At 55.2% G+C, this 137,892-nt stretch overlaps 5 protein-coding genes across 8 annotated transcripts in view; 4 read left to right on the top strand and 1 right to left on the bottom strand.

The window, feature by feature from the left end:
• The window catches only part of WDTC1 (WD and tetratricopeptide repeats 1), a 42,621-nt gene extending 11,938 nt beyond the window's left edge, over positions 1-30,683 (top strand). For 2 of the 3 annotated variants that reach the window (XM_054011556.1, XM_054011555.1), the window contains 15 exons: positions 2,011-2,158; positions 5,545-5,628; positions 6,587-6,633; positions 7,542-7,653; positions 8,803-8,990; positions 11,863-12,045; positions 12,376-12,470; positions 13,781-13,896; positions 15,229-15,304; positions 15,882-15,978; positions 17,140-17,313; positions 23,714-23,949; positions 24,784-24,952; positions 25,683-25,875; positions 27,475-30,683. In XM_054011556.1, the coding sequence (XP_053867531.1) occupies positions 2,051-2,158; positions 5,545-5,628; positions 6,587-6,633; positions 7,542-7,653; positions 8,803-8,990; positions 11,863-12,045; positions 12,376-12,470; positions 13,781-13,896; positions 15,229-15,304; positions 15,882-15,978; positions 17,140-17,313; positions 23,714-23,949; positions 24,784-24,952; positions 25,683-25,875; positions 27,475-27,672 (2,076 nt within the window). In that variant the 5' untranslated portion in view covers positions 2,011-2,050 and the 3' untranslated portion in view covers positions 27,673-30,683. The remainder of the gene's footprint in view (positions 1-2,010; positions 2,159-5,544; positions 5,629-6,586; positions 6,634-7,541; positions 7,654-8,802; positions 8,991-11,862; positions 12,046-12,375; positions 12,471-13,780; positions 13,897-15,228; positions 15,305-15,881; positions 15,979-17,139; positions 17,314-23,713; positions 23,950-24,783; positions 24,953-25,682; positions 25,876-27,474) is intronic. The other variant, XM_054011557.1, reaches the window with a different exon arrangement.
• A 10,957-nt stretch (positions 30,684-41,640) lies between these two features.
• Positions 41,641-53,762, top strand: TMEM222 (transmembrane protein 222). Its single transcript, XM_054011712.1, has 6 exons — positions 41,641-41,771; positions 46,056-46,140; positions 47,081-47,112; positions 47,869-47,965; positions 48,547-48,677; positions 50,235-53,762. The coding sequence occupies exons 1-6, from the start codon at positions 41,656-41,658 to the stop codon at positions 50,320-50,322; spliced, it is 549 nt and encodes a 182-aa protein (XP_053867687.1). The 5' UTR covers positions 41,641-41,655; the 3' UTR covers positions 50,323-53,762.
• A 13,002-nt stretch (positions 53,763-66,764) lies between these two features.
• On the top strand, positions 66,765-80,053 carry LOC128827783 (trophoblast glycoprotein-like). Of its 2 annotated transcripts, XM_054011896.1 has the most exons (3): positions 66,765-66,840; positions 67,635-67,929; positions 77,836-80,053. In XM_054011896.1, exons 2-3 carry the CDS (start codon positions 67,646-67,648, stop codon positions 78,671-78,673), a joined length of 1,122 nt encoding a protein of 373 aa, XP_053867871.1. In that variant the 5' UTR covers positions 66,765-66,840; positions 67,635-67,645; the 3' UTR covers positions 78,674-80,053. The 2 variants fall into 2 exon arrangements, with proteins under 2 accessions (XP_053867871.1, XP_053867870.1); XM_054011895.1 differs by lacking the exon at positions 66,765-66,840 and having other exon boundaries at positions 67,601-67,929.
• Positions 80,054-84,298: 4,245 nt separating this feature from the next.
• Positions 84,299-104,395, top strand: SYTL1 (synaptotagmin like 1). Its single transcript, XM_054011791.1, has 15 exons — positions 84,299-84,437; positions 90,478-90,919; positions 93,592-93,740; positions 94,019-94,124; positions 94,798-94,846; positions 96,344-96,389; positions 97,012-97,097; positions 99,083-99,202; positions 99,671-99,837; positions 100,969-101,071; positions 101,547-101,708; positions 102,041-102,119; positions 102,766-102,865; positions 103,266-103,471; positions 104,038-104,395. The coding sequence occupies exons 2-15, from the start codon at positions 90,792-90,794 to the stop codon at positions 104,175-104,177; spliced, it is 1,641 nt and encodes a 546-aa protein (XP_053867766.1). The 5' UTR covers positions 84,299-84,437; positions 90,478-90,791; the 3' UTR covers positions 104,178-104,395.
• Positions 104,396-104,732: 337 nt separating this feature from the next.
• Positions 104,733-135,227, bottom strand: MAP3K6 (mitogen-activated protein kinase kinase kinase 6). The gene is made up of 29 exons (XM_054011979.1): positions 134,802-135,227; positions 131,352-131,491; positions 129,148-129,171; positions 127,749-127,936; positions 123,567-123,735; positions 122,858-122,964; positions 122,242-122,412; positions 121,506-121,618; positions 120,787-120,946; positions 120,279-120,429; positions 119,532-119,639; positions 119,364-119,413; positions 118,496-118,591; positions 117,839-117,923; positions 117,558-117,691; positions 112,443-112,570; positions 111,936-112,072; positions 111,351-111,456; positions 110,930-111,087; positions 110,331-110,535; positions 109,991-110,138; positions 108,619-108,787; positions 108,096-108,281; positions 107,677-107,782; positions 106,885-107,128; positions 106,467-106,576; positions 106,053-106,153; positions 105,659-105,735; positions 104,733-105,271 (listed from the first exon to the last, which is right to left on the bottom strand). Exons 1-29 carry the CDS (start codon positions 135,091-135,093, stop codon positions 105,187-105,189), a joined length of 3,948 nt encoding a protein of 1,315 aa, XP_053867954.1. The 5' UTR covers positions 135,094-135,227; the 3' UTR covers positions 104,733-105,186.
• Between the last annotated feature and the right edge of the window lie 2,665 nt (positions 135,228-137,892).

Here is a 137,892-nt window from a genome sequence, read left to right as displayed (position 1 = left end):
AGTGTTGGGCATAGAAGGGGAGGTAGGAGCCAACTCCCCATCCCCATTCCGTACAAAGTATCTGGAATGGAGTGTGACAATCTTTTTTGTTGCCACTGGGTTTGCTGCTGGGCTAACCATAGAAGATGATGTTATATTCCCTTATGGAATTTATCAATATTGTTGATAAACTGGCCTGGATAACCAGAGGTTAGTTAATAAATCTGATATTTCTAACCTTGAGGTAAGATGATTAAACTATTGATGACTTGTATGCATTCACAATGCTGCCTTTTAACACTGAGTCTGGGAGGTGGGATTAATATGGGTAATGTTAAGATCACTTAAAAATGTAAGGTCTCTAAATGGGCATACACACCAGCTTTCTGGTATCACTTCATGTGTCAACAAAATCTGGATTGAGTGTGCATGTGTAGTGGCAAATTGACTGCCTAGGCTCAGCAAAGGCCCAGTAGCACTGGCCATACCGAGATACAGTACAGACATGTTGTCCAAACGCCCCTCTTCTCATCCTGATCTGCAGCACCTTCTGCTTTCAAGCCCTGAACTTTTGATGTGCAGAATTTACTAAATTTTGTTTTAAGATGTGTGCAAAGAGGTAAGAATAAGACAATAACATTCATTGTCTCTCCTGATCTATTCTAGGAATTGGTCCCAGGCTTCTGGGGTGACAGGCTATCCCACCTTGTTTCTTCTTCTCTCCACAACCCCACTCACCAAGACCTATTTATTTGATCAACGACTCCTACACTCTGCTAAAAAAGTTCACGTTTAGGAGTTCTAACATTCCCTGTTATGCCTGAATTTCAATTTCTGCTTAGCATTTCCTGATTCTTCCAGGTTTAAATAAGATCCTTAATGTTGCCATTATTTGGAGTTGTATACGGTGAGCAAGCTAGATTAGTACTCATGAACTCTAGTTAAAGAGAATGTCACCTTTAGTTCTGGTACCCTGTAACATAGAATGTATATTAAAACCTGAACTTTCAAAGCTGGGTTTAGAAATATTGAAACAGTGACAAGTACAGCATCCTTAGTAATTGAATGAGGTTACCCTCACTGGGAGCTGATGTTTTATTTATACTCCATCAGCTGAACCTCCTGTTGGGAACAGGATTGAGACACAAGAATGTATTTCACATTCCTATGCTGAGACTCAAATTTCAAAGCCTTTAGGCAAGTTGTTAATTTACTCCCTGAAAATTAACCACCTTTATTATCTTGTTTAGTTTGTTCAAAACAGATCCCTTTTTGCATTCAAAAAGTCACCATTGGACTGTCAAGGTGGCAGTGATGTCTGATCACTAATTAGCCTTTATCATATCGAAGGAACACTTAGGCTCTTCTAGTAATTTATTGTTGTTCATAATCAAATGTAGTGATAATCGGTTGCATTCTGTTGCAATTTGTTTTCCTTTTAAAATGGAGCCTCCTGGCTAGAAGCAAAAGCCTAGAAAGCATTCATATGAAAGAGCTTGTACACACTATCACTTATGTCTGTATAATGTCGCTCAGGGGTGTGGATAAGCCACCTCCCGAGTGATGTAAGTTACACAGCTTTTCCTGCCGACATAGCTACTGCCTCTCACAGAGGTGGTTTTATTATGCCGATGGAAGAGCTCCCTCCTGTCAGCATGGAGCATCTTCACCAGATGCACTGCATCGGGACAGCTGTGCCGCTGTAGTGCTTCTAGTGTAGACTAGCCCCAAAAGTCTAAGTACTCTTATTACGCTGATTGGGTTGAGGGCCGGGGGACCCAAGATTTGCATCGTTGACAGCCTCAGTACTTTCAAGGTCTCTGCTGCTGACAGGGCTTCTCTAGAAACAATTGTTCTGTCCTCTTATTGTCAGCCATCTCTCTTCTGAGTCGCTGCTTCTCATTCCTGAGCTATGTGGAGGCTCACCAGTTCTTTTTGTGAAGGGAGCTCAGCGCTGCCATTAGTTGGAGACAACACTTAGTTAGCCATGTGTCTAAATGACCTGTTAAGTCTTTCTTTCTCTGTTTGTAGGTAATTAAATGTCTCTACTGTGGATCTCCGCTTTGTTGGAATGCTTGGATGCACTGCAGCGCCTCCTATAGCTTTCTTTTGTCGGCCTCACTGTGAGAAGATGGCAAAAGTAAACATTACTCGAGACCTCATCCACAGGCAGATCAAGGTATGTGTCATCCAAGACTCTTATTTGTGGTTGGTTGGATGGGTAAGGAGAGCGTCATGTTCATGCTGGAGCAGTTTCTGTGGGAATAGTCTTCACAGAACTAATATCTGCCATACCCCCCCATCTTGCTGTGATTTTTTTGTTAGCTCTCGGAATTCACACTTGGCTGGGAAACTTTGCTGCAGGAAGTTGTGCTGTGGATTAGGTAGGAGGGCACTTTCCTTCAGAGCAGATACTGAACTAGTCCCTAAGCATAGTGTTGGGGATACTGTACTGATGGAGTTACCATCTTGGATGAAACGCAAGAGGTTCTGGTGACTTGTGATCAATTAAAATCCCTTTAGTAGATTAGAGGTGTTAACCTCTGAGTTCTGGCCAAGTTTCAGCTGTGACAATTCTATTCTTTAACTTCCTGAGCAGTTTCCTTTGAACACGTAAACTTTTTTCTTTCCTTTTAAACTGTTGTGTAGTGCTGGTATTTGTATTTCTAAGGCACTCGTGACCGGTGCCTTGGAGTTGTAGGATGGTATTTATATAGTTTGTGTCTTAAATTTATAAATGTTTGCGAGTGAATGGGATGAAACATGCAAGATTATTATAATGCCAGCACTGCCTCCTTGCTAGGTACTGAGCAGGAGGGCAGAACAGCCAATGCTCTGACTTAATGGCCCTGTGCCCACAGTGAGGAATGCAGTGGAACCTGATTGTTGGTGCCATATTGTAGGCCACTAAAGCAGTGGTTTTCAAACTTTTTTTTTTTTTTTTCTGGTGACCCAGTTGAAGAAAATTGTTGATGCTCATGACCCAGTGGAGCTGGGGATGAGGGCTTTGGGGGTGTGGGAGGGGCTCAGGGTTGGGATGTGGGGATGAGGGCTGTGGGGTGGAGCCAGGGATGAGGGGTTTGGGGTGCAGGAGGGGGCTCTGGGTTTGGACGGGCAAGGGATTGGGGCATGGGGTTGGGGTGCAGGCTTACCTCAGGCATAGGTGCCAACTCTGTGGGTGCTCTGGGGCTGGAGTACCCACAGGGAAAAATTGCACCCACCGGCAGCTCCCTGACCTGCCCAAGCTCACCGCCGCCTCCACTCCACCTCCTCCCCTGAGCATCCTGCTTCTCCCCCCTCCCTCCCAGCGCTTGCAAAACAGCTGTTTAGTGGGGCACAAGCCTGGGAGGGACGGGGGAGGAGGAGGAATGCGGAGTGCTTGGGGAAGAGGCTGGGCCAGGGTGGAGATTTGTGGAGGGATCCGGCGGAGTCAGGGTGGGGCCAGGGGCAGAGGGCGTGAGCAGTCAATGGCACAGCAGGGGTGCTAAGGCAGGAAGCCTGCCTTGTCCTGGCACTGCAGGCCACGCCGCACCCTGGAAGCGGCTAGTAGCAGGTCCAGCTCCTAAGCGGAGACATGCAAGTGCCTCCGTGTGGTTCTTGCCTGTAGGTATCGCTGCACCCCCCCCCCAAAGTCCCATTGGCCGGTTCCCAGCCAACGGGAGTGCAGAGCTAATGCTTGGGGGTGGGGGCAGCGCACAGAGCCCCAGGCCCCCCCCACCTAGGAGCCGGACCTGCTGCTGGCCGCTTCCAGGGCGCAGTGCGGTGTCTGAACAGGTAGGGACTAGCCTGCCTTAGTCAGGCAGCACCGCTGACGGGCCAGGACTTTTAACGTTCCGGTTGGCAGTGCTGACCAGTATCCCTGCGACCCAGTGCCTTGCCTTCCACGACCCAGTACTGGGTCAGGACCTGTAATTTGAAAACCACTGCACTAAAGTATACATTTGCTGCTCTGCCACACTCTCTAGACTAGAGTGTTAGGTGCCCAGTGGTTTGGCCTCAGGATACCTACAAGATTGTCTAAAGCTCCAGGCAAGGACTTCAAGTAGGATTGCCAACATCCCTGTATTATAAGGGATGTCCCTTATTTAAATAAAATACTGTCTTGTGCTGATTTAGTAGGGGACAAACACCTTTTATCCCAAATTTCAACCAGGGTAGTGTTACTGGTTGGCAACTTGCTCTGGTGCACAGGGTCACAATGCCACTCAACTTTGGCCCAGCCACCCCTCAATCATCCTTAGCAGCCCCTGGACCTCTGGGTTTCTGCTGTATTTTTGAATTGGTGTTGGCAACCCCTCTGCCCAGTTCTCCTCTTCAAGCACAATTGAACTATGCTCAACAAGGGTAGATCCCATTCGGACATGGGGGTGGAGCTTTCTCCAGGGCCGATCCAGAAGTGTGGAATGAACTTCCACAGGAATTAACCATCAGACCCTGCAACTTTCTGCTCCAAGTGCAAGGTGCTTACTTTTGCAAATATAAACAGTAATATATGTATTCTATTAAATTATCTAAAAACACATTTATTCTTGTGGGGGAGAGAGAACTATACATGACTGATGTGGATCTTGTTGCTGAACATACTTCTGGAAGGGGCTCAGATACTGTCGTGACAAGGTCTATATAAGAAGCTTAATAGTATAGAGCCTCTCTTTATTCATGACATGCAGCGTTAAGGTCATATATGATGTAACTAGGAATATACTGCCTCTGCAGTTAGCCTCCCTTCATCCAAGCCACCTACTAACCTATCTATGATCTCATTAAGGAACACAGAGAAACAATCATCCTGCATTTTCCTCCTCTTCATTTGTATTGGCACAGCACTGTGGTAACTGTTCTCTTCTCTGTGGAACAGCCTGTGCTAGTGGTACTGCAGTTGTATGCCTCCGTTCTGTTCCTCTGTCTGTGTCAGAAGGCTGTCCAGTTCAATATCCCAACTATCTCCTGTCTAGCGGTTAAAGGTCTCGGGAAGACTGAGAATAGCCTTGGAACAGTGAAAATGCAAGTGTGGATTTTGTAGTAAAATGACACTTGGTTCTTCAAAACAGGGTTGTATGAGTCATGGTAGCTTTTCTGAATAGCTCTAATCTAGTGCTTGCATTTATCCTTCAGCTGTGACGTGAAGCTTCTGGTTTTCATCCTGTTCTTGCCAAAAGATCAGGCCTCCTCCTTCAAACTATTGGGTGTATCTTTTTGGCAAAAAATATAAAAGAAGCAACCCTGTGGTTTTTGGGTTGGTTTTTTTTTTTTTTTTTTTTTTCTTTTCCCCTTGGGTCACCCTGATTCTTATCTCAGGTGTCGGACCTGTGCCTGGTATTTGGGGTTTTATCACGAATAGTGGTGAAATGATGGCTTCGCTCTCTTTCTGAACTGGAGAGTGCAAAGTACCCTGTGCATGAGTGTTCTTCACGCTGATAAGAAAACTGTGTCCTTGCCAGAGGAAAGGCATCTGGCTGGTGCCATGGCCCATTTTGGGAGGGAGGTTGTGTGTGTTTTCAATGTTCGGGCTATGGGAGTGTTCTGTGCTTGCGGTAGTAAGTGTGGTGGTTTTCCTTCACATAGGAGAAGGGCGCCCTCAGCTTTGAGCGGCACTATCATGTCACTGACCCATTCATCCGACGCCTGGGCCTAGAAGCAGAGTTGCAGGTAAGTGAGCAGTGCAAGAAGAACTAAACTACCTACCTGTTCCACATTAAACTGCATAACACACCTGTCTGAGCTCCATAGACTTCTACACTCTCTTAAGAGCACTGGTTTGTCTCCTCAACGTGAGGCGTTTCTAGCACTAGGCTAGAGCCAGGAACCATGTAGTAAGTTCGTGTATATGACTCTACTAATGCACCTTACAACATCGCTGTCTTGTACCCGGGACAGGCACTAAGCCTGGTCATAGTTGTTTTTGACATAGGCAAACCTCTCCTAGTTAAGTCTGATGGCCTGACTTCTTCCTATGACATTTGTGACTGCAGTAAGTGCCTTAGAAACCAATAAATGAATTGTCACACTGCAGTCTGATGCTCCTGAAACAGATTACAAATCTTTGAGAGTTTGTCTTCCCATTGGTACAAATTCAGTTTTTTCCTCCTACACCCCTCTTCAACTCCATCTTCCTCTCCTCCCTAAATTTCCCCTCCCTGCAACCTCCCGAAACGCTGATTAGGCACTTCAGCCATGCCTTTTGTAGTCCTTTGTTAGAGAGGCTGGAAGTATATTGCACATTCACCCAAATGCAAGATGCGCTTTCATTACCTCCCTTTGAGAAACATCTTCCCTGCATCCCCCAAGGATCTGTGCACACGATTCTCCGCCTAGCCAAGAGCTTTTGAAACAAAGTCACCTTTCCTTGTGTGCAGCAGTATCTCTGCATTCGCCTTTAAGGCTGAGCTGCTATTGTATCCTGTTGTAAATTATTCTTTTTCCCAACAAGCTAGAGCATGCCTTTCTTTCCTGGAGGTGCCTATCTGAGGTGTGGGTAGGGGTGTCTGAAATGGAAAGCTGTTTATATTAGAACCAGTTGTGTGGGGGTGCTTGCTGTGTCCTTGTCTCATAAGAGTCCTTGATAAGTCTGCAGTTTGTGTAACATTCTCTTCCCTTCTTTGCTCAGGGTCACTCTGGATGCGTCAACTGTCTAGAATGGAATGAGAAAGGAGAGTAAGTATGGGTCTCGATTCAGGGATGAACAAACTGATAGCCCAAGCTCCCCCGTGAGTGGGCTGAGGCTCATCTTATAAGGGGCCACTTCCTCTTCCCAGTGAAGTAAATAAGGGTTCAGGCTAAAGGTTTTGGACTATAAATCCCAGATTTTGGAAACAAGGCTTATTTCGTTGGCTATATCTGGAAATGCTCCTCTTGTGAGTCTGTAAAGGAAACTGGGATGGGATGGCAAGTGAAGGATCCTCTTCCATAGAGGGCTAGAGTACCATCCACTTAACTAGGGCTGTGGCACAGTGGATCTTTGGGATTTGTACCCTTCTACGGGACTGGGGTGGTGGATTTCCCCCCCCCCTTCCCTATGCTGTAGTTTGAGTGCTTCTCTGGTGGGGAAGCAGAGTGTAGGGGTACAGGGTGGAAGAGTCCTTCTCTCCATCTAATAAACCTCCTTCTCTGCACTATCCTACACTAAAGCATTGGTGTTTAATAACTAGCACAAGTGAAGTAAACCATATCCACCTGGGAAATAAGTGTAAGGGAGCGTCTCTACTGTGTTTGAGCCAATTACCACGGCCTACATTCTGTCCTCTGGTCCTCACCCAAATCCATGGAGGAATTTGGCTCCAAGGAGTAGTTTTCAGGCTGAAGGTCATGGCATCTGTTGGCATCCCTGTCTGGTCACCTGTTCCATGCCTCTTCCACTGAAGTAGACCAGTTCTGCCACTTGTGCCTGCTTCCACGCGCGCGCACACACACACTTATGAATCGCTGCACGGATTCTGGTGTGGAGCACATTTGAGGACCAGTTGTGAATGACAGGATGTGGGGCTCACAGGATGAGTGGCTGAGCAGCTACTCACAGCTGGGAATGGAGCAATGCTTATAGCTCTCCTCTCGTTTTTTTTCAGCTTGCTGGCTTCTGGCTCCGATGACCAGCATACCATTGTCTGGGATCCCCTGCATCACAAGAAGCTTCTTTCTATGCACACAGGGCATACTGCGAATATCTTCTCTGTCAAGGTGAGTGGGGCCCCAGGTGTGTGTTTGAAAACGAGAGGTGGAAAGAGGACACAGCCAGATGGGGCTCGGTGTTTGATTTGCATGAAAATAACTTGTTTTTTTAAATGTTACTGGGGAATATTTTTCCATAAGCAAGTTCTCCAGAGAGTACTAAATTTAAAGACTTCCAGTATTAGGAAAAGTTATATTAGATGTAGTATTCTGCATCTCCGTCTGTGCAGTCCTCTGAGCTTGATCACATATCCATATAAACACTGGCAGTGGTGGCTATATCAATCCAGGTGGGAAAAAAATGCAGTAGAGAGAACTGCATTGTATGTCACATTGTTGGAGACTTATAGAGACTTGTACAGCAAGCATATGCAAGGAACTTATGTAATTACAGAAGGTTACTCCACATGCATAGAGAAAGGATGATCCAGTGGTTAGGGTGCTAGCCTGGGACTCAGGAGACCTGTTCAGTTCCCTGCTCCAGCACAGACATTCTGTGGGGCCTTGGGCAAACCATTTAGTGTCTCGGGTGTGCCTCAGTTTCTCCATTTTACAGATGGGGATAATAGAATTTCCTTACCTCCGTGTGGGTGCTGTGAGGATTAAAAAGATTGAGAGGTGCTCCATTATTACATTAATGAGCACCGTATAAGAACCTTACATAGCTATCTGGCCACGTGGCTTTGATCGCTACTCTGCTGCAGTTGGGAGTGGCTTACATTTCACAGGGAGATGTAACAGATGTCTTTAAATGGAGGAAGAATTTGCTGTCAAACCATCCCTCCTTACAGAAGGAAAACTGGAGACTGGTCACTCGTGTCTGAGCACAAGCAGTGGTAGCCAGAGTTGGAACTGCATGCAGAGCCCTACAATCTAGACTCAGTCCTGCCTTCTCTGTAAATGCTGCAAGAAGGCAAGAGTTGCTTTGCCTGTTTCAAATAAGAATGACCTGCTATCAGACAAGCTTTGATTTCCCAGCCGGGAGCTGCTGTTCTATTGCATTGTTCCCTGTTGTGATCCAAGCTCTTTCAGGATGTAACTGTAGCTACAGCAGCTTGTCGCAAAGGGAGATGCAGCAGTGGCCAGGCTATAACTGACTAAGGTTGGATGACTGTAAAGTGGCAGTTGAAATGTCTGAAGCTCTTCTTCCTTCCACAGTTCTTGCCACATTCAGGGGATCGGATCCTCATCACAGGAGCTGCAGACTCCAAGGTGCATGTTCATGACTTGACTGTCAAGGAAACCATCCACATGTTTGGTGACCACACCAACCGGGTCAAGCGTATTGCCACGGCCCCTATGTGGCCCAACACCTTCTGGAGCGCAGCGGAGGATGGGCTAATCCGGTAAAAAGCTTTGGTGCTCGTTCTGGGGAGTAGCTTTTGGTGCTGTGAGAGAAGTTTATCAGAGTAGTCATGCTTGAGTGGTCACTGACACCCTTAGTTCACTCAATTCCCTGCCCCTTCCTGTTGGGTTGGCACAGTTCAGTTAATAAATGAAGAGGAACTTTGGTTCACTGGTTTGACTATTACTGACATTCTTCTTGTGACTGCATGTATTTGTTTTGCCATAACGCCTAGGAGCCCTCATCACTGACCAGGACCCCATTGTGGTAGGTGCCGTACTCAGAACAAAAAGTTGGTCCTTCCCCATGGAGATTACAATCCAAGTACAAGACAGACAACAGATGGATACGGACAGGTTGGGGTGGGGGTGGGGGGTACAAGGAAGCAATGAGGCAATATTGGTGATAGGGCAGTGGTCTCAGCACACCAGCCACCTAACTGTTGTCAGTTTTTGGTAGGCCTCATGGCCAAGGAGAGTTTTGAGGAGGGATTTGAAGGGTGGCTAATGAGGTAGCTTCTTGGATGTTTCTGGGGAGCTCCTCCCAAACGTGAGGGGCAGCATGGGATGGGAGACTGCAAAAGTTGCTTGTTTGAAAAGTTAACAACTGGGCAATGGAGGCTGGTATTGTGGGCCAATTAGTGGTGAGTGTTGGCAGCTCAATGGTGAATGAGAGAGAAGTAGCGTGGGGTTTGATTGCAAAGAACCTTGAAAGTGAAGATACTTAGGCTTGTTTACACTGGCACTTTACAGCGCTGCAACTTTCTCGCACAGGGGGGGTGAACCCCCCCCCCCCGAGCGATGCACGTTTCAGCGCTGTAAAGCACCAGTATAGACCGTGCACCAGTGCTGGGAGCTACGCCCCTTGTGGAGGTGGTGTGGTTTTCTCCCAGCGCTATGCCGTGACTACACAAGCCACTGCTGCAGCAGTGCTTTAACACTGCCAGTGAAGATCTGCCCTTCGCTTATGTTTTGGGCAGTGGCGTAGCCAGGGTCTAAGTGTAGGGGGAGCAAACAGGAAAAAAGGTGCTCCCACTTGGCTCCTCCTCTGGCCATGCCCTCCCTTGGCTCCTCCCATTCTCCCCTCCCCTTCTCCCCCCCCGTTCCCCCCAGATTAACCCCGGGGCCTGGCTCAGGACTCCTGCGGGCTTCCTGGGGGTGCAGATACCCCCTTCCCCCCATGGTCCTGGGAGAATCTCTCTTGCCCAGCCTGCTCTGCAGATGTCCCACGCCAGGCTGTGCCACCCGGCCCCACCTGCAGGGTCCTGTGTCCCCCCCACACCCAGGGCTCCAGGCTCCTGCGCCGTGTCAGGGCCCCCCGTCCAGACAGGCCCCTGCCCTGCAGGCCTGGCCCTGGGGAGCCCCTCGCCCGGAGGGGACCCCCCAGTGCAAGGCACCAGACCCCCACCACTCACGTTTTGTCCTGCGCTGCCACCTGTCCCTGGCAGATCCCGGCTCCGGCCCTGGCTCCAGGCGGAGAGCGCTTGGTCTCCTGAGCCCTGAGCCGCTGCAGGAAGTGGCTGCGCCTGCAGCGATGTTGGGGCCGCGTGGGCGCGGTGGCCGAGGAGCTGGCCCCCTCGCTTCTTGGGCCGTGCCTGCCGCCCATCTTCTCTCCCCCCCCCTCCCCCCATGGCTCCTCCAGCCGTGCTGCCCCCAGCACCGGCCCGACCGTCGTGCGCCACCGCCTGTCACCAGCCGATTCCGGCCCCGCGCCATGGGCAGGTCCCGGCTCCAGCTCTGGGTGGGGAGCTCTTGGCTGCCGAGCCCTGAGCTGCTGCAGGAGGTGGCTGTGCCTGTGGTGGTGATGGGGCCGCGTGGGGCGTGATGGCCAAGGAGCTGCCCCCCGGCAGGCGCCGCTTTTGGGAAAAGGGGTGAGGGGAAGCGGCTGCTTCCCCTGCACCCCACTAGCTACGCTACTGGTTTTGGGTTAGAGAAACGGGAGGCAGTGGAGGGATGCAGAGAGGGGTGAGATGACTGGTTAGGAAAATTATCTTTGCAGCAGCATTCTGAATGGATATGAGTGGGGCAAGGCTGCATTTGTCAAAGGCAGCAAGAAGGATGAGTACTCAGAGTAGAGTTTTAGCTGTGTGGATGGATGAGAGGCCATATTTTAGATTTTTAATATTTGCTGTAGTGCCTAGAGGCCAACAGGTTAGGGCCTCATGGGTTAGGAGATGTACACATATGTAGTGAGAATTTCCTGCCCCAAAGAGCTTGGTCTAGTCTCTCTCTCTCCTCCCCCCGCCAGCCCCCCCAAAATCTGAATGGTTCAGCTTGAAATAAAGGGTATCCTTTCATACATAGAGGAAAAGGGGAGGACACTTCCTGTTACAGAAAATGAGGTGAGAAAAGAACAGTCCTATCTCCATCAGAAGGAGCAGAGGAAGGCAGATGCAATGTGCCTCCAGAACCCTCATTAAGACTCTAGAACAGCTAAAGATACTACCCTCCAAGATTTTATTTATTCCAGGTTTAATACTGGACTCTGGGTGTGTGTGTGGTAGGTCATGACTGTGTGAGTTCTCGTTGGTGCTAAATAAATTCCCATGTAATACAGACTTGTCAGCAGAAAATGTTGGTTATCCTGGTGTCAAGGCTTAGCTCATCAAATCAAGGAGCTCCCAGTAACCTGGGACACTAAAAGCATTCGTGTGATCGTTCTGCAGTAACAGACCTGGAGGGGAAGGGTGTCCTCTTTCCTCCTCAGACACCATCCAGTCCTCCTGTAAAATCTAGGTCACTGTTTAGCAGTAATAACATGGCGATATCTGAATTCTTCCTCTGCTTTCCATGGTGATCAAGCTAAACTCCCTTCTATTGCTATGTTGGTTCTTCCTGGGCACTGGTTAACTAACTCTCCCTTCTGCCTTGTAGACAGTATGATCTGCGAGAGAACAGCAAACGCTCAGAAGTCCTGATAGACCTGACCGAATACTGTGGGCAGCTGGTGGAGGCCAAGTGCCTCACTGTCAACCCCCAGGATAACAATTACCTAGCGGTGGGAGCCAGTGGGCCCTTCGTACGCCTCTATGACATACGCATGATCCACAACCACAGGTAATGGCCACCATCACTCGTAGGACCTTCTCGACAGGGAAGTGAGTAACACGAGACCTGAAAGAGGCCTTGCATGGTGGGAATGGGGCATCCAGAGAAGCTGGCGATCATCCTTCTCAGCTGTGCAATGGTACTAAGTTTTGCTCCCCCAGCATCCTTTTCACACAGGTAAGTGGAACTGCCTAGCACTCTTGTGGTGGCTTGGGGCAGGTTTGCAATTGCTCAACTGTCACACACTTTCTTACATTCTTTCTTTGCAAGTATCTGAGGGCTGGTTGAACACAGGCAGTTGAGTGTTGTAATCATAAAACCACTTTCCTTTCTGGCTAGAAAAAGCATGAAGCAGAGTCCCTCAGCGGGAGTCCACACGTTCTGTGACCGGCAGAAACCCCTTCCAGATGGTGCGGCTCAGTACTACGTGGCAGGTACAACTACTGTCCTGATATGACCATTATTTTTATCTGGCAGTGCCTAGGAGCTAGGGTCAGTGATCAGATGAAGCACCAAAAAACTGCCCAAGAGAGCTTACAATCTGGTACACGTGCCTCCAAGCCTCTCCGGCTATTATGTTATGAAAACTAGGACTGTCCTGCTCTGCTATCCTGCAAGGCTATAAAATACTGATGCATTAATTAACCTGTGGAGGGACTGGATAGCTATAGATCCCCTTCTCATTTCTGGGTTCGGTTCACACCTGGTGTAGATTGCTAATGAACTTGGTCTACTGATGTATGTTGGCTGGCCTACATGAACAAGATGCTGTCACCACTCTGCTACATTACAACTGTCCCCTTTTAATCAGCTTCATTGCAGAGTCAAGAACTAAATAAACCACAGAGACGATAAACTCCCCTCTAGAGGGGGAAGCATTTGTGGTCCAATGTGAGGGGAAACTTGGCCTCATTCAGTACCTGTCTTGTGGAGAAATGAGCACCTGTTTTTCTGTGCCCTTCACCAGCACTAATCACTGTGTATTTTTTTCCAAAGCCCCTAATATAGATTAGTCTGAACCACTGCACTGAAACAGAGTGAATACTACAAGTCCGACTGGGAAACGGATACATTAAAAAGGATCAGAGTTGTGCCCCTGGAAAGCCTTATTTGTAATAAGGTCCCACCATAGGGTCCCTTAATGTTCTTAATCCTTCTGTGTTGGCCATTCAATGCTTCTCTGCTCTATCTGAAGCATGAGAACCCATGTGTGGGCTGAGCAATTAATGCACAATGTGATCAAGCAGCCCATATTCTGCTGTGCCAATGAGCCAAGACACAAACGTTATTAGAGAGCTGAAAAATAATGAAGTTCAAATGGAGTCTTCCATGAATCAGACAGTGGCTGACTCCAGTGAATCGCTGGAGCTTCAGGATATTCTCATTGAAGCAGTGTTTAGCTGCCTTTGGAGCCTAGCTGGATTGCAAACACCCGTCTTCAGGGGCTGATTCCTTTACACCTGGGCATAGCCATGCAGAAGGGCTTCTTTAAGAGGCCCTGAAAGGATGGCTGTGTAAGTTTGAGGGCAAGTCTTCCTGCCTTGGGTTAGAGCCCCTCAGAGACTGATGTAAAGACTTCTTATATACAGCAGTGGAAAACTGGGGAATAGCTTGGAACGTGACTGTATTTCATTCATGTGCTCTCTTTCAGCAGTCTCCCACAGCACATGGTGACCAGTGTGGAGCAGAAGATGTTGAGGGCTACCAGTTAAGCAAGTAAACTATGCTAGTTTCTTCTCTGCAGGGCACCTTCCAGTGAAGCTACCAGACTACAACAACCGGCTGAGAGTTCTAGTAGCCACGTACGTCACCTTCAGTCCTGATGGCACGGAGCTGTTGGTCAATATGGGAGGGGAACAGGTAGGATGCTAACTGAAGTTCAGGAATAAGAGGTTTACATAAGACTGTATTAGCTGGGTCATGATGTCTTGACTCACCCTGATATTATTCTACAGCGTTTATCATGCCTTGAGCAATTTTGTGTGTGTCTCTGTAATACAGTTTGATTCAAGTGGCTGTCAGGGATTTAATGGTTACCCTCTTACATCAGAGGTCAGTGTAATGTTAAATTTGAGTAGAAAATTTTCACTCAGGCAAATGTCAACTGCAAAACCAATCTGGAAGAGCTGCAGAAATTGTTTCATGACTGACCTGGGAATGAGTTGCTTTAGGAAAACTGCACTAATTCTTATACTGCCACCTCTGGCTAGTTCTCTAGTAGAATCTAGTGGAGGAAGAGTTGTCTCTTCCTATAGAGACAATGGTTTGCACCTGGGATGTTTGACAGTTTCATTCTAAGCATTAGATGACATTCTTGGGTCTTTGTAAAAGCCTATTGTGAATCTCTTCCTAGTAGAAATCAACAACTGCAAATCAAGGGCTGGTTTAGATTGCAGTGAGACCAGTAAATCCTGCTGGCAGAGCTAACTTCTAAGGGTTAGGGAGGGAACTTCCCTTGTGGCCAGGTTATTCCAGAGCCATTCTCTGCACCTTCCTCTGAAGTGTCTGATAATGCCACTTTGTGAGAGAGTATTGGGCTAGACAGACCTTGAGTCTGATTTGGGCTGGCAGTTCTTATGCCAATGCACTCTTGCTCCAGGGCTTTGCGGCACAGAATGCTGGGCTCCTCTAGAAGACTGGAGTCTTCCTTTGCCTATAGATGGTTTTCCTTTCATCTAGTGCGAGCCACTTGTTTCCCATTCTCTGCTGCTAATTGTTTACAATCAGGTCATGAACCCAAGGACAAAAATGGTTCAGTAACCTGTTTATATAGGCTGAAGTTAAATTTGTAGATTGTGTGTGATTTTTGTGTGCTCCTTTTTTTAACCCTATTAACATTGTAGCTGGAACTTTTTTGCCTTTACTAACCATTCAGTCACCGATCAATTCTTGCTTATGTAGTATGTTTGGTATCAAGGGGGCTTTATTGCCATTCGTTTAGTAAGACAGGTGTCTCATTTCTCAGCACAGTTCTTTCTGAACTTCTTACCATGTCCCAGTGCTGGTACTACTGCCCTTTGTCTCCTTGCTGTGTGTGTGTCTATAACATTCTACCAAACTCTAATAGACAGAAAGCAAAACGGTTGGCTGAGTGGTGTTCTGTCCTGCTCATCACCCTGGTGTCACTGACTGTGCGTTCAGTCCTTGGTATCTATCTCTCTCTCTCTCTCTCTCTCTCCCATTGCTTTGTAGGTCTACTTGTTTGACCTGACTTACAAACAGAGGCCGTACACTTTTCTCCTGCCAAAGAAGTGCCACTCTTCAGGGGGTAAGTGTGGTGCTGTATGGGAAGTGAGAGCGAAGCCCAGCGCAATTCTGCTTTCCAGTGTGAAATCTGAGCTGAGCGGGAACTAAAGTGAATGAGGGCAGCAAGGCTATTCTATAAACTTAAACCCTCTCGTAATCTGAGGAAAATACGGGGGGGTCATCGCTCGTGCCTGGGCCCAGCCTGTTGAAGGCGGTACTGAATGCCCTTCATCTTGGCTTCCATTTTCTGTGGGAATGGGGAGGCGGGAGAAGATTGGAGAAGCTCTAGGTGTATTCAGCTCTCTTGCTTGGGAGATCTGTTGTGATGGATCCTGCAGAGTATTTGTAGCTGATGTCCGAGGGGATCAGCCAATCCTGCCAAATGCTTATACTTCCATAGACTTTGAGGTAGGAACCAGACTCTCTGAAGTCAGTGGAGTTGTAGCTACTTACCTCTGGTCTGAATTGGGCTCTTGCTAGCCTGACTTCGTGTTGGTGGACTAGAAATCCCAAGCCCACAGAGGAGAGTCTGTGTAATCTGTAGCTGGATTTTACTCTTCTAATTATTTATATTTTTTTACAACCCCCCTCCCTCCCAGAAGTGCAGAATGGAAAGACCTCAACCAATGGAGTGTCAAACGGCATCCATCTCCACAGCAACGGATTCAGATTGTCTGAGGGAAGAACACATATCAGGTGAGGTGACACATTCGTTTGGATGAGGTGCCCCCGGTTCTGCTCTGTGCCCTGTGATCCCAGCGAGACCCGAAGCTACTGACTGAGGTGTGAAGTGGAATTCTTCTTCACTTACTAATGCAAAGATTACCCAGGGAGCTCTGTTCTGGTATTCACTCAGCTGCTGGTGGTAAACAGGCTGCAAACCAGAGCCAGGTTAGGCCAAGAGCATGATGGGGAAATCCTGGCCATCAGGATCTTTTTCCTTTTATGGTTGTGTTGAATTATTGCTGAATAAATCCACAACTGGCCTGTCACACATGGAAACTGACCTCCTTTACTTCTCCACAGCACAGTCTCTCCTTCCTCTGAAATGATTTGGCAGCCTCAGTTCACAAATCCCAGAACTGCCCTCGGATGGTCATGGCTCAGTCCTGATCATCTTGGCCTGGATTTGAACTGGTGACCGGGTTGAATGGTTCTTTGCCAGTACCAATATCTACTCCTCTCTTTTTTTTTTTTCTTTTTTTTTTTAAAGGACTAAGTGTAGTTGGGGAAGCAGAGGCAGACTTGAAGTTTAACATGTCTGGTTTTTTGGGGGTTCCTCTAGCTTAAGATGCTAATTGATCAGAAATCTCTGAAATGTCAAGAGACTTAGTGCCGCCACGTGAGCTGGCTTATTTGACTCTTTAAAAAATAATAGTGTAACTGAATGCCGACTTAAAACTGATTAAAAGAAATATTGTTTACACAACACAACCTGTCGAACTTGCCGCTGCAAAGTATCACTGAAGCAAAGAGATTCTAGTAGAGTTCAGTGAAGAGTTAAACACTTCACACGGATAACAAAAGCACCTATTGTTACATTACTTAGTGTTAAAATAAAAAAGATGGGAGTTTTCATGCTCCAGGGCATAAGCCAACTCCTAGCTGACAGGGCTTCTAAGGAAACTTCCCTAAGCTCAGGTGTTTTCTTGTACCTATGCACCTTTGTGAAGCGTCTGGTATTGGCCACTGTCAGATACTGGACAAGATGAACCCTTGATGTGACTGTGGTGGGCTCTGTTCCTTTGTTTCTCAGTGTAATGGAATTCTTCTATTAGACTTTTAACTAGACCAAATTGTTGAATCGCTTCAGTGTTACCATAGTGATTGTAACCCCACACCTGTCTCTCCCTACAGTCCCCAGATTGAGCTGCCTCCATATCTGGAAAAAATTAAACAGCAAGCCAATGAGGCATTTGCATGCCAGCAGTGGACTCAAGCCATCCAGCTGTACAGCAGAGCAGTTCAGAAAGCCCCCAACAACGCCATGCTGTACGGAAACAGAGCTGCTGCCTACATGAAGCGCAAGTGGTAAGTAAGCTGGACTCCTTTTGTGGAAGGCTAACGAAATGAGTGTGTGCTGTCAAACGTAGTGTACCACAGGATTTGGGCATCAGTACTGCTAGGTATACGAAATTATGGGCTCCAGACTTGGGTGTAACCCCATTGAGTTCCTTTCTCATGGGCCCCATTGCTCACAGCAGGGCTCCTAGCCACATTTGTGCAGAGTGGGGCTCATCTAATCGGATTAAACCTACTGCAGGATACTGTGAAACCTAGAATGGGTTAATCACAGAATTGTGTATGTTAGAGACAGGTTGCAGATGGTGTCTGGGCATGAGATGCATTTCATTGCTCACTGGTACAATCTAGGTAGCTTTCTGTTTCTTTAGAACATTATAAAAAAACCCATGTGTCTCAAGCAGCATCAATAGCTCTGTGATCTGGTATAGGGAACATTCCAGTGGAAGGATTTGTAGACATTTATCCCCTGACCAGGTAGGGGTTATGCTGCTCATCTGGTTCAATCCTTGTTACGTTCCTGAAAGTTAAGACCCCCTGCAGGTTGGTTGTAACTGCTCCCACTGCTAGCTTAGTCCAAATCACCACACTGGCAGATGTACCCAGAGCACATCTAACGTGAGGTGTATTAATTCATATACTACCTGGACTGGGCACGTCTGCCATACTGGAAACTACCTGGGATCCTTTCAGTAACACTGCAGAGTTATGGTTAATTTTTGGGCACTACCGAAGGTTGTGTCTGGCACATTGCTGAATGCGTACTTCTAGCATCTGCAACAGTTAACGTCCCTTCTGACAACAGCCAGAGCTGCTCACACAAAATATGGCAAAGCTGTTTTAGGTGCGTGTGCGCTCACTCCCTCTTTCTCCTTGAGTAGAGTAGGACCATTGGATAATGACTTACTATCAGCATATGTAAAATAGCAGTGATCTCTTACATCTACTGCTGTTTTGTGAGAAACTCCCTCCTGGTAGGAGTTCTCCTACCTTCTTGCCAAGATGAAGAACTGCCATCAATTTGATCTGAACATTGGTAGCTGGCCAGTGGTTGGTATTGCAAAGACAGGAACAAAGGTTTGGGAGCAGCCTCAGAAGGATGTAAAAGTCAAGGAGGGAGAAGACTCTAGGGTGATGCAATGGGAGGGAATTGTGAAAGGGAAAACATAGGTTGAGCATCAGGGCAAACTTCATTAGTGAGGTGTTAGGAAAAATGATTCCCTTTACTAAAGAAGTGGTGTTGGCTGGCACATCTGAAACTATACTGTGCTAAGCGCTAGAAGGTGAACAGCAGGATATTTCTTCTGGTGAGAAGATGAATAGTTAACGCTCCAGCAGGTTTCTTTAATATGTAATTGTTACAAGGTCCCCAACCTGGAGCCTGAACCCACCAAACCCACCAGCCTGGACTGTGTCTCGCACTATGGTGCTAATGTCAAGCTACAAGCCGCTGATGGGCACTGCAATTGTACAGCAATCTACAGGCAGGGACACACCCAGCTGAGTTACATGAATGATCACGCAGCCACTCAGGACCCATCAATAGAGGGGCCTCAGCCAATTCCCCCCCACTCCCTAGCCTTGCACCCCAGAAATATATCGTCTTGCACTGCTCAAGGTTCCCTTTGACAGCGCAAACTCTTCAATAAGTTTGCCATTTCTTCATAGGAAAGTGGACATGCACCAGAGATTCCCCAAGCACTTCAACTAAAAACACTTAGTTTTATATTTTATCTAAAACAGATTTATTAACTCCAGAAAGATAGATTTTAAGTGATTATAAGTAGTAGTCATGGAGATCAAATTTGGTTACTTAAGAAATTAGAGTTTAGACTGCAAATTTATTTTTAACTGAAACTGACTAAGCAAGATTTGACTCAAACAGTCTCTTACCCTAACAGATGGTACAAACCACTTACAGTTCCTCAATACACAGATTGGTCCCAGGCTGGAAGGGGGTCCAATCTCCCTAGTTCAAAGTCTTTATCTTCCAGATGATTTCCCAGGTGTTCAGATTGGGCAGGGGAGTCGTAAGAGGCCAAGTGATGATGTCACTGCCTCTCTTTTTATAGGTTTCAGAGTAGCAGCCGTGTTAATCTGTATCCGCAAAAAGAACAGGAGTACTTGTGGCACCTTAGAGACTAACATTTATTTGAGCATAAGCTTTTGTGGGCTACAGCTTCACTCTTTTTATACCTTCTTCTAGCTGCTAGAAAGATCCTTGCTGTGATTTGGGAGCCAGACAGTTTTCGTTGCCTACATGCATTTTCTGAGAAGCTTCTGGGAGAGTGGATTCTCTCTGATGGGCCATCAATGCCTGTCTGGCCCTCCTTTCTTGCAACGGAAAGGCTGGCTGTGGGCATCTCCCAATCTCTCACATTTCACATATACCAATACTTGATAACTTCACCTACAATGATAGTACATACAGTCCAACAGGCTATTAGGGTTTAGCAGATCAAGACTTTTTAAATGATACCTCACAAGGCATGCATTGTACAAAACCTATCCTAATCATATGACCGTGAATATGGGGGTTCCCAGGTGCTACTTTGAGGCACAGAGTGTCACAGTAATCTTTTGAATTTCACTTAAGGATATATTAGTAACTTGCCAGGAGCACAAAGGATGTGGTGATTGGCTCCTTTTCTCCTGCCAAGGGCAGCTACCACCATCCCACAAATGGAGGCTGGGGTCTCACATGAGACAATGCATTGTAGCCTGGCTCCTCAGCCCATGCTGGGACATGTTAACTCCCTGGGCTATGAGGTATGGAGGACAAGGTGAGGGCAGCTGCAAGCCAAGCTATAGAACTCTGTGGGCCTCACTTTGGCCTCCCTCTTAATGAACAATGGGCAGGTACAGAAAGAAGCGCGCGTGCGCGCTCTCTCTCTCTCTCTCTCTCTCTCTCTCAGGGCTGGCTTTAGCAGGTGCGGGGCCCCACGCCGGGACGCAAATTGTCTCGCCCCCTCCCTCCGCCCCGACTCTGCCCCCTCCCTGCCCCATTGGATCCCTCCTCTAATCCCCGCCCTGGCCCCGCCTCTTCCCCAAGCACGCTGCATTCCTCCTCCTCACCCCTCCCTCCCAGGCTTGCGCTGATCAGCTGTATGGCGGTGCTGGAGGGAGGGGGGAGAAGCAGGATGTGGCTTTTTTTTTTTTTTTCCCCCCCCCCGCTCCGCCGGCAGCCCCGGACATTGCGGGGCCCTCTTAGGCGCAGGGCCCCATTCTGGGGAATCGGCCCAATTGGTTTAAAGCCGGCCCTGCCCCCACTCCTCCCTAAAGCTACTGTTCGTGCTCAATAGCTGGTTTTCAAACACACATGTTCTCTGCCACTTAAAATCTGAAAATGTCCCAGTTTGCACTTACAGGCAAAGTTTCCTAAGCAGTCTTCACTGGCCGTAATTAAACCACTTTATATCTAAAGCTTTTAAGATCACATGATGTCAAATCTTGTAACTCTGGGAGAAGGAAGCTGCTGCTTTAGAATAGCAAATTCTTGATACCCAATCTGTCTGGCTGTTGCCAGTTTGACAGTGAAGACCGAAGTCTTTTTGGGTGTGTCAAAGTAGCTAACAGCAGAACTAACTCTTCAAAATACCAAGAAAGCCACATTCTGTCTCCATTTCACTTAAAGCTTTGCCTGTGGTCAAGTCTCTTCTTGGACGTCAGCTGCCTAATAGAAAATTTGTTTTTTAAAGACCTGATTTGAGCAGGGGAGTCTGCATCCACACGGCTGGATTGATGGTCTGGTGCTTCTGAAGGTGTATAAAAGTGTTTAAGTACTGGGTTTGTGTTAATGCTGGTTCTGCCACTAATTTCACAGACAAACCACTTAACCTCTCGCTATCCCACCCTTCCAGCTGTAACGTAGGACCGGTATTCACCTACCTCACATGAGTTGACACTTACTGGCTAAATTCAGGCAGGTGCAACTTCATTGTTTACACACAGTCTGAAATGAACCCAATGTTTGCAAAGTGCTTTGATTTTTTCTTTGCAGTAGAAGGTGCAGGTGATGATACAGCTGGCTGAACTGTTGGTCTGCAAATATATTTCCATAAATAAAAAGCCTCTGGGCTGACGACATGCTTTCAAATTCCATTCTGTAGAGAGAAGACTGCTTTACCCCACGCAATCTTCTTGTGACTCGCTCGATTTGGATTTCCGGGCTGAATAGGACTCTTGTGGGCAGTGCTATGTTGTTATAGCAGGAATGGCAAAAGACATTTCTAGGGTTGGGCTCGTCCCTTAAAGCCTGGTGGCCTCATCACACACGTATCTTCCTTCAGGGGTCAAGTTGATGGGGGAGGGGGAAATAACCATGCTCTTCCGAGTTCCACCCACATGAGTCCTCAAAAACAAGACATTGCTTGCAGACTGTGCAGATGTTCAAAAAAAGTGCATGTGCTCACTGGGCTCGTTGGGCATGGCTCCATTCATTGGGGCCCAAACAGCCTGCTTGACTCATCGATAGCAGAGGGAAAAACAAATGGGGAGGGGGAGGGATAGCTCAGTGGTTTGAGCATTGGCCTGCTAAACCCAGGGTTGTGAGTTCAATCCTTGAGGGGGCCACTTGGGGATCTGGGGCAAAATCAGTACTTGGTCCTGCTAGTGAAGGCAGGGGGCTGGACTCGATGACCTTTCAAGGTCCCTTCCAGTTCTAGGAGATGGGATATCTCCATTAATTATTATATTATTATCCCCCGTGGTGCCAAAATGAGGAATTGCTCAGGGCAGTTCTACACTTAAAACACTGCATTGGTGCCTCTGTAGCGCTTAAGTGAAGGCGCTCTATGCCGACAGGAGAGCTGCTCCCCTCAGCATAGTTTATCCACCTCCTGGAGAGGTGGTAGCTGTATCATAGCACTGTCTACATGGAGGGGTAGATTGGTATAACTACATCACTCGGATATGGATTTTTCACAGCCCTGAGTGATGTAGTTATACTGATTATAGGTAGAGCTGGCCTCAGAGTTCCCCCTCTTTTCTTCTGTACTTTCTTGAGCAGTGAAAGAGCTAACAATGTTAATGTTCTAAAGTATCAAATGGGGCGCCTGAGTTACCCCGTCACTGAGATATATGGGGCAGTTCATGCTTCTCTGAGAGATTGTTCCAGGCTCTGGCAGATCAGTTCGCTCTGTTCAGCTGAGATTTTGTTGCAACCCAAACAGTATGTATGTGTGGAGGGGGGAGGGGGTCACACTCCTGAGCGATGAAAGTGAACCTTATGCCAGGTCTACACTACAGACCTATATCTGTAACTACGTTGCTCAGGGGTGTGAAAAATCCATATTCCTGAGCTACATAGTTATATAAACCGCTGCGTAGATAAGCTGTCTGTCTGCAGGAGAGCTTCTCCCACTGACCTATCTACTGCCTCTCGGAGAGGTGGCTTAACAACCAACAGGAGAAGCTCTCCCATTGGCTTAGGAGCATCTCCACTAAAGCGCTGCAGCTGGGCCGCTGTAGCGCTGTACGTGAAGAAAATCCCTTAGACTTTATTTTTTAAAATTCTGAGACTGGCACAGGAGGGCAGCTTGGGAGTGTAGTTAATCCTGCTGCCCACCATCCCAATCAAAACCCTGGCTTCATCCCCTCCTTCAGCCCACATCTAATATAACTAAATACCAAAGTGAAAGGTTTGTCATGTTTCTTCTGCTTCTGGGATGCATGCTGAGACAGGCTGGCATTGTCCTCCACTTTCTCCTATAACCTTGGGTATAGGGCAATTAAGCATGCTTAGCCTAAATATTTTTAAACGTAACCAGTTGGATGTTATGATTTGGCTCAATAGGTACCAGTCGGTTACAGAAGACATTTAAAAACCACAGGATGAACATGAATTGCAGGAGGAGAATGCCACTTTGGAGATAAATGTCCATCAGGAATATAAAATCCTGATGGTTTTATATCCCCCTGCTGGGCATCTAACTCAGCCATTGGAAAGGGAAATGTGCTGCTACACCGTTTTCCCCACAAGAGGGAACACTTGAGCTACTGTGCTCGTGGAAAGGTATCTGTGCCCTAGGGCTCCTTTCTGAAGGCTTGGCCTGGGGACTGCTCCTTTGGGGATGGGGGATCCCCACCACGGCCTAGCTTGCAGCAATGAGACTTGATCTGTAGGACTTAAAATAGTAGCACAGGAAACTATTGTGCAGCCACTCTGCCTCCCCTAGAGACCTGGTCTTCAAACAGGAGGTGATCCCTCTTCTGCGCGGAGACCTAGTTCTGTGAGCTGAGCCGCTGGGAGATGAAATGAGAGCTCTTGTGAGAAAGGAAGTGCTGTTGGAGATACTTGGGAAGCCCACGGGTACAGGGAGAGCTGAGAAGTAGATGACAAGCTCTCGTGTTGCCTGGAAGAGGGTGGTGAATATTTAGGTCCCTTCAGGATCTGTTCTTCTCTCTGCAGGGATGGGGATCACTATGATGCTTTAAGAGACTGCTTGAAGGCCATCTCCCTGAACCCAGGCCACCTGAAAGCCCACTTCCGCCTGGCCCGCTGTCTCTTTGAACTGAAGTATGTGGCAGAAGCGCTCGAGTGTCTGGATGACTTCAAAGGGAAGTTCCCGGAACAGGCGCATAGCAGCGCTTGTGATGCACTGGATCGAGACATCAATGCAGCCCTCTTCTCTAAAAGTGATAACGGTGCGTGCCAATGCTCAGCCCTTTGGGTTGGATTCCGGTATAACTCAGGAAGAAAGTCTTGACCTAAATTACAACCCTGCTATGAAGTGATGCTCGTTGAGCTGCAATTTGTCCATACATTGATTTGATCTCCTGGCTGAAAGCTGTCTCCATAACTGCACCAGCTGTTTTGTGACTTCCAGCTGTTGCTTGGTTGTTTACAGAGAGCTCTAAGTTCCATAGTATTTTATGGTCTGTCCCTTTTTTGCTGAAAAATTATCCCTTTCCTTTTAAAAGGGAGGTTCCTGAAGGTTGTGCTCCTGAGACTACAGGTTGCAGGGGGAGGGTCCCAAAGAATGAATTGGTGCTTATATAAAGTGTTGGATTCACAGCTCTGGAGGAACGTCCTTGTGCCACAGAACAGGTACAGTATGGGCAGCTTCAGTGCAAGCTTCCTGCCAGTATCCTTCACCTCTTGGCCAGAAGGCACCTCAAGGGAAAATCTCCCCCAATGGTTTATTTGATCCTTGGTTTTTGGAGGCTATCCCAACCAAGGGGGGTAGTTATGAGATGAACATCTGCCCTCAAAAATTGGATTGAGCTTGATCTGAAGAGTTATAATCACTTTTGGTCTTAAGCTGCACATGAGCTCTAGGGTTGGTATTGCAAGAGGGTTGAGGTACAGAGAAGGAAGCGTGCACTCTAAATACCTGTCCTCTGGATAAACTGGCCTTCGCTCTCAACTAGAGCTGTCAGCGGAGTTCCTCTCACAAGTACTAAACTTGTTGGAGAATTCTCTGCTCCAGCATGTGATGTGTGAGGAGGAAAATATCTCTGTACTCTTTATCCTTCCAGCTGAAGACAAGAAAGGGGGCGGGCCAATTCGACTGCGAGCAACTGGGCGCAAAGACTCCATCTCGGATGATGAGATGGTGCTGAGGGAACGCAGCTACGACTACAAATTCCGGTACTGTGGCCACTGTAACACCACCACAGACATCAAGGAGGCCAACTTCTTTGGCAGGTATGTTGACCTTGCATGGTAAAGGTGGAGGATTTCAGTTGCACGGAACAGCAGAGTGCTGCTGTCCAGTGGCTATGTCACGATGTGCAGCCCTAGCATGGGTGGCAATGAGAATATATTGTTGCTTCTGGTCTGTGGGGATTTTTGACCACTGCAGGAACAGCTGAAGTGGCATTCCTCCATGGATCGCTGGTTAAATGGTAGGTCAGCATACAGATGACTGTTCATCACAACCTTTCAGTACTCCAGAACTTCGTCCCCAACCATATGAGTTCTGAGGACAGAGGGAAATGACACACAAGACTACCTTTGTTGCGATCTAGAAATGTCCCTTTCCTTTGGGCGCTGGGACAATGCTTTCTGAATCTGGAGGTCTGTCTGGTTTTGTGCGATTTCTCTGCTTGGTATAATGCTGAGAAAGATGCTGATGAACGTTTAAGTGCGTGGTGAAACCCAAATGCTGGATCTTGTCACTAGCTGATTCCCTGAGCTAGTCTTGTGTGTAGGTGGGAATAAGGCTAACCAGGCAGTGGCTTCCCTACCTCTCAGCCTAATGGACTTACCTGCTCTCACCTTCATCCTTCAAACCCATTAGAATAGCCACCTCTTCAATGAGTGTGCAGTCTAATAGAGTACAGAGCCCTCCTCCACCCTCTCCTTCAAGGTATGACAGCTGGCTTCTCTAACTACCCTGTGATCTCAGCAGAGCGCTTTGTTCTTCCTTTCCTAGCAACGCACAGTACATAGTCAGCGGCTCAGACGACGGGTCTTTCTTCATCTGGGAGAAAGAAACTACCAACCTGGTGCGGGTGCTGCAGGGGGATGAGTCTATTGTGAACTGTCTCCAGCCCCACCCGAGTTACTGCTTCCTGGCCACCAGCGGCATTGATCCAGTTGTACGGCTCTGGAATCCAAGGCCAGAGGTAAGAGCAGTAACAGAGCATCTCTAAAGAGGTAGGTCCTGGATGATGGGCTTCAGGACTCCAGGCCAGAAGCCATTGTCCTCATGCAAGCAGACGATGAAGACTGATTACAGGGTGCTGGAATAGTTGGGTGGATTCAGAGTGAGATTTCTGGGTTTTGTTCCTGGCTTTGCCATTGGCTCACTCTGTGCCTGCCTCACTGTTCCAGTTTGCAGAAGGATGGATGACACTGGCAGCTGTCAGTATTACTCTGAGAGTAAATGTCTGTAGCTGAGTAGTGAAAAGATGCCCAGGTAGAACAAACTTTCAACTTCTTGCCAAAGCACCTATTTTCAAATGTCATCCTGTGAGCTCCAGGTTAGGCTGTGGATGACCTCTTCTGAGCCAGGCCAGGTATGGCTAATCACGCAAGGGCTGGGGAGTTGGGGAAGGCCTGGTATTGGAGGGAGGCTTGGAACGGAGGGAAGATGCCTTTGCTCATAAGTGAGGCTGAGGTCTAACTAGAACCAGGCATAGCATAATACAGGCTCTGCTCTCCAAGGGTTCCTGCCTCCTTTTTGCCAGACTTTGCCAGTGCACCTCTCCTGACGTGGGACAAGTCTTGCTTTTTCAGCACTCGTGGGATGGCTTTTTTTATTTTATTTTTTTTAAACCAAGCCTCCTTTCTCAATGCTTCCAAAGGAAGGGTGATGTCAGGGGATTTCCCAGGAGGGGAGGGGGCACTTGCAGCATTCCCTCTAATTTTTCCCAGCCGTGTGTAGAATGAACGTTATGTGCACCAATGTGTCACACATCACCTCCATATTGGTGCACATAACAAAATTCATGTGGCAGGGGTGGGGATGAGGGGATTGGAGTATGGGAGGAGCACCGCTCCCCTGGCCACGGCAGGGCTGGAGCTGGGTTGCGGCCGGAGGAGGAGCACCGCTCCCCTGGCCACGGCAGGGCTGGAGCTGGGTTGGGGCGCCTCTCCCCCAACCGCAGCTTGAGCGGCACTTAATAGGTGGCTGCGTGGCCGCGCAGCTTAGAGGGAACTTTGTCACAATGGGCACCTCAGCCTTTGCTTTTCTCCTCTTTCTCACCCCTTCTCAAATAAAAAAAAACCCACTGCAGCTCTGTGCTGCACAGCTGCGTGGTGCATCTTGCCTGAACTGTGAGTCTCAGATGCCCCAGCTTGCATAGCCAATTGGAGGGCCAGCAGGCAGTGCGGTAGAACTACGTTCAGGCAGCTGGGCAAAGAATTCTTTTCAAGATGGCCAGCGGCTTGGTCATTAAGCCACTGTATCCAACCCCTGCTGAAATCCTAGTTCAATACAATCTTCCCCCAGCACAGGCCTACAGACTAGAGGATGCCTACTAGCATCGTGCTGTTGGGCTTGTAATGTGAACATACACCCGTTAGGGAGTGGGCCAGCCCGTGAGTCTGTGGTGCCGTAGGACATGACTTTCACCCAATTTTCAGTCCAGAAAACCTGAGCTTAAGGCTCCAGAAGGGAGCGGTAGAGATGATGCGTCCCTCTCTGGTGAGCAACAAAATCACCGTTCTAGTGCCACCTCGTGCGACTGCCCTCCCAAAGCGGTCTCCTTTCTTGTTTGCAGAGTGAAACCCTCAATGGGCGTGTGGTGGAAGACATGGAAGGCGCTTCCCAAGCTAACCAGAGACGAATGAACGCAGACCCCCTGGAGGTGATGTTGCTGAACATGGGCTACCGTATCACAGGACTGACCAGTGGGGGGGCTGGAGGCTCGGATGATGAAGACAGCTCAGAGGGGCAGGTCCAGTGCCGGCCCAGCTAAAGCAAAACGGCTTGTCCTTCCTGTAATTGTTGTGTTGAAGGGGAACCTGGTTTCCTTGGTTCTAAACTTTCTGACTGCACTGTTTCACACTATGCACAGAGTAGGACAAGCTGGCAGGGGCAGGAGCGGCCTTCTCATTAGACCACCGCCACCACCTCTCCTCCTCCTCGTCACACTACTGAGCAGCATGGCAATGCAGTCTGGGTTTTGCCTTTAGTGGAATTTAGTCCCTGCTGGGATTTTGAGTTGTCTGTGAGCAGTATAAACTGGTGACCTCCTCCAGCGTGAGCGGGAAGAAGGGGCATTGGCTACATTCATGCGTTTGCAGAGGATTCTTAACGTCCCAAATAAAATGTAAATCTAGGGCAGGGATTATGGAATGACTTTACTGCAGCGATATTGGTCTCTGAAGCTTGGCTTAGCTGCTCTACTGCTGGCCCTGGTCTGGGACTGTTGGTCATAATGGAATATCTCTTTGGCCCACTGAACATCTCACTAGCGTTCATCTGGTCTCCATCTCTTACCGTAAGCCCCTTGAAAGGGGCTGTTTGTGTTTAAAAATGGGTGGTGGTCAATCCTTGTCTCTGGGCATCTACCTGAGTTGATGAGTAAAAGGAGACATTGAGTACATGCAATTGGAGGGGGGGAACTGTCTTCCCAGCTTTAATATCCATTATTTTCCTCTGTAGCTTGTGAACCTGTAGAGTCAAGATGCAGTAATGAGAGGAGACTTGGCCTGGGGTATGAGGCTTGGATGACTAATGTGGGCAGAGCTACCAAGGAAAGTGGCTAATAATAACACTCTTCCAAAGCTTCCATCTCCTTCACCCAAAATACTTTTTAGATCTATTTACCTTCTCCTTTCCTAGCACCCATGCCTGAGTGTTGGGAATGCTACTGCCATGCACTATTGCATCTGGAGTTTGAGCTTCTAGAAGGTGAAATTTTAGTGCAGTCAGCTACTCAGAATCTCCACTCCTGGCCTCAGCTGAGGCGATATCTCCCTGCATCATCACCGTGGTGACCTCCCTCTTGTGCAACGAGTAGAGGAGGGTACTGTGGGTTAGTGATCCTCTCAGGAGCAGTCCTTGCTTTTCCCTTGCTAACTCTCTGCAAAGCCAGGACTGGTGCTTCATATCTTTAGAACATAGCACTGTATGTCCACTCTTTTCCCAGGTAATTTTCAGCCCTGTGTCCCCTCTTGCATTTGCCAAATCGTAAATATCCAATTGATCTTGCACGACTGTGCTACAGCCCAAGTAGAACTGTGTTTTTTATGACTATCAACTAAAACCAAAGAGCCCCTGGAGATCTTACTGCTTTCTTGCACTCTTTTACCTTTTGCTGCTGAGGATCTAAATATGCTACCATTGGTCCCAGGAGTGTGGGGGTTGTGTGTATGGGCATGCTGCATTAGGGCTGTTTTCCCCACATGGTGGAATCCCTGGTCTTCCTGTACCTGTTGTGGAAGGGTGAGTGGCCCATCCTTCCTTCTCTGGCGGCTGTGCGCTGCCACACATTGAAGGGAGGATTGGCTGGGTGTTGGCTGATCAGTGTGACTGGCTTCCCTCCCACCACCACAGCCCACTCTACCTCCTGTACAACAAGGGTGAGCCAAGTATGATCTAAAGAGGTCTGTGGTGTGTCCCAGGGCCTGCTCCCTTTGTAGTCCAGGATCTATACTGTAGTGTTCAGCAGACCCCTAGCAAGCAATGCTCAACCTTCCACCTACTGCAATCCAGGTGGAGCTAGTTGGGACCATATGGTCTCTGCCTGCTGCGCCAATGTCTGCTCCAGCTTACCCAGGTGAGGCTCAGCCCTGATGTCTCTGGGTCACGTGGAGATGCACCTGTGAAGATTGAGTGCTCCTGGGCTCTTCAGAGCCTCAGGGGACTAGGACAGGTGGTCTTCATAGTCCAAGCAAATGTAACCTCAGCTCTTCTTCCATCCAGACAAGACTTTCCTGGGACAGGCCATCTCTTGGGGGGGGAGGGTGCTTATGCCTTTCCCATTCTTGCCAGGTTAACCTTTTAATATACCACCAATTTGGTACATGCGCCTCTTCACAGAGTTGTGCCCATTTAGTTGTGTACAGGCTACTCCCCGCAGCAGTATGCCAGAATTCCCAGGTCCTCAGTGTTTACTATCCATTGGCAGCAGAAAACAGCTCACTTGTTTGGGGTGTCTTTTTTTTTTTTTTTTAAAGTGGCCTGGAGTTTTTTGCCTAAGGTTTTCCAATAGACACCTCTTTCTTTCTCCTCCTTCTCCTTAAACTTTGCAAGCTTTTCCTGGAATATCTTTTTTTAACTCTCAAATCTACTGAGCCTAGAGCCTCTGAAAAGAACAGAACCACAAGCTCTCCTGGGGTTTCTCTTTCCCTTCAGCTTATGCCAGGGCAGCTGTTTTTCTGAGCGCCAGTGTAGCTCTCCTACCTGCCAGCTGCAGTGTGAAAGCTACAAGACTTCCTGCCTCTGCAGTGGATAGCTTTTTTGTTTGTTTGTTTGTTTTTTATGGCTGCTTTTGATTAAAAAGAAGGAAATAGTGGGGTTGAAGAGAGGAGTCCCTCTGGTCCCACCCCCTCATTTTGGACAGATTGTCTGCTTTACCGCTTGTTAATGAGAAATTCCATATTTATTGGTGAAGGAAAAACATACGGGGGAAGAGATGTTGCTTTATTTACCTCTGCTGTTTTCTTCTACCCTTCCCCTTGAAAAGAAGCCCCTCCATTTTTTGGTTAACTCTTTCTAACCGAGGATAGGCAGAGATTACTCCTTTATTTTTGTATTTTAGCAGTGGGGAATCTCCATAGAGCCTCTGAGATTCCTTTGGATGTTGCAAAGACAACTACTCATAGCTTTTTAAATATTAAAGAGGACAGTCTCCCAACCTGTGCCCCTGCAGCTGTAGAGATAACACACAAGCCTTACTGTCCTCATTAACAGAAGCAGAATATTTCTGTTTCTCTGGTCCCTGGAAGAGAAAGGGTTAAGCAATTAAACAGTTTTGTTCTAGTTCTCTTTGGTGTCATTTGTTCAGGGGATTGTGCTGCCCCTGTCTCTTCTCCCTCCTCCCTCCCCCCACTATTGACTGTGCTTGGCTGGGCGGGGGAAAGAAGCAGATGACTGGAGGGATGACTATTAATTATACTTCTTAGGGTGCGCAGGCTTCTGCAAACTCAGTGCAGTGTGTGTGGGGTGTCTATAAAAGAAGCTCTTCTAAGATGACCTCCTGGTAGTGACTATTTTCATAGTCCTCCATAGATGTAGCACTGACTTTGATTTGATCCAGTAGTGGGGGAAGGGCTGTTGCTCTCATGCAGAGTGGGGGATGTGTCTGACCTTGGGAACAGAAACCTCCTGCCTACACTTATCTCCAGAAGTTTTGTCAAAAATATCTTGGCTGGGGTTTAGACTAGATGGGCTGCCCAGGGCATTTAGTGGAGGAGACAAAGTGGCCTGCCAGTGCGATTGCCTTGTGTAAGGATGTGTGATTAGTTGAGTTGTCTCTTTAGAAGAGAGATCTCCAGGGAAAGGGGAGCTCACATGCTCCATGGCCACTGGGGCTTGTGCATAAGTCAAGGATGGGAGGGAGGGCCCTACTGTCAGGCCACAGAAAGAAGACTGTGAAGGAACTGAGCTGTTACTTCCACCTGGGGAGGAAATGGAACTCTTCCTATTAGTAAAATAGCCCCTCATAAGCATAGAACTCTTCTTAAAGGGCCGCCTGTGTCTGAAGGAGAAAACACGGCACACCACAACTGACCCAGGTGTTATGGGTCACCTGCCTGACTCCTTCCACTGCACCTGAGCTGCCTTTCCCTTTCTGGCAAGGGAAACACCCTGTAAAAGCATATTTGCCACCTTGAGAAATATTTGTACCTAGTGCATTAATGCTGGTACAGTGCCAGAAATGTGCCCTCTCCAGAGAACATTGCAAAGTTGTTTCCCTCAGAAGGTGTCCAAGACATTCTCCTACCCCCTCGTCTGCTGTGGAAGCACTGGGCCCTAAATAATGGAGTTGGCCCTGTTACCAAAAGGGAGAAACAACAGCGTGTTCCAGCTGACTCAGTAGAGTCCATTAAAACTCTCTCAGGGGAGCTCACCTAGTTAAACCTGCTGCTCTCAGCACTGCCTTGCAGCCACCAGCTCAGTGCAGTGTGGCTGAGAGTGACAATGCCAGCTGAGCTTTGTGTGACCTGCCCTAGGCAGAGGCCTTGCCACCTTAAGGGCCCACTATTCTCATGCTGAATCCCCCTGCTTATGTTGTGAGCACTCTGAAATGTCGTCCTCGTAATATCCACCTCTGCTGTGCCAAAGCCCTGACAGCTCACTTGCATTCCGAGTGGCAGCAACAATCCTCTTTGTTATGGATGAAAACTTTCCTGCTGCCTTCCACCGCTTACCCAGCAACTGGATTATACAGGAAAGCCACTTTGTCTCCTCCTTACTAGTACGGTAGCAATCCTGTCCTGCTTTCTTTCCTGGGGGAAAGTCCTAGGAATGCAGCATGTAGATAGTCTCCAGGATTGGAGAGTGCCTTCCTTCACCAGCAGACTTCTGAATCACTGACTAATGTGAGGGGTGTCTTCCTATGTACGTCTTGGTTTACAGGCTATAAATGTTCCTGTGTGGTTTAATAATTCAAACCATTTTGATGTTGCTGAGGACAAGAAGAATCTGTCACAAGGCTTTTTCCTACCACTCTCCTACAGGAAAATATCTGACTGCTTATGTCAAACTGTGAGAGCACCTCTACAGCTTTCTGGGATGTGGTATCCATGACTTTCTACTAGAGTTATGGGTGTTCAGTTCTTTGCGGCATCCGGTGCTTGGGTTGTTCAGTGACCTCAGCCTGGTGTGAAATAGCTGTCCAACAACCTGACTTTCATTTTTTTCCTTTCACATCTTTTACCTGTTATTAAAAGATACAGCTCTTTTGTACTACTCTTAATTAGAAGTTCTTAGAGGGTCTAGTTTCCTAGCTGGCTTACCAGTTGAACCTATGAGAAACATGCTGTTACTCAACCACCAGTCTCTACTCAATGTGAGGTTATTAAAATAACTTGAACCTCGAGCTCTGGCAACCTGCTACTAGACAAAAAATCCCTTCCCTTTATCTTCCGACGAGCGCTGCTCGTTCAATGCTGCTTTCTTCCCAGCTGTATCAAAGGGTAGTTTGCAATGAGGAGGGAATCAAGTGTTTACTGACTCACCTGCCCAGGAAATACCCTGTGTGTTTCTGAATCAGTCACAAAGGTAGATGCAGGCCTTGCTTTGTCTCTGCTATTAAGCCTCTTCTGGCAGAGTGTCTTCAGAGGTGAAAGTAACTCGGACAGAGGAGGCTTAATGGGCCTACAGTTGTTCCAGTTGATCACACCAGCAGATGTTCTCTATCAACTATCCCCTTATTAGTATGTTTTAATAATTGCATCAGCTCTTGGGGTGAATTTGTAGGCAAAGAGGTGGTGGTAAAGAGGGAAAGGGATGGTAGAGGTCAGACTAGTTGGATGAAATTAAGAAAATGGAAAGGTTAGGTTGTATAGCTCGAAATGCTGAAGAGGTAAATTCAGGCCCCCTGTAAGCCCATGGAAGGGAAAAGTGATGAATAGCTCTTGGGCTGAATTCAGCCATGAACAAAAGTAACCCCCACACCACCCCCCCCTGAGAAATGGTGATGCCTCATTGCTTGATTTACATTACGATCGAGTGGTTTAGCACCGTGGGGAACAAGCCTGCAGTGACACCCGGTCACTGCGTCTAAGATGTCTCTCTCATCTCTAACAGGAGGTGGGAAGAAGTACTGGAAGCACACTACAAAGAGAGCTGCTTTCTGATGAGGGAAACATCTCTTCTGAAAATAGTGCTCCTACCCTAGTCCCCTCAGGAGTAGGACAGGCCTGGCTTACAGTCCTCACTGTCACATGAAATGAGGCTGCCCCTGGACCACACCGGCGCCAGCCAAGAATGGGGATGAAGAGCCCTTTTGTGGGCTCTTCAGTGTGTTTGTGTCTACTGAAAGCAGTGGTGGCTGTGAATGAGAGAGTTGCATGATCCTATATCTGACTTCCTGGGATTGCTCCTCCATTATGGCTCCAAGGAAACACACCGCTCTTTTCACACACATGGATTGGTGAGCACCAACTTCAGCGAGGGGAAAGTGCAGCTCTGAAATGGCACTGATCCAGAGAAGCCTCATTGTTAAAGGATGGCATGAGGGAGCAGTCTGGGTTTTTGATTTTTGCTGCATGGCTCTGCTTGATATCACCGCAGCCAGAATGAAGAATCTGACATTTCTGTTCATGCTTAGAAGCTGTCAGATTGCAGAAGACACAGGCCCCCTTAAAAAAAAAAAAAAAAAAAAAAAACCACCCACTCTAGCTTTTCAAGGGGAAGGGAAGTATTTTTCAAGTGTCCTCTGTCATATTTTGCCTAATTGACATTCCAAACCATTTCCCCAGCCTCTTGCCCACGGCATCAGCTGCCCCGATGTGGCTGCTGCTCCATTTGTCAACGTCTCTGCCTTTTTTTTGCTGAATGGTTTGTTTCTAGCAGCTCCTATAATGCTTCAGCTGTCACAACAGGCAAGGCTCAAGCGAAGGCTGCTTAATGAACAAGAGCTGGCTGCATGCCTGCTTCTTTCAAGCCTCTGGTATGAACATCTTAGCCAGTGCTTGAAAGGAAGTAAGCAAGAGATGCAATTGAATTCCTTGCAGCCGGGTCCTGTCTATTAAGAAATGCCACCTGCTTGGATGAATCCAATCTGATGCACTCCTGGGGCTCTTCCTTCCTAAAATGGATGGGCCTGATGAGTTCCTTGCTCTGAAAGGTCTTGGAGCCCCTGGTGAGGGATGAGCCTGCAATCAAGTGTGTAAAGATCACTTCCATGAGTAAGTTCTAGCCTAGGAGGCAGCAGAACACTTCCTAAGAACATGAGACCAGGGTCATTGGTGGTAAACCCACCAGCATAAGAACAAAGGTGGGAGGGGGAAAATGTAATAGGATATAGTGCTGCTATCACAATGCTTCTTGTGTATGATTGATGTTCTGTCCATATGGTGATGCATGGAGCATGCTGGCAACTCTCTTGTGTCTCAATCTATTTTCCCCATCCTAATTTTATGCAAGGAAGAATTCCTTGCGGCTTCTTTTTCCAACCGCAACCACTTCAGCCTGCTGACCATTCCTATCCTATGCGGATGTGGGGGAGAGGAATGACAACAATGAAAGCTTGACCTATCTACCAATTGTCACTAGGCAAGACTTGATATTTCTGCAGCTGTCCCCTCCCTCCACTTCAAATGGATGGATTTCTACCCTGGGGAGAGGAGGGGAGCCTTCCTGTAGAGTCTAAAAAGGAAATGTGAGCTGCTGGTGTAGGTTATTTCCTGTGCATCTAGAAAGGGGGGAGGGAAATTAAGGGGACTCTAGAGTAGAAACATGTATCTCTGGGTTATCAGTTCAAATACTGCCCCAGGACAATCAGGTTCCTACTGTTCTCTGACTGCTTGACCCACACCACTGCAAGTGAGGGCTGGTTGTTGGCATGCTCAGCAGGGAGCCAAGGGCCCAGACTATCTGAGGACCAAACTCCCTATTGCTAGAAGTGGTCCTGCCATTGTTCCCCATTCCCACTGAAGGCAGGACAAGAAGTGGGCTTAAGGTGCAGCAAGGGAAATTTAGGAAAAACGTTCTAACTCTAAGGATAGTTAAGTACTGGCATAGGCTTCCAAGGGGCATTGTAGAATCCCCATCACGGGAGGTTTTTAACAACAACTTGGATACCCTCCTGCTAGGGATGATCTTGGTCCTGGCCTCAGACCAGGGGGCTGGACTTGATGGCTTCTCAAAGTCCTTTCAGCCCTACGTTTGTGATTCTATGACACTGCAAGGGAAGCGTAGCCTGTTGATGCCACCGCGGCTGCTCCTGTTCTGTGCCTAAAGAGAGAGCCTGGCCGTCTGTACTGTGCAGCTGGCAGCCTCTATCAACACTAACAACTGAAATAAGAGCAAAGCAAATAACCAACCTGTTGATTAATATGAACTGGGCATTCTAGCTCATGTGGGCACTGGTGCCAGAGCAGAGGACAACTTGCAAATCTTAACAGCGTCCCCTCATGCTCTTGCGAAGTGCTGCAGCCAACGACCATTCATCCTTTAACTGTCTAGAACAAAGCAAAGTCTTTTCACCAGACGCTCAAGAGTTTTGTGTTTTATCATCCACTCTGGATGTGAAAATACAAACTTCCTGAAACAAACTTGGCCTTGCTTGCTAGGCGGGGAGATTGATTAGGGCAGGAACACTCTCCCTTTGCTTTTTCTTCATGAGGTTTGGTAATCGAACATCTCAAGCCTGACATGGAAAAAGGGTGTTACAATCTGAAGGCTTCTCTGTGGTCTGGGAAACAGATTGATGGGTGTTGACCCAGTTCATACTAGATCAGTCTCCACATCAAAAATGCCATTGGGACAGTTGGCTTCCTTATGAGATACATTAGTAGAGCTGTCCAGGAGTGAATGAGCTGGATAGACTGAGTTTAGCTCTCTTACCTACAGGTGGTTGTTCTAAGGCATTGTCTAGTCCAGCATTCAAGGTAGGATGTTAGCTAATGTGCTAACTACCACGTTCTCACAGTTCAGTGTAGGTAAGGCAATGACATGCTAAGCTGGTTGAGTTGCACCCTAGGCTCCAGTGGACTGGTTAGCACAAAATGTACAGTGCTTGGTCTGCACTAGACTCTCAGAATGTGTTAGCTGACATCTTCCCACAACACATCTTTAAATCCTAGTCAAGGCAAACCCTTAATCAAGTCTGATGGAGAATGGGGGAAGCGTGCAGTGCTGGTCTTTATACTGCATGTGCTCTGGGGCTAGAGGATCTCAGTTACCAAGGTTTTCAAACTCGAACCTTTCACCAGCCTGAAATGCATTAAAACATATAAACAACCCTACATTATTTTCTCCGGCTACTTCTCTCCTTAAAAAATCTCTAGATTATGCAGTTAACTTTAAGGCAGGAGGGTCCTACTAATTCAGTTTAACAGTGAGACGTGTAGGCCACCGCAGAAACAGAGGCATGGAGCTGAAATGGGAAAATCAGCTATAAAGGACAAGATGATCTCCTACTTGAGAATGAGCCCCATGGTCTATGAATTTATACCCTGCTAGCTATTGGGAATAACACTCTCAACCTTTCTTAATAACACACTGCATCCCCCAAAACAGCCCTTTTATTAATGCAGTGCTTTGGATTGCACTGCAACCTCTTGGTGCATTAGAGACCTCGTGCAGAATGAAGCCAGAGATATAGGCACAGGAACTAAGCCAAGACTTTTACTAGCAGAGCTCCACCAGCTGGCTTCCAACTCTGCAACACTTTAAACATTACTCATTGCTCCCACATGCTGTGGCAGGGTGCTGGTATTACAGCTATCTTCTAACCTTGAAGGGAAATAGTCACAGATCTTGGTTTGAGGAGGAACCAAGGACTTCTAGTTCTAGAAGCATAACAGGGATACATAGAGGAGTGTGCTGTATGTGACGCTCATCTAAGTAGTTCATCAGCTTTTGGTAGGAGCTAGGATAAAGTGTCCTGCTTTCAGGATACAGTGAACCAACGAGAGTGGTTTGGATGAGGTAATGAACCCATTTTCTGGCTAGTACAGCACGTTATCCCTCAGTATCCTGCTGAGAACGTTGTGGGGGTGGAACTCGGGAATAAACCAATTTCTTCTTCAGCTTCCTCATGTAGTTGAATTCAACTTCCTAATAAAGCAGTTATTTTTCTAATTTGATTCTGGATTTGTAACTACTACTCTAAACACAGCACCAATCCCTGCCGTACCTCACAGGAATGTGTCTGAACCTTGCTTCATTAATATTTATAAAATGCTTTAGGATCCTTGGCTCAGATTCACAACGGAAGGGCCGGGGATGTGTTCTTTCTTCCCACTGTTATTCTTGTATTTTACCTGATTTTCTGTTCTCTTCTTGATTGATGGTTACCTGTTTCCCTCCTCCCTCAGGTGTGCTGCTGTTGTTCCTATACTTTCTCCAATCTGTCCTAATTTCTTTTAACTTTTGTACCCAGTATAAATGTCCTCAAGTTTGCCTTACAGATTCTCAGCCAGGACTTTGGAACAGCAAAGAAAAGACCCAGCTAACCATTCCCAGGGTTTACACAGAGCCAAGTGCATGCAAAAGAGGGTTAGGTCTGCTGGAGTTTAGCCAGTGCTGCTGAGTGATACTGACATGAGCAGTAAAGGTTATGGCCATCCATCACTGTCAAGTCTCATTGCCTTGATTTAAGGGTCTCCCAGCTTCTGAGAACACAACACCCAATTTGGGGGGAACTTTCTAGGAATAAAAAGCACTATTGTGATAGTGGCATTAAAAAAAAAAAACAAAAAAACCCACCAAATCTCCTCCTGCAACAATGGATGAATAAATTCTCAGCACGTCCCTGGAAGGAAGGATTCCGAAACCTTGCAAAGAGAAGGCAAAGCAGAGAAATCTCATTCCTGCAGAGGGGACAGCTTGTACCGGCTCCAAAGTGGGAGTGCTCCAGCCAGCTCCGTGGGCCTGTCACAATGCAGATAAAACATCAGTGATGCAGCCTTTCTATCAGGAGAAAGAAAGAGATGATCCCTCAGGGGCGGCTCTAATGAACAATACATCACTATTCCTGCTGCTTCAGTTTGGCATCATTAGACACAAGCTGTTGTAGGTAGCGCTTTGTTAAGAAATGAAGAAATTCCCCTTTTTGGGCATCCAGCCAGGGACTTTGATGTAAATCCCAATTCGTATGAATTTGTAGCATTTCCTTTCCACAAGGAATCTAGCCTGTATAAATCACCACTTAAATCAGTCAAAGAAATATTGCACCGCCTCATAGGTGTAGGGGAATGATTTGCTTTTAAGAACATAAGGCTGGTTGTTGTTTTTTAGGATGGGCTCAGTGCACAAGCTACTGTGTGTCCCTTTAATGACACACAATCCTTATGGCTGGTTTTTCATTATTTATTCTAGACTCTCTACAGAGCTGGTGTAAGAGAGGTATGGGAAATAGCAAAGTCCCTGTCCTTTGAAAGGCAGGTATGGTTCAGCACAGCTAGAGAAGGGCCTGGTCACAAAACTCACATTTAAATCTGAACTGGTGGAGAGTCTAGGGAACATTTGGAGGTGCAGTTTTGGCTCAGGCTCATTGCATGGCTGGTTCATATAAAGATCTCATCACAGCTGGCAGTGGAAACGTGACAATGGAAAGATGCAAGATTTGATGAGGATGCGGGGGAGATGCCACTAGCAGGCACCAGCTCATGGGCTGACATAATCTAGAAGAGGTGGCCTGCCAGGAGCGAGGGGCTTGAATCTGTACCCTAGACACCTGTGTGGACAAGTCTCGCTCTGGGAGGTTGCAAACCATCAATCTCCTGCTGTAGGAGGGGCTGGAGGAAACGCAAGGGCCTGACCCACATCCTCAAAGGGGATTAGGCAGGAAGTAGGCCCAGATCTTCAAAGGTATGTAGATGACACAGTGCTCCCGCACCCCGAGGTGGGGGAAATCTGCAGCCCCATGTGCACCTTGGGGCCCAGTTCTGTGGCAGGGCCCTATTAGGGGGTTGGGGGTAGGAGATACTTGGGGCTGGGGAGGCAGTGTATGGGGAACTAGGGGCAGGGTGGCTTTATGGAGGGCAGGGCTGGGGGGGTGGGGTTGGGGGGCTAGGGGCAGGGTGGCTTTGGGTGGAGTGGGGCTGGTATGGGAGGCTAGAGGAAGGGTGGCGTTGCGGGGGCAGGGTGGCTTTGGGCGGAGTGGGGCCGGGGTGATGGTGTATGGGAGACTAGGGGCGGGTTGGGGGCGGTGTATGGGAGGCTAGAGGAAGGGGGGAGGAGTGCTGGCGGGGGGGGGTGGTATGGGAGGTTAGGGGCGGGGTGAGGGCGGAGTGGGGTAGTATGGGAGGCTAGAGGAAGGGTGGTGTGGGGGCTTTGGGCGGAGTGGGGCTGGGGGTGGTGGTGGTGGTGTATAGGGGGCTAGGGCCGGGGTGAGGGCGGTGTATGGGAGGCGGGGGTCAGGGTGGTTTGGGCGGAGTGGGGTGGGGGTGGTGTATGGGGGCTAGAGGAAGGGTGGCGTTGGGGGGGGGGTGGCTTTGGGCGGAGTGGGGCCGGGGGTGGCGGTGTATAGGGGGCTAGCGGAAGGGTGGCGGGGGGGGCGGAGGTGGCAGTGTATAGGAGGTGGGGGGGCGGTGTATGGGGGGCTAGCGGGAGGGGGGCGGAGTGGGGCCGGGGGTGGAAGTGTATAGGAGGTGGGGGGGCGGTGTATGGGGGGGGACGGGGGTGGCAGTGTATAGGAGGTGGGGGGGCGGTGTATGGGGGGCTAGCGGGAGGGGGGCAGAGTGGGGCCGGGGGTGGCAGTGTATAGGGGGCGGGGTGGGGGCGGTGTATGGGGGGCTAGCGGAAGGGTGGCGGGGGGGACGGGGGTGGCAGTGTATAGGAGGTGGGGGGGCGGTGTATGGGGGGCTAGCGGGAGGGGGGCGGAGTGGGGCCGGGGGTGGCAGTGTATAGGGGGCGGGGTGGGGACGGTGTATGGGGGGCTAGCGGAAGGGGGGCGGAGTGGGGCCGGGGGTGGCAGTGTATAGGAGGTGGGGGGGCGGTGTATGGGGGGCTAGCGGAAGGGGGGCGGAGTGGGGCGGGGTGGGGGCGGTGTATGGGGGGCGGGGTGGGGGCGGTGTATGGGGGGCTAGCGGAAGGGTGGGGGGGGGGCCGGGGGGGGCAGTGTATGGGGGGTGGGGTGGGGGGGCGGTGTATGGGGGGCTAGCGGAAGGGGGGCGGGGGGGGCGGAGGTGGCAGTGTATAGGAGGTGGGGGGGCGGTGTATGGGGGGCTAGCGGGAGGGGGGCGGAGTGGGGCCGGGGGTGGCAGTGTATAGGGGGCGGGGTGGGGACGGTGTATGGGGGGCTAGCGGAAGGGGGGCAGAGTGGGGCGGGGTGGGGGCGGTGTATGGGGGGCGGGGTGGGGGCGGTGTATGGGGGGCTAGCGGAAGGGTGGCGGGGGGGGCCGGGGGTGGCAGTGTATAGGAGGTGGGGGGACGGTGTATGGGGGGCTAGCGGAAGGGTGGCGTGGGGGGGGGCGGAGGTGGCAGTGTATAGGAGGTGGGGGGGCGGTTTATGGGGGGCTAGCGGAAGGGGGGCGGAGTGGGGCGGGGTGGGGGCGGTGTATGGGGGGCGGGGTGGGGGCGGTGTATGGGGGGCTAGCGGAAGGGGGGCGGGGTGGGGGCGGTGTATGGGGGGCGGGGTGGGGGCGGTGTATGGGGGGCTAGCGGAAGGGGGGCGGAGTGGGGCCGGAGGTGGGGGGGCGGTGTATGGGGGGCTAGCGGAAGGAGGGCGGAGTGGGGCCGGGGGTGGCAGTGTATAGGAGGTGGGGGGGCGGTGTATGGGGGGCTAGCGGAAGGGGGGCGGGGGGTGGAAGTGTATAGGAGGTGGGGGGGCGGTGTATGGGGGGCTAGCGGAAGGGGGGCGGGGGGTGGAAGTGTATAGGAGGTGGGGGGGCAGTGTATGGGGGGCTAGCGGAAGGGGGGCGGGGGGGCCGGGGGTGGAAGTGTATAGGAGGTGGGGGGGCGGTGTATGGGGGGCTAGCGACAGGGTGGCGGGGGGGCGGAGGTGGCAGTGTATAGGGGGCGGGGTGGGGGCGGTGTATGGGGCGCTAGCGGAAGGGGGGCGGGGGGGGCAGTGTATAGGAGGTGGGGGGGCGGTGTATGGGGGGCTAGCGGAAGGGGGGCGGGGGGGGCGGGGGGGGCAGTGTATAGGAGGTGGGGGGGCGGTGTATGGGGGGCTAGCGGAAGGGGGGCGGAAGGGGGGCGGGGGGCTGGTACATGAGCCCAAAGGGAACAGCCAAGACACAGCCAGAGGCGGGCGCGCAGGCCCCGCTCTCCCTAGTTACCGGACGGCCCCGGAAGCGCGCGCGGTCTCCAGGAAGTGACGCGCTGCCCGGCGATGGCGGAAGCGGAGGGGAAGATGAAGCAGTTCAATGGAGGCGGGGGGGCCGGGCTGGAGCCCGAGCGGGGCCGCTTCCCCTACTGCGTGGTGTGGACGCCAATCCCCGTGCTGACGTGAGTGCGCCGCGCGGCGGCTCCGGCTCTGCCCCCTCCCCGCTTAGCCTGGCGGTGCCCTGCGCGCCCCGGAGTCCCTGCTGCGCTCCCCGTGTATCGCCCGGGTTCCTGCGCTCCTTAGCCCCGGGGGCTTCAGCCCATTCCACGGCGCCAGGGGCTGCGCGACCAGCGGCGCTTCCCGCCGGGGGGGGGGCGGCGTCAGGATCTCGCTTTACCGCCCTGCCTTGGGGGGCACCAGCCAACCACAACTGAAACCCCGGGCCTAGCGCAGCGCTTCCCAGGCTGCTGAACTCGTGAAAACGTAGCACCTGCGAGACGGACACATTGATTTGAGCCCAAGCTTTCGTGGGCTAGAACCCACTTCATCAGCCGTGGGGCTCCCAGGGGCCACAAGGACTCCTCGCTCCAGACTAACACGGCCACCACTCTGAAACCGGTAGTAAAAATCTTCGCTGAGGTACCAGCGCCGTCGTCTAAAAGCCACGAGGCACTGCACTGCTTGGGTGGAGACCTGGGTTTGACTGCTCAGCGTCTAGCGCCCTAGTCCTGCCAGAACTGAACAGGTCAGACAGCCCCGGAGTCGGGGTGTGGACGGTCACAGGAGAGCCTGCTTGACAGGGAGTAGCTTGATGAGGTCGACAGAGAGTCCTGGCCGGTTATCCTAAATACATATAGTAGCCGTGAAGCCTGGCTCTGGGGTAGGAATGGTGGATCCTGAGGGTACAATTAGGAACCATGAAGGTTTTTTCCCTGCCCTTGCTTCAAATCTAATAGACGCTTCCCACTAAAATGAGCATGGATGATCACTAAGACAGCCAGGAGCTGACTCACAATCACTGCTTTCTCTGTGGCTTTTCTCCTCACTAAGACCGTATAACATGTACGTTTGTCGGGTGCAAACCCATGACTTCTCCGGTTTTTCTATAAGATGGCTTCTTCTGAGCCAGCTGCATGAATTTTTACAGTTGGCTCTAGATATGCCTAGTGTAGCAGCATGTGGATTTATTAATGGTTTGAAACAATTAACTTACTTATTAAATAGTTTGAAACAATTTGAGAAAAAAACATTATAATTCCTTTATAATGATGGAAACAACCCAAACACAGCCATCCCTAGTGATGACCGAACAAGTACATGCAAAATCGGCACACTAGAAAGAGGCCTTTGGAAGCAATATAACCTTTTGCTGCCATCTGACTAAAACATCCAAAGCCATAATGAAATTATTTTGATTTGTTTGCAAGTTCTTTTAGAAGCTAGGGACTAGTTGTAGCAGAGCTGAGATAAGGGAGAAAAGATATTTTATGCAGTGTACCAGAAATCTGAATGATAACCCTTCAACCTTTGGTGAAGAAGAAAAACCATATTACATCTTTCATGTTAATGAATGCTCTAAGGTTGCAGACCAGCTTTCATTATAACTCCTGTTTTCACCTGCTTAAACATTCCAGGCTTCGTCTCTTCCCAAAGTACTGTTTAAAAAAGAACAGTGAGGGAAAAAATCTTTTCAGCTCTTTAATTAGTTGATTAAGGAGCTCCTTTAACAGGCCACTGGATATCTTTGTTTTCCCCTGGATTTCCCCTCCCATGTCAGTCTTGACAACTTCCTGCAGAATCATCAGAAATGTCATGAAATGGTTGTGATGCTGTGAAATTTCTTGTTTGGCACAATTATCAAATTTTCCTCCTCTCTTCCCAGTCCCCTGGGCCATTCAGTCCCAATATCTGAATTTAGAGTTTTAAAACTAGGTAATCTTTTTAATGTAGACATATCTTCTGCAATGTTTAAAACGGAGGTGGGCAAACTACGGCCCACAGGCCACATCTGGCCCATGGAACCGTCCTGCTCAGCCCCTGAGCTCCTGGCCGGGCAGCTAGCCCCAGGCCCCTCCCCTGCAGCCATGCTGCCGCGCGGGCAGCACTCTGGGCGGCGTGGCTGCACACTCATGCAGGGCAGGGAGGCAGCGTGTTTGGCTCTGGCTGGGAGGCGCAGCTCCAGACATGCTGCTCTGAGCGGCATGGTAATTGGACTGGGGCCGGGGGGTTGGATATGGGGCAGGGAGACCTGGGGGGGGGGGCAGTCGAGACAAGGAGCAGGGGGCAGTTGGATGGGGCAGAGGTTTGGGGGGGATGGGAAACAGGGGAATTGGATAGGGAGTGGAGTCCCAGGGGGCCTGTCAGTGGGCAGGGGTGTGGATAGGGGTCGGGGCAGTCGGGACAGGGAGCGGGGGGGGTTGAATAGGGGATAGAATCCCTGGGGGGCGGTTGGGGCGGGAGTCCTGGGAAGGGGTGGACAGGAGATAAGGCGTGGGGGGGGGTTGGAGGGTGGGGAATTCTGGGGGGGGGGCAGTCAGGGGGCGGAAAGTGGGAGGGGTCGGATGGGGGTGGGAGCCAGGCTGTTTTGGGGGCACAGCCTTCCCTACCCGGCCCGCCATACAGTTTTGCCCCCCGATGTGGCCCTCGGGCCAAAAAGTTTACCCACCCAAGGTTTAGAACTTCAGCCCTATCAGCATCAGGACCGGCTCTAGGTTTTTTGCCACCCCAAGCTCAGGTGGGGCTGGGGCTCGCAGGCGGAGCTGGAAGCAGAGGGAGTGATGTCACCTTCTCCCAGTGCCTGTGGGGGCTTTACCCCCTCCCCGCCGTACAGAGAAGCCCCGGTATAAGGGGTGGCACAAGGCAGCGCAGCAGCCAGTGCGCAGATGTGGCGGCGCAGCCCCGGCTCACCGGCAGTACTCGCCCTCTCCTCCCCACGTAGCAGCTGGGCCCTGGCAGCTCAGCATCCCGGGGCTGGAGCTTCCCCTTCCCGCTGCAGCTGGGGGCGTGGCGCCCTCACCCAGTCTAAGTGGCACAGCTCCGAGAGCCCAACTGCCTCGAAAAAAAGGATGGCCGGAATTCCGCCCCTGGAAATGTGCCGCCCAAGCACGAACCGGTCCTGAACAGCATCATGCTGGTATATGGCAATCAAAAAGTGAAATTGACTATAAAACTCGCCCTGTGTAAAAGTGAAAGTGCCTGATTTGTTTTCATTGCCCAAGTTAGTGAAATGCAAACAATAAACAGTGTAAATGGTGAAAAGTAAATAAAAGTCATTAGGGGGGTGGGGAGATTGGTTTAGCCCAGCCTATAAATATTTAGTGCTAAACAACAATTACAGCCTGGTCCACACTTGAAAATTAGATCAACGTAGCAACAGTTGCTCAGGACTGTGAAAACAGTTGCACCCTGAATGCTGCGGTTAGGTCAACCTAACCTCCAGCGTAGATGCAGCTAGATCTACTGCCTTGTAGAGTGGTGAATTAATTACACCTTCTGTTGATGTAGGAAGTGTCTCCGCTACAGTGGTGTAGCTGCAGCACCTGTAGTGTAGACACAGCCTTAGGGTGGGGGACGTAACTCTGCTAGTTCCTGAAGGCTGTAAATACCAAGGAGGGAGGAGAAGATTTTAGGATAGCACAAGATAATTGGATAAAAATATAAACTGATGTCAAGAAACCTTTGGAACAACAGGACCATTTAGGCTAGGAAATAGTCTTCTTAGTGGTGGAAGCCCATTGTCTGGGGCACATACAACTAGTTTTCAATGAAAAACAGCCCTGATGGGACCGTCTTTTTGTTCTGTGTTTGTATGGTGCCGAGCATTGTGGGGACCTGGGCCGTGACTAGGGCTCCTACGTGGTGGTGGTGCTGAAGTATTTGTATTATTGTAAGTATTGGTATAAAGATGGGTTAGATGATCTAATAATTTTTTTCATTGATAACTTACGAGATTCAGTTTGTTTTCAAGGGAGCTTCCTTCTAGAGCCAGTGCATTTACCCAGAAAAACAAAACGGGGTTGCTTCAGAAAGATTGAAGTGCTCATTCCTTCCTGGTGTCAAATGGCGTGCACAGTGGTGTATTTTGAGAGCAGCATCAGGCCCTGAGACTCCTGTCCTTGTAATAACTACAATTAATCATATTAAAAGCTTAAAATCTTGGTGCCAATGCAAAGAAGCCTAAATTTGTGGAATGGCTTGTCAGGGGAGGTGTGGGTTTGGACACTATCTGCTTTCATATTCTCCTACCTGTGTGTATCTGTTTGACCTAGCTCTGCCAATTTGTGCTCAGCTCTGGTTTACTAGTTGTCATGTCTCTTCCCCCAACCCCACGCACCTACATCTAACTTGCTTGCTCTGTCTATTTTGTACCACACAGTTCATTGTGTAGCCATTCTAGCAGTCTCCTGACAGGGTGTGTGATCAGGGTGAGACATTTGACTCAGACATTTCATTTGTTACCTTGGTAGATGGCTCTTCCCTATCATCGGCCACATGGGTATCTGTACATCGACTGGAGTCATTCGGGACTTTGCGGGTCCTTACTACGTCTCTGTAAGTAGATGATGATTCTGGTTGATAAATGAGGAGCCTGGTTCTCACTTTCCTCAAATGCTTGTGAACGGTTCTCTCGATGTTTTGCATTTCCAAAGTGAAATGAAAGCTTGAAATAATTGCTGCATAAATCCCTGAAGAGCAAAGAACTGCTGCGTGTTTCATTTTTTCCACTGGCTAACTCTGTATTGGATCCAGGGCAGATCCAGCCATTTTAGTCATCTTTGTGTTGAGGGCTGGCCAGTGCAGATAAGTTGGTTTCTGCAATCAAGGAAGGGTTAATTTGTTTTCTTGAGCAATAAGGGAAGGGTGTCTTTTGACCTCTTGTACTTCCAGAGAAGCATTAGATTCCAGTGGCAAGGGTTAGTCTGATGTGTCCCACAACACAGGTGAATGTTGCCATTTTGGGGTCAAAATCAGGAGTCCAATATTAGTGTAACTTAGAGATTGCGGGGGCTAGGAGAAGATGCATTTTACAATAACATGACTTCATTGGACTGACTGAAAGTCATGCCCACTTACCAACATGTAAGTTGTACTCACTCTGTCAGGCTAAGTCTTAATGTGATGGATTTAGTCTGTCTGTGTAATTCACCAGTATATGTGCTTTTATCAATAGCTAAAAAAACTGTTACAATTCTGAAATAAAAGGAAACAATAAGGTATATGTGCCATAAAGATGGAAGATGTAGCAATATACATAGAACCGAACTTGCATTCCAACAGCAGTAGAATCAGTGTTAATGAGACTCTAAACCTGTGTGCATACAAATATGATTTGTGTCAAGGTAAAATGAGACTACTGAGGAAAGAACTTGATAATTACTGGTAACTCATACCACTAAACAAACCTAGAGTCTGGCCTTACAGGAAAGATGCATGTATTGAATTTTGTGTGGTATGTGGTCTGTGTTCTGAGAGATCTTTCCCCTTTCTGTAGGAAGACAACATGGCGTTTGGGAAGCCGGTGAAGTAAGTGCCACTGTTTCTTTTTATTAAACTTTTAACAAAATCACATGGAAATGTCCTTAATTCACTGAAACCAGCATAAATATGTAGTAATATAGGTAACGTTCTCCAAGATCAAAGGCCCTAATTCAAAGGGGCAGCTAGTGTATCTGTGCTTCCCAAGAGAGAACATTACATTACATCTCTGATTAGAAGCATGACTGCAAAGTTATGGTATTAAAATAATGAGTCAATATTTACATGACTATTACAGCACTTAATACTTTATATTAACGTAGAATTTGTGGCAATCAGTTGCTGAAAGTAAATGATATAAAAAATGGAGTGAGAAACAGTTCAAATTCACATCGTGGTTTTGATGTTTTTATTTGCCATGCTGCAAATCAAAATATTTGTACATCAGCTCCTGATTTTTGTGCTTTATTCAAATAAGCTTGTGGATGGAATTAGGGTTTTAAATTCCACATGAAAACTGGAGTTCAGAACCGAATTTGTTCCACATGTATAATAATCCCTTGCTAGTCGAGGTGCAAGTGCTTTAGGTTGCAGGGGGCCGGGAGGGTTAAGCATCGGCTCCTGATGCCCTCTTATCACATGCACTTCTCTAGAGCAATGAGTTCACTGAGCCTCATTAATGAATGACTGCGGGTTTGTCCGCTGACTCCTGCTTTAAATAGCCCCCTAATGGGGAAGGAAAGGAAACTGAAAGAACAGAAGGTCTAGCGTTTAAACTAGGGGTTCTGTTGTCTTCCTTGTCAGGTACTGGAAACTGGATCCAACCAAAGTGTACTCCAGCGGTCCCAATGCTTGGGATACAGCTGTGCATGACGCCTCTGAGGAGTACAAGCATCGCATGGTAAGACTTGAAGCCCAGCCTGCATATAGGCGTGTCTTGATTTAACCAGGTGCAGTGGAACAGGATTTGCCTTGTATTTTTTCTTAACAAAATGCTTCTCTTCTAGAGCTTGGACAAATCTTGTAATGTTTCCTGCTCTTCTCCCATCTGTGAAGTGAAATTTCTTGATGGGCTGATCCCTTTTTATGAAGCAGTTGATAAGAGCTATGTGATCAAAGCCAGTTCTAGGCTGTTTTCTGTGTCATGTTCTATCCTCATGTCTCTGCATCTTCACACTTGCCTAGTGACAGGCTTATGTTCTTGCACTGGTCCTCCATCTCAGAGGAAATATGGAATCAGAATCCTGCTGCTTACTTACTGCTAAATGGGGAGTAAGCCCTGGGGAATATACCCTCTCAGCAGTTGGTTCTGAACTAGCATCCAAAAGCACCAGTGGGGTTGGGGTCCTGGTGAGTTCTATTAGATTGTCTCCCTGCCCCGGAGAACTTATCTGGCTAATTTTAGGGGACAATCCTGCCCCGGACCTAGAGGAACCTAACAGAGTCAGAAAAATTCTAACTTCATGTCCCTTTCTATTATAGCATAATCTTTGCTGTGACAACTGCCACTCCCACGTGGCTCTGGCCTTAAACCTGATGAGATATGATAACAGCAGCTCCTGGAACATGGTCAAACTTTGCTTCCTCTCCCTCCTGTATGGGAAGTATGTAAGGTGAGCTGCAGACCAATCCAGGTCCAGCAGACGAGGGCTAGCTTCTCAAAGTTTCTGATCCCTCAGTGTTTCTCGCTACCCCAGAGAGAAGGGGTTAAGCTTTCACCCATATGTGTTTCAATTGTGTATTGAGGACGGTAGGTCTCAGCTGGCAGCATACCTGCCCGTGGCTGGATGATTGTGGGCTCAGTGCTTATAAGGAATCGTGACACTAGCACAGAGCTAAGTTGGCAAGGTTGCTGTCCTTTTTACCAAGATGTTAAGAGCAGATCCCTGTAACTGGTGAAAGCTCAAGAGGAAAAGAGATCACCAGTGTCCTGAGCAACCCTATATCTCCGTTAAAGGCCAAGGTGTGGGGTGTGAGCTTGTGATCTCCTGAGACACTAGTGTTTAATGTTTTGCTTTGTGAAGTGCTTTTGGGGGCTTGGCCTATGAAAAGTGCAATCTAAAGCAACTCCTAGTCTATAGCTCCCCATGACGTCTTGGGCTGCCTGACCCCTGGGTCTGGCCACCGCTTGTCATATTCAGAACTGTGACCATACTTGGCAGTGGCCTATGTCAGCCAGTCACAGATTTTCTTCTCTCTCTTTTGTGTTGTAATAAAATGAGTCCCATTTTTTTTATTAGGATTTTCACCCTCTGCTCTTTGGATTTTTCTCCCAGTCCCTTACCACCAAAATTTCTTTCAGCACCATAATAGTGTTCACGTGGACTTTTAAAAAACAACAACTTTAGTTCCAGTTTCTCAGTCCTGGAGAATGTGATCCTCTCTAGCCACAGAACAGATAGAGCAGGGCAGTAGAGTACAAGCTTCCCCAATGCTGTCCTGCCAGTGTGTTTTACCCCGGTTCGGAGGGGGCTCTAGGGCCTTATTCAGTCCTTGGCCCTTCTACTCAGGTTGCCACCTGTAATGACATTTCATTGCATTTTTCTAACTTGGGAATGTATGACCTAGGACTGATCTGATGTCACCATCCCCTTTCATATTAGCCACCAAATAGCCAGCCAGAGCTAACTGCTGGGCTGGGTTTGAACTGACAGCAGAGACCAAGCTGGAAGGGCATATCAAGTGGGGTCCCTCAGAGATCAGTTCTGGGTCCGGTTCTGTTTGTTATCTTCAATGATTTAGATCAGAACATAGAGTGCACTCTTATGAAGTTTGTGGGCGATACCAAGCTGGGAGGGGTTGCAAATGCTTTGGAGGATCGGATTAAAATTCAAAATGACCTGGACAAACTGGAGAAATGGTCTGAAATACACAGGATGAAATTCAATAAGGACACATGCAAAGTACCCCACTTAGGAAGGAACAATCAGTTGCACACATACAAACTGGGAAAGGACTGCCTAGGAAAGAATGCTGCACAAAGGGATCTCGGGGGTTATAGTGGATGACAGGCTAAATATGAATCAACAGTTAGAGTGATCGTTCCTCCTTTTCCAGCCTGCAACTCTCCAATTATCTCCAACATTTCTCTCCCTCCCTACCCCCATACACACCCTCATTATCCCCTGTCAACCGGTCTCTTTTTAATCCTCTTTCTCTCTCTCTTGCAGCATAGGGGGATTCATGAAGACCTGGCTTCCCTTTGTCCTTTTCTTGGGGGTGATCCTGACGGTCATTCTGACCCTTCACTTGCGGTGATGGATACCGGGCTTCTCTTCCCCTTGGTGCACAAGGGATGAAACTGTGGTTGCTGGATCCAACAGGTTGGGGACACAGGACCCTGGGAGTCACTCCAAGAGAAGACGGCATCTTCACTCGCTAGTAACGACTCTCATTTTTGCTTCCTGGGACTGGTGTCTGTCTTTCTGTTTTGTTCTATCATTGGGGTCTCCCAGTGTTTGGGGGCCTGGGGCCTCTGACTGCTGCTCACCCCCCCTGCTGGTTGGTTTTGGGAATGTACTCTGTAAGCGATGATCTCAACACAGGGTAATGTTGCAAGGGCTAAACCTGCCTCCTTAGCACAAGCAAATACTCATTGTAAGGTTTTCTGTGATCCCGGGCTGCCTTTACATTACTACTTCTTTCCTCTCAGTAAACTTCATCATGTGCTTCTTAACTGTTACACTGCCCAGATATGGTGCAAGTTCTGAATTTCTGAGGGGGAGAGGAGGGATCCCCTTATTGCACAAACCTCCTCCTATAGTACACATAGATTCAAGTCTATTAGTGGCCATGCTCACCTACTGCGGCATGTAATGCCAGTGTGCTCGTGTACACCCTCCCTTGTAGCTGGTAGTGAAACAACAAAGGTGCTGGTGGCAAAGCATTCCTCTGATAACATTCATGAGCATTCTCCCGTGGCAGGACAGCTCCGCTCTAAACTAGCAGCCTCAGGGTGAGGGGACTGCTCTAAAGCCGTGCCTAGATGTCAGGCTGTGGAATGGCTCGTAGCAGTTTGTGCACTTCCAGTAGCCTATTACTGCAGCGATCAGAATGTGCACATCTGATCCATGACGTGCACAATGTAGCTCCCTTGCTCCTGACTTTGCCACATCTTCCTAAAATTGCCACTCCTTTCCTGCAACAGTTTCCTTTTCTGGAGTCCCTAACCCTTGTGTCCCACAGCTTAGCCACGCCCTTGCAATAGACTTGGTGATGTGACAGCAGCATACTGGTGGGACAGTATGCTGAGCTGTGGGTCTCTAAAACCTCTTTGCTCTGCTCTGGAGTGAAATACTTGAATTCCAAGCCACCTGGTGAGTATAAAATATTTATTAAAAGAAGTGTTTGAAGACACAAAGTTCCTCAAGTGCAGTTAACCGCTTCCCTTAGGCCTGGGGTCTATGAAAGTAGCATCTGTCCCATAGTGCCGGGTGGTGAAAGTTTTCCTACAGCTGGTCTCAGGTTAATGAACATGAAGATCTATTCGCTTCCAAAGCAGATTCATGATTACACTTTGAAAAGATGGGGGTGCTGCGTTACACTGCCATGGGAGCACTAGACTGCCTCCTGGGGCCCCTCACGAAAGCTAAAAAATGATTATTGGTGAAGAGGTCAACTTGACAGCCCTAGAATCTGCTCACTCGGCAGAGTAGAGACGGCACAGATGTGGGCTGGGCAAGCTCCTCATAGACGTTGGCCAATAAATGTGCCTCCGTCCTGAGCTGGAGGCACTTCCGGGGAAAATCCGTTTGTTCATTCCTTAGCCTCTCTGTTAAGGGTGCCACCCAGGGTACCCGTTGTGGTGGCTGGCTTCTATAAGGTGGCCGTGTGTCTGCTGTGACCTGGGGCAAGCACACCACCTCAATCACAGAGCAGGGATTCATCTTTCAACTCGGATGCTTTTAAAAGAACAATTCTGTGCCGCAGCCAATGAATTCCAGCCTCAAGCAACTGTCATCAGTTGCTCTCTAAATCCCTTGCTTAGCTGCATGCCACTTTCACTGTTCCTATGCCTCTTGAAAGACGATTCCAAACCACCCTTGTGGCTTTCAGAGCTCTCCGTGCGCTCTCCTCCAGCTCAGGGGGAGGAAAGGGGCCTCTCGTGTGCAGCTCCATCTCTCCTCGCTGGCGTCTATTTCTCTTTATCACCGAGCGCTTTCCTTCCTAGCCTAGGAAGGAGGCTGTGTAGACACTGCCTTGTCTTTCCCTTACACCTGGAACTGAAATCCTCTTCTCAGTGTCTCTCTAGCATTGTTATTTCAAGCATGAGTGGAGACAGGCTGCTGCTAAATGAACTCTAGGCTGATTAGCTATGAAAGGTCTCACATCAAAGTGAACCTTCCAGTGAGTGTGTGGTGTCTTATCACGTTACCTTGTGCTGCTTCGGTTATTACCTGGCGAAGTTATGACCGAGGTAACAAGCCTAGCCAATTGAACAGGAAGGATTCCCACGCTGCTTTCCTGTGTTACTGTTTGAAGTGACCTGCCAAGAATGGCATCAGGGAAGACCTAGAAATCTCTGTGCCCAGCTGCTAGAAGCCAACCTGCTTTGTGCAGTTGCAATAGTCCTGATACGCATTGGGTCGACTCCTAGGAGACCCTGATGTCTTAAGTATACAAGTGTTGCCAAAGTTGAAGCTTTCACACTGTCAGTGGCTGGAGCAGGAGCAAGTCTATTGGCCCCTGTGTATTGAGAAAGCATGTTTGCTACCCCCACCATGCGCGCGCACACCCAGAATCTCCCTGTCAGGAGCATTAGCAACACATTAATAGCTCCAAACTAGAGCATTGTAGGATCCGAAGTGAGGATTGTCCAATGCACCAGTCAAGTCCTTTGACTGATTCAGGCATCAGGCTGGGAATGAATGAGAGCACTTCGCGTGAGGCGGCGGTGACAGAGCTGGGGTCAGTGCTTTGTACGAGTCCCAGACCAGCTCCCACTCAGGCCTTGACCCTGTTTTCACAGATACTGAAGGAGTGTGCAGGGGTCATGGACAGCTGTTCAAGGCAGCCTAAGGTGGCTAGCAGTCTAGGAGGAATCCCAAAGCTTAGGTACACTGGAGTCAGCGGAACTATCCTGCCCTTGAGTGTGCAAAGCTGTCCCACTCAGACGTGCTGGCCAAAGGAAACTGGGAGCAACAGAGCTGTGCAAAGAGACATAAGCAGAAACCCAGGGTCTGTCTCTCTACTGGTAAGCTTCAGACCTACCAAGCTCCAGAAGCGGCAGTGCCAATGGAAGCTATAGCGGGGATTTTTTTATGATCATCTTGCCTAACCAGGAGCTGCCCCTCGAGGGAGCTGCACATCTGATGTTTTCCCTTGTTGTAGACAAGGCTGAACTGGGCTTGTGGGCAGCGAGGGACAGCTGCGCAGAGCTTTCCTCACGTTGCCTAAAGTGCACGTTGCCCCTTTTAGAGTAGCTGTGTTCAATTGAATACCTAGTGGTAAGGTGGTGCCATTGTTCTGTGTACCCCTATTAAAAACACTCTCCCACTAGGGTGTAGCCCTTCCCACCACCCTCTCCGCTGCAGAGCTTCTTGGATTTGCCTCTGTTCTTTATTGGGGCCCCTGTCCTTGGTGTTTGTTCTCATTATCTCCAAGGGGTGTTGGGCTACTTTGTAAATATTGAACTCTGCTGCTGTGGTTTCATAATTCCAGTGGTGGGGAAAATAAACTCCTTTCTGTGTATGTCTCCACGTGCCCGTTCTTCCATTGTTCCGTCTCCTTTTCTTCCTCTAGCTGTCAGCAAGGAGAGGGGTGCGTATTCCCCGGGCACAGCTCACTCTGCCTTCTCCCTACCCTGCAGGTCTCAGGGCTGCAGTCTGTTTTAGCTGCAAGTCTGTGATTTCGCCCCACCTCAGGCGTCCTGACCCAAGGTCATTCAAATGCCATCTGCCATGGGAGAAAATGGGGTTCTTGGCAGAACTGAATAATGGCCCAAGTATTGTCCTGCCTCAAACAGGGAGGCTCTGACTTCCTCTTCAGAACCGAGCTGTGGGCAGAGGGTCAAGCTTACCATGTGCAGGGCTCCAACTTCTGATGCTACATAAGCAGGGAGATGCTGTCTTCTGCGGCCCTGCAGCTGGCCCATCTGGTGCTCAAGTCAGCACGGGTATGGTCTCTTACATGGCTTGTGCTTCAGGCTGGTGCTCTGGGGCTCTTCAGGCATGCGTCCTCTCCTCCCCCCAGCTCAGCAGCTCGCAGTCTGTCCTCATGACAGTCACACCTGAATTTGGGGAGTTAGTTACAGCCAGGTTAAAATGAGTGTAAATGGACCCTTTTCCCTGTTCTGGACTGGAGCTTCAATGCAGTTGAGGTCCCGTCCATGCGCTGGCCCTACCCCATCCCCTCTGCCTGCTGTTACCACTCAATAGGTTTGAATTGCTAATCCTTGGAGATCCTTGACAAACTGATAGAGCAGGCGCTGAGCCAACCTCCTGGGAGAAGAATGCTCTCGATGGAAGATAAGCCCCCTTTTGCTTGGGCAGGTTTAGCCCACTTAGCTGTGAATAGATTCCCCTTTTTCATTGTTTAATTCTTCGGCATCCCTGTTTTCCTAGAAGACGGGTGTGAGACTCTCTCCAGTTCCTTATCCCGCTGCAGAGCCATCCTCCACTCCCCTCTATTACAGACAAAGGTCCTGGCTCTTTCATTTCACCGACAGGGCAGCACTCAGCTCGAGAAGGGGGGTTCTTGCAGTTTTGCAATGTGAGCTGCGGTCTAACCACACTGTGGAGGGGCTGAATGGAATAGTAGCATGCAAACAGTCCTAATATTGCCCGGTGTATCCCCCACCTAAGCCGATGGGGTTGCAGGGTTTAAAATGGGCCTTGGAATAGAAGGATTGCTACATAACAGGCAACCAGTTGCCCACTAGTCTGCTATCCAGTGGCCAGAGCTGGATGGTAGAAAAAAGGGGGGCAACCTTCAAAATCGGTCATGTCGACTCTTCCTGGGACTTTAAGCCCCATGGAGAGAGGGGAAGCACACATGTAAACTCTCATCTCTTTCCTCCAGAGCTCAAATTATTACCAGCTGCACATTAGCCTTTGATTCCCCTTGCTCAAGGAACTTCACTGGCGAGAAGTTTCTGTGTCCCAGTGATGTCACTTAGCAGGCAGCTTTTGATGCTCCGTTCTGGGTTCTGGTAACCTATGGCTGCCCTTTACAAAGCAGCAAAACTCAGAGCATTTAAAGTGGCAGGTGAAAGACTCACCAGACATTACCATGGGCTGTTTGGCCTCGTAATGAGACAGTTTCCCTCCACTTGTGGTCCTCTTGTTTACAGCCTCGGCAGAGGGCAAGGACTGAATGGGCCATGGACGCTGCCCTCTCCTGCATCCTGAGATCTGTTTTGAGGCACATCGGCGGGGAAACTTGCCCTGTAATGCCCTGCCCTGCTATTGCCCTGACATATCGGTTCTGTGAATGGCAAAAGGCCTTCAGCCCCCAGAGCTGCCAATCTAGCGCCTTTCCCCAGTGCTGCTCTCATTAGCTTGCAGCTTTAGGGCTGTGTCCTTGGCTGAAGAATTTTTGTGGCTAGTTCTTCTCTCAGCAGGAGCAGCTGATCCTGGGTCTGGATAGTTTCTCCTTTGTTGTTTGTCGCAGGGTGTTGTCTGCTTTATGTGGCAGAGCCCTCAACAAGGTGGAGGAACCTCACAGTGGCACCAGGGCTTAGAGGTGCGTGAGTGGGCAAATGAAAAGCAACTCAGTGCTTCAGGGTCATGGGAGTGGCGCCTGCCTTGATCTTCCTTTATTAAATTCTTCTAAGGTTTATTTGTTTTGGCTGGCTCCATCTCTACCACTAGTCGTGATTTTCCCCCAATGACCAAGTGCGCTGCCGACTTGCTGACCCATGGTGAAGCCATCCCAGTTGCTGCTGCTCCCGTCCCCAGCTGCTGTTTGTGCTGCTAGAAAGATGCTTCTTGCATTTCCGGGATCATCTTCTCTCTCTTTCGGATTGAACGGTGTCAATCAGACGTGTCCAGCATTTCAAACCTCAGGGAGTGGTGCAGCGTTTCCCACCGGAGTTAGTGGGCTGGTACTGGGCTTGTGGGCTGGCTAACCAATTTGGCTCACAGTTCGGATCGTAAGAGGAAGGGTTGTGGGTATTTTAAGACTTTGCTTTGAGAAATCTCCACTCTGTCTCCTGTGTGTTTCTGGGCTGCTGTAATAGAAAATGGTATAACAGTATGGGAATGAGCCATACCGCTCGAAGCACCTTTATACCAAAATAACTGGGTCTGCACTAGGGGATTGTACTGCTCATTCGAAATTGATTTCTAAACCAATAAAGCAGTACAACACCTGTGGGCGGATAAGCTCGAATTCTGGAGGAGTGCTAGCTCCAGGCTGGTTAAGGAGGAGACAAGGTGCTATTTCAGTGTGTTCTAACATGCACATGCCAGGGTTATGTGCCTTAGAAACTGCAGGGCCACATCCGGGGCAGGAGGAGAGTTAGTGGAACAAATCTGGAGTCACTTGGGCACAGGACTTCTGAGATACAGACCCTCCCCCTCAAATGTACAGAGCTAAAATCACGGAAGGGCTTGTCCTTGGGCAGCTAGCGTGAGCTGCCATGGCTACCCTATTGGTTTTAGTGCGCTAGCTCAATCAAAGGGAGCGCAGGTACCTCCGCCTGAGCTGAAAATTACCCTTCCGGCGGCTGTGTAGATGTACCCTCAGTGCCTGTCCTCTCTGGGGTGTCTCTGCTGAGAGTCCTATTTGTGTGATGATCACTGGGAACAAATTGTAAAAAAAACAGCCTCCTATTTAGCACTTGTTCTCAGTAGACCTCAAAGTGCTTTACAAAGGAGGTCAGTATCATTTTCTCTGTTTTACAGGTGGGACACTGAGGCACAGGGAGACGTGACTTATCCTGGGTTACCTAGCGGGTTAGTGGCTGAGAATAGAATCCAGTTTTCCTGAGTCCCAGGCCAGTGCTCTGTCCTTTAGGACAAACTGCCTTCCTAGCCTGAACTAGACTGAGAACTAGTTGGAGGAAGTATGACCTCATGAGGTCTGGGGTCTATTCCTTGCTCTGCTACAGGCTTCATGTGGGACCCTGGGCAAGTCACTTAACTTCTCTATGTCTCAGTTTCCCATCTGTACCGGGTGATCGTAATGCTTCCCTACATCCTAGTGGTATGAGGCTGAATACTGCCATGTGTGTGAGAGTCACAGACACGACAAAGCAGAAATCCATTTTAAAATCTGTAAATAAAATCTCGCTTCACAATTACCCTCAAATAACTGATCATTAATTTCAATCATTATACAGCCCTGGGCTGGATTTGAACCGGCAATTGACAATTGGAAGGCTCCATATGCAGTTTCCAAATGAGAGTGAAAGTAATGAACGGGCTGCAGTGACATTCAAGAAAATAAGACCATGGAGACATTGAGATGGCACGAGAAGTCCCCAGAGCAGTGTTTGAGTGACTTATGTCATCACCGGAGACCCCACGAGGGAATTCATTATTTTTACAACTTTAATATCTGGATCTGAGCCTCCGTGCGTTTCCCAACCACTCAGGCATGTACTGCAGTGTGCATCAGCCTCAATGGTAGCTATTAGTGCAGTTACCATCAGGATACAAACAAAGGGATTTAAAGTCAGTGTGAATCAGGCCATTTGGACTACATCTCCCAGGGAATGTATGGAACTGGATGTGCTAAAATAGCCGCACTCCATCACTGCAGTGTCAGGACATGGGAATGTGACTTTCTGATGCTAGGATGGTGGCAAATTACCATAGTGGTGAGCCTGGGGGAGAACAGAGGACACACATGATTGTTCTGATTTCTCTTTCGCCTTAAAGTTATCTACACATTGTGCTCCTGATGTGGAGAGGGACTAAGGTATTTAGGCTCCTAACTCCCATTGATTTCAATGGAAGTTAGGAACCTAAATATCTTTGTGGATCTGGGCCGAAGTGCGCTCACGTCCGCTGGAGCTCAACGTGAGTTGAAAGTGCCGACCAACACCATACGGGATTGGGTGCCGACCTACCAACTGCTCTTTGTCAAATCAGCAGGTGGGTTTTACCACCCTGGCGGGCTCCTCTCGCCTTGTACTTGATGGCAACATGAGAAATTCACCTCGACAACCATCAGTCGCTGAGGGATTTTCCAACACCAGACAGTGGCACTAATCAATTAGAGCTCAGTTTACAAAATGAGCGTGTAGAAAGCAGTGGGTTATTTTAGGAAATCATAAGGGCCAGATTCTCATTTATCCTAAGGCTCCTTTACCCTGCCACAGTGGTGTAAAGGCACCTTAGTGAAAATGAGATGACCTCCTAAGTGGTTTAGAATACCTGTCTGTAAGTGAAGCATTTACTCCCAGATTCTCAAAGGTATTTAGGTGCCTGGCTCCCATTGATTTCAGTGAGAGTTACCGTTGAGGATCTGGACCTTGGAGAGTAACATGTAGGCTCACCTGTTTGAGGTGTACAGGACCCCCCCAAAAAGTAACTTTCAAAGGTAAGTTTATGATGCACATAGAAAACCTGGAAGGTTTATAATTATCTGTGGTTTTTTTTTTGTTTGTTTGTTTTTTTTAATTATTTCTTTTTCTGGAAGACTCTATGGATGACTGGAAAGCTAATAGAATTGTGAAATCACAAGTTGCAAGGAAGCGATTGGAAGCAGAGAGAGATTTGGTACATGCACTTTGGGGGTTTCTTGTTTTGTTTTGTTGAACACAACTGCCTGACAAACGGGCAAGATGAAAGATTTAGCACCCCAGCCCCTTCAGGAAGACATCAAGAGCTTTCACACCAGTTCTCTAGTCCCTCAAGGAGACCTCCAGCCCTGCACTTGTGAAGTCACCAGCATACTAGTTCCCTAGTCATCCATAGAGTCTTCTGGGAAAACATGGTAAAAAACAACCACCAAACCCTGAATTTCTAATATTTAAAAAATAAAACCAAGCCCATTTCCCCCTTCCCCCTGTGACATTTTTTAAACAAAAACTTTAATGCTTTTTTCATCATAGCACAATGAAAAAGGGCCCAAGTCGGATTTCTTTGTCCTTTGCAGGTCACGTTTAATTGGTGTTATGGGCATGAGCCAAAGGCACTTCATACTCTTAGTCGGTCTCCTGGGATGTGGCTGCCCTGATTGCCTGGGCCTGAGCCGTGACTCTTGCCTTCCTCCTCTGGTGAAATGAGGCAGACAGCGGCCTTGTTTTTTGAGTGACTTTGTGAAAGGAGCGTTTAGACTGTGACCCCACATTACAACTCATGCACGTTTCAACACCTTCCCTTGCATCTGTGCAGGAAAGGGAGGTTGATTGCAACCCCTCCTGGCCCTGTTTGTGTCCCCCTGGGCATCATGTTGCCCGGACTAAGAATCTACATTGCAGAACCAGATTTTGCCGGAGATGAGTGGGGAGAGAGGGGCAGTTTGAGATTAGATAGTGATATATCCCTGCTAGAGCTCAGGAAAACGAATTCTAAACGAACCCCTCCGATTTCCAGAAAGGAAACCATCACTTAAACAACACCGACCTCCATCCCTTGCCCCGGCGTAGGTGCCTTTAACTAGAACTCCCTTGGGTTTGATTGAGCTGAGGTTGGTCTCTGAATGCCAGCGAGCCAGCTGCTGCCTGTAATAGTTGACTCCAACCTGAGCTGTGGCCCTGAAATTAGAACCTGTGGCCCAGGAATCTAATGCAAAACATACGCGCACGTACATAAGGAATCCATGCGTGAGTGGCCCAGGTTCTGAGTGCCGTGGAAGACACACGACACTAATGCCAGGTGCCACAGTCCCCGCATGGCAGCGCAGTAGGCACCAGCATTGGGCTTTGAACGGGTAACTTGCCACACGTGGCAGCGAGACCCAATCCGCTCAGTTCTGTAGCTGAAAGTTTCCACGGCCAGTAGGTCTCCTGTGCATCCCTCTAACCGTTCAACGCCCTGCTGCATCCTGGGGAATGTAGGTCTGATTCCTCACTGCCAGGGAGAACCCCTGACATTCCCCCTGTGAATTAACATTCCTGGGCAAAAGAGAATTTCTTTCCGGTAGTTGGGGGGCGGGGGGCAGGACAAAACATACCCAGCGGGAGAGGCTGTGAATGGGAGGGAATGCAGTGTGTGCACCAGTGGCCAGGAGACTAGCGGTGGGGTTAGCTGGAAGGCTGGCTTTGATGTGGGGTCATTTTGTCACAGCTGGACGGAGGGGGATGTCTTTCTCATCCAGTTAGCAGCCCCTGCATCAAAGGGCTCCCTGGTGAATGGTATCAAATTGCACTTAAGCATTAGCACATTAAGAGCTTTTGAAATGACAGCAGCAGTGTCTGGGCTGCCTAGGGCCCTGGTGCCTCACGGGCTGCATCCCCCCCTTGTCATGCAGGGCAACCAAATAATCCGTTTTGTTTTCAGGGGAGGGAGGGGGATGGAAGCCCTGGGGCAGGGAAGGCCGAGGAAGGCTGGGGTTTAGGGCTGCCAGCTGTCTGGATCTCACCAGGAAGGTTTCAGACTTCATCCCTGATCAAAAAACATGGTAGAAAAGCTGAGAGATCCCGCTTGGCCATGTAGCTAAAACCCTTCAGTTCCCAGCACATGGGAGCTCAGGGCTCCAAATCCAGCGCAGAGGGAGAACTCTGTGATCGGCACATGAAAGGCGAGAACAGGGCAGAGAGCCCTGGGAATAGCTCTGGTGGGAGGAGATGAGGGGGAGGTTGGCCCAGATGGCCTTATGGAGGCTTATTCTCAATCTGCCACTTGAACCGAAGTGATGACAGTGCTGAGCACAGCTCTGGTGCCTTCCACTGGGCCGTAGGACTCGCATTAAAGACACATCCCCCCCCCACACCTCTTGTAAGGTGGGTAAGGAGTCACTTCATCCAGCATTGAAGTGCAGCCACTTCTGGGGGTTGGGGGGGGGAGACAGCAACTGTTTAACAGTGCACATCAACGCTGCATAATAATAACACTCCCTACCTCTTAGTGTGTTCCAGCCCTTGATTTCAAAGCACTTTACAAAAGAGGTCAGTATAATTATCCCCATTTTACAGATGAGGAAACTTGCCCACGGCCACCCAGCAGTAGAACTGGAATTAGATCTCCTGCATTCAAGACTAGTGCTTGTTCTACTCGGGCAGGCAGTGAAGGGAAAGCCTGTCCCCAGTTGAAACGGAAAGGGGGCCGAATGTTAAAGTGAGCCCGGCACCAGGCTTAATGGCCCTGTTTGTTTAATGTTTGTTTAATGGCTGCCTGCAGTTAGGACCTTGATTTTCCAACTCATCCCTGGGTACCATGTGGGACTCCGGCTCCATGTTGACCCAGCAGGAAGACTGTCACATCACCTGCAGCGACTACCTACTTCTTGGTGGTCGCCCTTCCAACTCCTTACCCAGACGGATCAGCTGGTGAGATTTAGCAGGGTCACGTCAGCACAAGATGGGAGGGCAGAAAAGCTGTCAACCATTAGAGCATCCGCAAAAGGAGGCTTCATATGAATGAGATCATACTGATTTGTACCAGTCCAGGCAATACTCTGCCAAATGGTCCCACCCTCCCAACTGGCAATTTAGCACATGGGTGCAAATAGTTTTGCAATGAATCTCTCCTGCTGGGTTCTAACCCCTTCATCTGTGACACTGACACTGACCTGTCCCCGTCTTTGCAGAGGGTGGAGATGCCCTCTTTGATCCTGGGGGTCTGGGCACCCTGGGTAAGGGTAGAAGCGGCTCTTAGAAGACTCTCCAGTCCTGGGTGGGTGTTTTTCTGCTGGTCACCGATAACTACTGCAAGGTCCTTGGGTTGAACACCAAGGTTATAACTCAAGACCAGGTTGGCCGTGTGTCACACTCTGCTTCGTTAGCTTGGTATGTAGAGTCAGCAGAGCTGCTGGCTGGTGACCTACAGCCCTGACTCCACGCAGGGGCCAGGCATGAATCTTGATTTTAATGATGGAAAATCGAAGGATATGTTCAATTTTATGCTAGGGGAGAGTAGTGATCACTGGTAGTAAGCAAGACTTTGAGAAAGTCCGAAACCATCGCTCTAACATCAAGAATCCCTGCTCTGCCCACTTGGCACCAGCCCGGTGCATCGGCTGCTTTCTCGGTTCCAGGTGCATTCTGGGAATTGCAGATCAAACGACCTTTATCAAACCTTTTAACTCGAGGGAGACAATAATCCCCCAAGTACAGGGGAAGGAGGTGGGTATGGGTTCACCCTCCATCCCCCTGCATGCCAGAGTGTCCAGCTCCCGGGGGAGCACTGCATCTTGGTGCATAGGTAGGCCTGGGGACAGCAGTGGGGGAGGAGGAGTGAAGGCAGAAGCATCGATTCACTGGCCCTTGCGGTGTGGGGCGTGGCCACCGGTACCACAAAGGTTACTAATTCCATTGCTGCTCTGTGAGCTGCTCAGGAGTGCACCCCCCCTCCAACTTTGTGGGATCCCTGCACCAATCCCCCTATTTGGGCTTGAGGTAGGAAATGGGATTTGCTCCACCTTTTCTAATGTTAAACTCCTGCATCCTTGGATTGCGCGTTCATGACATTCACTCCCCGTTCATGTCAAGACCCCTCACAAACTTACCCTGAGGCTAATGGGACTATTCATGTGAGAAAGGGCTGCAGGATCGGGACCCTGATTTCATTCTGCTTTCTTTTCTTCACTCCTCTAGCACTGGCCTCCTTTCTGTCCCTCCCTGGGTGGTGGAAGAACATTCTCCTCTGCAGCTCTCGCCACCTGGAACAGCTTCCGTGTCGTGTCTCTCTCCACCTGATCCACTCGCCATCTGTTTTCACATCTCGGCTGAGCACACAGCTTGCATCCCTTGCTTCTGCACCTTCATTTCTCTCTCCCTCGGCTATTCTTTCTTAGCTGTGAAAGGTGCTATACAGAATCAGGTTATAGTGTAGTACTGTAAGGTGACCAGATGTCCCCGTTTTATAGGGACAGACCCGATATTTGGAGCTTTGTCTTATATAGGCGCCTATTACCCCCTCCCCCCGGTCCTGACTTTTCACACTTGCTTTCTGGTCCCCCTATATTACTGGCAGGTCTGATCTGTTTCGTTGAGTGGGGGAATTCAGATTAGGCTCTAGGGCTAGGAAGCCAAGTCATTCTATCCCTCAGCATCCCCGATACCAACTTGGCAGCACCTTCTGATCCAAACAGAGGTGACCTTTACCCTGATTTATAAACCTGGCAGGAAACAAAATACTTGTAAAATTGAAAATGTCATTCATCTTTTCCATCTTCGTGGGACAGTGAGTGACCAAGGAACAGTCTGTGACTCCTACCGGCCCCTGGGTATGGGGCCTTTATTCAGAACGAGAAATCAAATGATATTCAGCCCACCCGCTAATTCATTGGGCTGAAACACCCTTTAGTGCTTTGTCATAAATCTATATAACTGAGGGGACTGACCAGCTCGGGGCATTAGTGATCCTCTCTCGGAGACCAGCCTGAGTCCATCCTGGGCTGGGAGTGATTAAAAGTCATTCCCATCAGATGCTGTTCGGTGGCCAAATGAGTTTGGCGAGTCTGACTCCAGTTCAGCACATCTCCATCACAAAAAACACAGTTAGAATCGGCACTAACGGGTCCCTTGCTTGGCACTTGTTGCAGAAAAGCCAAGGGCTAAATGACAAATGGAAACTGAGCTCCCCTCTTGCTCCCTCCGGCATTAGGCACACTGGAGGAAGCTTGCCCCACCTTCTCCTTTGCTGTGCTTGCATGATGCATGGAGGAGAGGCCTTCAGTCTCCAGGGCTGCTAAGTAGTTCCATGCAATTCCCTGTGCAAGGGAGACATTCTGGGTGAAGCTTTGGAACCTTCTGGCGCCCGAGGATCTGTAAAGTGCTTTTCGATCCTTCAAGATGAAAGACGCTATGAAACAAAAATAGTTATTAGATGCGGCTGCAATGACTTACAATGAATTCTTCTACCTCTGGGGACTTTGGGTCACACCAATAAAATGTGAGAGTGGAGACCTGAATTTCTTAATGGAACTGTTTTCTCTAAAAAAAATGTTGTAATCCAGCGTTCTGTCTGTGGTGTAACTTCCTAGAGAGTGTGTATAGATTCATTCATTACCAAATATTTAGCAGATTGTTTGTTTGAACAGAAGACAGATTGAATTCTATCCCCCATCTAATGCCAAAGTTAGCAGTGGTTCCATCTTCATTTCATAATACAATGGAGTCCTGGTCCGTGTCTGTTACAGTAATACAAATAATTTCACCTATTATCAATCAGTCTTTCTTTCTTTCTTTCTTTGTGTGAAATTTCTCATTATGGGTTTTGTTTTTTAACCTAATCTTCAGATGATGTTGGATCTTGGAAGAGCCAAATTTGGTTCCTGGTCTAAATTATAACCATAATCCAGGGACTAAATGTAGCAAAATGCAGGGGGAGGGAGAGGAAGTGAACATGTCTTTAGGTGCATCTGGTGGTTTAAATCATTGGGATTTTTTATATGTTTACGTGTGTTGTTTCTGTGTGTTCAGCCAAGCGAGAGGAGGAGGATGGGGGAATGTAACTTCTAGCTATGGGACTTATCTAGTCTCCTTAACTATAGTATCTCAACATCTCACAATTTTTAATGTATTTATTCTCATAACACCCCTGTGACATAAGAGTTTGTTATGATCACCATTTTATTGATGAGGGACTGAGACACAGAGAAGCTAAACAATTTCCCCAGTTAAACAGGATGTCTTTCTGTGAAAGAGCAGGGAACTGAATGCAGGTTTCCAAAGTGGCAAGCTAGTACCCTAGTCATCAGGTTAGGGCAGGGGTAGTCAATTATTTTTTGTCAAGGTGCAAATTTCTTGATCAAGGTATAGTCAAGGTCCAGACTCCAGAGAAAATAATAATAAAACAACAACAATGAGAATAAATAAAAAATAAATAAAAAGATGTTGGGGTCAAAAGCATCTGGTGGTCCAGATTTGGTGCACCGTCTGCCTAGTGACTACCCCTGGGTTAGGGCTTTCACTAAATGACACTGGGATACAAATGCCTGCTCCGGTGATGCCCCATCATCCCCACAGCAGCTGCATTTTGCCATGTAGTAACCTGTCACTGAATCAGAAACAGGCCCAGGGGATAAAACTCCAAACCCAGGATGAAGCCATGTCCTAGGGCAGGTACATACTTGCACTGTAGCTGCTGCTGACAGATCCGGGCTCTCTGTCCCTTGGGGTTCCCCTGGGTAGCTTGTCCTGCCAAGTCATGATGTGTGTGTGGATGTATGCATGGCTTGGCCTGCCTGGCTCTGCCAAACTCTCCCACGTTTAAGAAGGATGAATTCAAACTGGGACAGGTGCAGAGAAGGGCTACTAGGATGATCCGAGGAATGGATCATGTCCTATGAAAGGAGACTCAAAGAGCTTGGCTTGTTTAGCCTAACCAGAAGAAGGCTGAGGGGAGATACGATTGCTCTCTATAAATATATCAGAGGGATAAATACCAGGGAGGGAGAGGAATTATTTAAGCTCAGTACCATTGTGGACACAAGAACAAATGGATATAACAGGGGTAGGCAACCTATGGCACGGGTGCTGAAGGCAGCACGGGAGCTGATTTTCAGTGGCACTCACACTGCCCGGGTCCTGGCCACCGGTCCGGGGGGCTCTGCGTTTTAATTTAATTTTAAATGAAGCTTCTTAAACATTTTAAAAACCTTATTTACTTTACATACAACAATAGTTTAGTTCTATATTATAGCCTTATAGAAAGAGACCTTCTAAAAACATTAAAATGTATTACTGGCACGTGAAACCTTACATTAGAGTGACTAAATGAAGACTCAACACATCGCTTCTGAAAGGTTGCTGACCCCTGGGATATAAACTGGCCATCAGGAAGTTTAGACTTGAAATTAGACGAAGGTTTCTAACCATCAGAGGAGTGAAGTTCTGGAACAGCCTTCCAAGGGGAGCAGTGGAGGCAAAAAACATATCTGGCTTCAAGACTAAGCTTGATAAATTTATGGAGGGGATGGTATAATGAGACAGTCTAATTTTGGCAATTAATTGATCTGTGATTATTAGCAGGTAAATATGCCCAATGGTCTGTGATGGGATGTTAGATGGGTGGGATCTGAGTTACTACAGAGAATTCTTTCCTGGGTGCTGGCTGGTGAGTCTTGCCCTCATGCTCAGGGTTTAGCTGATCGCCATATTTGGGGTCAGAAAGGGATTTTCCTCCAGGGCAGATTGGCAGAGGCCCTGGGGGGTTTTCACCTTCCTCTGCAGCATGGGGCAGGGGTCACTTGCTGGAGGATTCTCTGCACCTTGACATCTTTAAACCACAAGTTGAGGACTTCAATAGCTCAGACATAGGTCAGGGGTTTGTTCCAGGAGTGGGTGGGTGAGATTCTGTGGCCTGCGTTGTGCAGGAGGTGAGACTAGACGATCATAATGGTCCCTTCTGACCTTAAAGTCTATGGGGTGTGTGTGGATGTACTGGCTTGGCCTGCCTGGCTCTGCCAGACTCTGTGTGTGCAGACCTGGTTTGTGTGTGTCACTTGTGTCAACCTGCCTGCGATCTGCCTGTGACTGATTTGTCACTCGGTGTGGGTGTGGGTGTGGGTGTGTCTGGGTGGGGGGCTGTCTGCCTGGCGGTGTTCGCCTGTGTCTGGCGGTCCGGCCCTGCGTGGGTGGGTGGGCGTGTAGCCTGGCCGCCCACGCGAGGCGTTTGCCTGCCCCTGGCAGCACATGGCAGCCCCGGGCCCCCCAGACGCTGCGGGCCGGATGCAGGGGGGGAGGACGGGTTTCAAAGGGGCCAGTCCCCGGGGCAGCAGGTACCGCGGGCCGGGCAGGGGGGACGAAGGGGGCCGGCTGGAAGGAGGCGGGGGGCGGGCAGCGGGCGAGTCCCCTCCCCGCCGGCCCCGCCCGCTGCCTTTGAATCTCGTTCAGCCCATTGTGCGCTCGCGGCGGAGCCCGGTGGGAAGGGGAGCGGACTCTGCCCGCGGCAGGGAACGGGTGAGTACCCGCGGGCCGGCCCCGGCCCAGGCTGGGGGTCCCCGGTCCCAGCCCCGGGGGAGGCTTCCTCCCACCCGGCCAGAGGGCAACTTCTGCGCCCCCCGGTCACTCGCGGGGCGAGATGCGGGGACCGGCTGGGGGATCCCAGGACAGGGGCAAAATGCCCAGAAACTTTGGGGAGAAGAGGGGGTGAGGGGTGTGCAAAGGGGCCTGCAAAGGGCAGGGGAGCTGGGGGTGCAAAGGAGCCGGGGTGTGTGTGAAAGGGGCCGGCAGAGAGAGGTTGGGGGAGCTGGGGGTGCAAGGGGCGGGGAGGGGGAGCTGGGGGTGCAAAGGAGCCGGCGGGGGGAGGGGGCTGCAGAAGGCAGGTGGGTGGGGGCAAGGGGACCCTAAGGGAGAGGTGGGGAGGGGATAGAGATCCTGGGGGTATATGAAAGAGGGGAAGAAGGATCGTGGGGGATGGGATACTGCTTAAGGGACGGGGGGGACGACAGGGAGTGCAGTGCCCAGCTCTGGCGGCATGTCTCTGTTAACAGCTCTCAGAGGAGGCTTGGGGGGGAGGGGGCTGGTTTGTTTAGCATCATGCTGGACTCTAGTGGCCCCCCTTTGTCTGCAGGCGTGTTGGAAATGTCCCTCCGGGAGCCCCCCCCTGCCAGTCTGGGGTCCTGGGGGCTCCTGCTCCTGACCCTTCTCCTTGCCCCGCTTGCCTGCCCGGCGTGCCCAGCCCCCTGCGAGTGTTCGGAACCAGCCCGGACTGTCAAGTGTGTCCTGAAGGAGCTGAGCGCTGTTCCGGCCGAGATTCCCAGGTACACCCGCAACCTCTTCATCACCAGCAACCAGATCGCTCGCATCAGCAGCCGGGACTTCCAGGGGCTGCCCAACCTGGTCACCCTCTCCCTGGCCAACAACAGGTAACGCCCCAGACTGCTGGGTGGGAGATGGTGCTTAGGGCAGCGTAAGATTGTCTCTCCTCCATCTGAGGAAATACGCTTTATTTTGACACTGTGGAACTCACTGCCACAAGATGCCCCTGCAGCCAGAAGCTTAGCAGGATTCCAAAAAGGATTAGATGCTTATAATCAATAATGAACACCCACCTAACCCCCTTGCATAAGGAAAGGTCAGTTTATTTCAGAAGGGATCTAAACGCTCATGCTTCAGGGCATGAGTCAGCTGCTCACTGGTGGGGGTCAGGAAGAAACTTCCCCTATGGGCAGGGCATTCCATAGTTGCCCGTTACGTGGTTTCTTGCACCTCCTGTGAAGCATCACTAAGGCCTTGGCTACACTTACCAGCTAGTTCGACGGCTGGAAATCGAAGTTCTGGGTTCGACTTATCGCGTCTAGTCTGGACGTGATAAGTCGAACCCGGAAGTGCTTGCCGTCGACTGCGGTACTCCAGCTCGGCGAGAGGAGTACCGCGGAGTCGACGGGGGAGCCTGCCTGCCGCGTGTGGACCAAGGTAAGTTCGAACTAAGGTACTTCGACTTCAGCTACGTTATTCATGTAGCTGAAGTTGCGTACCTTAGTTCGAATTAGGGGGGGTAGTGTAGACCAAGCCTCAGAGACGGCGCAGCAGGCTAGCTAGAGCACTAATCTGGCACGGTTATTCCGGTGTCTGTAACCCATTTGTAAATGGCCATGACTGTAGCTTCTTGGCACCGTACACCCCTGCCGGTGCATGTTTATACAATAGAAATGTGTATGTTGTAAATGTAAACCCCCACCCTACCTCCACGTGCATCCAGTGGGAAATCTGCAAGTGCCTTTGGGCTCTTTCTGGTTTTGCTGCATTCAGAGCCCATTGGCCCCTTGAATTAACACCAGGAGCCTGACCTCTGAGTGTCTGGACGGGCTCAGCAGGCCTGAGAGGTTAAGGTGGCCGTAGCACCATAACGCAGCTGATAAAGATACTATTGCATCTGACTCAGCTAGGCGAGGGGCTTCTGCTGCCCTCCAGCTTTTCCAATGGGTCTGAGTTTTCACACCTAGAAATGTGGGGAGCTGCACCTCTCAGCAGTGAGCTGCACCCGAACCTTGAATTCTCTCCCAGGGGACTCAGCGGCTCTGATCCTCAGTCCCATGAAAATGTCTAATTTCCCCGTAGTTATAAATATTAAAAGTGCTGCTGGATCTCACTGGGGAGCCTTCGTCTCCCGCTCTCCTGAGCCAGAGAAATGGGGCTCCCACTGGAGTGTGCCAAACCTTGCAGGGCCCAGTCCTGGTGAGTGAGTCCGTAGGAAAGCGAAGCTCTCATTGGCCTTGCAGAGCACCCATTGGCAGTGCAGCATCCTGGCAGCTATTTGGATTTTGCACCCGCAGGGCACATTCAGGGGGCTGTTTGTGTCTAGCGATCCTACGACCAATGTAGAGGAATCTTTCAGTTTACCTTGGTGCGTACAGGAAGCCAATGCAATAAAGTATCTGGGGAGCAGGCTGGCAAGCAGTAGCGGGCGAAGCATTTGGGGGAGCCCAGATAGCGGCCCAGATCAGTGTGGTAGAACTGGGAAGCCTGAGTCCCACTTCCCACCACCCGCAAGGTCTGATGAGCTCAGCGAAGTTGGCACATGCAGAATTCAGTCTGAACTTGTCCTCCGCTCAGTGGGTTGGGAGCCCTTGGGGCACAGATGGCAGGCCGGGCATGCTGCTTTTTGGAGACCCCGCCCCATGCGCTGTGACGGATTTGCTGGGGATGAGTTGGCTTCTGAAGGGTGCGGAGCTGCTCTAATGTGACTTTCCTGCAGGCTTCCATCAGAAAAACTTCTTGTGAAAGTGACTTGAACGGTTAAAATCCGAAGGCAAAAGAGTGGCCTTAAAATAGTTCTACTGGGAGCGTGGGCCGGGTACTGTAGGATTCTGAGCACGTCCTTCTACAGTTGTTGGGTCCAGGTCAGGACTTGGGGAGACCCTGTGTGGTGACTAGCAGCATAAACTGTTAGTCCAGGAGCCAGAGGGAACCACGGGACCTGTCTGTTTCTAGCAGACTCAATAAAGAATCCTCTTTCTATATGTTATAACAAAGTCTTCTCCCTTCCATGCTTCAGGGAAAGAACCAACCTCTAATCTAAGGGGTTAGGAAGAAATTTCCTCTGTCTAGAGCCGCCCACTGCAGAGTTTCTTGCACCTTTGTCCAAGGTAGCTGGTGCTGGCTGCTGTCAGAGGCAGGATACTGGGCTGGCTGGACCGTGGGTCTGAGCCTGTCTGTCCTTTCCAATGCTCTGTACTGTGAGGGACACCGCAAGTACTTTGCGGGGTCACTTGAGACTCGGGTTGGCTTGTCGGGTCTGGTCCTTTGTGCCCGTTTCACGGCGGGTTGTGAATATTTGTCCCTGGTATTTCTGACGAGGCTGATTGAGGTGCCTTGGCAGTGCTGCCGGGGAGTCTCTCGGGCGGACGTCGAATAGGGATGCCTTGTACGGCTGTGCTCTGAGCAGCAGTGTCTGCGCGTGCTGGGACTTGGCCGTTTGCGCCGGAGAGAGCGCGTGGACCGGAGGTGGGTGGTGTCTGTAGCAGATGGACAAAAAGGAGTGAAAATCAGGTACATTCACTTCCTACAGTGTTACCTACAGGGACAGGCCTGCGCAGTGCGAGAGAAGTGAATTTAGTGCAGCATTGACAGCCCTGGAGACTGGAGCACTCGATTTAGCCACCGAGCAGGCAGCAGCAGGAAGCCAGCTACCCTGCCAGTCTCAGGCATGGTAAAGGGTGTGCAGATTGTCCCTGCTCCTTGAACTGTTCGTCACGACAGCCAGCAAGGTGCTGTTTGTACCAGTGGTTTTGTGAAGGAATTGGGCTGAGATCCACCAACTCGTGTCAGGCCGGTGGCTGAATGCGGTCAGATGTCACTACCGAGCTTGGCTGGATGCAAACCAGCATCCTAGGGGAGGAAGGCTCCTTACTGGGTCCCTGAGCCTCGGTATGGAAGGCTGAAAACAGGTGGGAAACCAGGAGCTGTTTTGCCAAGGCACTGCCAGACTGGAGCAGACTGTGGTCCACCTAAGCCCGTCTCTTGTCTGGCAGTGCTTCAGGGGAAGGTGCTAGTAACTCTGCAGTAGGCGCAGGCACTAAGGTAAGTTTTCCCCTCTGATCAGACGTCACTTGGGTCGGTATAAACCTTTCCACATACAGACCTCCTCTGCCATCTGCGCTCCAACTCCCCTTCCATACGGGGTCCCAGCAAGGCACAGAGCTAGCTTTGATGATGCAGGGGGCAGGGGGGAAGGGGAGGCTTGCCTGGGTGCTTCACCTCTCATGGCACCTGCCAGATGCTGCCTGGGTGGACCAGCATCTCGCCAGTGCAGTGGTCCCTACTGGGCTGTAAGGTCTCGTGAACAGAACCATGGCCTGCTTTTGAACTCCCACCAGGCACTGGAACCCTGCAGCACAGCTGTGTGAAAACAGGCCTGCCAGGCCTTGCCAGAACTGCTGGAGAGCCTGGGGCTGTTTGGTTTGGTTCAGTACATTGGGGTCAGGTCCTCCCCCAGCATGGAGGCAGGAGAGAGCATGGCACCAGCTCCACTTCCGAGGTCTGGCGTGGAGCTCTCTAGTGCACCAGGCTTTTTGACTGATACGTCCTGCCTGTCCCTGAGCTAGTGTTTAGAACGGTGTTGGGCAAGGCTGGCAGGGTTTAGAGCAGGGGTCTCAAACTCAAATGACGACGAGGGCCACATAAGAACTAGTACATTGGCCCCAGGGCCGCATTACTGACACCTCTCCCCGTGCCACCCTCGGCCCCGCCCCCACTCCACCCCTTCCATGAGGCCCTGCCCATTCCCTGCCCCCATTCCAACCCCTTCCCCAAAATCCCCACCCCAACTCCGCCCCTCCCTGCCCCCAGGGGGTACAAGAGGGGTGTGGGGTGTGGAAGGGGGCTCAGGGCAGGCAGGCAGGGAACCTGCCCTGCCCCCGCTGCGCGTCGGGCCCGAGCCGCTCTAGGTAAACGCGGGGGTGGGGGGCTGCGAGGAGCTCGCGGGCCGCAGAAAATAACCCCACGGGCCGTATGCGGCCCCCAGGCCGTGTGTTTGAGACCCCTGGTTTAGAGGAGCCCACGGCTGCAGCTTTCCCTGGTTCTCATCATCCTGTGTAGGATGCACCCGTCCCTGGGTTTGGGGGTGAGGGGCTCACATCCTCAGGCCAGGCCTAGCTGTGGAGTTACAGGACCAGGATCAGAAGCTGCCAGAGGATGGCGGTTGGGGACTGGTATATGGGGAGGAGCCAGGGAGGTGCAGTGGGGAGGAAACGTTTTGTGCCAACAGCTGTAGCTGGTGTAGGAGAGCGGAAGGGAAAACCCACCATTGTGCTCTTGATCTAAAGAACGTCTTGGGCTCCATCTAGCAGGGATGGCTGCAGATGTTCCCTGGGAATGGTGGCCATCTCCTCTCCATGCTCCTTTCCTCTGCCTCTCCCTGTTGTTGACCCAGCCCCTCAGCTGAGTTTCCATGTTCTCCCTGGCTAGGACAAAGGCAGGAGCAGCTGGGAAAGCCGTCTGCAGGGAACAGAGCTGGGAGGCAAGCGGGGAATATCTGCCGTCTCTTACCAACGCTTCACCCCAGCCAGGTAGACATCCTGCTTGGCCTGGTGTAGCCGTCCTGCACTGAGCATGTGTCAGGGCCCCACTGATCAGTGACTTGTTCTGGCACCGGCCGTCGTGCTGGAGCTGGCGTCATGTGGCCCTCATTCCTGGTCTTGGTCCTGGGCTCCCCACATGCAGCTCTGCTGGTGCACGTCCGTCCTGACCCATTTCAGCCTGGGGTGGTGATTTTTGTGATCTGAACAAAATACAGTGGGAACTGAGCTGAGTCCATCCAACTCATGTCACTTGTGTCCTCAGTAGCTTTTCAAAGCCGGCCCTCGGAGGAGAAAAGCCCATGGTTAGATCATTGAACCAGTCAGCCCCTTTTGCATGGGCATCTTTAAAAGATCCCCTTAGTACCCACTGCCAGATCAGGTACGTTCAGCAGGGAGAGGAAGGTTTCATCGTGACTTGGGGACCTGTCTCTGCTAGGCCAGCGCAGGCCAGGCTCCCATCAGCCACGTGTGCCTGGTCCCCATGTTCCATGTCACTCCCACCTGGCCGGTTCCACAGGATCGGCGTTTCTCACCCCACCGCCAGGGAAAGAGAAGTGCTGACATTGCCATGGCAACAAGCTTACAGGAGATGCAGCTTGGAAACAGACCCTGGCGGGGCTGATGCTGTGGGAACCTCTCTCTCTCTCTCTCTCTCTCTCTCTCTCGGCTGAGACCCGCCAGTGCTCTGCGACCGGCTGGGGAGGAGGTCGGTACCACTGCCTGGGAATTGGCGCCTGGGTTTTCGTTGGGATTGACTGGCTTGCGGACGAGGCAATGGGCGAGCGAGCCTGGATCTCTAACCCACAGCCAGCCGGCATTGGTGAGCGCAGGCGGCCAGTCAGTGGCTGAGGCAGACAGAGTCTGAGTGATTCCTGTCCTGAGTGGGCAAGTCTCCACATCACCAAAACCACCTGCCCATTGGCACTAACAGGCCCCATTGTTGGCCAGTTCAACCCAGGGGCCCAAGGCTGGCTGGACCGTGGGCTCTGCTCTCCTCCCACTAGCGCCCCCTCTGGCACAGAGCCAAGGCACGCTGGCAGGGCTGTGGGGAGCAGGGGGGCTGGCACTGCTGTCCGTGCTGTAGCTGTTCCCCGGGATAGAAGACTTCAGCCGCCAGCACCTTTCACCTGCACGTGATCCTGAGATGCAGCTGGGGGGTGGGCTTCCACCAGTCATGAGTGACCCTTCTCCACCCCACCAACGTGATCTTTGGAGAAGGCTAGATAGCCCCCTAGAATAAACCAGGCGAGGCCTGCTGCTGCCCAGCCAGACCTTGTGCCTGCCCTCCCGGCAGGGGGACGATACAAAGGACTTGGAATTTATTACTTTCTTTTGAGTCTGTATTCACTCTGTGTGGTGTGCGGGCGTTTGAGGCACTCTGGCAAACCAGAACTAGTTAGTCCGCTTGGGGCGAGGAACTTTGAGCCCTGGGTCTATCGCTGGAATCACAGAGCCATGGGGTTAGAAGGGACCGCCAGGGTCATCTAGTCTAATCTCCTGCCGAGATGCAGGATTCGCTATGTCTAAACCATCCAAGCCAGGTGGCTACCCTGGGTAAGCCATTGTCCAATCAAGTCACTGAGGCCTACCATTTTTCAGAAGTTGGCTTTACTCTCTGGGTCTCAGCTTCCTTCTCGCAGGATGGTGGTGAGGGGCCGATGGTACTTCCTGCTGAAGGAGGATTGTGAGGGGTAATGCATCAGCGTTCGCAGAACTCCTCGAAAGGTGCTAGAAGCCTCCTTAATAGTATCCTCTTGTGATGCAAGCCCTGTGGCGGCTGGTCGCAGAGATGTAGTTGAGTCACCGGCATTGTTCCAGCCATGGGACTCTCAGCCGGAGAACCAGGCTGGGCTGGGGACGGTGGGGGCGAGGGAGTGTGTTCCCGTGATCATGTTGACGGGTGTGTGCAATGTTTAATACCGTCAAATGGCTCTGGCGTCACACAACCTTGCGAAAAGACGACTGGGAAGTAGCATCTGTGTCCTGCTCCTGGAATGTGATCTGCAGCCCAATGAGGTCAGTAAAAAGACTTCTGTGGATTCAGTGGGGTTTGGATCAGGCCCTTAGTTGTGAGCCCTTCATGGCACATACTGTGTCTGTACAGCACCTAGCACCGTGGGCCTCTGATTCTGATTTAGAGCCTTCAGGCGCTGCAGTATAAATAAAGCAAGTTCCATGAGCTCCAAATACCCAGCGGAGTAAGGAAGCGGAACCTGCTTCCCAGTTCCCGGTGTCCCATTTATCTACCAAAGAAATTAACACCAACTGCCAGCCCTGCGTAGTGTCTTTGCTTCTCTGCTGTGTGAGTCAGGGTGCGGGATCTGATTGCAAAAGGAACGGAGACCTGTGCAGAGAACAGCCCCAGTAATTGTCTCTGTGGGTGTCGTGAGGCTGCAGTTTTCTCCTGGAGTATTTCTTTAGCAACTGGACTAGGCAGCTGGGTGGCTTAATGTCTAGGCAGAAACCTTGCTATAGCTTCTCCTTCCTGGGTGGGCCTGCATATGCTCCCCCAGTGGCTACAAAACCCTGCAAAGGGGCTACGGCTTCGGAGCTGTGTTTAGCCACAGTGGCCGTGAGCCTGGGCACAGGAAGTGGCTGCCATCTTAACACAGCTTAGTATTCAAAGGGTGGCCAAACCCTGGCCTGGATGAAGTCAATGGGTGGTATGTCTACATGGAGATTAGACCCCTGCAGCTGGCCCCTGCCAGCGGACTCAGGCTTAGCGCTGTTTAATTGCAGTGTAAACGTTCACACTTGGGCTGCAGCCCAAGCTCTGGGACCCTCTACTTTGCAGGGTCCTAGAACCCAGGCTCCAGCCTGAGCCTGAAGGTCTACACCACATTTAAACAGCCCCTTAGCCCGAGTCAGCTGGCACGGGCCAGCCGCAGGGGTCTAACCGCAGTGTAGACGTACCCTGTGCATCTTGCCATTGGTTTCCGTGGGAACAGGATCGGGGCCTGTCATCAAAATTCTAGGCTCTAGTTCTGTCTAAGCCAGTGCCTGAGCTCCTAGGGTGTCTTGGCTGTTTGGGGCAGAGAGACTTGAACCTGCTGCTCGTGTCCGTTTAAGTAGGAGGGGTGCTTAGCTCAGAGCTCACATCCCCCCTTGATTGAGTCTGGGTTCTGTAAAAATAGCTCCTCTTCGTAATAAAAACACCACCTTCGGAGCCAGGGTGCCTGACAAATGGTAGTCAGTTAGCCTCCCGATGCGCTGATAAGGTCACTTCACCCACCTCTGAAATCCAGCTGCCGCTTGGAAGCCCCCCAAATATTCGCCTGTAGCTAAATGGAATGGGTTGGATTCAGACCCTCCGCTGGCGTCCGTCAGGAGGAAGTGAGTGGAGCTAGACAGGGTGTTGGGTCAAGTAATTTCCGAGAGAGGCGGCTCTGCCTGCAGGTGTCGGGGTAGGGCAGCAGCTGAGTTCTAAGGCGTGTTCAAACACAGATTTAAAGGACCAGCAGGTGGCAAAGCTCCGCACGCACAAACCTCGGTTTCTGAGAAATAATTTCCAGTCGGTTGCATTCTCACCTCTGCCTTTGGCCAATAGTTAGTAGAATTTCAGGCGTTGCAATTGCAAAGTAAGTGTTAGCGCTGAAGCTGTCCTGAGCTGCTCCGTGCAGGAAAGCTGCTCCGTTTGGCTTATGACTTGGGAGGGTGGGATTGAGACAAACCGCTCTCGTTTCCCTCTAATAATCCCATGAGCCACGAGGAACAGGGGCTGTTACCTGTACCTCAAGCAGCCAGAAAACGGGCCTGACTCTCCAGAGACCTGGCTAACTGCAGTGGGGTTACTCCAGCTGAGGGGGACGAGGATCAGCCCCTATGTTTTGATTGTATGGAACCAGAATCGTCCAAGGAACATCCCAAATCCACATGAAAGACCCCTCTGGGATCAGTATGTTCCCAGATGTCACAGGAATGTTACAGGCCTTCAGCCAACTCCTTTGTGGGGGGAACTAGGCCCTGTGCTAATAGAGAACTTAGCCCCCTCAACTCCTATTGAAGTCAGCGGGAACCGCAGATATTCAGCGGGTTGCAGGATCGGGCCCAACGTTAGCCCAGCTAAGGGCAGGAATAATTCATGCTCTTGAAATTGACTTAACACTAAGTGGCATCCCCCTGCCCCCATCCCCCTTGGAAAGGAGGAGAGGAATAAACTGCATGCAAAGGCCTTTTGGCCACCCCGGGTCCCTTTGTCGCTCACATAAGGGAGGCATGAATGATGAGGAGCATCTGGAGTTAATCACCTTCTTGGAGGGTGGCTGACGCCTGCAGATCCTCAGGGATGTGTTTCCACCCACAACCATTTGCATTTTGGAGACCAGCATGTGCACATCTGACAGTGGAATTTGGTTCTGTGGGTGTGATTAAAACTCGGCTTTTCTTAAAGGGACAGTGGCAAGTTCCAGAATAACACTAAGTCCTGTGGTGGTGGTGATCCCACACCTCTCAAATCACTTTACAAAGGCGCCTACGCTCATTCCCATTTTACAAATGGGGAAACCGAGCCAAGAGGAAGTTATGTGACTTGTCCAAGGCCAGACAGTGAGTCAGTGGCAAAGGTGAGAGTAGGAAGAATCCAAGGGCCGGGCACACACAACCTGTTGCATGAAATCTCTCCAGAGGGAGAACCAATATGTCCTTATACAAGCAGGTTTCTTGGGATTTATATAGTTGCAACTGGAGTCATTCCCTTCGAGATCCAGGTGTGTGGAAGAAGGAAAAGACGCAAAGGTTCTTGTGTGTCCCTGGCAAGCAGGAGTCCCAGCGTTGGTACTGAGAGCATGAAGGCTCCTCTCAGAGGAGAGACCCCAGGCGATTAATGAGATTGTCTGGGCCTTCTAACCAATGGTTGGAAAAGCATCCAAAATCGGAGCCCACTGGGCCCTGCGCTCTCGTTAAATGCGATGGGACAGTTAGGGCAGGCAGGCGGTGCTGCTTGCCATCCCTACAGGCTAAATCCTCCATTTGCTTCTACATGGGCCTCACCAACGTATCTTCAGCTTGATGCAAAGGGAGTTCTTTCTCCAGGGCCCAGTCACACCTGCCCCCTGGGAAATGGACTGAGACCCAGCAAACTCATTGACTAGTCATGGGTGGAAAGAGCTTTAGAGCTGGGTGGGAAGGGCGACCTAGAGGTGAAAGGCCCCAGTTCCGAGGTGCTGGGCTGTTGCCAAGGGATGGAATCGGAGCCGTTGGGTCTCCTGGGATATTTGACATGAGCATGACTATTTCTCTCTCCCACCCCAGGATCAGCGCTGTGGAATCACAGGCCTTCTCTGCCCTCCCCAGCCTGCGTTACCTGGACTTGAGCAATAACCGCTTGGCTACCATCCACCCCGACGCTTTCAACTCCAGGAACAACTCCATCCGGGAGCTGAACCTGAGCCGCTCGCTCTACAACTCCTCCGCCATCCGGCCTGTGGCAGCTGCCATCGTCCAGGGCGGCTTCCGCAGCCTCTCCAAGCTGGAGCTGACCAACAATGAGATCGTCTACCTGCCGCTGGGCATGTTCTCCAGCCTCCGCAGCCTCCGGCACCTGGACTTGAGGAACAACTCCCTGGTGGACATCAAGAACTCCACCTTTGCTGGCCTCGACCTCGAGCACCTCGACTTGACCTTGAACGCCCTCAAGACCCTGCGGATCGAGGCGCTGGCTGAGCTGGGGAGGCAGCTGCGCCTTCGCCTCTTCCTGAGGGACAATCCTTTCGTGTGCAACTGCGACATCGAGGACCTGGTGAGCTGGCTGAATCAGAGCCAGCAGGTGGCTGACGTGGAGAAACTGGCCTGTGTCTTCCCCCGGCACCTCCAGAACACATCCCTGATGGACCTGGCCGGGGCAGAGCTGGGCTGCCACTCCAGTCAGCACCGCAAGAACACTCTGCAGACCTCCTATGTCTTCCTGGGCGTTGTTCTGGGCATCATCGGCGTGGTCTTCCTCTTCGTGCTCTACCTGAACCGCAGGGGCATCAAGACGTGGGTGAACAGCACGCGGGACGCCTGCCGCAACTTCATGGAGGAATATCGCTATCGTTACGAGATCGACTCCGACCCCCGCGTCACCCAGGTCTCCACCTTGGACATATGACCACGTTCCTCTCGGGAGCTCTTTGGATGGCTTTGTGAGCTTCCAGGCGTGGCCTGGTGCTACCCATCTCCAGAACCAATTCATCTGCTTGGTGATGAGCTGTGACGCTCCTTGTGACGGAGTTAGAACTTTTTTCTTCTCCTGTTCGAGGGACCTTGCTGGGGGGGAAGGCGCAATCTTCCCCTGCATGGTCTGTCTCTTGCACCGTATTACCAGCCCTAGGGGAACCCCTCTGGCAGTGGGACTCAGCCTTGGGCAGATCTCTTTGTGGGCATTATAAAGCAGACACAAGACAGGGATTTCTGCCTTCCTTTGGTGTCAAGCTTCCATTCGGGTATTTTTGGGGTGGGAGGCTCTATCCAATGCAAGGAGTTGCTGCAGTGGGAACACAAGGACTGCCCCACGGGACCAACCCACTGGCTCGGTTCGCTCGGCATCCCCACTCTTCCGCAGCATCAAGGCAAACCTTTGATCTAACGCAATAATAAACCTCGGGGGTAGGTGGGAGATTCCTTCCTAACCCCAGCAGCCGATCAGCCTCCGCCCTGGAGCAGGTGGATCCAGAGCGCTGGGAATGGTTCGTTTAACTTTGAAGCCACTGCTGCCAGTGGAGGGACTGAACTGTGAAAAGCCAGGGCGGTGTCTGGAATGCCCACTAGGGGGCCCCAGGCCAGCAGTGGCAGGACAGCTGGGATTTCACAGGTATCCTGGGATGAAAGGGCTTGTGTGGTGGACTCTCCTCCGGCTTTCAGAGATGCTGGCTGGATCCTGGGGACGCCGGCAAATCCCTCCTCGCGCAGGCGCCCCACAGGAGCTGGGTCGGCAGGGAGGGGAAGTTTTACATTGGGGGGGGTTCTTTTAGGGGTTTTATTACTGTACATATTGTAAACCAGGGGAATGGGGTGGGGGGATTTTGGTTTTCTCAATGCACTGAACACACGGAATAACCATCCCGGCTGCTGGCAAATTCCTGTTCTGAACTCAGGCCCAGATTGTTAACGCTACGGCGGCGGTGCTGCACGCAGTGTCACGGTGCCCAACTGAGTTAGGAGCCCAATCACCCTTTCTGAAGGGGTTTAGGCACTTAGGAGTCCCCATCCGTCGACCGCCAATGGACTTAGGCTCCAGGGCCTAACTGTCTCCGGGGATTAGGCTCCCTGGGCAGCCTGGCATTGGGCATTGAGTGCAGCAACGCGATAGTGTCACTGGGCTGGGATCTTCCAGGCAAATCTTCCTCGGGTGTCAGTTCAGGGGTCGTCGCACGGGCTGACCGGTGCGCTCCAAGCGGGGTGGTGGCTGCCTTCCCTCCAAGGTGTGGGGAACATGCTCCTATTGGTTTGGTCACCCAATTCTGACCAATAAATGATTTCTCAAACTGTGCCTTGATGTCGGTGTGAAAGTGTGTCGGTGGCTGCCTTCCCCCTGAGGCCTGGGGGAGCTGGGGAGCAGGGAGGGTCCCTTAGTGTGGACTCTGGGCAAAGACCAGAGCGGGAGCTGTATGGCTAGACTGTGCCCCTGGTTCTGGGCTGTGGCTGACCCTCCTTGTGGCCTCTTGGCATGAGCCTCTAAAAGCCAGTCAGGCTCTGCAGTGCAGTGTTTCATCCTGTTGGATGCCTAGGGAAACTGAGGCATGGGCAGCCCGATTCTCCACTGCCCTGCGCTGAGTGCTCACTGCCAGCAGGGCAAAGGGGCTGCAAAAGGCTGCCATCTTGCTCTGCTACCCTGTGTCTACAACAGGGGGATGGTGAATTGGAGCCGGAGAGGTTAAGGCCCATTGTGATAGCAGGGTAAGGTGCCTCAGCTCCTGGTGGCCATCTTGAGACAGCTAGGTGCTGCAGGAAGCCTGCCAGGAACCCAGCCCCTCTGAGCACTGGCCCCAGGTATCCCGGGATGGAAACATCCCGGGGCCAGGCCCTCTTGAAAGTGCTGCTCTAAGACTTGTTACAAGGGCTCTCAGCTGCAGAAGGGAACCCAGGAGTCCTGCGTGGCATTCCCATGTTCCAAACAACTGCCCCTTTGAGTTGACAGCTGCTGGATGTTAAGGAGTGGGTAGGCAGTGCGTAGCCACGTCCTTTGGACAGAATTGATTCATCCTCAGCCTCTGGCCAAGTGTCTCAGGCTCTCCAGTGCAGCCAGCTCCAGAGGGTGGTGGAGGCAGAAGCCCCAGCGATTCCCCAACGCGCTCAGTCCTACTCCTGCTGGTTTCAGACCCTTCCTCCAGCCCACGGCCAAATGATGCGTGTTCTGGTGCCCTCGGAACTCCAGCATCCCAGCTCCGGGGCTCCCTCCTGTCATCTCATTCACAGTGGCTGCCGTGGAGGGCAGTTACACCCCTGTGTGTGTCTGTGGCATCTCTTTCAGCCCTCTGGTTCTCGGGGTGTGTCTAACCTGGGGGGAAGAAGTGTGCTTTCACCACCGGGGAGCTAACACAGGGTGACATCCTAGTGCGGACAGGGCCTGGTAGTTTCCACACCTGTTGGCTTCCCCCTTGACATAACAACAGGTGTGAAAATGACATCTATCCTGTCTACACTAGGGTGTTACCACGGCCTAGCTCACCTTGCTTCTTAGCCAAGCCAGGGCTTTAGATTGAAATTTGCCTGGGCTGTGCTGGACTGGGATTAGCTGCAAGTTAGGTGTTGCCAGGGGCTGGGAGATGGGGCCGGGGGAGATGTTGCTACAATTGAAAAACTCCCCTTTTCGAGGCTTGACTTAGACACTGCTGGTATAACAAGTGGGTGTGGGGAGTGGGGGAGAATGGTTCTTAAGGGACACTGTCCAAGGGGCTTCTCGGGGGGGGGGGGACGGTGGGGGAGCAGAGAGCTCTGGAGGAAAGGAGCGGCCCTTTCCTGGTGACAAAGAGCGAGCAGGGGAGACTGTCTCAGGAACCAAGCTCTGGATGTCCTCCAGGAGGTGGGGAGCACCTGGGCCTTCACAGCCCAGCTCTCTGCCTTGCCATAGGGCAGCAGTGCGCCCCTGGCACCAGCTCTTGGCAGAGACTCCCAAGCCCCGGGGCGTTTTCCAGCTGAGCTGGGCGTCTGGATGCCATTAGTCACTAGAAGCAGACTGCCCGGCTCCGATACGAAGCTGCTGGGAGGGACCGTCAGTTGCTTCCTTCTTCCCCAGTGATCTCCATATAATAGAACGACTCGCCCAGGTCAGGTGAGCGTGTCTGCTTTGGGGAACCACCTGCTCTCACCTGCATGCTGGCACTGCCTCCACCTCTGTTGCCAGCGCAGCGGTGGCACTGCCAGGAGAATTCTGCACAGCTCCCAGATGGCTCTGACACAGCCGGATCCCCTTGGCCTTTCTTTTAAAGGCCGGGAGTGGGGAGGGAGGTGCTTTTGTTCTGAGAGGTCCTTCCCGTGACCTCGAACAGGAAAACATCCCTGGTAGCATTTTGGGGGCAGCGGGAGGGGGGGAAAACTCACACAGCTGGAGTCCTGAGTGATATTGCCAGGGCACTGCTGGGAGGAAGCTCACACCGTGGGGAGGATCTGTCATTGCAAGGGCACTGCTCGGAGGAAGCTCACACTGGGGGGGGGGGTAAGAAACTGTCACTGTGAGGGCACTGCAGGATGGGCTCCCTCCTTCCTGTCAGAGGCTGCTGAGAAATGGAGGCGCCCCTGGGTAGGGGTCCCCGGATGCACTGACCCTGTGGGGCGGGAGCGGGACAGGAGACTCTCAGGTGCAGTCAGGCTGGTGGGGGCTCCACCTCACCGGCTCTGGAGCCTTCACAAGAGCTCAAGCGTGCCCCCTTGTGGCCACAGATGACTGGAGCCCAATGCCAGAGTGGCGAGGCCTTTCCTAGGCGGGGTTGGGTGGGTTTGTGCCCTCTGTTTTGTGCCCCCTCAGCCTGGCCTAGTGGCAAAAGCGACCCGGGGCCGGGGAGAGGCAGGTAGCCAGGGGGAGGATGCAGGATCTGAGCAGGCCCTAGTCCGCATCCCGCAGCCCTGTGTGGAGCGGGGAGCTGTCTGGGAGACTGGTCCTTGCCGCTCATGTCTGGTAGAAGCCAGAGGAGACGGTTAGTGGCTCCGTTAGAGAGGCAGGGCCAGATTAACGCAGGGGCTTTAGGGACTGCAGCCCAGAGCCTCGGGCTAAGGGGGGCCCCACAACAGGACCGCCCACAGGGGGAGCAAAGGGGACAATTGCCAGGGGCCCTGGCTGCTGCCGGCAGCACAGCAGGGCTAAGGGAGGCTTCCTGCCTGCCCTTGCTCCGCACCACTCCTGGAAACGGCCGGCACGTCCCTGGGGGCGGGGGGTGTGTGTGTCTCGGCACGCTGCCCCCGCCCTGAGCGCCCAGCCTGCAGCTCCCATTGGCCAGGAACTGCGGCTAATGGGAGCTGCGGGGGCAGTGCCTGTGGGCAGCGGCACGCCACAGAGACCTCCCCTGACCCCCCCACCCACCAGCCACTGCCAGAGGGTGTGCCAGTCAGTTTCAGGAGCCGCCCAAGGCAAGGGCCGATCCCCCGACCCCCTTATGCACCTCCTCCCCCTGCCGCAGCCCAAAGCCCGAACCCCCTTGTGCACCCAAACTCCTTCTCAGTGCCCACACTCCCTTCCGCACCCAAACTCCCTCCCAGAGCCCGAACCCCCTCATGCACCCAAACTCCCTCTCAGCGCCCACACTACCTTCCGCACCCAAACTCCCTCCCAGAGCCCGAACCCCCTTGGACAGGGGCCCCACAAAATCTAATAGCCTGGGGCCCACAAGAGAGTTAATCCGGCCCTGGACAGAGGTGCTGACTGCTGGGGTCAGGAGATTCTGGAGCCTGACCCCTGCCATGGGACTCGCCTTCCAAACAGTGAGACAGGCGCCACGGTCTTCAGTTCTGCGGCTCTCGAAGGGCCCCAAAGCCACTTGCCCCGGCTAGACAGAACTCTCCTCCTGAAGCCCTCAACCACGGTCAGCCCCGGCGCCCCGGGGTGTGCCAAGGGGACGAAGGACCTGGCTGCAGACACCGGTGGGGCTGTGTCCCCCTCTAGCCGGAGGGGGAGAGAGCAGCAGGCCAGGGGCACCGTGGCCGGCTGCGTGTGGAGGGGACTCACGCCAGCGACGCTCCGGCGGGCATGGCCTGTGGAACGGAGCTGAGGCTGGCTCATAGCTACCCCCCCACCCACACCCACACGTGGGGATGGCAAAGGCCTCCCTGGGGAGGGGGGGGGGGTCAGCTGTGCCCTATCCAGGAGCAGCGAGGACGCAGGCTGCTGGGTTACTCCTTCCCCCGGCTTCAGGCCCAGCCAGCTACTGGGTGCACCGCCAGGGGCCTGGCCTGGAGGGGAGGATGGGCAGCGATTCAGAAGGGAAGGGATGGGGGGGTCTCTGTATGGTGCTGGCACCCAGCCCCCCGTCAGGATCAGGCCCCCTTGTGCTGGCTGCTGTGCAGAGGTGGCCATGACCCTGCCCCAGTGAGCTCCTGGTCCAGCCCGGTCTCTCTGGGTCGCAGAGACTCGGCAGGGTGCATGGCTGGGCTCTTAGCCTGGTCCACCCCCTGTGTCCCCAGTCCGGTCCGGCGGGCGGCTCTTGCTCCAGGCCCTAGTTTCCGCTCGGCTCTGTGGGTAGGTGTTTCCTCCCCTCTGCGGTTGACTCAGCCTTAGGTCTCCTGCTGAGTCGCTTTGCAAACACAGCAGGGGTGGGGGTGACGGAAGAGAGCAAACTTCTGCTCCGCCAGAGGAGGCTCAGGGCCCCTGGAGAGGGGCCTGCAAGGACCTCGTTCACCTGGCCGCCTCCTCTCCCCTCCAGCGGAGGCGCCCACCTGGACAGGTAACGCCGCCTCCTGCGCTCTCCACCTGTTGCCAAGATTGGAGGGGTTTGGGGGGGCGCAAGGAGCCTGATCACCCAGGGGTACGATGCAGCCACCCCCTCCTGCATGCCCTGCAGGCCTTGTACCTTCCCTGCAGAGGGGGAACCCCTGGTCCCCGTGGGGTGGCTGGTCGGTATGGGGAGGCAGTGCTTTGAGCTGACCTCACTGTGCCAGATATTTCCTCTCCTGGGTCCTGTTCAGACACGAATGCCTGGCTGGTCTCTTGGGAAATCTGTGGGGTGTGTGTAGGGGGGAGCTGGCTCCAGGGACAGCCCCGCTGTTTTGCAACATGGCAGGGGTTCCCACCCCATCTTCCTCCTTTTTGCCTGGAGCACTGGCCGTGCCACTGCCAGGGGCCAGGTTACCTGGAGCCCCAGCACCTTGGGCTGGTCAGCAGGAGGTGTGACGCTCTCCCGGGGTGCGGTTCCATAGTCACTGGGGTGTGGGAGCGCTTACCGGGCCCAAACACTCCACTTCTGTGGGGACTGGATTTGTGCGGGAGTCGGCGTAGCTGCCATCTGTTGGTGCTGTCTGGCTGGGATCGGAAACCACGGTCCCACTCCTGCTATGGCGAGTGGTCAGGGCGGAAAACAAAGACCCAGAGAACTGGATGGAAAGCAGGGATGTGCCTATCTCTGCGCACCTAGTGGTGGTGTGTGCTGTGAAACAGCTGCCGCATTTCACCCCAGAGGTGGCCGCATTGCAGTGCTGATGCACAGGCAGAGCCTGGTGTAGGGCCCAGAGTGGTTCAAAGCCTGGGAAGCGCTTTGGGTGCGGTTTGTATTTCAGCTCGTGGGGCAGCGCTCGGGAGGGATGGGAGTGGGTTTGCATGGCACTGGGGGGGGCGTGCGCTCGGTTTGCCTAGGGTGTCTGTGCATGGCGCCGGGGCCAAGGGCGTGAGTGTACCTGTGTGCTGCTGGAGAGCCGGCGCTCCCTGGTTCAGCCGGTTTTATTTGGGGCACTAGACAGAGTTGCTTTCATAAACAAACAGGGCTGGCTTCCCCCACCCCCAGACCCGCAGTGTGTGTGTGCCGCCCACCGGTGTCCCAGCCGGGCACGGCAGCAGAACCGCAGTGAGCGCATCTCTAGCGGGACGGTCAGACCTCAGCCTCTATTTTGATTCCTGGTGTGGCGGGCGGCCTCTCTGGAGGAGAGACGCGTGGGCTTCGTTTGCAGCAGGCAGTAAACAGGATGCTGCCTGCGGTGGAGCCCGGCTTGCAGCCCACGGAGGCAGAGAGCAGCGTGGAATGAACAGGACAGCGGGAACCACCTCCAGAAGGTGCTCCCAGGTGCCCTGGGCCTCCCCAGCTCCGGCCCCAACTGCTTCATTCGCTGCTGAAATGCAGCCACCTCTGGGGTGGGGGAGCAGGGCATGCTGACCCATGCCTCCCCATCCTCTTTAGATGTGCCATGAAATCCCGGACGGCCGGAGAGGGCAGGCAAGGCCTTGGTTTGTTCAGTCTCTTCCCAGAGACCTCAACTTCTCTGTCTGGGCAGGGCTGAGCCAGCCCCGTGGGCATCCTCTCCCGCAGTGGGCTGGGCCAGGAGTCAGCCACGCTTCTCCTCTGCAGTCGCCTTTGCTTTCACCTGTCCCAGCGCGTCTGACGTGCCAGGATTTCTATGCAGGGGGCACCAACCCTCTCCCCTGACTTCTGTCTCGGACGGCAGCTCCCTGGGGCGCCACATAACCCGGAATCCTTCGGGCCCGGGGCATCCGCCGGCAGGGAGGAGGGGCAGAGCAAGGGGCGAGGGGTAGCGGAAGGCGATGGGGAGTGGGTGCTTGTGCCTCTGGGGCCAGGGGGCATGCGAGGGGAGGCCAGGGGCTGCGTGCTGTGAGCAGGGCCTGTGTGTGTCGAGGGGAAGTGGAGACGGGCCCTGTTCTGTGGGGGGCTCCGTGGACCATTCCCCGGGGGAGCAGCCCAGCCCTGAGGCCCGTGGGGGACGGACAACCTGGGTAGAGCTGAGGGGAGACTCCCCACTGGGAGAGGCCCATGGAGCCCAGGGCCCGCAGCCCTCCCTGGGGCTCATCCTGGGGGCAGCGCAGGCACCAGGTCCCTACACTGTTGCTCGGAGACGGGGCAGTGACGGGTTGTGGCTTGAGGCCTCCAAAATCTGCTGCTTCTAATGCCCCCCACCCCCGGGGGGCTGGGAGGGACTCCAGGGGCTGGCTAGCCCTGGAGGGCAGGGGCGCACGGCAGGGGAATCAAAGCCAGTCTCTGCCCTGGAGCTGGGGGGATATGACCCTCTGAGAGGGAGGCCTCAGGTCTGGCCATGGGGGACCCCCGGCCTGGCAGCGGGGCTGGAGGGGGTGTTGGGCCTCTCCCCTGCCCTGCTCCTGCCCCACCACTGGAGGGAGGGTGGAGCTGGCACGCCCGCTTCCCGGTGCTATCCAGCCCTGGCCTGCAGGGGGTGGGGGTGGGGGTGGCAGGCTGGGACCTGCTGCTGGCTTCCTGCTTTCCTTGTCTACCCCCACGCAAGCAGTGTGGGGGCATGGGGGCAGGGAGGGCACTGGCCGTGGGCCGCGTGGACCCGCCGGCGATGCTGGGGCTGCCCAGTGGTCCCTGCTCCCCACCCCCATGTGGGCCACACACAGCTCCTGGGGGAAATGCCAGCTCCCCAGTCCTGCCCCCTCCAGGTGAACCAGCCCAGGCTGCACCTCCCTGCCTGGCACTGGGCCCTGGGCTGCTCTCCTGGGACAGTGGAAGGCAAATCCCGCACTGGATTCCTGGTTTGGACTGGATTCCTGCCCTGCTCCTCCCTCCCTACGGGCTCAGTGCCCGACCCCCACAGGCCAGAGGAGGGGGAGCTGTCCTTGCCCAGAGTAAGTTGTCCGGGGGCTCGCTGTGGTGCTGGCACTGGTGCATTTCAGTGCCCTGGCGGTGCCACGGGCCACCCGTCCCCATGCGGGCCTGGCGCTCCCTGCGTGACAAGGGTTGCTCCTCTGAATCTGCAAATGTTTTCCTTCTGGGAGGGGTGCTGCATTGGTCCTAATCTCCCTCCCCCGCTGGCTGCCTTGTTAAATCCCGGCCTGCTCGGGACCGGGGATGGCACAGAGCCCAGTCTGACTGGTGCAACCCCCCAGCGTGGGCATTGCCAGCCTGCCCACAACTGGCCTCCACCTCCACTCTGGGCCTCGCTGCCCCAACCCTAGACGCCAGGGGCACTGATTGGCAGCTCCCATCAGCCAGCTGGAGTCCTCGGAGCAAGCCACCCCTCTGATTGGCCCCCGGGCCGGCTCCCGCCCTGCTTAGCTTTGCCCCACCAGCTGCCAGAGGCTATTCTCGGTGCCCCTCGATTAGCAGGTTTTCTCTGGGGGCTGCAGCTCCAAGCTGTTCCCAGCACAGCTAATCCGCCCTCACGGCGATCTCCGAGGGGAAGGGTCACGCAACAAGTGGGGGATGGAGCTGGGCAAAAAACCCGGGGTTTCTGGCTCCAAGCCCCGTGCTCAGTCCACTAGGCCATGCGGGGTGAGCAGAGGACAGGCCGCTGGCAAGAGCAAACTCAGAGCCTGGTTCTCTTGCAGCCCCTTTCCTGCAATCTTGTTTCCTCATCGCTCCGCTCCACGGCACCCAGCAGACTGGGCGATGCCCCTTCGCCCCCACGGGCTGCTTCTGTTGCAACCGCCCTCTATCCTGTCATGTCAGACTCTTTCTCAATGCAAATTGCAGGGACAGGTCTGTGCCGCTCGCAGGCTGTGTGGCAAGAGCCACGCGCCTCTGCAGCCCAGGAGATAGCGTCTCTCTGCCTGCTAGGCCAAAGTAAGGGCTTGGCTCGTGGTGCTCTGTGTGAGATGAGTTTGGGGGGGTCTCAGTCAGTCCCTGCTGGCTAGTTGGCCACATCCCAGAAACCACCATTGCACCTGGCACTGACAAGCTCCTATGTGGGCGGTCTTGGCAGAGGTGCCATGGGGACTGAATGCCCCTCTGGCCCCCCAAGGGGGAAGCCCCAGCCCAACCGTGCGCCCTTGCAACCGGGGAATGCACCAGCCCTTAAAGATACAGCGAGACACTTTAATGCTCCAGGAAAGGTTCCCCTTCCTGCTGCCCCCTGGAAAAACCCGGGGATGACTGGCACTCTCCGGGCCATCACATCGCAGGGCGCAGCCCTGACATGGGCAGAGCTGGCTCTGAGCAAACACCCTGGGCAAACACAGACGGCCAGCTGTGAGGGGGACTGGCCCAGAGGCAGGGACGGGAGCCCCTGGGTGGTGTCTGGCTTGTGGATTTAGTGGGGACCCAGGAGTGGGCTGATTGGGTCGCCTGGAGCTTGGATCTCTCACCTATGTGGCTCCAGGGTGCTACTTGGGCTGATTCTTGGTTTTACCGTTTGGGCCACATAAAACCCATGTACAAGCTGGGGCGACTCCTACTGACAGGGGTGGGAATTGCAGCCCCTTCCTCCAGGCCTGAGTCCAGCCAGTGCGCGTCAGTGCTGTGTTGAATCCTCTCTATTGCAAATGTTCGGAGAGAGCTGTGTGAGACCGGCGCTGCGGGGACCCAGTGAGCGACCCAGGAGATCTAGGTTCTGTTCTTGGCTCTGCCACTCCTGCTCTAGGGCAAACTGTTGCCCCATTCAGTGCCTCGGTTTCCCCCCTCTGCAATAAGACCCACCGCCGGCGAGGCTCTGCTAACCGATGGCTGAGGTGCATTGAGATCTTAGCCTGGAAGGGGGAGGAGAAATTCCAAACGTTTTATTATTATTCCTCCCTTCAGATCTGACTTTGTGGCAGCCCTCATCCTAGCCACAGACGGCTGGACAGTCCATCGCCGCTGGGATACCGGGGCTGCCAAGCTCTTGTTTTGCCAGACCCCCAAAATAGCCAGCACCTCGATCCCATTCCCGACAGCGCCTCCTGCTGGAAGAGGCAGGGGCTGGAATGGTTGCACTTTCCACCTTGGGGCCGATTCGCCCACCCCGTTGCCTCCTGCTGGGCCGCCGGAGGAGCTGGACGGTTACGACAATCCCGGATGTCTCGTTTGCTGCAGGCAGTTGAAGTTGCTGGTTTGCTGAAGCAAGCCCTGTGTGTGGGGGTGGGGGGCAGGCGGGGGAGGCGTTGCATCAGGCAGGAAGGACTCTGTTTGCTGCTGTGAGATCTGCCCTGGAGGTGACGGTTAAGAAGCTAACAGAGGCTCTTCCATCCCCAGGAGGGGGTCATCTGCCTGCAGGGGTCAGAAGGCCAGGCCGGAAGTGCCCTTCTGCCCCCGCGGGACCGGGCTGGTGAGCCTGGCAAAGGTCAGGGCGTCCCTGGCTTCGACTGACCGCACCGTGCCTGGCAAGCCCTTGCGAGGGGAGTCCCCAGCGTCTGTGGGCTGAGCCCAGCTGGGGTGACCAGACCGCAAGTGTGAAAAATCGGGACAGCGGGTGGGGGGTAATAGGAGCCTATATAAGAAAAAGACCCCAAAATCGGGACTGACCCTATAAAATCGGGACATCTGGTCACCCTAATCCCAGCGCTGGCGCTGCCTGGGCAACTCGTGCCTCGCTTTCCCTGCGGGGGGGCGGGGGGAGGGGTTACTGATTGGCATCGCCTGGCATGCTGCCACGAGACCATCAAGGGCTCCTATGTGGTTATCGACCTGCCGCCAGCAGCGGGCCCTGGAGACTCATTTAGTGGACGGGGGATGGGGGCCGTGTGCTGGGGGATGGGGGCCGTGTGCTGGGGCGGGGGCAAGGGAGAAGCTGAGGCCGGGCAATGCTGGGGGCAGGGACACCAGGGTCTGTACCTGAGCCGGAGGCCGCAGACACACCCCGCAGCTCCAGCCGAGCGAAAGGAGGATGGTGTTAGCCGGCTGTGGGAGTTAGCACGTGCCCACCCCAGCCACGGGTGCATGGGAGACGCGGACTGAGCGTGTCTGACCGCTGGGTTTGCCCGCTTCTGCCTCCAGGGTCCCTCAGAAGCCGAGCCCCGTTCGGGAGGTGGTGGCCGGGCCCCAGGCCCTTTCCTTCCCCGCAAGAGGGGATCTGGGGTTGTCCTCAGCTCTTCTGGCCTTGTCTCCGCAGGTGGTCGAGATGGCGCGTGACCTGCTGGCAGGCCCACGGAGTGGGGCGGACCGGAGCTGAGGGCTGCTGCCTGCTTTCCCGCCCCTGCGCTGGGCGCCCCGTGCTACCTTTGGGCCCTGGCAGAGGGGCAGAATGGCTCTAGCGGACGGCTGCCCGTCATCGCCCTGGTTCTGCGGTGTGCAGTGACGGTGTGAAGGCGCCTGGGACAGAGGGATCTCGGGGCTGGTTCCTGGACTCGCTGTGTGTCGGGAAGAGAGCCCCGCCGGGGAAGCGCTGCTCTGCCCTGGGCAGTACCAGTCTGCTCCCTGGGCACCATGGCCCAGGACATAGACACGGACGCACTGTTGGACCTGAGCTTCTTGACGGAGGAAGAGCAGGAGGCCATTGTGGAGGTGCTGAGTAGGGACTCGCGGCTCCGGGTGCTGGAGGAGGGACGCATCAGGTGAGCCCAGGAGACGCTGTCAGGTGCACGCCTGGTCCGCGCACGCCTCTGCCGTGGGTTAGTTCAACTGGGGCAGGCCCCCAGTGGGAGGCTTTTATTCTTTGGAGCTTAAACTGGTCCCCGGTTCACTGAACTCGAGCCAAGCCAGCGGGACGCCGAGCGGCCACCCAGCCGTTGAGCCGGATGGGTTAGCGCTGGGTCCTCGCGGCGGAAAGATGGGTTTGTACATGGAGACATAAACTTGCTTGTGTCCCTGGGGCCCCAACGCACCGGGGGTCTTTACCTTGGTGTGTCAAATAATAATACCCGAAAGCCATTTACAAAGGCCATCAGCATCATTACCCCCTTTGTAGAGATGGGGAAACCGAGGCACGGAGAGGGGCCCACGGCCACCCAGCAACAGAGCCTGGAATAGCACCCAAGTCTGCTAAATCCAGGCTGGTGCTCTATCCATTAGGCCATGCTGCCTCCCAAGTCAAGGGCAACACCTCGGATTAACCTCAGATAGCTCCGCGGAGGTCAAATCTACAGCCCCCCGGTGCCGCTCAGATTTTGCACTGAGCTGGCCGCTGGCTGCAAGGACCCACCTCTCTCTGCAGCGAGGGGGGGCAGTTGTGCCCGTTTCCTCGCTGGGAGAAAGAGCTACAGATCACGGCCTATTCACTAGCATCTTCTCAGCCCCATCCGCTTGGCATCTTGGCTGCGTCCTCACGAGGCTCAAAGGTTCATTTTTAGGGTTCACCTGGACCAGCAAACGCCCGTTAAAACTGCAAGTGCCTCGTCCACGCTGGGCTCAGGGAACACGTCTTTCAAAAGACACCTTGTTCCCGTTGATGGACGCAGCCCTAGTGTAGACAGGGTTTGGCTATCTTAAGGTTTTATCCTGCTGCCTATCACCTTGGCGTCTGAGCACGTAAAATCAATGGCGTAGAAGTCCCTAGTGGATTTCATGGCAACTCTGGCTCCCCTCTCTCTACAGGGTAAAAACTCCGCTTGCGGGAGGATTGTTAGTTTGGTTTTTTAAGATTAATTTTCTGGGAGGGTTTTGTTTTGTTGTTTGGTGGTAGGGTTTTGGGGTACGGGGGTGTCAGCCGTGGGGTGCAGAGCGATCAGTGTCATGGTTTGGGGCACAGGAGGGTCAGCATTGGGGTTTGGGGTTCAGGAGCATCAGCATTTGGGTGCAGGGGATCTGTGTTGGTGTTTGGAGTCCAGGGGGTTGCCAGTGTTGGGGTACAGGGAGATCAGCATTGGGGGTTGAGGTACAGGGGGATAAGCATTGGAGTATAGGGGGATCAGCTTTGGGCTGCAGGGGTGTCAGTGTCAGGGTTAAGGGGAGAGAGGGGATCAGTGTTGGGGTGCAGGGGGATCTGTGTTGGGGTGCAGGGAATCAGTATTGGGGTTTGGGGTACAGGGGGATCAGCACTGAGGTACAGGGGATCAGCATTAGGGTTTGGGGTACAGGACATGCCAGCATTGGGGTGCAGGGGTGTCAGGGTTTAGGGCAGAGAGGGGATCAGTGTTGGGGTGCAGGGGGATCTGTGTTGGGGTGCAGGGGATCAGCATTGGGGTTTGAGGTACAGGGGGTGCCAGCATTGGGGTGCAGGGAGATCAGCATTGAGGTTTGGGATACAGGAGGTGCCAGCAGTGGGGTGCAGGGGGATCAGCTTTGGGCTGCAGGGGTGTCAGTGTCAGGGTTTAGGGCAGAGAGGGGATCAGTGTTGGGGTGCAGGGGATCTGTTTTGGGGTGCAGGGGATCAAGTATTGGGGTTTGGGGTACAGGGGGATCAGCACCGAGGTACAGGGGATCAGCATTGGGGTTTGGGGTACAGGACGTGCCAGCATTGGGGTGCAGGGGTGTCAGGGTTTAGGGCAGAGAGGGGATCAGTGTTGGGGTGCGGGGGATCAGCATTGAGGTTTGGGGTACAGGAGGTGCCAGCATTGGGGTGCAGGGGGATCAGCTTTGGGCTGCAGGGGTGTCAGTGTCAGGGTTTAGGGCAGAGAGGGGATCCGTGTTGGGGTGCAGGGGGATCAGCTCTGGGGTACGGGGGATCAGCATTGGGGTTTGGGGTACAGGGGTGCCAGCAGTGGGGTGCAGGGGGATCAGCTTTGGGCTGCAGGGGTGTCAGTGTCAGGTTTTAGGGCAGAGAGGGGATCAGTGTTGGGGTGCAGAGGATCAGCATTGGGGTTTGGGGCACAGGGGGTGTCAGCAGTGGGGTGCAGGGGATAAGCTTTGGGGTACAGGGTTTAGAAGCGGGTGCCGGTGCTGAGCGTCGTTCTTACCATGGAAAGGCTTTTGCGAAGCAGAAAGGTTTTCCTTTGCCGTGTTTCTTAAAGCTGCTCGGACTCCGTTGCCTGATCCCCCGGTGGCAGTTCGCGCCATTCCCCTGCGGGGCTGTTGACTGGCCGGGTTGGACCTTGGGGGAGAGCCTGGGGCTGGCCGTGGGCAGCTAACGTGTTTGCAGAGGGGTTCAGCCCTCGCTGAGTTCTGAGCACGTCTCCTGGCCAACAGGGTGGGTAGAACAAACGGTTGGGGGGAAATGGAAGCCCAACTGCTTATCTGAAGCAGGCGGGACCCAGCAGTGGACTGTGGTTGCTCGTCCCTCCCTGGGGCTGTGATGGGAGAGTATGTTTCCAGGAAGTGGCTCAAACATCCCCCCTCTCCTCGCCCCCAGCAAACTGCGCGAGTCCGTTTCTGATCCCAACCAACTGAAGATTCTGACCGGGGACTGGTTCTGTGATGTCCGCTCCAAGCGGCACCGGCACAATCACTTTGGTTCTGATCTCGTCCGGGCCTCCATCCGCAGGAAGAAGAAACCCAAAGGTAAGAGCTGGGCCAGGGTCTGGCCGCTGGGACCGGTGCCCTAGCTGGGATCTCAGTGACCGATGGAAGACAGGTGCCTGCCTGCTCTAGTGTGATGCTGTCTCCATCTAGTGGCTGCAGCTTGCAGAGAGACTGGGGTAGGACCCAGCTTTGTCCCATGGGGACGCCGTGCCCATGATGCCCCTATTTCAGGGAGCCGGGAATCCGACGCTGGGATGGGACACGGAGCGGGAGAGGTTGCTTCAGTCCCTTTAGATTTCCATGATCCCTGTGAGCAGGTGAGCGGGATCCGAAGCGCAGTGCCAGCGTGGGGGACCTGGAGGTGATCAGTGAGCCAGCGTCCGAGGAGGAGGGCCCGTTTGAGGTGCCGGATGGTGAGGACAGGTGAGAAGCTTTTTGGCTTAGAGGCCCAAAGCGGAGAGAGGAGGAGCTGTGTGTATGTGGGTGGGTGGGTGCATGCATGTGTGTGTGTGTGTGTGCGTGCGCACGCTTCTTTCCAGTTGTGCGAAGGGAAGGAGTGTGCATTTGTGGGCGTCGGTTTCCTGAGGCCACGCACCCTTTAGCTGTGTGCGTGATGAGAGCAGCGAGCGGGAACAGCTGCAGGCGGTGACTCAGGCTCCGGGAGAGGCGCGTGGAAGGGGCTCATTAGTGGGACATAGGGAGGGTTTTGTGGGTGAAGGAGACTCTCCGGCTGGAAGCCGGGTTAGTGAGGGACCTGTTGCTGCTTCCATCCTCCCTGACTGTAAGGCTGTTTCCTTCCCTGGGGGCCGGGGGGAGGGACAGGGAGAAATGGATGGGGCAGGCAGGAGGGAGGTTGAAACAGACAGCTGGGCCGGTGCGGGAAAGAAGCCGAAACGGAGGGGGAGATGAATAAGTGGGAAGCCAGCGAATGGGGGCGGGGAGAGACGGCCGGACAGCCCCAGCCGGAGGGGCCCCCCCTTTGGAAGAAGGGTCTATGAAGAGCAGGGCGGTGCACACGCTCCTTGGGGGAGGAAGCCAGACATCTTGGTAGCCTGGAGAATTGTCCAGAAAGACTAATCGTTTTCTCCTCTTGCAGGCTTCCCCAAGAGGCTGTTCATCAGCTCCCCCAGCCCACAGAGACTCAGGTCAGTTGGGCGACAGGGGCTGGATCACTCGATGATTCCCGGGTCTGTTCATTCCCTCTGGGGCACCTGGCACTGGCCACTGTCGGAAGACAGGACACTGGACTAGATGGACCTTTGGTCTGACCCAGTAGGGCCGTTCTGATGTTCTTATGGGTCTGGTGACATGGGCGAGTTAGAGGAGTCCTGACAGGAATTCCCGCCCCCCGGCCTTGTCTCGTCAGGCGCTCACCAGCAGGGTGGCAGCCCGGGGCCGCGTCTGTTCTTTCGTTCTGTGTTAAATGCCGAAGCGCTGACGCTGGGGCTGCCCGGTTACAGTCGCAAGAGGCTGGGAAATGCAAAAGCCGGACTGCCTGCGTGCCTGGCGGCAGGGAAGTAACACACGACGCTGCACATCGAACCGGACAAGCGGGCTCAGAAATGGCTCCAGGCGTCCAACCCGCTGGAGTTACCATTACTGGCGGGATGGGCCTGGGCTTGCCCTTTTCAGACACTTTCAGTCCTTAGCGAGTCTCCATTATCTTTGCAGGATCAAGGGGTTTTGCATTGAATTTCCTTGGTTCCTCTCCCACCGCGCCCAAAGGCAGTGAGTGGGGAAAGACATTGAGCTGATCCAGTGTAGACATTCCAGTGGTCTTTGAAGTTCATCAAGTAGACCTCAGTCCCAGGACGCACAATTAATTCTTCCAGTCAGGGGGTGACCCCGAAGGGTTAATAGTAGAGCTGGGCTCAGATGCGGATCCGGATCGGAGCTTTCCCAAAGTTTGGGGATCCCGGTTTGGGTCCCTCTGTGGCCAGTGCAACGGGTCAGTGCATTTACTGTGATGAAACTCGCGACATTAGAAATAGCACTAAAATTCCAACTAAAATCCTTTAAAGCAGAGGTCTCCAAACTGTGGGGTGCGGAGGATTGTTCGGGGGTGTGTGTGGGGGCCAACAGCAACCCCCAAGGGGGGCGGGGATGGAGTGCCACCAAACCACACTCCGGGCCCAGTCCCAGCCCTGCCCCCAGACCCGACCCCAGCTGCGGCCCCAGCCTCAGCCCCCTTACCCCTGTCCGTGCCCCCTACCCCGCAAGCTACAGCCCCACTCCTGGCCCTGGTTCTCGGGTGTGTGTGTATGTGGACAAGGATAAGGGGGGCTTGGGCGCGACCGTGAAAAGTTTGGGGACCACTGCATTGAAGAGTGTAAACTCCACCTCCAGAGCAAACCTTCCTCAGTCTGCAGATTTAAATTACAAAGCTGCTGTTTTGAATATACAAATTATATTGAAAGTGCTGTGTGTGTGTGTGTGTGTGTGTGTGTGTTGGTTTTTGCTACTGTCATTGTTACTTGATGAATTTCCTAGTTCTGCGACATCACAGTCTGAAGATCTTGGATAGTAATTAATGTGATTTGCATATGCAGATCAGCCCAATTAAAATGTAGAATGTATTTCCCCAAAAAGCCTGTATAAGTGGAGTTGGCCTGGCTCTTTAACCAGCTCTCTTGTCTCTGTAGGAGAACGCAAGCCAGTCTAGCAAGCAGGAGCCGGAGGGCAAGGCAGGTAAATGTCCCTGCGGCCTGTTGCGATTGTCTGGGGCAATGGATGCTGTGGGGTCCCCGTGCAGAACGGAAGGTGGGGAGAAGGTCAGAGGACCCTGTACCTGCTTAACCAGGGCTCGACTCCGCTTTTGGATCCCCATCCCCCACACCAACCCCACACACACGTCTGTTCCTCTCGCTGACTTCATGCTTCTAAGCCCAGCAGCGAGGGCTGAGTCTGTGGAAGGAAGCCCCACGTGCGGGCTGTGTGCCCCAGGGTATCTGTGCCCAGCGTGTGTGGGCTGCGTGCTCTGGGGTATCCCGGCCTGGCACCCCCCCGCATGCAGGCTGTGTGCCCCGGGGTATCCCAGCCTGGTGCCACCCCCCCGCCCCCTCCGCATGCGGGCTGCGTGCCCTGGGATATCCGGCCCGGCGCCCCCCGCGTGCAGGCTGAATGCCCCGGGGTATCCGGCCTGGCACCTCCCACCCCGCATGCGGGCTGTGTACTCTGGTGTATCCCGGCCCGGCGCCCCCCTGCGTGCAGCCTGTGTGTCCTGGGGTATCCGGCCCCGGGCTGTGTGCCCCGGGGTATTCTGACCTCGTGTCCCGCAGACCAACCGAACGCCTCCACTTTGTTAACGCAGAGAGCACCAACCCGTTCTACCCGCTGAACGCAGAGGAAGAAGAGGCGAAGACTGATCCGTCCCCAGACGGCCTCGTCACAGGACAGGTAGGAAGGTACTTGGGGCTGGCCCTGGGCCAAACCCCAGTACAGAAATCCTCATGCCCCAATCCCTGCTCCCCACCGCCACCCACCTCACTTCCTGACTGGGTCCCTCATTCCTGGGGTCCCCCCCCACATATTCTCCCCATCACATCACTGGGGCAGTGAAAAAACCCAGGTGTCCTACAACTACTTGCTCTAGCTGATTGGTGCAGAGCGGGCTGGCTTCACCCACACGAGAGCATTACATCAACGTCAAATGGCTTCAAAACACTGATTTTAAATGCCGCTCATAAAACAACCTGTGGGGCTGGCTGCTGTGGGGGGTGAGCTGCAGATGTCCCTGTGCCGTACTGGGGGGGCGGGATGCTGCATCGGTCCCTGTGCAGGGATGTGTGTGTGACACTTTTCGGGGCTACCTGAGATGTTGGAGGTGAATCGCCACCACCTGCTTACAGCTGTGCCCACCGGTGCTCCACTCTGGGCTCGCCCTGTGCAGGCTGGCACTTTATCCCCCTGCGCCCTTGTCTTCTGCACACCCACGGGGTACCCCGAACCGCGGCCTCCGGGGAAGCCGTGCACCCCAGTTCACAGCTTTCGCTTCATTCAGCGCTCTCCTTCGCACAAGGCATTTAGCCGTGTCTTTTTTTGTTGGCGCAGGTGGGTGCTCGCGCCCCCGGCCCGACTCCGCCCTCTCCCTGCCCCATTGGGTGCCGGTGGGTGCTCACGTCTCAGCCCCGCCCCATTTTTGCCCCCTCCCTGCCCCTATTGGTCCCCTCCCCAAATCCCTGCTTCGGCCCCGTTTCCTCCCCCAAGCACGCTGTGTTCCCCCTCCTCCCCCCTCGCTCCCAGGTTTGCCGCGCGAATCAGTAGTTTCGCGGCGGCAAGCGCTGGGAGGCAGGGGGGAGAAGCAGGACCCGGCGGCGCGCTCGGGGAGGAGGCGGAGGCAGAGCGGAGGCGAGGTGAGCTGGGCGGGGAGCTGCCGGTGGGTGCTGAGCACCCACCAATTTTTCCCCGCGGCTGCTCCAGCCCCGGAGCACCCACGGAGTCGGCGCCTATGCCTGACGTTTCTGAGGGCGTCAGCGTCAAAGACACGCGGGTCTCGGGGTTGAGAAGCACAAGGTTACAGGTGAAAGGAAAACATAACACACGGGCTGGAACCTGGACTTCAGAGCCAGGTCCTGTCCTGGCCGCTAAGGTGTCAATCCTGAGTATATCCAACGGCTCCTTGCTAACGGAGCCCAACTCTTGCTCTTTCTTCGTCTCGTATCAGTTACAGCCCCTTGTGTCCTACCCTCGGGGTCCCCTAGTCAGAGACTTTTCTTGGGGTTCTTTTGTCTCTGTAACGCCAGCACCTGGGCCAGACAGTCCAACACAGGCCATTGTCAGGGCTGGCCATTGTTCTTGGTGTTGAGTGAGTTACCCTGGAGACACACACACACACACACACACACACACACACACACACACACACCAGTCTCAGGTGACAAGTTTCACTTCAGCCGCTGGGACACCCGATCTCCCGCATGTGCCAGACCTCTCAGACCGGTTCCCCTACAAACCCCGCGCACTAACCAGGCCAGCCGGCTGGTCTTAGCTTCCGGCCGGGCCCCCGCCATGGCCCTGTCGGTGAAACGGGGAGAAGCTGGTTGGATACAGGGGTAATACACCTGCCATGTGGGCATGTCTGCGCTGCAGCCCGTTCAGGCAAAGAGCTCCAAACAAGAACCGGCCCTGCAGTGACACAGCTCTTGGCCTGCGGGCTGGGTCAAGCAGGCCCCTCTCCCCAGGGGTTAGTAATGCCCAGTCGGCCCCTGCTCCGCGTGCACATGGGCTACTGAAACGGCCAGCACGGGGCAGTGTCGGGCCATTGCCCCGTCTTGGCGCTGGTCCCTGGGATCGGCTGGTCCCGCGAGGGTTGGCGCTGGTGGGGGCGAGGGGCCTGTCCGGCTCACGTCTCACTCGAGGCTGGTTTGCTTTGTGTTCCCCAGAGTAATGGGGCCTTTCAGAATGGCCAGGAAGCCAGTACCACGTCACCCCCAAAGAGCAACAGCGCGGACCCCGTGAATAAACTGATGAGCTCCTCTGTCTCCAGCCTCAGCTCGTCCACGGTATGGGCCGGGGGTGGGGACGAGGGCCGGGGGGTAGGCTGGGGTGGAAAGCTGTTGGCAATTGGGGAAGAGGGTTGGATGGAGAGCGGTTGTGGCCCAGTCATTGGTTGGCAGTTGGAGCAGGACGGATGAGTACTGGACCGCTGTGTACTCTGAAACCTACTGAGGTGTATGCCAGGGCCTTTGCTGGGCCATTTGATAGTCCCTTGGCCATGCAAGGGTCACGGCAGCTGGTAGGTCAGGAGTGAGCTCAGCTCTTGGCCCCCTCGGGCTCTGTGGCGGGGGGGGGGATTTTAAGGCAGCACCCCCATCAGGGGATGCAGGATTTTGCCGTGTGTTTCAAGGGGCCGTTAACGTGGTCCCAGCTTGGGCGCCCCGCTGCGTCTCTCCACTCGCATTCCTCCTTCTCTGCCTGGGGGGGGGGTGGGCCCTCCCCGCTCTGACCGCCCCCCCCATCCCTGCCTACAGCTGAGCGGCAGTATGATGAGCCTGTACAGTGAGAGTGACGTGGGGAACGTGGAGGTGCGCGGCTGCGTCCAGTTCGCCCTGCAGTACGAGGCCAAGAAGAAGGAGCTGCAGATCCGGGTCATCCAGTGCCGGGACCTGGCCGAGGCCAAGAAGCAGAGATCGGACCCGTGAGTGTCGTGGCGGGGAAGGGGGAGCCCCCCCCCTGGGCTCGTCCCGCCCGTCCCGATGTGCCTGGGCTCATGGCCCTGCCAATGCCCAGACCGAGGGCACGGTCACAGGGGCTTTCCGCCCTTCCCCCAGCCCCACTGCACCATGGCCCCTGTGGGTCAGCGTGCCCTGTCCAGACAGCCCTGCCCCTGGGGGACCCCCCCCCCCGTGCCCTCCACAGAGGAGCCACAGGCGGGACCCATCCAGATGGCCTTAGATCTCCCCGCAGGAGCGGGACTCCCTCTTTGCTCTGCCCCCAGCCGCCCCTGCAGGCCTGGGCCCCCCTAGGCACCGATCAGGGCCAGCTGCCCGCCCCGGCCCCAGAGCCCTTAACCCTCTCCTCGCTCTGGGGCTGCCCCAGCCTGCTTCAGGCCTGAGCAGCCCGGCTGTGCGTGGGCCTCCGCCCATCTGCCCCACATGGCTTAGGGGAGCTGAGGCTACAGGAGCCATGGGATCTGACAAGGTGCTGGCAGGCCAGTGACTCAGGGAGGGGGCAGCAGGCCCTGGGCTGCGCTGGGCGCTGTTAAACAGCTGCCTGGCTGCCGCCAAGAGGTGGCTGCATGTCCGTGCTGGGTGAAATGAGAGCTGCAGAAAGCCATTGGCCCAGACGGCTACTAGCCAGCACCCCCTCCCCCCAATTAACTCTGCTGGGCCAGGGAAAGCGGTGTAAAGCAATCTGGACACCGTTATATGGGTGTAAAGACCCCACAGAGCAGTGCAGCTGGCCCTGGAGAGAGGAGGGGGACGCTGCCCTGCTGTAGGCACCGTTCGACTCCTATACCTGCGTCCACATGATAACTGTATTGGGAGCAAGGAGCCAGCCCCTAACTGACAGGGCTCCACTGGGACGGAACCGGTACACACCGCCCTGGGTGCCCTCCCCCGCCTCCCTGGGCGCCCTGGGTCAGCGTGTGTCCGTCCCCCCCCCCCGGGGCGCCTTGGGTCAGCATGCACCGCCCCCCTCTCCCCGGGCGCCCTGGGTCAGCGTGTGCCCCCACTTCTCCCCGGGCGTCCTGGGTCAGCATGTCCCCCCCGTCCCACCTCCCCGGGCGCCCTGGATCAGTGTGTGCCTCCCTCTCCCCGGCTCTCAGGTATGTCAAGAGCTACCTCCTGCCGGACAAATCCAACCAAGGCAAGCGCAAAACGGCTGTCAAGAAGCGGAGCCTGGACCCCATCTTCAACGAGACCCTCAAGGTAAGCGGGGCAGGGGGTGAGGGCTGGGACTGGGGCAGGGTGTGGGCCCTTCCCCCCTGCCCCCAGCGGAAAGTGGAGGGGCTTGGCCAGGAGCCGCTGGCCTCGCCGTTCTTAGTGACGCTGGCTCTCTGGCTAAGGGGCACTGAGGGGAGGACAGTGCAGGGGGCAGGGGGGGCTCCGGGGAGGCTGAGGAAGGGGGGTTGCTCTTAGGAAGGGGTTGGGGTCTGGCCCCCAGTAGCTGTTGGAGGCTTCATTGTCACCTTTGGGCAGTGAAGCGTCCATGGACTGCATGGAGCTGAGCGCTGGCATGGGAAGCAGGGGTGGGGGTACATTTCCCCCCCCCCCGCCCCAAGGGAATCCACTCAGCACTGGGGGGGCAGGGGGGGGTGCTGCAGCATAGGGCTGGGTTGCCCCTGAGCACTGCCCACTAGGCCCCGCTGTTCCCAGCATCTTCTCTCTCGCCGTCGTGCTGCAGTACAAGATCGAGCAGGCGGAGCTGCCGGGCCGGATCCTGAACCTGTCCGTCTGGCACCACGATGCCTTGGGGCGAAACCTCTTCATGGGGGAGGTCGAGGTCGAGCTCAGCTCCTGGGACTGGAGCAACACGGGCCCAGCGTGGTTCAACCTGCAGCCCAGGGTGAGGAACGGCCAGCAGACACCGGCTTCACCTTTGCCCCGTCATCTCCACTGCCCTCCCCCCGCCACAGCCGGCGGCTCCAGCCGCGGGCAGTGCCCTTGCTCTGGCCCAGGAATTCGCGTGTGACCTGCCGAGCGAGCCCACCAACTGCCAGCCCCCAGGAGCCTTGATGGGGCCCAAGCCCGATGAGCTTTAATTAAGACACACCCCCACCCCCCCGAGAACCGGCGCTGCCCACTGTCTTTCCCTGGTGCACGGCTTCGCCCCCGCGTCTTGCGGTTCTCAGCCCCAGGCCTCTCCTGCTAACGTTGCGTCTGCTCCTTCCCCCTCAGCTGCAGGTCTTGCCCGACGTTCTCGGCAGCAGGGGCAAGCTGCTCTTCGCGCTGAAGTTTATCCCCGCGGGCACTGAAGGTGAGTCCGGGCCTGCCCTCGCCCGCCCCGACCTCAGGCTAGTGCCCCCCCCCAGCTGTAGGGGCTCAGGGGTGGGAGCTGAGACCCCAGTGACGACTGGGGCCCTCGCTCCTATTTACTGGGCCCAGCCCCGAGCGAGAGCCATGTTCACCCCCTGCGCTGGGAGTCACAGCTCTGCACGGGTAGGCAGCTGGTGGCCCTGGCTGGAAAGGGCCCGTCCCTGGGGCAGGGCAGATGCAGCACCCAGGTGCCCCCCACCCTCCAGGGGCATGCACAGGACTAAAAATGGGGCCACTTTTGGAGGGGCACTTTCTGTGCCACCCCACGACCAGAGGCGCTGCCCCCCCCAATCCCCCGGAGGATCTGCCCTCCCCCTGCCCCAGCCAGGGAGCTGCCTTCCCCCACACCGGCTGGAGGAGCTGGATCTCCCCCCCACAGCCCCAGGGCCAGAGGCGATGGCTCTCCCTCCTCCGCCGGGGTAGCTGGTTCTCTCCCCTCCCCCATCGCTGGAGGAGCTTGCTCTACCTGCCCTGACCCCAGAGGAGTTCTGTGTCCCCCTGTTATTGGGGGGGCATGCTCCTGCTTCCCCCCCCCTTTGCACACGTCCTTGTCCCCCTCCCTCACTGTGCCGTCGCCTCTCTTCCAGGGGCTGGGCTCCCTCCCACGGGGGAGCTGCACATCTGGGTGAAGGCAGCGCAGAGCCTCATGCCCATCCGGAGCGGCACCGTGGACTCCTTCGTTCAGTGGTAAGGGTGGGGGGCTGCAGGCAGCAGCTCTGGGCCCATGGTAGGGGGCAGGGCTGGGGGTGCCCGGTAACCATGCCGTGCTGCAGTTGGGCTCAGGGTGGTGCCAGGGTGGCAGAGCCCAGGCTCCCTGCTGCAGAGACTGGGACAGGAGTATGGGTCTGCTGCCGCCCCCTGCCCCCACCCCACCTCTCAGCCACCCCTTCTCCCCTGGCCTCAGCAGTTCACAGGCCCAAGCAGCAGCGGAGCCGCTATCTTCCCCCCAACTCCGAGGCCACTGGTGCGTTCTTCCTGCACCCCCACGCCCTGGACTCGTGTGCAGGGGAACAACCCAGCAGCCCCTCCTGCCTGGTTGCGGCCCCGTGCGCTGGGCTCCCCCCTCAGGCTGCGCTTCCCCCCCCAGCTACGTCCTGCCCGACGACAGCAAGACGAGCTGCCAGAAGACGCGGGTGGTGAAGCGGAGCCTGAGCCCCATGTTCAACCACACCATGGTGTACGACGGCTTCCAGGCCAAGGACCTGAGCCAGGCCTGCGCCGAGTTCACTGTCTGGGAGCACGAGACCTTCTCCAAGCAGCAGCTGGGCGGCATCCGGCTGAGCCTGGGCACAGGTGAGCGGGCGCCTGGCCGGTGCTGCCATGCGAGGCGCATTCCTGGGCATAGAGCCCCTGTGGGGCCGGTGGGTCCTGCGTGCCAGGGGAGGGAGGCATCTGCAGGGGGCCGGTGGAGGGGCGGGTTAGGCTGTACTGGCATGGGCACCCCTGCCCTATGATGCACATGGTACAGCTGGGGCAACTGGCACCCCTCCCCAGAGGCTATCCCAGAGCAACAGCCACTACTGCTTCCCTCACCCCCTCCCAGCACTTTCATCACCTCGGGGATGTGCCCAGGCTGTGCCCACGCTCCCTGTTCGACTCGATTCCACTGCTGGCAGCTGCTGTGGGCACACAGGGCCAGGCATGTTGCCGGGGTGGATGCTTGGGGCTGTATCCGCCCCTAGGGCAGGGGCGAGGGCTCTCAGCCCAGGCACTTCCAGCTTGGTCTATACCTGACCCATGGAAGGGGGCTGTGGGCTGATACAGGGAGGCCATCCCCTGGTGCTCTAGGGCAGGGACAGCTGGAGGGTGGGCTGTGTGGGAGAGACCCCAGCTGACAGTGCCGCTTTGTCCTCACGCAGGAAGTAGCTACGGGCTCCCGGTCGCATGGATGGACTCCACGGAGGAGGAGCGGCAGGTCTGGGAGAGCCTGCTGGCAGAGCCCCGCCAGTGGGTAGAAGCGCTGCTGCCCCTGCGGACAAACCTCACCCCCCGGACTTAGCCCCTCGTGCCGGTGCTGGCTCTGAACGCCTGCCCCGGCCCCTGCTTCAGGGGGACTGGGAGCCCAGCTGCCCTGGCTGGGAATGGCTGGGCCTGGACATATTGGCTACAGTGGAACCGAGCTGCCAGGGCTTTCCTTGTGTGACTGTACAGAAAATAAACCCTGCCGCAGCCACGCGGGCCTGGGCGAGCCGCCGGGCTGCGGGAGATCTGTGCTCACCTGGCTGGTGCTTTCGGCTGCTGCTGGCGTGAGCAGGCCGGGAGGGGCTCATTGTCACCTTCTGCCCCCCCACGCCCAGTGCAGGGCAAGAGGGGGGTAGGGGGCTGCTGGCGGGCGGGAGAGCAGGATTCAGACAGCCCGAGGGGGGCGCTGCCTCCTTGGGCACGCAGGAGGATGCCAGCCTGGGCTGAGGTGGGACAGGGCTCCAAGAAGCTGCCGGGCCCACAGCTTGCCCCGCCGCCACCCAGGCTGGGAGGAACCTGGCTTCATTTTCCCTTTGCAGACAAGTGCTGCCCCCCTCCCCCTATTCTGCCCAAATGAGGAGGGAGCTGGGGGCACAGCTGGGAGGCTGTTTATTGCTGGAGTTTACAGTCACGGTGGGGGGGAGGCTGAGGCCCCTGTGGTCCCCTTAGTTTCACCAGCAAAGCCCCACTGTCCTGCTGCAGCAGCCTCCTCTCTCTCCTGCCAAGGCAGCAGCGTGGGCACCTCCTTCGCCAGCCAGCGCTGGGGGGTCACATGGGCGCGATGGGCAGGGCGGCAGCCGTCCCTCAGCAAATGGCCCCGCTCTCCCGCTTGTTACGAGACGCGGGCCCAGGGTCAAGCAGGGCAATGGGCGTGAGGCTGCTCTGGGCCATGGTGCCCAGCAGAGCGATGGTAGGAGCCACCTGCCAGCTCGAGGGCAGAGGTGGCGTGGCTGGTTGGCAGGGCGTGAAGGCGGCGAGGCGGCGGTCAGCTCTGGCTGAGTGCGGGCGCTCGTTACGGCACGGGGAGGCCGCGGCTGCCCCGTCTCTCACTCGGCCTCCCGCTGCGCCTGCTTGGCGAGGGATTTCCGGTGCTCCTGGATGGCTCCCCATAGCTTGCACACCAGCCCCCCTCTGGCAGGGAGAGACGGAGACGAGTGAGACACACCCCTGCCTCCCTTGGCACCGGCTGCAAACAGCCTCAATGCCTCGCCCTCTGGCTGGTGCCCAGGGGATGGGACGGGGGCCACACAGGGGGATGGTCTCCGTGGGCCTCACGCCCCACTCAGGGCAGGGTCTTTCCCAGGCAGAGTTGCAGTGAAATGCTCCCAGGGCAGAGTCTGCTCAGGCTGCCAGGACAGATTCATGGTTCACCAAAGCAACTCGCTCCACTGACCCCCCAGCCATTGTGGCTGGGCTGGGAGGGACAAGCTCTAGGCGTGGCCTCTTGGCCCAGCCAGCAGTGCCCCTCTGGAGAAGAGGGCTGGGGCACCGGCCCTGGTTCCCCTCCTGCCACCCTACCTGATGCCGGTGTAGAGCAGGTCGTCGCGGGTGGCGCAGGTCAGCAGGTCGGGCAGGGTGAAGCCGTGCTGCAGGAACTGGGGGAGAAAGCAGGCAGCGGAGCTGGTCAGCGAGGGGCGCTGCAGCCAGAGCTGGGATGGGGCCACCCCACTGGCTCCATGGGGAAGGGAGTGCTGGAGGGCCGGGGCGTGTGGGAGGGACGCCCCAGACCCAGCTGCCTTATGCCCAGGCACCCGGCCCCCACCCCACCAGGGCCTGGGAGAAAGGGGGCAGGAGGTGTCCCACTGGAGCCTGCCTCTCCCTCTCCCTGCTAAGGCCGGGGTCATGGCGGGGCCCAGGGCTGTCCCCAAGCCGCTGGCCCCTCAGCCTGGCTCGCACAGCGCGGGGGACGTACCGTCGTGGTCGCATCCTCATCCGCTCCGTGGCTCTGTAACCAGTCAACGAGGAGGGCGTCCACCGCCCCCTGCCGGGACCGCTGGGGGTGCGCGGCCAAGGCTGTGCAGACAGAAGGGTTCGGACCCGGGTCAGCCTTCCCCAGACTCTGTGGCTCAGCCTCCCCCGTGTCTTTGGGCTCCAGATGTGTGGCCCGGGGGAGACAAACCCAGCCCCTCACTGCCCCAGAGACACGGGCCCCAACGTGGGGCTCGGGAGGGAGACCCAGCCCCTGCCCCGATGTGGTCAGCTGGGGGAGACCAAGGTGTGTTCCACCCTGCCATGCCCATCTCCCATTGCTTCCCCTCCCGCACTGCGCCCAGCAGCCCCACAGAGCTCCCCCAGCCCAGCTCCGGCGAGTCCTGGCATCACTCACCTAGGGGCTTGGATCCCTGCAGAGCCTTGGCCTCCTGCTCCGCGGCCTGGAGCACCCTCCGCAGCTGCCTGTGCCACTCTCGCTCCTTCTCCAGCAACGCCTCCAGCAGCCTGCCACGCGCGCCGGGGGGACAAGGCAGAGGGGCTGGGAATCGAGGGCCACGCTGTGTGTGTGTGTGTGAGAGATGGGGGGAGGGCGATTGCTACTGTACTCCCCCACCCTCCACCCCGCCCAGCCTGGGCACGTCAGAGCCACAGCTGGGAGCCCAGCCCAAGTGTGGATCCTAATGCCCTTGGACTGGGAGAGTGGCACCGCCCTGGTGTGTGGATCCAGGCCAGGAGGGCGGCTGTGGGGTGCTGCCCCCTCCCGCGGGCAGAGGCTGGCACAGACCACGCCTCCCGACCCTTTGGGCTCCTACCTGCCCGTCTCCGCGCGGAGACGGCTGAGCTGCAGCAGGAGTGGCAGGGAGTCCGCCGGGGCAGTACAGAAGCCCAGCTCGGTGCTGGTGCCGCTGCCAACGCCAGAACTTGGGGTCTCCACGCTGCCCCTCCCCCCGCTGGGCTGGCTCGGGGGAGGAGGCGCTCCCTGCGCCTCTGGATCTTCCTCCACCTCCTCTTCGCTGCCCCCTTTGCCCGGGAGATGCGGCGGCTTCACCCGGAGTTCTGGAAGCGCGGGAGAAAGAAGGTGAGCGGGGAGGTGGCTGGCCTGGGGTAGGGACGGTGGGCAGAAGGCCGTGAGCCCTAGGGATGCCTCTGGGCACTGGGAGCCGAAGGGTCAGGGCAGCCCCACGGGCAGCGGGCAGGGGTGGGAGCAGCAGTGGGACTAGCGGTAGCATCTGACTGCCTCTGTTCTCCCACCACTCTAGGCCCGGGCAGGCGCCCCGTGCTTCCTGGTGGGAAATCTCCCTGCTGGAGCTGGGGAGGGCCATGCCCGACAGCCTCGGGCCCAGAACTCCACGGGCAGGGCCCAGGGGTTCTGCCAGCTGATAGGACGGAGAGAGCCGGGTCTCAAGGCCCTGGACGGGGGCCTCCTGCTGCCGTCTGTATATACAGTCCCAATATGAAAAGTTACCTTAGCAGCACCCCAGAGCACTCCGAGGGGACCCCCGCCCCAGCCGCAAACCCACTGCCGCCCGGCCGGGCCCCGATTCCCCCTGCGGCTGGAGCCAGGGCCACCACGCAGCTCCCCCCCCCCCCGCCCGCCCACGCACCTGTCACAAGGATGGTGAAAGCTGCTTGCACGGCCTGGCCCATGAGGTTATCCAGGGCGAACATCCAGTGCGGCTTGATCTGGTGCTGCCGTAGGAGCTGCTTCACCTGCAGGGATGGGAGAGGATGGGCCGCGCCGGCACTGGAGCCAGCCGGAGACCTTGCCACGCCGAGTCCACCGCAGGCCCCGAGGGGCGACCCCCCAGCTCCCTCTGGGGTCCCCACCGGGCCTGGGATTACAGAAGCCCCGCCCCCTTTGTTCATTGGCCACACCCACCATGCTCCTGCGACTGCCCAGGTGAGGCGTTAAAGGCAGTGGGTGCTCGGTACTTGGGGCAATTGAGTTTTAAAGGTCCCAGGCCAGGTGTGGAGGGAGAAGTGGCCCGGCCCAGCAGCCTCCTGGGAAGGGCTGAGTACTCACCGTGTCCTGGAAGCTGAAGAGTGGCACCTGCACGTGGCGAAGGCTTAGGCCCTCCGCCTGCAGCGGGGCCTGGAGCCCCAGCAGCTCCTGGCTGAGCTGCCGGCGGCTGGGGGAGCGGATGTAGCTCTTGAGGCAGGACACCAGCTGGGCGATGTGCTCCGAGGACAGCCTCCCTCGGTCCCGGCTCTGGACGGGGAAGGGAAAGGCTCAGCCTGGGGGCGCGAGCGCAGACGGGCTCCCACGCGAGGCTGGGCTGGCAGCGGGAGGGGTCTCAGACGCACCCCGCGCCAGAGCGAGCGAGTGGATGGAAGTCGTACGTGACGGGCTCCAGGAAAAGGACAAAGGCCATAAAGCGACTGCAGACCCCCCCCCATCTGGAGCCAGGCTGAATGAGCGGCCCCCAGCCTGGCACGGGGAGTTTAGCCCCTGACCTGCCGCAGAGGGGTCGGAGCCGCGTGCTGTCTGCCGCGTGCAGGGGAGGGGTTGGGCCTGGCTGCCGAGCCTTCGAGGGGCCGGCACTGACCTGGCTCTGGGCCTCCTCCAAGGCGGCCACGATGCTGGGCTGCTCCTCCGTCAGGATCTGGTGCAGGGTGGCCCTGCGCTCGCTGTCTTTCTTCAGCAGGAACATGCCCCCGCTCTCCTCAGGGGCGGGGGAGCTGCTGCAATCCAAACCAGCTGGCTCCCCGGCAGCCCTGGGGAGACGGGAGTTGGGGGGGGGGGGGCAGGGACATGCAGTGAAGCTTGGGCACTGCAGGGGGGCAGGCCTGTGCTAAAGAGCGGATCCAGGACTGCGGCTGACCCACTGTGGAGCCTGGGATGGGAGGGACGCCTCCCTTACAGGGCTGCCTGGGGCACCCAGCTCTGCTGCCCGTCTAGCCCTCTGGGATATGCACCTCCAGACACCCAGAGCGCTGGGGCTCGCAGCGAAAGGGGAGGGTTGGAAGAGGGGAGACACGAGTAGCCCAGTCAGTCCCCACACACCCGCCCCGGGCAGCCAAGTGGTTCTGGGGGGCAGCAGGAATTCACATGCTCCAGGGGGAGCCACCCCACAGCATGGCAAGCCCTTCGGGCTGGTGGGACAAGGAGACTTGGGGCATCCATCCCTGTGCACTGCAGATCCCCCTCCTGGGGAGTGAGGGACACCCAGGCCAGCGTGGGGAACATTGAATCGTGGGGGACAGCTGGGGGGGTCTGTCATCCGATCCGAATCTCCCTGGACCAAGAATCCCAGGACAAAAAAACCCCTCCAAAACAACCTCCCTCCCCAGGCCCCTGCCATCGGCCACAGCAGCAGCTTGCGGCTGTCAGCCGGTAAACCGGGCTCTGGGAACACCAGGGACAAGCCCTCCTGATACCCCTGCATCACGGGGAGCGGGGCGCTCCGGAGAGCAGAGTCTGCGTTCCCCACTCGCCTGCCCCATCCGCCCGGTGGGCGCTGGAGCTGGAGGTGAAGACGCATAAAACTCAGCTGCAGTGACAGCTGCTGACCACCAGGTGTCGCCCAATCCCTGCCCTACAAACCCAGTCCGCTGTCCCCGTTGAGTCCGGCCCTACATGTAGCAGGGGCTGGAGGAGGCCTTGGGGGGCAGCCTGGGCACATCTGGCTGCTTGATCCCCTAAGGCAGGGGGCTCCCCTTCGACAGCCACCGCCCCGAGACCGTGCGCCCTGTGGGAGGGGTTAGGAAACCCAGCCAGGGATAAATGGTTGGGCATGGGGCTGCCCCGCACCCAGGGTGTGGCTAGGGGGCGCTAGTGGGGAACGTACCTATCCGGCTGGAGGTGCAGTGTCCAGCTGTGCTGCTGGGTGCAGTGTGTGGCCCTATCCCCTCCCCCAGCCTGAGATTCTCAGCCTCCTCCCAAGCCTACCCCTCCTTCCCCCCGAAGGGAAGCCATACCCCAGGTAGCTGCGTCTCTGGGTCACCTCGCTGGAGATGTGGGCTGGCAAGCTGCTGTCTGCCTTGGCAGCTGTCCTGGGGGCCTGGAAGGGCAAGGAGGGGTTCCTGGCCTCGCTGGCCCCCTCTGCTGCAGGGGCAGGAGAGCTGGCTGCAGAGAGAGACAGGGCCGGTTACTTCAGCTCCTCCAGGGAACACAGCCCACCTGCGAGATACCATGTCCCGCCCCCCAAGCCCTCAGGCCTCTTCCTGCCCCCCCGGGCTCCCTCCCATCTCCTCCTCCTGCCCCCCCACCCAGGGCTCCCCCCTGCCCCCAATATCCTTCTCCTGCCTCCTAGCTCACCCGCCCCCAGTGTGCCTCCTTCCGATGCTGGCACAGCCTGGTTCCTGGTTTTCTTCCTGCTGGGGGCTGTCAGGAAGGGCTCCTGGAGCAGGGCTGCAGCAGGCGCCCGTTGATCCGGATCCACCTCGAAGCACTGGAGAATGAAGGCCTTGGCTGCCCCCGACATGGAGTCGGGCACCTCGGGGTGCATCTTGAACATGCCCACCTGGAGAGGGAGATGAGGGAGGGGCCATCACAGAGCCCTGGCCCCCCGTCCCCACCTCGCAGGGAGTGGGCCCAGAGGGGCACTGCCCCTTGGCTCACCCCCCCACAGGTACCCCGCTGTGTGGGCAGCACCAGTTTCCCCCATGTCACCCAATGGGCCTCAGTCAGGGCCTAGTCTCTCTGCCGAGGCGGCCAACGAGGGGCTGGTCAGTGGCTATGGCGGCCAGACTGGGGCATGGCCACCTGTCCACTGGGAGCCGCAGCGAGACTCACCCCCCCCGCCATTTTGTAGTGGGGAAAGCCATAACCCTCCCCCACCAGCCCCCACACTCAGAGAGGAGCCCGAGCAGTCAGCCCCGCACCTCCCTGACGGTACCAGCGAGCCCCGTCCTCACCTTGAACATGGCGGCCTGCGGGCTGCCTAGCTCATAGAACGGGGGGTTGCCCGTGGCCATCTCGATGATGGTGCAGCCCAGGGACCAGATATCGGCCGGCTTCCCGTAGCCTCGGGGGCCCTGGTCAATGATCTCCGGGGCCATATACTGCAGGGTGCCTGGAAAGAGACCAGAGCAACTGAGGGAAGCCAGCCCCCAACACCCCCTGCCTGCCCCAGATCAGCCAGTGAGCCCCTCCCAAACCCAGATGGGCCAGGGACCCCTTCCCTCCCCTCCTGCCAGGTCCTGAGGATGCCCCTGTGCTTGGCACTGGGCCTCAGTGTCCCCCATCGGGGGGGGGGGGGGAAGATGGCAAATGGCCCCTTCCCACAGCCCAGCATGCCGTAACCCAATGCGGGGGGCTTGCACCAGAGCCCCTCACCTGTGAAGGTCTCGGCGCAGGGGCTCATCCCAGCCAGCCTCTTGGAGGTCCCGAAGTCAGAGATCTTCAGCACCCCGCTGTAGGTGTTGATAAGGACGTTGTCTCCCTGTCAAACGCCGCCCCCCAATCAGAACCGGTCACAGCTGTGGAGAGCCTCCTGGGGCGAGTGCTCAGAGACAGGGTGTGCTCCTCCCTCCCCCAGATCCGCTAATGCCCCTCGCTCCCGCTCTGTCCTGCTCTGGGAGTCGAGGGTGGATCCACCCCATCTGTGGGGCCAGGAGAGGTAGAGGGGGCGGTGAGACCAGATGCCCTGGAACTCCCAGAATGGGGGGCAGGCCGGGGCCCTGCTTGGGACACCGGCGGCTTTGCGGAGACCAGAGCAGCCCGCTGAGGTGTTGGAAACCATCCTGGGACTCAGCACGGAGCCCAGGGCCCAGCTAGCAGCCTTAGGGTGGCGGAGTCCCTGGATTAGCCCACCATTCCCCTCCAGTCCGGGGAAGGCCCCGGGCCCCGTAAGCTGGGTGGGCCCTAGTCAGCTGCCATTTCTCCCACTCCGCACTCGCACGGGCCAGCCAACGCCCTCACCTTGATGTCCCGGTGGACGATCTGGTTGTCGTGCAGGTAGCGCAGGCCCTCCAGGATCTGCTTGGTGTAGAACACGATGGTGGGCTCGTTGTCCTTCAGGGGGCCCCACTTGGAGCGCAGGAGGGATGAGAGGCTCCCTGGAGATGGGGACGGAGATGGGAACCCCACTGAGCCCGTGTGCCCACCCCGAGTCCCCACGCCCCAGCACAGGGGAACCCGGCCCGGACCCGCCCCAGGGTCACACCCCAGGCCCAGGGCTGGCACAGAATGGGGCAGGGCAGGAGCAATGCGAGGCTGTTAGGAACCCCCGAGAAGACCCCAGGCCACATTAGAGCCAAGGGCCGCCAAGGGCAGGAGGCAGCTAGCCTGGGACGTGGGGTCTGCGACAGGCCAGATGGATGGCAGCACGTTCCCAGGCTGGGGCACCCTGCTCTGTGCAGGAGACCTCAGGTTTGGCTGCCTCTCTCCTCGGCATCCCCAGCCTGGGGCGGGCGCTCACTCGCCTACCTCCCGGCACCTCCTCCATGAAGATCTTGATGAAGCCGTCCTGGCTGATGGAGCCCAGGTATTGGACGATGTTCCGGTGCCGCAGGCGCTTGTGCAGGGCGATCTCCTCGTGCAGGGGCTGCGAGTACCTACAAGGCGGGAACCGGGGCAGTGAGGGTAAAGGGCCAAGCCTGCCTGCTCCCTCCCAGGGGGCTGGGCAATGGGGCTGCAGTGCCCCGCACTCAGCAAGGCCATCCCCTCCCAGCGGGGCAGGAAGGGCAGGTGAGAACCAGGACCAGGCAGGTGCCCATCCACCCTGACACTAGTGCGCTCACACTGGGACTCTCCAAGTCACACTCATCTACCTCCCGTGCCCCCACCCCCACAGCCCCAGATCACTATGCTGCTGGGTACCCTGACTTTCCCAGCCGGCGTGGAAGGGGAGGGCAGGACCCACTGCCTGAGGGTCACTGGTATGGGGCAGGGAGTTTCGGCCATACCCCAACTCACTAATGTCAGATCGGTACTGTCACGGAGTATTGGGGGACTCAGGGCCCTGCACCCCCGGCTTCCTGCGATTCACCATGACTCTCAGCCAGCCAGTAAAGCAGAAGGTTTATTTGGATGACAGGAATACAGTCCAAGACAGGTCTTGCAGGCACAGACAACTGGGACCCCCTCAGTTTGGTCCATCTTGGGGTCCCAGCCCCCCTTGGGAGGTCAGAGCCATCTCTGCCCCCCAGCCATCTCTCCAGCCTGCTTCCCACACTCTGGCTTCAGCGACCCCTCCCACCGCCTTTGTTCAGTTTCCCGGGCTAAGGAGTCACCTGGCCTTCAACCCCTCCCTGGGTTCTCGTGTTACACACTTAGGTATGCGCCCTCGGGCTGTCTCCCATCCCCCAATGCAGACTATTCAGCCACACTTCCCTGTCAGCATTCACAGACCACAGTGAGAACAGGCCCAGTTCGTCACATCTCTCCCCCCTTCGAGACCGAACTGAGCAGGGTCACTTTAGCCAGTGACCCGGGGAAGTTCAAACCTACCCCCGTTCCCATGGATGCCCCCGCATCCCTCCAGTTCCTTGGTGGGAATTACACCAGGCCCCTTCAGTTTCACGCCCCCCCTTAGGTCGGGGTGCTTGATGGCACTCGCAGTTCGCATGTGGGAAGGTTTATGCGGCCTGTGCCCTTTTCCCACCCCCATACCTCTGGGGCTCCAACTGGGCTGTGGTCTTCTCCCAGCGCTCCAGTCTGGAGGTCTGTGCTTTGGGCTCTCTTGGTTTAGAGCCGCCCTTTTAACCTTGGCCACCCTCTGGAAAGGATCCTTTATGCTGGGCAAGGGTCCTAAAGCTGTTTTCCCCTTGTCCCAGGCCTTCCTCCCCCTCTGACAGGGGTCACAGGATCCGCAGTACTGTCGGACAGTAACAAAGACCCCAGGCCAGTAAAAGCTCCGTAGCAGCCTCTGCTGGGTACGCCAGGTTCCCTGGTGCCCTGAGAGGGGAATGTCATGGGCCCGGCACAGCAGCTGGCGGCGATACTTCTGGGGTACCACCAGCTGCCTCCTGATCCCCCCTGACTCCATTTCCCCTGGGGGAGCCCATTCTCGGTACAGGAACCCCTTCTCCCACAGGAACCTTTTCCGGCCACCTCGTCCCATGGTCTGTACCGCATTGAGGTCGGCTAGGTCCCTTATCTTCCGCAAGGAGGGGTCTCTCTGTAACTCGGCCTGGAACTCAGCAGCTGGGACAGGGATGGCCACCTGCTCTTCCTCGCCCGCTGGGCCTGAAGCTGCAGCCTCCCTGAGCCGTGTCCCTGGGCGTTCCCTCCCCACCAGGTTAGGGTCCTGCGCCTCAGGCAAGGCACCCCCCCCAAGGCCAGGGCGCAGTGCCCCTCGCCGGCTCTGACTGCGGGTCACAACCAGTGCCTTTTGGGGGTTGCTTGGCCAGTTCTCCAGGTCCCCCCCCATCAATACCTCAGTGGGCAAATACGGGTGTACCCCCACATCCTTGGGGCCCTCCTTGGCCCCCCACTTCAGGTGTACCCTTGCCACGGGCACTTTGACTGGTGTTCCGCCCACCCCCGTCAGGGTCAGGTAGGAGTTGGGCACCACCTGATCTGGGGCCACCACCTCGGGCCGGGCCAGCGTCACCTCTGCGCCTGTATCCCAGTATCCATTGACCTTCCTCCCATCCACCTCCAGGGGAACAAGGTACTCTCTCCGGAGGGACAGCCCCGCGCCCACCGTATAAACCAAAAACCCTGAGTCTGGGGCATCCAGCCCCCTAGAGGAGCTGGCCTGGAGCTCTCCTCCCTCCTTAGCAGGTGGTACTCTGCCAGCCCCTCTTCCCTGGGAATGCTGCCTTTCGCCGGGCTGGGTCTCTACCCAGTTAACCCTCTGTGGGTTCGGTCTGCTCAGTCTGTCCCTGAGCCTAGGGCACTGGGCCCGTATGTGGCCCTTTTGGCCACAGTGGTAGCAGCCCATGTCCCATGGGTCCCCTTGAGTAGGTCGGATGGTCCTGATGCCGGATGCTCCCCTCTGATGGGTTTTTTCTGTATTTTCCCATGGGGAGGTCCCATGGTGACTCTCTCTCTGCGTTGTGGTGGGACTGTTCCTTTGGGACTCCTCCCTTTTATCTCCTGACCGGCTCTTTACAAACTCATCGGCCAGCTGCCCGGCGTGTCGCGGGTTCTCTGGCTTTCTGTCCACCAACCACAGCCTCAGGTCGGATGGGCACCGGTCATACAGTTGCTCCAGTACCAGCAGTTTAATCAGGTCCTCCTTCGTCTGGGCCCCACCAGCCCACTTGCTGGCGTATCTCTCCATGCGGGCGGCTAGTTGCAGATATGAGATCTCAGGGGTTTTATCTTGACTCCGGAACCTTTCCCGGTACATTTCAGGAGTCAGCCCAAACTCACGTAGCAGGGCCTTTTTGAATAGTTCGTAGTCCCCTTTCTCTGCCTCTCCCAGTTGGCGGTACAATGCCACGGCTTTGGGGTCCAGTAAGGGGGTAAGGACCCGGAGTCTGTCCGCGGGATCAACCCGGTGCAGCTCGCAGGCCGTCTCAAAGGCCTCCAGGAAGTCATCCATGTCCTCCCCCTCCTTGTATGGGGCCATGATGCACTTATCAAAGCTCCGTGCAGTCCTGGGTCCCCCCTCACTCACCGCAGCCGGGGGTTCGCTGCCCCTCAGTCTCGCCAGTTCCAGTTCACGCTGATGCTGTCTCTCATTCTCCTGTCTCTGTCTCTCTTTCTCCTCCCGTTCATGCTGTCTCTGTCTCTCTTCACGCTGATGCTGTCTCTCTTTCTCCTCCCGTTCACGCTGATGCTGTCTCTCTTTCTCCTCCCGTTCATGCTGACGCTGTCTCTCTTCATGCTGTCTCTGTTGTTCACGATCCTCCAGCTCCCTCAGTTTTAGCTCTTTCTCCCATTCCAGCCAATTCCGCTCCCCGGATGCCGAACGTCGCCGGGAGGATCCTCTGCTGGCCGGCGGGCTTCGCCGGGAGGGTCCCCTGCTGGCCGGGGGGCCCACGGCGCCTTCGGTATTTGCTGGGCTCCTCCCCACCCTTCCCCTAGGCATAGGAAGGAGGGGTCTCGGGAAGCCCTCAGCAGCCGGCTGACCACTCCCAGCTGGGACAGACACTGGTGCCTGCGCTGCATTTGCCAGGCTGCTTCCCTGAGACACAGGGATCAGTTCATTCGCGCGATCTTCCGCCTCTAGCTGGGCAATGAGCTGTTCTTTGGTGAGCCTCCCAATGTGCAGCCGCCTCTGCTTGCACAGCTCCACCAGGTCGCTCTTAAGCCGCTTGGCATACATCTTCCTGCTGGCCACTCACCGGCCTGTGTGCTCACAGCTCCCCACAGTTCCCAGGGGGCCCCCTAGTGTGCCAGCCCTTCTCGAGGTCACCACCTCTCTGCCAGGGTCGAGCTGCAGACTCCTCCGCCCCTGGGACCACTCGCTGCGATCCCCCCGGGGGACCCTGTTACTGCTAAAGTCCTTCTCGCTGGTCACACACTCCCAGGGGTAATAACCGTCTCTCTCCCACTCTTCAGCAGGCCTGGTCCCCGTCAATCCCCCTTCGTTTTACTGCTCCCCCAGTCACTTACTGCAGGAAGCGCCGTCCACGGGGTGCAGTAGATCCCACCTCTGCCACCAGTTGTCACGGAGTATTGGGGGACTCAGGGCCCTGCACCCCCGGCTTCCTGCGATTCACCATGACTCTCAGCCAGCCAGTAAAGCAGAAGGTTTATTTGGATGACAGGAATACAGTCCAAGACAGGTCTTGCAGGCACAGACAACTGGGACCCCCTCAGTTTGGTCCATCTTGGGGTCCCAGCCCCCCTTGGGAGGTCAGAGCCATCTCTGCCCCCCAGCCATCTCTCCAGCCTGCTTCCCACACTCTGGCTTCAGCGACCCCTCCCACCGCCTTTGTTCAGTTTCCCGGGCTAAGGAGTCACCTGGCCTTCAACCCCTCCCTGGGTTCTCGTGTTACACACTTAGGTATGCGCCCTCGGGCTGTCTCCCATCCCCCAATGCAGACTATTCAGCCACACTTCCCTGTCAGCATTCACAGACCACAGTGAGAACAGGCCCAGTTCGTCACAGGTACCTAATGGGGGTCGCGTGAGGGGTCATCGGAAAACCGATAACACCCTGATCTCTGATATTCTTGCATGGGGCGTGTACGGTAACCCCCCAACGGTAGGAAACACGGAACTAAAACGTGTTCGAAGCGGACATGGCTGGGGAACGGGGAAGCAGGCTGCTTCCCGACGTCTCCATCCAGCTGCAATTGGCCACTCGCTGGCACAGAGGAGGATGCAGGGGCAGATCCGTGTGTATCGTGGAAAGCGCCGGCGGGGGAGAGACCAGCATGGAGCCTTCTCCACCAGACTCCCTGGCACCTTTCCGCACAGTGGGGGCACTGGTTTAGAAAAGAGGGGCAAAGAGCCCCAGAGATCTGGAGCTGGATTCAATACCCTGGTTTGACTTTACACATCGACACGCAGGGCATGCTCGTCTGCTGGCTGGGAGCTACGGGGCACTCAGGGTGACAGCTCTGACTGGTCTGGGCTGAAGCTCAAAACAGGACAGAGGGGTCCACAGGAAGCACCTCCCCGCCCCCCCGTGGCTCCTACCTGCTGTCCCGCTCCGGGATCTCCTTGATGGCAATGCGCACCTGGTTGCTGAGGTCCCGCCCGGCGTAGACGACCCCGTAGGTCCCCTTGCCCAGGATCACCCTGTCGCCCGTCTCTGTGTATTCGTAGTCGTACTGCGCAGGCCAGAGTAGGGTCAGCGTGCCTGGGGCTAGCTGCCCCTGCCAAGCCCCTCATGCACCCCCAGCTCCGCGAGCTGCACTCCAGTATCCACCAGACACGCCTGCTCCGAGTGCGAGCCCGCGCCCGCCCCCGGCACTCACCTCCAGGTCCTCGTCAAGGCCGTCGCCCGCCTCCTCGCCCCCCACCGCCAGCTCGGCCACGAAGGAGTGAATCAGCTTGCAGAACCTGCCGGCAGAGAAGGGAGAGCGTGCCTGGGCATGGCCCCACTGCCCGGCCCCTTCGGGGGCTCCCAGGCTGGGCAACGGGTCCTGGAGAACCTCCCCACCACCACACACCGGCTCAGTGACCCACCCTGGCAGAGCGCCGACCCTGCTGGCTGGCAAAACCACGGGACCCCTGGGCAGACGCAGCAATGCCATGTGTGGGGCAGGGCCTAGGGCAGCCCCACAGCCTGGGCCCCACCTGCCAGGATGGGGATTAAGTCTCTTCCGGCTCCCTCCCCCGCCTGGCCCTTCACCCCTCAAACCCAGCCCAGGGCAGCTGCTCCCCCCCCCCGCCCCCCAGCAGGGGCTCTGGGTCGGGGGACAGATCCTTTATCCCGTCCCCACAGCTCACCAGCGCTATGGTGCTAGAGGGTCCCTCTGCCTCCCCATCCTGCCCCATCACCAGCACCCCTGACCCACCAGCAGTAGCAGCGTTGGGGGTCCCTGCCCCTCCCCCACCCCAGTGTCCTCAACCCACCATTGGCAGAGGCATTGGGGGGCCCTGCCCCTCCCCTCCCCCACCCCCTGGCTCACCATTGGCAGTGGTGCTGGGTGGGGAAGTACAGCTGGAAGTCCTCGGCCGTGTGCAGCACGTACAGGAAGCAGCAGCGCTCGTCGCACTTGGAGATGCTGGAGAGAGAGAGGCCGGCCCCCACACCCCACAGTGAGTGTGGCGGGGGGTGGGGGGGGGCTGCTCCCACCCGAGCCTCACCCCAGAAACCTCCCCCAGCTCCAGTGTGCTCATGGGCTGCTCTGCCCTTGCGGCTTGGCACGGGCCCCCTCACCAGGCCGGTGGCACCGTCACCAGGAGCAATGGGGCTGCAGGTCCTGGGGGTGAGCCGGGGAGGGGTGCGGGCACATCCAGAGCTCTGGGGCTGGCACTCCAGCTAACAGCCTCCTCCCTGCCACGCCAGCCCCCTTGGGGCAACGCTCACAGAGCGTTCGGGGCCAGCCGTGCTCCGTGCCCCCCACTCCACCCTTGCAGGGGGCTGGTCACTGAACGAACCGGCTATGCCATGGCCCTTGGAGTCTGCTCTGCCAGGCAGCACAAGACCTTCCCAGCTGCCCACCTCCTGCCTGCAGGCAGGTCCCTCTCTGGCTCCTTGTGCCATACGCAGCTAGGGAGGCCAACACCTACTACGGGACCCACTAAGGGCCAGGCACTCAGCTGGGGGAGCCAGGCTTACTCTCCGCCAGGCTTACCCCCCCCCGCCCCGGCTTCCAGCTAGCCCTGGGCATGGGAACGAAGATGGACATTTCCCCAGTGCAAAGAGGGTGCTGGGAGAGGAGGGTTCTGCTGGGGACGCAGAGAGGATTTCCGGGTGGACGCAGGCTAACCAGGGAGCGCCGAGGCTGACAGAGAGGCTACCCCAAAGGGCAACCGAAGAGTTAAACTCCTCACCTGATTCCACGGATGGAGGAAGCCGGAAAGGTCCAGCTGGAGATCCCTCTCTAGGGGGAAAATAAACCCCAAAAAAACACGCAGCGTGAACAATGGCAGCCCAGAAAGTCGTCGCCATCAGGGGCGGCAAAGGGGTGGGCTCGCTCCCTGGGCTCCGAGCCGCCCTACCTCCTCCGGGGGGCAGATGTGGCACACCGTCACCGACTTTTCAGTCTCGCAATTGCACACCGTCAGCTGGGCTGGCTGCAGGACTTTGTTCAGTTCCAGAATCAGCACCTGGAAGGGAGGCGGAGAGAGAGGCTGGTGTGGGGGGTCTTTGCCCCCTTTCATTGCATCCCCAAGGGGCTGGAGGCAGGGGACCCCATGATGGGGCTGGGGGTGAGGACCCCAATCAATGCCGATATTCTTCTCCTTTCACCTAAGGATCCTGCTTCCTCTCCTGGAGCCCCCAGTATCCCTCCCTGATACACCCCCCAGCCCGGAGCACATTTTAACCTGCAAAGGGCCGGCTCCAGGCTCTGCTCTCCCCTTGCTGCCAGGAGCCTGCTCCGACCCCTACACAGCAGCACTGGTGACTGAAACCCACAAGCCAGATGGCCACCATCACCCCCAGCTCCTGCACACCTGTCTGGATTGTTACCAGGGCGACGGGGCAGCAGTAGCCGCCGGGTCTGTCTTCACCACACAGCTGGCCTGGCTTTCCCTTGGGTGTGGACCCTAGCCCCCACCCCCACCCACCGACAAACCCCTCCCATCCCATGCTCCAACCTGGGCGCCAATCACCTGGGCTAACTCTGCCCTCACCCTCCCTTATTGTCAGCACGCGCCAGGCCGGAGGCAGCTCTAGCGGCGTGACGGGCCTGGACTCAACGCACGGAGCCGACCCACCGCGCCGAGCACCAGCAGGCTCCTCACCGGGCAGCACTCCGTGGAGACGAAGGGCTGGCAGGACGCCAGCAGGAAGCCCATCCAGAAGTCAGCCTGCTCCTGCTTGGGCGTCTTGGTCTCTGGGCAGGTCTTGAAGTGTTTGTACAAGAGGAAGGTCTCCATGACGGAGGCCAGGTACCTGCGGTGACAGCCAGGGCAGAGGGTGAGACGGAAGGGAGGGACACCCCCCCGCGGAAACAGCTTCTGGGTGCTGCCAGGTCTCCCGTGCCGTCCCCCATGTACCCAGGATGGACAAGTTCTCCCGCGGTTCACTGGGAAAGCCCCACGGGCTGCCTCATGCCCAAAGGCCCGCGGGAAACCTCCCACGCAAGGGGCCGCTAGAGGAGACCCTGGCCCCTGAAGCTGGCCAAGCTGAGTCAAATGCCGATCTGCCCTCCCCTGGCAGAGCTCCCCTCCCGGAGGCACAGGCAGGGTGCTGCTGTTTGGGGGGGTCCCCCATAGGCTCTGGGGAGGGGCTGGCATTTCTGCCACCTACCAGACGGGGGCATTGAGTTTGTAGAGCTTCTCCGAGGCCCGGATGACTTTGCCCACGTCGTTGGCCAGGATCCAGGCGCCCAGGTAGAAGCCCACGTCCCAGTAATGCTGCATCTTTTCCACGCTGCCCTTATTGCTCAGCAGACAGCTCAGCTTGACGCCTGGGGGGGGGCGGCGGGGGGGGGGGTCGGGAAGTTTCCTCTTCACCGCTGAGGGCAGGGCGGAGACACGCCCGGGCAGGGCAGGCCCGCCCAGCCACCGCCCTGCCCCATTCCGCCTTCCCCCATCCCCTCGGCTCACCCCCACGCTTCCCCTGCTCCCACGCCAGCCCCGCCCACTCCACGCTCTCCCCCCCACCCCCATGGCTCAGCGCCCCCAGCCGTACCCCCTGCTCTCGCTACACGCCCACCCCAAACCAAAGAACGTCCCCCAGTCTCTAGCAGATGAAGCTTCCCCTTCCCTTGCCGCTTGAACTGCACAGGACATGGGAGAGAAGCCGGGACGGACAGCTCCCCCCTCCCCCCGAATTCCAAGGGACCCCCTCTGACTCATCTGGCCACAGAGTGCAAGAGAGACAAACCCATAAACCCCACACACCTCATAGCCCTTCCTTGGGCCATCGTCCAGGCCGTGCCAGGACTACGAGAGAGCCTGTTATAATCCCCGGAGGCCCACGGTGCTTTACCCACACACGACGGTGCCAGGGGAACAGCCACTCACCTATTTGCCGGAGCTGCACGGAGGTTTCGAACTGGTGCCCGGCTGCTATGAGCAGGACGGCAGAGTTAATCCCAGAGTGGAGGCTCGGCTCCGTGTCAAAGGCTTTGCTGTACCTGGGGAGTTCAAACATGCAGAGATGCCAGTGACGAAACAGTCACCCGGCCGGATCCCAGGCAGCACCACTGAAATGCAGCCAGCTCTGGGGTGGTGGGCAGCAAACAACCCATATATGGCAGTGCAGGGAAGGGGCATTAATTCCAATGCCAGGGGAGCTAGGACTCTCAAGGTGCCAAAGGGGAGGGTGTCTCTAATACCCACTTGCTGCAGACGATGGCCCAAGGAAGGGCTATGAGGTGTGTGGGTTTTATGGGTTTGTCTCTCTTGCACTCTGTGGCCAGATGAGTCACTGAGGGGGTCCCTTGGAATTCGGGGGGAGGGGGGGAGCTGTCCGTCCCGGCTTCTCTCCCATGTCCTGTAAGGTCTCCTCCGTAACACCCCATAAACTCAGCTTATCTGCCTCTACATTGTCCCTTCCAGGAACCGAACCCAGACGTCCAGAACCCAGCAAAGCCCATAGACCCATGCACACGCTCAGGAGTGGCTGCACACCCAGCCAAGTGCACGTGCTCCGTGTCTGTGCTCAAAACCCCGCTGGCCCAAGCTGCCCACCCCAGTCTCCCTGGCACGGGCCTCCCACCCCATCCCCGCCAGAGAGCCCCCCCGCCCTGGCTCTTACCAGTAAAAGGCCTGGTCCCTTTTCTCCGTGTCCGTGAAGCTGGAGCCGATGAACATGTCCTTGTAAATGCGGCCACACATGCAGTACAGGTCGGGCGCCGCCCCTTCTCGCCTCTCCACCACCGGCAGGAGCACGGAGAGAGCCTTCTCCCGGTCCCCGGGCTGGTTCCGCCTGCCCAGATAACGGGCGTGCTCAACCGCCAGACACAACAAGCCAACGCCCCAAAGAGGAGCATCAAAGAGAGAGCTGGGGTCCAAGCTCCACTCCCCAGGCCAATGGCTCTCAGCCCGGCGGGATAGAACGCCCTCTTTGTGCTCTGTCGCTGCAGAGGCCGAGGGCTGAATGGACCCCGGGGACTGATCTCCCCTCTTATCCCCAGACTGGGCAGGGGCAGCCTGGCGGAAGCTTGCTCGGATGCTGCCCGGTGGAGGGAGCATTTCAGGCTTCGATCCTCTCAGCCCAACACCGGCGTCCATACGCAGGACACCCCGTCCTTCCCCTGCCGAGCACCCGGCCCAGCGTGACGGGTGCCCACCGGCTCCACTGGCAGCAGAGGGCGCTCGGCACCCCGTGGGGCTGGGAGCGGGGCCTGCGCCTGCCCAAGGAAGCGTCTCACCTTTCGAGGGCGAAGGTGTACTGGAAGCGGATGTTGTGCTGTTCGGCCACGTCGCAGGTGGGCAGGGCCTGCAGCGTCTCCACCAGCCTGATGATGGCGTCGTAGTCCTGCCGAGGAAGCCGGGGGTCAGGCAGAGCAGGTCCCGGGGGGGGGGGATAGGCCGGGCCTGACGCAGCACAGGGGGCTCGGCAGTGGGGCGGGCAAACCACGCCACTCAGGATCGCAGCTCCTTCTGCGCCACGCATCCGGAGGTCGTGGTGCACTCAAGGAAACGGCCCTTGTGCCAGGGCAAGCAGTGGTGCCTGCAGAACCCCGGTGTCCTGCAGGAGACCTTTCTTCCAGCATGGCCACCCACCGCCTTGGTGACAGCCAGGCCTGCTGGGCAGCCGGCTGCAGCGACACACGCGCTGGCCAAGGATGGGGGCTCTGCATCTGGGGACCCTGGCGAGCCCCACCAGCTCTCCCTTGGAGAGCCGTGGGCCAGCGCTGCACATGCTCGTGTCTGTGACCCAGGGCCAGCAACCTCCTCTGAAAGCCACAAGCCAGGGCCTACCCCTGGGCATCCCAGGCAGCGACCCCACCTCTGCAGCCATCTCCCGTGAGCTTGGGCTGGTGCTCCCAAGGCCACGCTTCCTTCTGAGGACCCAGCCACCGCCCGCCTCACCCATCGTCCCACCCGCCCTGCTGGCGCGGGCCGGGGGCGGCTCACCTGCACATCCCGATAGGACAGGAGAAGGTTCATGACGATGTCCGGGCTGAGGAGCTCCACGCTGTCCAAGCGCTGCTGGATGTTGGCCAGCTCCCGGCTCAGCTGCTCCCCGCTGTACATCTCCCGGGCCTTGCGGATGTCCCGGCGGATCGTCTCCCGGAAATAGCCGCTGGAAAACCACCATGTTTGGAGCTCAGCGCAGCCCACTGCTGGATCATAGGCCTGATGGGGAGGGAGCCTTTGTCCTGGACAATTACCCACACCCCCCTGGGGCACTCAGTGGTAGTGGAAGGGGCCGGCTTGACAGCCCTGGGGTCTGAGGACTCTAGTTATCCGCAGGACAACGTCCCACCTATCCCACGTGAGAGGCGAGTTCCCATGGCCCACTCAACCCTCAGCCCCTCCACCAAGGTAGAGGACAAGGGAGACCACGTATCTGAAGGGCGCTACCTCTCATCAAGAGGGAGGGCGCATCTGGGGTGGGCCCAAGGGGCTGGAACGAGCAACACATGGAGCTGAGCTGGGCTGTGGAGAACAGACTAGGAAGGTCTCCCCCTGGCAACGAAGTCTCCTGGAAGGTGGAGTTGGAAAAGGGTGGAAGCCCCGTTGCCTGGTGCAGTCCTGGGGCAGGGAACTGGCCCGGCCCTGGGAGTGCCTAAAAGGGGTCAGAAAGGGGACCTCAGACTAGGGTGGGGCTGAGCCGTGAGGGATGGGGAGCTGGGGGAGGGGTGACACAAAGCCCCTTTCCCCCCTAATTTCACTTCCTTCAAGTCCCTCTCTGGTCGCAGTGGGGACCCATGCGCTCAGACAGCTGCAGACCCCACAGCCCAGTGCTGGGGCCCCCCAGGCCTTCACAGCGAGCTGTGAGTGCAGGGCTTCCCCCGCCCCCTGGTTCCCCAGCCTCTCCGGTAGCCGTCATCGTCCCACAGAGCCCTGCGCTGGTTCCCCTGGGAGTGCTCCACACCTCCAGCCTCAGCAGACGTCTCAGGGAGCAGGCCCCTGTGCTAGCAGAGCCTGCAGGCTCCGGGAGGCAGATTGCTCCCGCCTGGAAGCACCCACCCCCCCAGCAACATCTCACAGCCCTGGGCCTTTCCTACTACACCCATCACCCCAGCCTGCATTCCCCTGACTGCAAATCCCGCAGCAGCAGGCTGAAGGGCCCCTTGTTGCTATCTCCGGAGGCTGACCCATCTCCAAAGGCAGGAAATTGCACTATGCCTGAGTCATTGCATCACAGTTCAGTTCTGCAGCTCCAGCCCCAGAAATAGGTCGTCCTCCTCCCCACAAAGGATGCAAGAAGACAGGGTGATGCAAGGCTCACAGCTGGGGCGGTCAGCGGAGCTGCGCTAGAGACCGGATCAATCCCGCTGAGCCTGGTCAGAACCAGCCCTTCCTGTTCCTGCAAACTCGAGTGACTGGCCTTTAAATGTTGACACCCTGCAACGGGCGTGAGATGTACAGGAGCCAATCTCTGAAATTCAGGCTATTAAACTAGAAACGGGTTGCCGCCCGCTTGGGGAACTACGGGGAGGCTTGGCCTTGAAAGGTTTGCCAACCTCTATTTTTGCAGTGTGGATGGAGGACAGAAAAAGGAGAGAGAAAATGCCTTTAAGCAGCTTAAAGTGGCTGCAGTCCATTGGTTTGCCCCAGCTTGTGCCACTCCCATACGGGCAGGGGGCTGAGGAGTGCAGGGAAAAGCCCAGTTTGCAGAATACATATTTCCTTGGCGTGGTCATGTCTGGAACTTGTACGGTGCCTGCTCCAATCAGCACCTTCCCAAGACGCAGAGAGCCCAAGGAAACGCCTGAGCATTGAAACACCACGACGTCTAGCGGCCAGGGCATTGCTCTGGAGAGCAACCTTGTTCTCTGCCACTACTCCCATTGGAATCAATGGGGCCGCTCACCGAGAACAGTGCTGGGGAGCTGAGAGAACCCGGCTCTCATGGAGGGAGAGGAGGGCCTTGGACTTCACAGGCTGGGGAAGCTCATCATAGAATCTCAGGGTTGGAAGGGACCTCAGGAGGTATCTAGTCCAACTCCCTGCTCAAAGAAGGACCAGTCCCCAACTAAATCATCCCAGCCAGGGCTTTGTCAAGCCTGACCTTAAAAACCTCTAAGGAAGGAGATTCCACCACCTCCCTAGGTAACCTATTCCAGTGCTGCACCACCCTCCTAGTGAAATAGTGTTTCCTAATATCCACCCTAAACCTCCCCCACTGCAACTTGAGACCATTGCTCCTTGTTCTGTCATCTGGTACCACTGAGAACAGCCGAGCTCCATCCTCTTTGGAACCCTCTTTCAGGGAGTTGAAAGCAGCTAACAAATCCTCATTCTTCTCTTCTGCAGACTAAACAATCCCAGTTCCCTCAGCCTCTCCTCATAAATCATGTGCTCCAGATCCCTAAGCATTTTTGTTGCCCTCCGCTGGACTCTTTCCAATTTTTCCCACATCCTTCTTGTAGCGGGGCCCAAAACTGGACACAGTACTCCAGAGGAGGCCTCACCAATGCCGAATAGAGGGGAACGATCACGTCCCTCGATCTGCTGGCAATACCCTTTATACAGCCCCAAATGCCGTTAGCCTTCTTGGCAACAAGGGCACACTGATGCACATCCACCCAGCCCAGCTCCCTGCACAGGCCATCCCTCGTAACACCATGCCCTGGGCAGGTCATCGGCTGCGGGAATCAAACCTGGGACCTCCAAAGGTGCTTCCCTGGCCAGAACCAACCTGCTGAGTGCAGCACTGGAGCCCCCCCAGTGGTGGCTGGGCCACATACAGCGGCTGCTTTAAGATCCAGCGGTGGCAGGCTCAAATCGGTGCTGCCAATGACCCATGCAGGGGCACAGCACCGCCCTAATCCCCCTGCCATGCATTCCTGTCACCCCCTGGGCTGGCCAGCGAATCTCCCTGGGCTCGGCCATTAATTCCACTTGCCCGGGGAGAGTCACGTTCTGTCATTAGTTCCTGCCATGGCAGTGATGTGCTGAGAGTTGCACACAGGCAGATGGGGGTCCAGGCGCCCTGGAGGAGGGGCAGGCTGAGCCCGGCCTGGGCAGTTTTCCTGGCTCTTTGTGCAGGGTTGACCTCAGCGCTACCCTGGCAGGTCAAGTCGGAATAAAAGCGAAACCAGCGATGGACGTCGGGGGATCCTCGCCCGGGGGAGCAGGGTCTGAGCCAGGGGTGGGCAAACTTTTTGGCCTGAGGGCCACACTGGGGTTGCAAAACTGTATGGAGGGCCGGGTAGGGAAGTCTGTGCCTCCCCAAACAGCATGGCCCCCACCCCCTATCCGTCCCCTCCCACTTCCGGCCCCCTGACTGCCCCCCTCAGAACTCCCGACCCATCCAACCCCCCTGCTCCTTGTCCTCTGACCGCCCCCTCCCAAGACCCCCGCCCCTAACTGCCCCCCAGGAACCCCACCCCTATCCAACCCCCCCCCCCGCTCCCTGACTGCCCCGCCCCCTATCCACACCACCGCCCCCTGACAGGCCCCCGGGACTCCCATGCCTATCCAACCCCCGCCCCGTTCCGCGTCCCCTGACTGCCCCCCCAGAACCTCCACCCCATCCAACCGCCCGCTGCTCCCTGTCCCCTGACTGCCCCCCTGGGACCCTCCGCTCCCCGCCGCCTTACCATGCCAGAGCCAGCCACGCCGCCGCGCTGCCCGGGAGGAGCAGCAGGCCAGAGCACTGGCGATGCAGTGCGCTGAGGTGGTGGGGGAGGGGGGACAGTAGGGGAGGGGCCAGGGGCTAGCCTCCCCGACCGGGAGCTCAGGGGCTGGACAGGATGGTCCCTCGGGCCAGATGTGGCCCGTGGGCCGTAGCTTGCCCACCTCTGGTCTGAGCCAAAGGCAGCTAAAGTTAATAGGAGTCTTTCCATTGCCTTTCATCTGCTTTGGGCCCCCATGCTCGGAGCTGGGTGGTGCCACCCCACACCCCCTCCGGTTCTAACTCCCCAGCGCTGCATTTATGTCCCTGCCTCTAGGTGCCAGCCAGAGGCTTGTGCCAGCCCCAGCTGGGCCCAGGGAAGACTCCCCCCAGCCTGTCCTCTCAAGCTCACTGATCAGAGGGCACTGCCACTCAACCCCCCAGGTTTCGGCTGGAGCCGGTTTCCAGGGGCCGGGCCCTGCCCTCGCTGAAAGCCCCCCCCGAGTGCGCTCGGCCGGGCAGTGCGGTACCAGGAGCTGGTGGGGGTGCCCTCCAGCAGCTTGGTGAGACGCCCCGCCAGGGGGGTGAAGAAGGCCTCCACGTTGAAGCTGGGCTGGAAGAGCTCGGTCAGGCACTTCATGGTGCTGGCGTCGCAGCACAGGACTTTGTTCTGAGCCGTCACCACGTAGGGGATGAAGGTGTAAGTGCCGCTGCAGTCCTGCCAGGAAGAGACGGGGTGCCACGAGTCAGGGGGCTGGGCTTCTCCCCCATGTCCCCCCCATCAGCCCGTTCATTCCCTAGGCTCTCAGCCCAGACGGCCAGCAAGGGATACCACGTGGTCCCCATATAGGCGGTGGCGTTTGTGACGGAGACGCTGCGGTGCTGAGACCCACCAACTCGTTCCATGTAACATCCTCCAGACAGCAGGGAAAGGAAGAGGAGTGGAACTCTCCCCCAGCTCCAGCCAAACCCAGCCCACTTGGGCGGCCGAAATATGACGTCACATACCATACAGCCCGCACAGGCCTTTTTAATACAATCTGTCCCGCTCCTTTGCTGCATTCTCCAATCAGCAGTGAAAGACTTAAACAACCTTGGCATTTAAATAGCCATGATTAAGCTCCAGAGTTAACACCCCATTGAAAAGCGATAAGGCCGCTCACTAGTTGTTGCCATCTGACAGCAGACAGCTTGAAACCACTTCCCCGAGCAGGTGAGAGACGTGAAAGGCTTCCTACCTCAGGCCCTCTCCAAGCAGGTTCCTTGGGGCCAGGGGATTGCCAGGCCCAGGTGCGGGGGTGGGTAATCCGTAGCTCTCAGGCCAAGGGGAGTTTGGGCATCTGACCAGAGGCAGGTGGTGGTGAACGAAGGTGTCCACACCCCAGCAGAAGCCTGAGCCCACCTCGCGCAGCCAGAAAGCTGCAGCCTCGCTTTCCCAAGCTAAGCTCGTGTCTTCCAGGGGGTGCAATCATCAGGCTGGGGAGACCGAGGAGCAGCTGAACCTGGGCTTTAGGTCACAGGCAGAAACACGTTTGGGGGCTTCAGCCATCATTAGCCCCCCCCCCCCCCCCCCCCCATCTCTGCCTGACAGCAAACCAGGTGCAGAGAGCAGGGACCTGCTGTAAGATTCAGCTGGGCACGTCCCATGTGATCAGCTCCCTGCTACTGAGTCTGGGACGTGGGGGATCTCTATCCTTCCCAGCCTGTTTCTGCTCATGCGGAACAGGAGGTGGGTGGTGGGGGCGGGGGGCAGCACATGAACCAGCACTAAGCTGCATTGACAGAGCTGTTTGCAAAATGCCAGGACTGGAACAACAGGGAGGCGGCTAGAGGTGAGGATTGAGGGGGGTATGTGTGAGAGAAGAAATGAGCATAAACAGACAAGGTAAAAAAAAAAAAATTGTTTCACAGAACGTAAATTACACTTACTGAGTTCTTCTGGCTGATATCCTCCTAGAGAGAGAGAGAGAGAGAGGGTGGGTATTTAGCTGTCCATCAACTGACACGGAGCATGTTAGCCACTGAAACGAGCCAATTTGGGAATCTATTTTACATGGTAGGTGGTGAGACACCATGGCGATGAGCAGCAGGAGGACACAGGGAGACAGAGAAATTCACTAGGGCCCAGCACTCGGGCTCAGTTCTCTCTCGCCAACATCCAAACTGCAACAGAGATTAGGGGAATGGAAAAACGGATCTATTTCTGGTGGGATCTGGCTGGGTTTGAACCTTCTCCCTGGACGAGTGCAGCACCAACTTTGGAAGCAGAGGGCGTTTGCAGAATAGGTCACTAGTAGGGATCATTTCATTACTGGGAAAAACAAGACCTTTAACATTTTGCTGGCTCAGGGTCACTGGGTGGAGGGCCTGGAAAGGAGGCAGTCTGTATTTTACAGCCTAGCAGCAGATCACCCATTTGCTGTATGCTCCCCCCCCATACGTGGTCTGGCACTGGAGTGCCCTTTCATCCCTGCGTGGGTCAGAACTGCACTTGAAATACAGCGTTTGGGTCAGTACTGCCTACGGAGGGGAGGGCATGGGAACACGTGGGGCTCTTCTGAGCTGACATTTCAGGTCCAATTTTTCCCAAAGCAGCGGGGCTAGTTGCCAGCACTGGGCCGAGGTGATAGGGTGAAAGTGACACAAAAAGAGACTCTCAGAACAGATGCATCTGATTTGAAGCAGGGGCGGCTTGGCCTGTCCCTCCCCCACTGTTAATCGTTTATTCCCAGCACAGAGGATTCGTGACTATCTCTGAGAGGTCCCCATACGCTAGAGACGCTCAAAATCACATCGTGCCGATTGCTGTCTTGCACCCGGTTTCTATAGTCAGGTGACTGCTGCAGCAGATCTCCCCCACTGCTAGGGTTAGAGATGGGGGCTTTATCCCAGGGAAAGGCCAGGCTCCGGGGCTTGGCGCAGCGGAAAGCGCTCCTGTCGAATGGTTCCTGAGACTGCAGCAGTGGTTTCCATGCTGGAAACAAAGCATAAGGGTAATCGGAAAGACGGGGATTTTAACATTCCCAACAGCCCACGAGGGCTAGATGCGCTGGAGTGGCCCAGAACAGATAAACAGAGCCAGTAAGCTTTCCTAAGCGCTTGACCAATGACCAGAAACAAAATGCTTCGAGCCCCAGGATCCGGATAATCTTTGTTCAAAATCCCATTCGTTTTGCTGCCATTTAGATTAGCTGGTCAGTTCCGGTTCAGAACGGTGCTTTTTGTACAGGCTTCATTTTAACCCAGGAGAGGAAGGATGGGCTTGGGGCTAAGGCACCGAACTGGGCCTCGGGAGATCTGCAATCAGTTCCCAGCTCTGCTATTGACTCCCCAGGTGAACCTTGGGCAAGTCACTTTGTCTCTGTAGGCCTCCTGTACAAAAAAAAAAAAAAAAAGGAAAATACTCTCTCTCTCCGCCACCCTGGGTGTGGTCTGTTTGGACTGTCAGCTCGGTGGGGCAGGGACTGTATCCTATGCTCCTGTACGGTGCCCAGCACAATAGGGCCCTGATCTCAGTTAGAGCTTCTAGGTGTTACCAGAATACAAGTAATAAGCCACAAGTTCAAAAAGTCCAGTGTTTGGATCAGCTGAGGTTGCTCTTGCCAGTTTCCTCATGTCACATTCCAGGCCCAGGCGTTTCCTTCTCACAGGAGATGGACGATGAGGAGGGATAACGCCACGTTGCAAGGGGTCTGCAGCCTCCTCCTATTCTGCTACCCCGCCAGCTCCCAGCCGAGAATCCCGCCGAGTCCAAGTTGCTGGCGAGTGCCGAGGGCTCAGCAGAGAGCTCACAGTCGAAGTAGCCCACGCAGCTTTTGCAAAGGACTAGGGGAGCTGCATTCATCTAGCACTTCCTATCTCAAGACCTCGGCCCTCTGAGGGAGGGAAGTATTGCCCTTCCGGACTTACAAGTGGGGAAATTGAGGCACAGAGAGGCAACATGAGGGGGCCAAGCAGAGACCAAACCCAGGCATCCTGGCTCCCAGTCTGCTGCTCTAACCACCTGATTTTACCTCTCTAACGCTTCCATCTCCCACGTAGACATTTCCCGGCTAACGTGGGCATTTCTCGCACACGCGGTGGCTAAGAGCTCGGACACGGCTTGCGGGACAGAGGGGCACCGCCCCACCCACCTTGAGGGCCTGCAGGTCCGGCAGGTCGGTGTGGCAGCACAGGAGAACGTTGTTGGTCATGCTGAAGCTCTCCCGCACCCCGAGGTGGTAGAAGAGCGAGGGCTGGCACAAGGAGTTGCTCACTTCCACCACGGCCACATCTGCGGGGAAGGAACAAGGGACCATGAGACACCAGCCTACATCGCTCACGGCCTTTCCTCTCCCTCAATCCCCTCCCCTGAGCCCGATCACTACCTCTCCTGGCCAGAGACCGCCCAGTGCAGCTCCACTGCTCTCCTCCATGCTCTGCAACATGGAGCCCTGCAAATCCCATTGCCTGTCCTGGCTATTGCACATAAACCACCAGGCCCAATTACTCAGCACAGGAAGGAGGATGCATCCCCAGCCAAGGGCTCCTGCAGGCCGCAGTGTCACTGCTTCATCTCTCCGTCCATCTCACATTCCCTCCAGGACAGCGGAGCGATAGCGGACAGAGGGCACCGAACCCCACACAGGGGGGAGGGATAGCTCAGTGGTTTGAGCATTGGCCTGCTAAACCCAGGGTTGTGAGTTCAATCCTTGAGGGGGCCATTTAGGGAACTGGGGTAAAAATCTGTTTGGGGATTGGCCCTGCTTTGAGCAGGGGGTTGGACTAGATACCTCCTGAGGTCCCTTCCAACCTATGAAAGGCCTAGCCCCATCTCCCCTGGGGTAGCCAGGTGGGCTGATCATTGCAACACATACGCGCAGGCAGGTTTTACAGACTGTTTCAGTGGGCCAGGAAAAGCCAGACGCCTCCCCAGACCCACAGCTAGAACAGAACCGGGTGCGAATATCGCGGATACTGTGAGGCACCCCCAGTGACCATGCAACAACCCACTTTGCGCTTCACCATCAGAGGGGTAACAAAAAACAGCAGCACTTCAACCCTCGCAACCTGCCCGCACGCTGAGGTCCAGCTGTATTATAGCATCACTAGGGGAAAATGAGGCAGGGAGACGTTAAGGGCCCCATTTCCTGAGGTGCCAAGGACCCACACTTCCTGTTGACGTCAAGCAGAGTCACAAGTGCTCAGCGGCTCTTGAAAAGCCAGGCCCCGGCATGGTTTATCCAAGGTCAGTAGCAGAGCCGGGGACAGAACCCAGGACTCCTGAGTCCCCTGTCCCTGTGCCCGCTCCAGTTAGTGACTCTGGCCAGCAGCGTGGTGCTGGAGGGCACACGCCAGAACAACCGACTCATTCACCCGGCCAGGAGCATTGCCCGTGGGTTAGCCAGACTCTGACCTTGGGATCTCTTTGTCACACAAGGCTGCCAGCCAACCTCCTGGCATTATCGATAAAACAGTGTTTCCTCCCCCAAGCCCGGCTGCCTGCGTTGAAGCCAGAATAGAGGCGACAGAGGCTGAAGGTGAGATGGGACCATTCAGATAGAATAAATCACATTAAGCAGAGAACATCCCCCCCGCCTACCCTCTCCTAGGGGGAGGGGAGGAATCTTTTCCCCCAACCCACTGCCAAGGGCACAAATCCAAGCCACCACTCCCCCCGGCCACGGGATGCGGGTGGCTGAAGTCCCTCCTCTGCTCCAGAGGAATCGGGAGCATCACAGATGTCGGGTGAGGAAACCCCAGACCGACAGGAAGTCAGTGACCACACTGCACAAGTTATTTCCACATCGTTTGACATCCTTCTGCTCCAGTAGCTTCTGACCCCGGAGCCCTTCTTAAAGGGCCAGGCTCTCACGTCTGATTTGTCCTCGAAGGGCATACACAGAGCTCGCCACCCCTGTGGTGAGGAGTCTAGTAGGCTGGAATAAAACCGCCTCCCCCCATAGCAGATTTAAAGGACATTCATCGATTATAAAGCCAGAAGGGACACCCAGGCTGACCCCCTGCATAACAGGCCAGAGACCTTCCCTGAATTGGCTCCTGGTCGATCTGGAAAATCTCCTTTAGAAAAACAGCCCCTCTTGACTGAAAAATTGCCAGCGAAGGGAGATGCTCCAGCCGCTTCTCCGACGTGTGAAAATAAACGCCAGAGCAAAATCCGCAGTCCAGAGAAAGTGGCACACCCAGTAGCCGCAGCAGAGCGGCCAGGGAATGATTAGTCCATTGACAGAGCCCTGCGCGCATACAAAATTTGGTATCCGCATCCGATCCGCACACGGGGTCTGTGGACATGTGCGGATTTGCGGGGCTCTATCCACTGAGACTAGAAGCCCTCGGACACCAAGTGGGACATCCCGTGCCTGGTCAGGATCATGGTAGTTGGCACTGCCAGTGTTTATGTTGCATCTCTCCTGGTAGCTTTCATCGCCACTAAATAGGGTGACCAGACTGCGAGTGTGAAAAATCGGGACGGGGGTGGGAGGATAATAGGAGCCTATATAAGAAAGAGACCCAAAAATCGGGACTGTCCCTATAAAATCGGGACATCTGGTCACCCTACCACTAAATTCACACACACACACACACTTCTGGACTGTGAGTTAGGAAGGGATATTTTCTTGTCTGCTTTCAGGCAGCACCATCCCGCAATGCTGCCGGGATCTGTGTAATAAAGCAATGAGGGTTTGCCATTCTTCCCCCAAGATGGCAGGGAAGCAGTAACCAGGTCAATAAAGAGGAGGAAACAGAGGCAGGATGGTCTGGTGCTTAGAGCACAGCGCAGGGAGTCAGGTGACCTGGGTTCTAATCCCACTGCTCACACACCTTTGCTCACTGATCTCTCCTTGGGCAAGTCACTTAGCCTCTCTGCAAACATTCAAACACCTGTTAAATGAGGGTAACAGAATAGAGACAAACCTCATTTTAATAGCGCAAGATCATAGGTGCTGGAAGTAGGGGGTGCCGGGGGGACTGCCGCGACCCCTGGCTTGAAGTGGTTTCTATCGTATACAGTTGGGTTCAATGGCTCTCAGCACCCCCACTCCAAAAACTGTCCCAGCGCCCCTGTGCAAGGTTGTTCGTGGGCGTTAGCAATGGAAGGTGATAAATATTACACAGAATCGATCACTATCGAGGGACTTTCACAGCAACGCTTGGGATGGAGCTCGGAGCTCTCCGTTCCGGAAGGCCAGGCTCCGGCCATGTGAGCTAAAGAAGAATCTCCGCAGGGAGATAATAGGGGGGCTATGACACACAGATGAGCAGTTCCCACTCCACCTGGTAGAGGTCAGTGGTGTACAACCCGCCCCAGCTGATAACAGCCTCCAGGGGCTGGATGATTTCAAGGAAGGAGAAGGCCCATTTCATCTGCCAGCCGCTGGCTGTGGGGCGGGGGGCATGCCCAGAAGCAGCCCTGCTCTCTCCCCTCCCTCGCCCCCACCCCTGACAGCCCTGGGGGTGCAGCAGCTCCCAGGCTGGGGGCTCAGAAACAGAAATGGGGAGTGACCCCCCCTGCCCGACTTGCTCGTCCTGTTTCGCCCGCGCCCGAAGCCCCTTGGGCTGAGGCCGGGCGCAGCTCATCTCACCGGCGTTGTAGAAGCGGTCCATGGAGCCGGGGTCGCCCAGCGCCAGGGTGCCGAAGAGGACGGTCTGCAGCTCCGCCCGCACCTCCCGGCAGGCGTCCCGCAGGCAGCGCAGGGGCAGCGACTCGCCCGAGCCCTCGTTGAGCACGAAGACCACGCTCAGCGCCCGGCCCCGGCTGCTGCTGCCCCGGCGGGCCTGGGCCCCGGCCAGCGGCTTGCTGGGGGCGATGGCCATGGCCAGGGGGTCCTGCCAGTAGCTCCCCGCGCGCTCCGCCAGCCGGCTCTCCCCGGCCATGCTGGCGCCTGGCCCCCCCCGCCGGCCCAGAGCTAGTGGGGTGGGGGCCCCGTGCAGCGGATCCCCCCGGCCGGGGCACAAAGCCGGGCACGGCCGCTTCCGCTCGGAGTGCGGCAGTTCCCGAGTTGGGCCAGTCGCAGCTCACGTGGGGCCCCCGAGCCCCACCCACCAAAACTTTCCCTGTGTGAACTCCAGAGAGCCGGAGCCGGAGCGGGAACCGGAGCGGGGGTGTGCCCGCTCCTCCCTGTGCAAACGGAGCAGCCGCCGCTGGGCACGGGCGGTTGCCTCATGGCCTTCTCTGACTCCAGGATAGCGATCAGAAAAGGAAACCCAGCCTGCCAGCTGGGAGCCCCCCCCTCCCTGGAGCCTGGACTTTAAAAACAACCAAGACATGGGTTGCATCTTGCAAAGCGGCCTCCCGGAGCCTGTTGGAGGGATTTATGGCCAAGGTGGAAAGCTGTAAAGAAGCATAGCTCCCATTGGGGGGGATTGGCACCAGCTGAGGAGCTGCTGGCCCCATGTTTGCAAAGAAAGGCCCTGATCCTGCAATCTGGGCCCTAACGGCCTGCCTCTGGACCTGTGCCCAGGGTGCAAAAGTGCACGGATCCTATTGCAGCGTCGGGGCCAAAAAATGGCACTTAACCTCTAAGTATCGGGGTAGCCATGTTAGTCTGTATCCACAAAAACAACGAGGAGTCCGGCAGCACCTTAAAGACTAACCAGCGCAGGAAGCGCATGCCTGGGGTGGCAAGCCGCGGGGGGTGGCCTGCCAGTCGCTGTGAGGGCGGCAGTCAGGCGACCTTCGGCAGCATGCCTGCGGGAGGTCCGCCGGTCCCGCGGTTTCGGTGGCAGGTACGCCGAAGCCGCGGGACGGCAGATCCCCTGCAGAAACGACGCCGAATCCACGTGACCGCAGACCGCCCGCAGGCGTGCCGCCGAAGGTCGCCTGACTGCCGTGCTTGGGGCGGCAAAAAACATACAGCTGCCCCTGTTCTTCAGATGCATGGAGTGAAAATTAAAGACGCGGGCATTATGATGCTGACACACGAAGAGAAGGGAGTTACCTGACAAACCTCTACGGTTTCTTCTCGCTCTGAAAAGCAGCGGCCCAAATGGCGAATGCATCTTTTTGCACAAGCAGCATTTCAGATGTGTGTGCACAAAGGCATAGTGCAATGATGTGAGCAAGCACTACGGAGAGGAGAGGACAGGTGCACCCATGAATTTTGCAAACGCATTTCTGGAAGCGCTGCAAGCACTTATGTGGCATACAATCTCAAATGCGGCGAAAGCTATTTAGACTCCAATTAGTCTCTTATTAACTCGAGATAAATAAAAGAAGACAAATGTGCAAAGACTAATGTGCAGGGAACATTGTGCAGTTGGGTAACTGAAGTTTTGAGCGAATTGCCGGTGCAATTAACATATATCAGGGGAGACAAACCTGTAATGGAAAACAGGGGTGGTGCAGACAAATGGAGCTTCAGTTAATTGAGGATCCGTTTTTTCCATAGCGAGAGATGTGGAGGAAAATTAGTCTAGTCAAAGCCTGGCTTTCAGCATACAGGATGGTACAAACATAGAGTCTTTTATGGCCGGGGAAGTCTTTGAAGGCAGTAGGCAGAGAGGAATTCCCTCTACACTCACCTTGTGGTGTGACATGTTATCACCTGGGGAATTCAGTCCCAGATTTACAATATATATTTCACGCTCTTCAGAGAGGGGCTTAGGTTGTTTCAATCCACCTGATGTTTGTCCAGCCTTAGGGATGGCTGCTCTGGACTGCAAAGCTGGGTATAGGAATCTGTGTGTGTGTGAGAGAGAAAGATGGAGAAAGCAGCCCACCGGTCAGACACAGGCACGTCTCCAGGAAAAACACAGCTTTCGGCTCCAAAAAGCAGCGCACACATCAAACGCTGTTTTGACTAGCTTCGCTTCCTTTCGCCCCCGCCTCATGCAGCATGTCCGTCCCCTCTCGCTTCCCCCTTTCCTCGGGACTTCCAAAAAGCAGCGAGCGCAGGGCGGTTTGGCTTTAGATGGGCTGACTGCGGCGATGGGAGAAAGGACATTTTCTTTCTCTGGAGCTCAGAGATTTAGCGAATCTGCTGGGAATGGAGTCCCAGGCTGGGAGTCTGTAATGGGCCAGAAGTCACTTGGCCCAAGGGGCTGCTTTCCTGGCGCCATTGTTGGTTTTTAATTTTAGGATTAATCATCCGTTCACCTCCTCCCACGCTGGGATAAAGGGCAGAGGGGCGGGGAAGGAAGGGAAGGAAGCCTCTGTGTGGAGCTTTCGGCCTGCACCGACTTGCCTAGCTCTAAAGAGACTGGGAGCTCGGAGCGGGACGCTTGGCTGGCATCACTGAGAGGACTTTTTATAAAGGACCCAACAAATAAATTGAAGACAATGGAGGATGCTTCTGCGTCAGCCTGGGACCCGACAGATCCATTTGCGACTAAGAGAGGACGAGCTGGTAGATTCGTTCTCCCCATCTGGATAAAGGAATAACATAATATTTACTAAGCAACAGAGGGTCCTGTGGCACCTTTAAGACTAACAGAAGTATTGGGAGCATAAGCTTTCATCTGATGAAGAAGTGAGGTTCTTACCCACGAAAGCTTATGCTCCCAATACTTCTGTTAGTCTTAAGGGTGCCACAGGACCCTCTGTTGCTTTTTACAGATTCAGACTAACACGGCTACCCCTCTGATAATATTTACTGACCTCCTGTGGGCGTGGGGACGTGCAGCTCTTGGAGATCCCTGAGGGATGGGTGCTGAGCGACATATTAATGTTTGCAA

The sequence above is a fragment of the Malaclemys terrapin genome, chromosome 22 (genome assembly GCF_027887155.1).
Source record: "Malaclemys terrapin pileata isolate rMalTer1 chromosome 22, rMalTer1.hap1, whole genome shotgun sequence".
Lineage (NCBI taxonomy): Eukaryota > Metazoa > Chordata > Testudines > Emydidae > Malaclemys > Malaclemys terrapin.
This window is presented reverse-complemented; position numbering and strand designations above follow the sequence as displayed.

What these genes read in the sequence shown, in the direction of transcription:
- TMEM222 (XM_054011712.1), top strand. Translation starts at nt 41,656, where the DNA reads ATGGCGGAAGCGGAGGGGAAGATGAAGCAGTTCAATGGAGGCGGGGGG. An exon ending in ACGCCAATCCCCGTGCTGAC is followed by an intron (nt 41,772 to 46,055) that starts GTGAGTGCGCCG and finishes TTACCTTGGTAG; the next exon opens with ATGGCTCTTCCCTATCATCG. An exon ending in CGGGTCCTTACTACGTCTCT is followed by an intron (nt 46,141 to 47,080) that starts GTAAGTAGATGA and finishes CCCTTTCTGTAG; the next exon opens with GAAGACAACATGGCGTTTGG.
- LOC128827783 (XM_054011895.1), top strand. Translation starts at nt 67,601, where the DNA reads ATGCTGGACTCTAGTGGCCCCCCTTTGTCTGCAGGCGTGTTGGAAATG. An exon ending in CTCTCCCTGGCCAACAACAG is followed by an intron (nt 67,930 to 77,835) that starts GTAACGCCCCAG and finishes CTCCCACCCCAG; the next exon opens with GATCAGCGCTGTGGAATCAC.
- SYTL1 (XM_054011791.1), top strand. Translation starts at nt 90,792, where the DNA reads ATGGCCCAGGACATAGACACGGACGCACTGTTGGACCTGAGCTTCTTG. An exon ending in CAGGAAGAAGAAACCCAAAG is followed by an intron (nt 93,741 to 94,018) that starts GTAAGAGCTGGG and finishes CCCTGTGAGCAG; the next exon opens with GTGAGCGGGATCCGAAGCGC. An exon ending in TATCCCCGCGGGCACTGAAG is followed by an intron (nt 102,120 to 102,765) that starts GTGAGTCCGGGC and finishes CCTCTCTTCCAG; the next exon opens with GGGCTGGGCTCCCTCCCACG.
- MAP3K6 (XM_054011979.1), bottom strand. Translation starts at nt 135,093, where the DNA reads ATGGCCGGGGAGAGCCGGCTGGCGGAGCGCGCGGGGAGCTACTGGCAG. An exon ending in ACCCAGCACCACTGCCAATG is followed by an intron (nt 117,924 to 118,495) that starts GTGAGCCAGGGG and finishes CTCTGCCGGCAG; the next exon opens with GTTCTGCAAGCTGATTCACT. An exon ending in TCGTCCACCGGGACATCAAG is followed by an intron (nt 111,457 to 111,935) that starts GTGAGGGCGTTG and finishes GGCGTTTGACAG; the next exon opens with GGAGACAACGTCCTTATCAA.